This window comes from Agelaius tricolor, unplaced genomic scaffold, assembly GCF_023055355.1.
Source record: "Agelaius tricolor isolate 1412-34295 unplaced genomic scaffold, bAgeTri1.0.p SCAF_4, whole genome shotgun sequence".
NCBI classification, from domain to species: domain Eukaryota; kingdom Metazoa; phylum Chordata; class Aves; order Passeriformes; family Icteridae; genus Agelaius; species Agelaius tricolor.
In genome coordinates, this window is record NW_027269264.1 from 10,862,849 (window position 1) to 10,981,582 (window position 118,734).

General features: G+C 44.8%; 5 protein-coding genes across 11 annotated transcripts; 2 read left to right on the forward strand and 3 right to left on the reverse strand.

Moving 5' to 3' along the window:
* Window positions 1-1,056: 1,056 nt before the first annotated feature.
* TBC1D2 (TBC1 domain family member 2) lies at window positions 1,057-23,163 on the reverse strand. 4 transcript variants are annotated; one of them, XM_071424539.1, is made up of 14 exons: window positions 22,577-23,158; window positions 20,126-20,613; window positions 19,346-19,478; window positions 18,315-18,456; window positions 15,926-16,044; window positions 15,123-15,307; window positions 13,017-13,403; window positions 12,088-12,198; window positions 9,199-9,386; window positions 7,480-7,950; window positions 6,224-6,344; window positions 4,088-4,273; window positions 3,330-3,451; window positions 1,057-2,647 (listed from the first exon to the last, which is right to left on the reverse strand). In XM_071424539.1, exons 2-14 carry the CDS (start codon window positions 20,531-20,533, stop codon window positions 2,446-2,448), a joined length of 2,775 nt encoding a protein of 924 aa, XP_071280640.1. In that variant the 5' UTR covers window positions 20,534-20,613; window positions 22,577-23,158; the 3' UTR covers window positions 1,057-2,445. The 4 variants fall into 4 exon arrangements, with proteins under 4 accessions (XP_071280640.1, XP_071280639.1, XP_071280642.1 ...); XM_071424538.1 differs by having other exon boundaries at window positions 15,920-16,044; window positions 22,577-23,157; XM_071424540.1 differs by lacking the exons at window positions 1,057-2,647; window positions 3,330-3,451; window positions 4,088-4,273 and adding an exon at window positions 4,295-6,121 and having other exon boundaries at window positions 15,920-16,044; window positions 22,577-23,163.
* Window positions 23,164-25,584: 2,421 nt separating this feature from the next.
* ELP1 (elongator acetyltransferase complex subunit 1) lies at window positions 25,585-62,309 on the forward strand. Of its 2 annotated transcripts, none has more exons than XM_071424543.1 (36): window positions 25,585-25,825; window positions 26,870-27,022; window positions 28,768-28,849; window positions 30,768-30,848; window positions 31,523-31,608; window positions 32,182-32,281; window positions 33,215-33,305; window positions 33,815-33,938; window positions 34,526-34,616; window positions 35,682-35,912; window positions 36,187-36,357; window positions 37,379-37,478; window positions 38,019-38,201; window positions 39,000-39,106; window positions 39,599-39,702; window positions 40,543-40,596; window positions 40,692-40,797; window positions 41,450-41,565; window positions 42,287-42,360; window positions 42,988-43,066; window positions 43,327-43,406; window positions 44,247-44,387; window positions 45,488-45,573; window positions 46,660-46,808; window positions 47,652-47,775; window positions 48,199-48,296; window positions 49,498-49,699; window positions 50,629-50,690; window positions 51,236-51,298; window positions 51,414-51,474; window positions 52,048-52,161; window positions 52,814-52,925; window positions 54,083-54,210; window positions 54,602-54,756; window positions 55,755-55,833; window positions 56,820-62,309. In XM_071424543.1, the coding sequence occupies exons 1-36, from the start codon at window positions 25,676-25,678 to the stop codon at window positions 56,885-56,887; spliced, it is 4,005 nt and encodes a 1,334-aa protein (XP_071280644.1). In that variant the 5' UTR covers window positions 25,585-25,675; the 3' UTR covers window positions 56,888-62,309. The 2 variants fall into 2 exon arrangements, with proteins under 2 accessions (XP_071280644.1, XP_071280643.1); XM_071424542.1 differs by having other exon boundaries at window positions 38,019-38,200; window positions 38,993-39,106.
* On the reverse strand, window positions 62,148-72,491 carry APTX (aprataxin). 3 transcript variants are annotated; one of them, XM_071424544.1, is made up of 8 exons: window positions 72,103-72,491; window positions 71,163-71,299; window positions 70,390-70,436; window positions 68,412-68,723; window positions 66,908-66,967; window positions 63,766-63,992; window positions 62,853-62,956; window positions 62,148-62,528 (listed from the first exon to the last, which is right to left on the reverse strand). In XM_071424544.1, exons 1-8 carry the CDS (start codon window positions 72,489-72,491, stop codon window positions 62,374-62,376), a joined length of 1,431 nt encoding a protein of 476 aa, XP_071280645.1. In that variant the 3' UTR covers window positions 62,148-62,373. The 3 variants fall into 3 exon arrangements, with proteins under 3 accessions (XP_071280645.1, XP_071280646.1, XP_071280647.1); XM_071424545.1 differs by having other exon boundaries at window positions 72,038-72,195; XM_071424546.1 differs by lacking the exon at window positions 72,103-72,491 and adding an exon at window positions 71,798-71,967.
* Window positions 72,492-72,676: 185 nt separating this feature from the next.
* DNAJA1 (DnaJ heat shock protein family (Hsp40) member A1) lies at window positions 72,677-81,237 on the forward strand. Its single transcript, XM_071424547.1, has 8 exons — window positions 72,677-72,810; window positions 72,909-73,086; window positions 74,142-74,246; window positions 74,346-74,573; window positions 75,934-76,048; window positions 77,928-78,043; window positions 78,610-78,710; window positions 79,514-81,237. The coding sequence occupies exons 1-8, from the start codon at window positions 72,679-72,681 to the stop codon at window positions 79,730-79,732; spliced, it is 1,194 nt and encodes a 397-aa protein (XP_071280648.1). The 5' UTR covers window positions 72,677-72,678; the 3' UTR covers window positions 79,733-81,237.
* Window positions 81,238-87,446: 6,209 nt separating this feature from the next.
* SMU1 (SMU1 DNA replication regulator and spliceosomal factor) lies at window positions 87,447-95,250 on the reverse strand. Its single transcript, XM_071424549.1, has 12 exons — window positions 95,087-95,250; window positions 94,642-94,852; window positions 94,382-94,534; window positions 93,642-93,752; window positions 93,150-93,278; window positions 92,065-92,184; window positions 91,554-91,670; window positions 91,234-91,361; window positions 90,356-90,482; window positions 89,810-89,977; window positions 89,393-89,545; window positions 87,447-88,769 (listed from the first exon to the last, which is right to left on the reverse strand). Exons 1-12 carry the CDS (start codon window positions 95,110-95,112, stop codon window positions 88,671-88,673), a joined length of 1,542 nt encoding a protein of 513 aa, XP_071280650.1. The 5' UTR covers window positions 95,113-95,250; the 3' UTR covers window positions 87,447-88,670.
* Window positions 95,251-118,734: the final 23,484 nt, after the last annotated feature.

Genomic DNA, 118,734 nt, shown 5'->3' on the forward strand with positions numbered 1-118,734 from the left:
GTGTGGTATAGTTCCTGCTACTGGGTGGTGTAGATATCTACCCACGGAAAATGCCTTGCCCCTTAGCTCTCACCTTCACCCTTGATGAGAAGCTCAAGCTTAGACTAAACATTAACCAAAAACAACCTCCTCAGTAGTGCTTCTTACCACTCTGGCAGCACGCCAGAATACAGAGCTTAGCCACAGCATATGAAGGTGCAGATCTTGCAAGCCCAATGCCAGCCAGGCCAAAAAGAGGTGTAAAAGGGAAGCTTCACAGCATCTTCTTGTTGGCAGCTCAGAGACTTATTGAGCCAGCACTGGCTTTATGTGTTTGGCACCACTCCACTAATTTATCCTCTCAAACCCTATGAACTTTTGGTGGCCACAAGATCCTGCAACAAAGTGAACTTACAAGTTAATGGGACATCATAGGGAGGAGGGTGGGTGTGGAAATCAAAACCATCCTTTTTAGAGTTGGAGCTGGTATCTTAAGGTTGAGGTTAATGCAGAGATAGAAAGCTTAATTTCATAAGTAATTTATGCAAACAGCGAAGCTCAGCAAAGACTGGTTCTGAGTAGAAAGACGCCTGTTTTACCACAGGCACCAGCACAGGCAGAAGGAGCTGCTGGGCTGCATAACCAGGTCAAACTGTTTCCCAGCCACAACAGTGGTCAGTGGCAGCACAAATCATTCTTGAGCACTTCATGCAGAGGTAACCAAGAGGTTCAAAACATCCATGGCACTGACTGATAGTCACCACAGGTCTTGCAGGGGCCTGAGGGATTTGTGTCTGGCCCAATTGCAATTTTGTGACCTAAGTTCAGTACCACTGAAGTTTATGAAGCAGAAGGAAAGTAGATGAGAGCCCATGAGGACATGTGAGCTTGGCTCCAAGGTGTAGGTCTTTATAGGCCTTGCAGGTATTCCTACATTCACCACAGTTTAATAAAGAATGACCACAAGTGATTGGTTATCAATATGACCAGAAAAGATGGTCCTCAGCCAATAAATGTGGAGCAAAACCAAGAGCTGAGGAAGACACAAAAGAAAAGAAACTTATAACAACCCTCACATGTCCTTCTCTTCTGATTTAATTTAAAAATTATTTTCAGAATTCCCCATCAGGATCAATACTTTGATACTTATATCTGTATCAGAAGAGTTTATGTATCACATGGACCAATGTTTATTATATACTGTAGATATATGTCAGGCTGTGGTTTAATCTAATAATACATGTTTCAAATGTCTTTATTATTAAACATAAGGCCAAGTCAGGAGGAAAGATTTTTAAGCTGTTGCAGAAAGCTCTAGGAAACAAAATTGTGAGTAAACTTCTAATTTTCATGGTCTTGATTTAGAAGATAGTATCTGTAACAACGGCAAAATTCTATGTGCAATCGTGAACATAAGAGTATAAATAAATTAGATTAGCAATAACTTCTGTGGAGAAAAACCTTCTGCCTTTTAGACTTCCCTATATACAAGGCATACTTTGAGAATGAGCTCTTTTTTTTTTGAGATACTGTAGTAGGCTTCCAGTAACATTTTCTTCTCATCCCACACTTTTAATGTGTGCAGCTCTCGGTGACCTTCAGGGGATCTATCCACTCATCTCAAAACTTCACTTCCACTTTGATTACTTCTCTGCTGTGTGGTTGGTGCCTCCACAGCTCTCTCCCATCTCAGTCTTCTATAATGCATTGAAACTGGCTGACTTGTCCAGTGAGGCAGACCATGTGTCTCAGGTGAATAGGTAACGTTTCCCCTACAGTCTGTCATCTTGGCTACAGCCCATGGGGCTGAGAATACTGTAGGCTATGAATTCCTCCCTTTCCTTCCTCTACAAGCACAGACAATTTGAAGGGTTGGGTTATCAACCACCAGATATTTAAAGAAGGCATAAGCCACTTGGGTTCAAGGTCAGTCTAAAACATAGAGCAGAGCCCCCTTGTAGCAGGGTCTGCTGTCAGTGCCAGCACTGCAGGCACACCTGGAGTAATACACCACTCAGCAGGAAAGTGGGGCAGCAGGATCTGGCATTGTGTTTAGGTAACGAGGGAGAGTTCTTGGTTCATTATCTCTGGAGATTTTACTTGTAGGTAAAGATCTCATTCAAGCCTCCATCAGAAAATGTATAAAAACCCTGCTAGATCTTTTGCATCATGTCAGTTCCTGTCATGACACCACAACTGATATTTCTTCTGCACCCTCAGCTGTAATCCTGAGCTGCACAGGACAGGATGGGCTAAATGGGGAGGAGTAAAGAAGAGGATTAAACTCCTCTGACACCTTCCAATCCATTATAAATCTGACTTCATATGGTCCCATATCTACAGCCTTGCTTATTAGGGCAGATGAACTCCTGCGACCACACTTCCCCCTCTGGTCCATTTCTTACTGACAGTTGCTACTGATGACCTTCTGCAGTATGGGAGGGAGGTGATGACGAACTCTTTTTGTTAGCTCTCTTCCTCCTCTTCACTAACAACCTCCTCCAGGTCCTGAGGTCCCTGCTCTGCTCTCTCTTTCACATAGGCTGCCTTGATCTGTTCAAGTTCACACAGCTCTGCCTCCAGCTCTTCTCTGTGCATTGACCGACGGTTCCTCAGCAGTTTCATGGGGAAGGGGTTTAAGTCATTGAAGGCAATGTTCATCAGCTTCCTACGATAGAAAGGACAGCTGTGGTCAACTTATTTACTGGCTGATAACACATGGTAGCAGATACACCAGGAGCATTCTGGGGTATTAAAGAGTAGGGCCACAGACCTCAGCTCTCTGAGATAAGAAGTCACCAAACAGCCAAGTCTTAAAGGAATTCTTTCCCACACAAACACCAACCCAAGCAGTACTTCACATACGTGTGTACCATCCCACCTTTTAAGATATCAGTGTGCAGCCATCATTTAGGAGACAATGGATCAGATGCCGATTCTGATGGCCTGTCAGGGAGGGATATTCCTGATGTAGAGCTTTTCTGATCACAGAAATCTTCATCTCAGGTACATGTTGCCATTCAAGGTCATGGGTTGTGCTGTGTTCCCAAATACCCCAACTACAGCTGAGAGAAATCCAGCAATCACTAGCACAAGTACCAGCTGCTACAAGAAGACTGACCCAAACTTTGTGGCTTGCTCTGCTGGTAGCATGCCTTTGCTTGAGCCAAAAAGATTTTAAATAATACAATGAAGGGAAAGTCAAAAAGAGATAAATGGATCCATGTGCCACAGACCTATCAATGCATTTGTGTCTCTCTTAATAAACTAGTCACAACTCCTGTTAAGCTGACCCAACAGGCAAGTAAGTACAAATACAGAATGGAAGCTTGTCTACAACTCAGTCCTACCTGCCGTCCGTGATCATCCTCGTGAAGAAGCGTAGGTACTGGTAGATCTCCACACTGTCATGAATTCTTAGGATTTCCTCCTCATTGTATTTAAAAATTGCAAGAGCATAGCGGAAAATGACCTGGAGGGTTAAAAGGTATTTGAGTAGATAAAGTTTTAAGTAACTTAAGGTCCAGGCCATCCTGTAGAAAGATGGTGTTGGGCACATAGCACTGCAGTACAGACTAGATCCAGGGTTACTCCTGCTCTCAATAGTATGTTCTAGGGCAGGCCTAAAGGAGTACAGAGCTAATCTCAAGAGAATGACCATCTGTTAGCTAAATTGCAACCCCAGAGAATACCAGGCTCTACAAAAGTACCCCACAGGGGTTTCACAAGGATTCTGCAGTTCTCCCTATGCACAGGGACAGTGCAGGACTCACATTTTCAGATACTGTCTATCTTATGCTGCCTTTATCTGTAATACTCCTAGTTGTGTCACAGAGTAGGAGACACCATGGCCTATCAGAGAGATGTTTTGCAGTACAACTATCCGCTAAAAAGTACCAAGTGCACAGAATCAGAAACTAGGTCTGCCTACTAGCAGCAAGTACATAGAAAACAGGGGCTTGGAGACATCAAAGCATGCCACCAAACAGGCAGGATAGACCAAGCGGTTCAACCTCACGTATCTTTGACATATGTGTATGCCCATCACCCTGTCACTATGCCACAGAGGTGGTGCCGATGGAAGGAAGGCCTAGACTGAGAGCTGCACCTTAGTTCCCTCATACAAGAAGGCATCCCACACTCGCAGGAGGATGTCGCTGACCAGGCTGTCCACAAAGGCCACCAGAAACCAGTTGAAGGTGATGAGTGAGACATCAATGCAATACTGTTCAAAATGAGCCATGAGGCGAGGCAGCTTCTCGGACAGGAAGTCTTTGAAGACTCTCTGATCTACCTAAAATTGACAAAAAAGAAAACAATGAAGTCTTAGTCAAGAGCAGTCCTGCTGTTAGAGGAGAGGAGTGGTGCAACAGGACAATGGCCCTTGCATGTCAGGGTCATCACTGGTGCTGCCTTCTAGTGAACCACACCCTAGGAGGAGCAAAGCATCCTTTGTCTCCCAACCCTTCAAACTCACTGAGCAGTGTACTTGTATGTGGCATCCACAGCAAGGCATGGAGCTGAAACAAGGCCAAGATATAGGCAGAGAAATACACGTTCTTCTCAAGCAAAGAGTCATATTCCTTGCCAATCTCAAAGTCAACAGGGAAAATCTGACACATCTTCCTGCATTGGTCTTACTGGGATTTTCTGTGATACCATGAGCATCCAATTGAATGACAGGCATTACAACCTGCTCAGGTCTGAATGACTCTACATGGCCCAACAGACTGAACACCTTGAATACCTCTGACTTTGCAAGAGGAACCTGATTTTCTCACTTAAGCTTCTCTTTGTGGTCTGAGTACTGTCTGTGCTTTGCTTCTGATTGCATGAGCCAGAACACAGAAATACAGTCAGTGAGATCTTTGATCCGGGTTTGTAAAGGTTTCATGTCAGTAGAGCGATGTTTTCTGGAGGGTAAGTGCTAAAGAGCAGGATCATGTTCAGGGCTTCCCTCTGCCATATCATATCAATGCCCCAGCTGTATCAGCCCACTTAGCTGTGGCACAGGGGTACAAACTATACAGGTAATATGCTTTGTCTTCAAAATTTGCAATTGTAAGATTTCCAGCCAACTCACTTTATCAAGCCAACCTACAAAGCATCACCTTAGATGTTCCTCTTTACATGGGTCTAGGCTAGACTTTCAGATACCAACCATGAGGTCAGAAATTCTTTCTAAAGAAGACTTTCAGCTGACAGTGTTTTCTCACCAAATGTAGGCAAGCCTCTTCAGTGTGTCATATTTTCCCTGTCAGTCTCTACTTGGACAGTATTAAGTGCTGTCTATTAAATCCCACAGCTAACACAGCCTCCTCTGGAGAGACATTTTGCTATCTTCATTTGTTTCCTCACTGTGAGTTGGCCTCTCCACCACCACACCACTGTCCCAGTAAATGTTAGTCAACAAATTCACTGGTATCAATCACTCTCAGCTACTGAGTCTTGAAGCCTCCTCTAAGCCCACAGATAAAAACAAACCTTTTTTTCTCTGAAAGGACCACTTTCACAACAGAGACACCAAGTAAGGCTTACCAGACCAGGCACTGATGGGTGTGGGTGTTGTGGCCACACAGTTACAGTTCCATTGAATTATATGAGTTAGCTTATCTCAGTCTGCCTGGGAGGACAGAGTATATCTGACACAAGACACACTGAAAACCTTGAAATCCAGTGATTTTGGATCAGGTGGGTAAGCTATTTGCAGCACAACAGCTGATATCAAAAGGCCAGAATCTTTTCTGATGTGCAGAGAGCCCCATAGTGAGAACTAACACCATGCTTGATCATGGACTGAGGCAAATACAGTGAATATAATAATCTCAGCATTTTCATCCACATGTACATGGCACACCAAAGAGTGCAGCTTCAAAAACTGAAGAGCTGCAAAGTGGTGGCTTCCTCATATTCAGTCTATACATACCAGAATTTGCTGCTTCAACTCTATTAAAACTTCTTTAAAATAAGTAACTGTGCAATTAATGGGGCACTTTCCTTCTGACTAATGTAATTTCATTTTATTACCTCATTTCCTAGAGCTGGTGACCAATTTTGCTGCTCTGTGTGAATGTAACAATTTTGAACTCTCAAGTCTCCAATGCCTCTGCAATGGAAGGGATTGTAAGGTGCTATCACTATCCTGTGAGAAATCAAACACACAGCAGGTTGACTACTCACTTTTAAACCTTTACTTCACATCACTGTATGAGAGTCCAAGCAGATGTGAGGGTGCTCAGCTCACCTGTGATGTTATTAGTGTTTCACTGTAGTAATCTGCTGGCATTATGTTCTCCACAATATAAACTAGACACCAGAAAGCACTTTCCTCATCTTCTAGGACCAAAAGAGCAACAGCTGCCAATCTGTGATGGACAAGACATGGTGAGAGTATTCAGTACTGCAGGAGGAGTCATCAACATAGGAATTAAAGAATACAAGAGGTCTTTTTGCATGTCTCCAGCTCCATCAGTATCCAAAATATCAAATGTGGCAGGAAAGCCAGACAGAGGCAAGTGATCTGTTTTCATCTGTTTTGATCTTCTTTCCCATGTGGCTCTGTCAGAACATATGGAACTGATGTGACAAAGAGAGGTTTCCCAGCTAATGGAATGTTCTGTACTTCTGCTGAAGTTAGTAGTGTGCTGATTTAGGCTATTTCAATACAAGAAAGAGGTCACACAGAGGTACTTCATATTATGTGATATAGTTAATCTCTCCATACATTCTTTACAGCCCTGACATCCTTCAGCTGTGACTTACTGCCTTTTAGACAGACTAGAAAGATGATGCCTTTTATTAAGGGCTCTCTGGAGGAAAGCTTCTATCGTCTTTCTGAGGATCATCCAAAGATCATTTGGAATAAACAGCTTATGCACATCTCCCTCATGTGAAAAGGTCCAACTAGAAATTCCCTTCTTACAGCTAACACCTATTGCCTTTTCTACTGGCAGCACAATTCTAGGAAATTTAGGTTCATCTTTCCTATAGCCTTCTTTGGGAAGTGAAAGAAACTTTTATATTCTCTGAATCTTCTCTTTTCCAGACAGAAAACAACTGTGGTTTCCTCAGTCTCTCTTTGTGTCATTTGCTGCAACTCCCTTGCATGTTAACACTTCCCAACATTTCCTCCAACTGTTCTCAGCAAAAAAGGGAATCACCAGGGTGGTGTTCTGCTTTACTACTTTACATTATTACTTAAAAATTCAGCCCCAGCCTTGTGGTGTTATTCTGGGACTGCTTCACTCCTCCTCCTATAGCTGTTCTTTCCCATTCTGTAACTATAGAGATGCCATACAAGTGCATCCTGCTGCTTTCTGGATCCCAGTTACAACACTGGATGAAAAAATAAGTCACCAAATGCAGAATTCTGCAATTAAAAATTAAATACCTACAGCTAGGAGAGAACTGTAGAGAGGCAAGAGCCTAAGGCTGCTTGAATCACAGCCTAGAGTGTGAGTCTACACCTTTTCAGTGCCATCTCATGAAGAAGCAGCATACCTGTTCAATCCCTGGCAGTATCCAATGGCAGGATTGTGCCAGGAGAATGCCAATAACACCCTCCGGAGCCTGGGGATGAGCTGGGAGGTGGGAGAGGAGAAATGCTTGTTGTTGGTCAGTGTGCGGGGCAGGTCAAGCTCAATCTGCCGGCAGGCCGGGTGCTCGGTGCTCCTGCTCTGCTCCAGCAGCCGCTGGTAGTGGCCAGGTGCTGGGCTGCAGTGCCGGCTGACCATCCACCACCACACCCGCTGCCGATGCTCCACTGGGATGCCACTTCGGATCAGACTCTTCAGCTCTGCACAGGGGTTTAGCTCACCAATGCTGTTCCATCTGTCACGGAGGGGCTTCTCCACTATTTCCTGGCTCCGCAGTTTGTTGGACTTTATCTCAAGGGCTTGAATTTTGGCAAGGAGTTTCCAGTCCTCAATTTCATAGTCAGGTACAGTCATAAACCCATACTCATCATACTCACTGGAGGGACACAAGGCAGTGTTTAGTTCAAATGACAGTGCTGGTACCTGTGTCAAGGACACTTAACACTTACGTCCCAGCTACAGCCTGCTGCCAGGCTCACATCACCCATACTGGAGCACAAGTACTTGTGGGTGGACACCCCCTACCCCCCTCCCTATCCAGGCTGCACTGAGATCTGAGAAATGCTCCATAGGCTTCAACTTCACTTTGTTGTGCTGTCACTTAATATCAAATCTGGGTTTTTCTGATACCCTTGCTAGGGATTTTTTTTAAGTGATCTCAAACACTCATTTGTAACAGTATTCCTTCACTTCTCTGCATGTGACTGCCTACCTCAGAGCCTTAAAGACAAATGAGAACCTGCAGCATGGTGTGGCATACACATACCAACTCAAGTGTAACTTTGCTCTGAGCTGCAGACCAACCTCATCAGACCCCTCATCAGCCCCTAAAGAAATACTGAGCTCACCATGTATACCTCCTCCCTACCCTGTCCCAGTGCAGAGAAGTTCTGTAGGAGAGGACAAGAAAGGCTTTGGGGCATGAGATCAAAGAACAGAGATCCACAGTTCCTTCTGATGTCTCCTTGTACAAAATGCAAATCTCTTACTGATCAGAACACACCAAGAGTACAGATAGCACAGCTTGTCAAGGTTTGTGCACCATCTGTCCACAAGGTGGGAAACTTATAAGGTATCATCATATTCTTGACAAAGAGATCTAGAGGGGGTCTCCTCTTGTGGATGCCAGCCTGGTCAGGGAGAGAGAAACGGCAATTGTTTCTCACAGTGGTTTGTGAGAATTTTAAGGAATTGTAGAAATGTGATAACTTGTTAGTATAAACAATCTGCAGGTGATGTTTTTCCACTTTGTTTTCCTATTCTTCTCAAGGATGATGTGTAACTAGCCAATCAAGTAGAATGTATCGTATCAGTCTATATAAACTGAAAAATCCTTTGTAATAAACTTCTTTTTCTCCTCTTGCAAGTGGGTCTCTCATCTGTTCTCGTGTCATTCTCAGCTCAAGGGTGACATCATCTCCAAAGCTACATGGAGAACCTGTGAGACTGACCAAACAGATAAAATAGGAACTGCTACAGAACAGGGGCCCCCACTGTGCAGGAAGGCATAGACACAAATGTAGGCCCTGCTACAGAATGTTGTTAGATGTATCTTGCCTGCACATTTCCCTTTGCAGACAGGCTTCTACAAAGCTGTGAATATCCCCATGCTCTCAACTCTTACCTTACAGGGTTCAAGTTAAAACCTTCTTCCGCTTCTTCCTTCACATCCCACTGGAGAGCTTCCTGGATGAGGTTCTTCACCAATTCAGCATGCGAGTTGGGCAGGCCAGGCACAGCCTCCTGCAGCTTTCTCAAGACTGTCAAGTATTTGCTCTCCATCTGGCAGTTTCTTGCTTGCAGGCAGGCACACTGTTGGGGAAACAAGAAGGAAAGAGCTCGCTCAGTGTTGCTCAGTGTTGCCTTCCTGTGTTGCCACTGCTCTCTACTGGCCTGGTCTGCACATAAAGTAAAGACTTCTGCAGAGCAAAGTCCCAGGAAACACATTTTTTAGTTTTCCACAATCAGTGGAATTACAGCCATGAATGAATCACCATGGTCTATGAACAAGCACAAGCTGCAGTAGCTAACATGCAACTGAAATTGCTTGAGTGGGAGACCTACAACATTATCACCTACTTTACTGCATTGCGTCAGTAGATGGCCACACCCCACCAGCTCAACTAAGGACACAGTCAAAGAGCCAGCTCTGCAGCTGAGTTCTCTGCTGTCTTTTCCCCTCATTCTCAGACAAGTTCTCTACACCACATTGAGCTGTATCCTGCTAAAACATACCACTCCAGAGACTGAGCTGTAAGTATAGCATTTTCAGGATACATGGTAGCGCCACAGACTAGGTGATCACATGCCCCTCAACATCCCCAGTCCCATGGCACTAGTACACATAATTTCTCAAGGAAACCCAACTGAGATCAAACAGCAGAACAGTACCTGCCACCACCTTAGTCCTGCTCACAGAAAGCAAAAAAAAAAAAAGAATAAGGACTATTAATGCACTCCACAAGTGGGGAACTGAGGCCACATAGGTGACAAGACTCACCCAGTGTCTCACAGGAAGCACAGTGAAGAATCCTATTCAGTGGGATGCAAAAGTTGAAAACAAGAACAAAACAGAGAGAATTACGTTGCATATAGAGGGGACAGAAAGGAGCATGTTTCTTTCATACTACCACTTTAGTCAGCATTTTACCTCACACTGAGCATGCTGGGCTCGTGTGATAACTTCCTTCTTGAAGGTTATGGTAGTGTCAGGATGAGAAGACAGTAAGTTAGGAGGAAAGCAGGGTTTCAAAGAACTAGAAAGCAAACAGATGTAAGAATGGCAATAACACTCCAGAAGCAGGTTTTTGCCCTGTCCCAGAAGTCATACCTGTGAAGACATACCTGTAATGGCACACTCCCCCGTCACATGGCCCTAAGGCCATATTATGATCTCAGAAATGTTTGTTAGGCCTCAGTCTTGATGAACAGCACCTGGGCTAAGCTCTTGTGCTTCTCAGAAATATTGTCTGCTCCCAGGAATTGATGCTAATGAGCTTTGGTTTTTAACAAACACCACTGGAAACTTATCTTTCTTGCAAACTCAAGCGGAGGAACATTTTTGTCATCAAATTTTCAAAAGTTACCAACTGCAGCCAGGATAGTAAATTACTATGACTAAAGGCAATTATCTTATGAACATATAAACAGTAGTCCCAAGTGAGACCCTCTGAGCTCTTCTGAACCACAGTGTGCTGTGATCAGTAACCTCCCTCTGAGTCTCTGAGTGGGGCCTCTCAGAGCCAGAGAACTCTCAGGTTTGCTGTGGAGCACCACTGCCAAACAATGATGACAAAGCCTGGGCCCATGCCCCTACTCCTCAAGGCTCATCCCTTTGGCCTGCTGAGAAGTTGCAGACATCTGACATGAGCACTTCACTGAGCTCGAGGGAGAATTTTCACAGGTGCCTTGTACGTACTCTAGGTCTCTGTGAATACGTTACAGAAAATGTACCTAGAATCTTAGATTCTCAAGTATTTTAGGTTAGTTAGGCCTATAAGTGAGTTACTGTTGTGATTGCAGTAAATTCCATAGAATCTTTTGTAAATTGTTTAAATTCAGCCATTGTTTAAGTGTGGTTTACTTTAAGTGTGTTAAAATCTTTAGGCCCAAACTATTGTTCAAGTCCAGAGCTAAGTTTTGCACAGGAGTCCACACTGAACCTTGTGGCTCAGTGGGAGGGCTTCCCTTATTCCTTTTATGATAAAGCTTTCCCATCCTTACCCGTTTCCATCCCCAGCTTCCACATAGATTTTTAACTGATTTTTAGGTTAGTACTATTTTATCTTTGTGTGCTTTAACCATCTAGTAAGTAGTAGAGTGAACCTTGGCAATGAGCTTTGCCATGCTTTCACTTCAATATTGAGTCTGCTATGCCTAACCTTTGCCAGTGATTCTTTAAGCAATCTAAGACACTCATTCACAACAATACCTTAAAACCCAGGGAAGTAAATCCTAGGCAAACCCACAAAACAAATGCTAGCACACAGCTCCAGCCTTGAGAGTCGTTCAGGACCAGAAAATAGGATTAGACAAGTCTGAGAGTAACCAGGTTTTTGACACTTATACAGCTAGAAATAAAAATACAACTTAGGAAAACGTAAGAACTCTGATCTAACTGCAGGACTTCACCATGCTGCCACCTAGCAATGTCAAGTCCAGCAAAGAAACCATGACTAGATGGAGTCAGGACTCAATCTGTCAGCTCTCAGGAAATTTTTCTGATTGCCTACACAGGGTTGCTTTTTTATTTGCATAGCTGAAATGCAGAAATTTGGGTTAAGCTTCAGCACCTTTAAGACTAATCTTCACAGGTATTTTACTTCTATTGAAGAATTAAAATTATCATGTCTAATTTGGGAACAATACAAAGCAGTAAAGAGGTCACACTAAAAAAAAACACAAGAAAGCTTATTCCTTGTGGATCAAAATCTATTCTGGTGCCATAGAAGAGAAACTTTGAAAATAAATTAGTAACAGTTCACACCAAGGAAAAAGGTTCACTTTGCCTTACCTTCATCAGGAGAGCTTTTTCATTTTCAGCAACTCTTGTCCAGAGTCGAGTAACCTGGTGGATCTCAGAATTGAGAAACTGGTTCTGGGTTTTGTATGCATCAATATCATCCTGCCATGAAGCAAAACAGTCACACAAGGAGAGATCTTGAGGGACTTAAAATTCCTCACATTTCAGGGACATCAGATTAAGTTAATGACAATAAAATATCTCAAAAATTCTGTGTTCTGAGGAGTAGACAGGACTCCCTAGTACAAACATTACCTACAAAGGAAATCAAGGCACAATATTGTCTTGCATCAACAAGACACCTGAAAATGCTAAATGTATATACATACTTAAACACTGGAGAGATGCAGACCATATAAAGCCAGGGATTCACTTCAGATTAAGAATATATGTGTTTTGTTTGATTGATTTGTTTTATTTTGGTTGGTTTCTTTTTTTTTTATATGAAACAAATCTCAGCCCCATGGCTGGCAGGCAAAATGAACACTCTCCACAGAAAGTGGCTCTTTTGGCAATTCTCCACCTCACACTAACTTATAATTACAGCTGTGCACATACAACAGCCTGCATCTGAAAGAACAAGGATGTATTGGGAAACTGCAAGACAGAAACATAGAGCAACAAAGTAAGTGAAGGCAGCAAGTCAGGCTGCAGCTGTGAAACAAAAGAAAGAAAATAAAGTGGGAGGCACTGAATGATGACAGAAAGTCAAACAAAACAGGCTCTAAGCTGAATCTGAAACTGACCCAGATGCTTTTTAGGACCCTATTGGCACCAGGTGAGCCCCTTCCAGCCTTCCTCTCTTTTGGAGAGGGATGGAGCAACCAGCAGAAGTATATTCTGTGCTTACTGCAATGAACATCCCCCACTGAACTGACGGTATAAAAATGGACCCAAAAGACCTGTGCCATCTCACACACCTTCAGATGCTCAATCTCCTCCTGCTGCTTATACAATGTCTCTACAGTGATAGTGTTGGCTTCTTGCAGGGGGTCAGAGAGCTCTCGGGCCATCTGTTCTGTCAAGGTCATGATGACTTCTTGTTTGGCATGGTTCTTCTCCATCAGAAGCTGCACATGTTCCTTGAGCTCCTGGATATGGCTGTCTCTCAAAGTCAGTATCTGCTCCAGTTCCTTCTTTTCTTGTTCAAGAGCTTCCAGTCGACTTGTCAGATCTGCAATTTGTCTCACTTTGTGGCGCACCAGCTCCAGCCTGTCCTTGTCTTCTGTTGCAGTGAGATACATGTTAGATACTCGCTTCTCCTGCTGGGCTGCTTCCAGAGCTTTGTGGAGAAGTTTGACTAGTTCCTGGAAAGGGAATGCAAAACCATTACATCACTGCACTGTCCAGGGCAATGGCATTATGGACAGCACAGACCCAACAGTGAAATATCTCGAAATTGCCGCCTTTCAGAAGGAAAAAAAAAATGCAGAAATCTTGAATCCACAGTGACACCACTGTGAGATGTTCTGCTCTCAGAGAGCCTGTGTCCTAAGTTGACTATATGATGCTTTTATCCCAAATCGTCTGCTCTGTTTATGCTGAATAATAAGTTTTGCACCTTTAATACTTGTTCCAGAGAGTCAAGGGGGGAGAGAAGAAGCGCAGAGTTTGTTTTCAGACACTGCACTCACTCCTCCACTGGACTGTTGTTGTCTGCAGATGGACAGACAGTGGGACAGAGTTCTCCTTTGTTTTAGTTAGTTTTAGCTAGCTGAGGCAAAGAAGTTCCCTGGACTGTGGGGTTTTTTCCCTTTTCTTTGGAGCTGTTTAAACCTTCTCTGGACTGGACACCCAGCAGAGCATCAGCAGCTGCACCTGTGGCCCACCGGGCTGGGCCTGGGCCGTGGCATTTCCAGCACCTGAGGGACTGATCAGAGACTGAGTGAGCTGAGCTGCAACCTGGGGAGGGGACTTTCTCAGTTTGTCATCTCTTTTGGAGCAGCCAGGGGTTTTATTGCTTAATATTGTTTCAGTTTTATTGTTTAATAAACGGGTTTTTTCCACTTTTCTCCAAGGAGGTATTTTCTCCTGGACCAGTTGGGGTGGGAGGGGCAGATTGAGTCTGCTTTCCTAGAGGAACCCCTTTGGGGGTTCTCTTCCAAATTTGCCCTGAACCAGGACAGCCTGAAAGGTCTCTGCAGCAGTTCACAGATGACTTGACGTGGATTGGTAGCAAAAAAGCTGTTGCCCACCCTGTCTGAACTCTGGCTTTCCTACAGTCATTCTTGGGAAGCCCAGCAGAGAACACGGAGATCTGGTCAGCAGTGTGGTAAAATGGGAGGGAAATAATGCAGTCTGCAACTACCTGTGCTACCAGAATGAAACTGCAGTATCCATTTTAACCTTCCTTCTGACAGAGTTCTCCCTCACTCTATCCTGCATGAAGGCATGAAACCTTACCCCACAACACGTTGCTGATTCAGGCTCTGCCATCTCAGACACTTAAGAAAGCAAATCAAGGATGCAACTGACTGCCCAACATGGCACTTGGCTCTCCTGTCTCTTCAGCTGGAAGAGCCACCAGCCTCATTAGCAGAGAACCTGGCATTGCTCCATGCTTTGAAGAACAGTTTCATTCATGAGCGACAGCCCTTGCAGTGACCCATGCCCTGACTTCTTATAGTTAAATCACACCTTAAAGGTGGGTCACTGTTCAAAAAGAATGATCTGCTGTTAATACCATGACTCCACCTGGCAGTTCTCACCAGTGTCACAGTACCCATTCAGGACTGAACATATCAAGCAACAGAGATGCAGAAGCAAGATAACAGCAGAGTACACTTGGATTTGTTTTACCTCCCTCTTACACCTACTGCACTTCCTAGAAAGAGCTGAAGGTCTTCTTTTGTGCTGGGCACACTTAGGCACACATAAGGTGGTAACACCAGGAGCTTCAACTGGTCTCCAGTTACTGCCTGAGGAGCACTTCTCAGTGCTTCTATCACACCAATGTGTAAGGGAGTCCCTGTGCCCAGCCTCAGGGCCCTGACCCTTAGAAATAGTAGTCTCTTCATCACACTCACCTTCTGTGACTTGACTTCCTCTGTGAGCGTCAGAATCTGTTGCTGAAGGACACTTACTTTATCCACTGAGTTCTTCTCCCTCAACAATTCTTCTGAGCCTGGGAAGCCACTGTTCATCCACCTGGCCTTCCTAATCCAGTTCAGCCTGGGCCCCATCTTCCCATCTTCCAGGGTCCCTTCCTTAACTGAGGGGAGATAGACTTAATTTAGACAGAATTGCTCTTCTACTATGGACTCCCAAGTCTTGCTGTGGGGACTCAACAGTTCCGCAGAGAAGGCTGACATACAGGACATGGAAAATTGACCCACAGGATTGGAGTCAAACCTGTAGGGATCAGACACTGATATGCCCACAATAAACAAAGTTGTGGTGGTTTATGGTACCTGTTAACCCACCTTGCACCCTGCTCATGAATCTGGCCCACAGGAAATGGAAGTTACCACCGTGGAAAGGTATGCATCCAGTAGAGCTGCCACACTTAGCTTGTGGCTGTGCAGCAATTATACTTTTACCTCAAAGAAATAAATCTGGTGGATTTTATTTTTTTGGGGTTGATTAGGTGGGTTTTTTTCGGGTTTTTTTTCTGGCTTCTGCAGAAAGTTCCAGAGGTAGGAGATAGATGGAACCTGAAGCAGAGCCAAAAGAGTCAGTCTTGTGGCAACAACACAGGAAGATACTTGAGACAATGTAACAGAGTTTTCATATCCCTTGAAAACTTGTCACCATCTCATTTCCATTCCTGCTAATCCTTGCTAGAAGGCATCCCAGTCAGCTGACACAGCTCAGTAACAATCACCTGCACCTTCTGCCTCTTGCTCCTCATCCACATTCTCAGGATGCTCTTGGAATTCATCAAAGCTAAAGACATTCCCGTTGCTCCCCCAGAGCTGCTTGGAGCCACAAATATTGTAGACAGTGTTTCTGAAACAAGAAGAGATCAAGACAGCCTAGTGAACAGAAGTCATGATCACCGACTCCAGCCAGTGCATAGTCAAACTATTCAATTCCTTACCTCCCCTTACTTCTCACCTCTCCTCCCAAAACTTATCTCCTTCATGTGCTGAGAAAATTAACTCTTTATAGAATTGGTGGATTTGAGGAGAGCAAGGTTGTAACCAGTGTAAACCAGGAAAATGCCACAGAATCAGTACAGCACAGCAATGTCAAATCAGATAATCTTTCCCCATGTGCTTCAGCCCTATACATAAACACATCAGATCAAAGAGAGGATCACAGGTAACAGTAAACTAACCACATCCTTCCCTCTCCCCTTCACTTCTTTCATCCATCCCTATCCTTAGTTCACTGCAGAAATCCCCAGGTACCAAGAAAGGCTGCCAAGAGAAGATCACTTACCTAGAACACAGCCAAAACTGGGACAAATGATCACATTTGGAGTAGCCACAGGTCCTATGCTCTGAACATTTAATAAATAACCTTGCCAAAGGTTATTTACAAAGTCATAAACTAAAATGTAGGAAAGAGTTTCAGGAACAAAAAACTGCAGTCACACCCAGGAACAGTTTGTTACAACTGCTGCTATCAGATATTGCCAGAAGCACTAAGAGATGACTTGATAGAATCATGGGGAACTACAAAAGTACAAGTAGTTTGTGTAAAACCTGTACCAGAAAACATGCATACAAATCTTTTTCTTCTCCTCCTGTGCTGTCCTTCAGCTAAAATAAAAAACAAGTCCCTTGTTTTGAGATCTATAAAAGACTCAGTGTTTGCTACTTTCTTAACTGTAAATGAAGCTGCCATTTAGATACCATTATCCTTTTGCCTTGCTACTCTAAGGCTCCAGAGCAGAAGAGCAGACATTGCTGACCTTGGAGAACATACTGGTGTGTAAGACTAGCAGACCTTCAGTCCCTGTAGTCTGCAGTTACTACTCATCCAATGCAATTTTCCTACTTTTCCCTATCTAATGCTGCACTGTTTTCTCCATGTGTCTATAGCAGCTCAGGGATCCAGATGTGCTATGCTCATGAAGACCCAGCCTGACAGTGATAGAGCCTGGAGAAATGTTTACTGAACAAGGGCAGCAATACAAATTGAAGCTGGAAAGAAACAATTGTTACTTAAGCTCATGCTTGAGTAAAAGCACAACACGGGAGCAGGGGCCAAGGACATGTTTGTGTCATTTTTAATCAATAGGAAAGAATGCATAGCCTGAAAAATAGAACAGCTGACTTTGAGGAACTACAAATGTACAAGTAGTTTGTGTAAAACCTATACCAGAAAGTATGCATACAGTTTTTTTCCTTCTCATCCTGTGCTGTCCATCAGCTAAAACAAAACAAGTCTCTTGAGATCTATAAAAGACTCAGTGTCTGCTGTTTTCCTGACTGTAGAAGCTGCTAACTGCATGAAGCTGCTAACATGAAACACTGGTCTCATGGGGGATCTTTCTTCATATAAGCATCAGATTGTAGCTGCAGCAGTAGTGGTAAAAAAACTACAGGCAACTTCCACACCAACGATATTGGCAGGTGCCTGGCTGCCTACCACACCTATGGCCACTTACTCATTTTTTATTATGTGAAAATTAGTGACTAGGAAACACTTAAAGAGATACTGATGAAGTTGTCTTTGTGAAACTGTAACTGCCCCAGACTAGTAACTTTTAACCTGATGGGGCTATGGCTTTCCATTGCAACAGAAGCAGGCAGTGGGAATACTAACACCCTTGAAACTCAGCAAGCAAGAGCAAGTTGTGCAGTCAGGCCACGTTACAGGCTTAAGCTCCTTCTCCCTGGAGTTCCTGCTTTGGAGAATACACTACATTCAAGGTTCTTTGAAACTACTGGAAAGAGCTAATGAGCTTCTATAACTACCTACTGAGTATAGCTGAACCTGATCATGCGCTCTTCCAAGACCACTGTGCAGATGGGTCATACTAGGCATGAAAAGCACTGACTACACTGAAGAGAGCTTAGTCAAGTCCTAGGTCTGCTACCAGGATCTTTGCTAAGAGAACTAGATTATGTGAAATGCATCAGAACAGGGGGATGTGAAAGACCCACCTGCAGGAAGTTTACTTTGGCCTGGACTAGCCTCTGAAAAGGTGCTTCACAGTTCTCCCACCTAGGCAAGAGTCCCATTTCACACAATACATGACAGGCAAAGAAGGTACACAGTGGCAGGCCAGCTTGTCAACTGCACTGCAGTTCTCTTCATGCACTTACTGTATCTCTGTCCAAGGGTGCTTAAGGGAGATGTTCTGCAAAGTAGTAGATGTTTGGGGTGCAGGCAAAGATGCTGCCTTTAAACCCACTGCTTCTGTTGGTGTTTTCACAAGAGGCAGAAAGTCTTCATTGTCAACTACATCTACAAATATAAAAACAAAACAGGACACAAAAGCAAATAAGCAAGACAGAATTCCATTGGACTTTGGGTCCTTCGTGTAACCCGACAGCCACAACAGCTTATACAACAGATACACATTACATGTGCAAGTGGTCAAGGACAGTGGGGTAGGCTTCCTTAATTTTAGGTTAAATTACAGAAGTTTCCATGTACAAACAGAATGATCTACTCAAGGACAATCAAGTGATTTCAACCATATATATGAGCATGACTGACATTAAACAATCAAACTTTAATGGCCCAAAGGTATAAGGAAGGAGAATTTTGCTGTTCTCTTCCCACATTCCAAACCACATTTGATAGTTTAACATGCAGATAACACTCTGCAAGAATAGTTTGTTACCAAATTTTTGCCTGCTGTAGCAAGATGCCAGAACCTTTCAGAGCAGACACTTACTAGGGAAGGGATTATTTGTTTCAAACAAAATGTGCATCTAGTCATTACTGAACAGGTGGATACCCTGATTGTGCTCTCCCCTGATCCACTGACCTGCCTACTACCATTTCTAGGAATGGACATCTTCAGCCCACTGCTGGAAAAAACATTACTTGCTTGAAATTTCAGAGGCCTTACAAGAGTGATATATCAAATGTGTACATTTCACACGTGTGAGGAAAATCAAGATGATCACAAGACACATATCCCCAAACATATGCTGTGGATAGGAGGCAGCTTTCTCACTTCTATATATAATAAGGCAGAAGTGTCAAACATTGGCCAAGTACTGATAGCTGGCACCTGCATTTAAAAGCCTGACCAAAACTTCTACCCACTTGCAGATGAGGAACACCATTCATCACATTTCAGGGGGCTGAAAGCAAAAGAAAGGCTAACATGTGCAACACCTACTTGGTCTTCCAGACAGAGGTTCATTCACAAGCTGGGAGCTGCCCACAGGAAATCTGCTCTGAGTGTTGCAAAATTCCCAACGTCTCATTTGCAGCTGCTGCAGCCAGTACATCATCGCTTGTTTGCTGATTGCCTAACAAAACAGGAAAGGGAGGGGAATCATCTCATCAACACAAGACAGAGCCCGAGGAGATGACCACCACTTTCCTGCACAAGCCAGCAGGAAAAAAGGTCAGCTGTATCAAGCCTATCCGTAGCTGTATCTGCTGTTATCTGTATCCTCTGGTACTAACACTGATTTGGGAGGACAGACGAATTTTTTAGTATGGCCTTAAGGGGTAGAATCTTAGTGGACCACTGACCTAATTTTAAATGTGGTTTGGTTTATTATGGTCCAAGACTAAGCAGAAATGTCCCAATTGTTTTAGCCAGGAAGCATCCCCAGAGCTTTTTAACAATTACTTACACAGAAATAAAAGTCTAGCAAAGAATCCTCCTGGAACAACCATTTTAGACAGAAGAGTTAAGAGTTTGTGTTCTGTAAATGACATATGGACTGCAGGACTCCTCAATTACTTTAATTTGGCACACAGTTCCGCTTTTATTCCTACTATTAAACAACAGCCATCTCACAGGTAAGGAGTCCCAGATTTGCCAAAACAATGCAAGTAATTTAGGTCCAAGTCGTAGCAATCTAAGCTACAAGGACTCAAATGAAACTCAAGCTAAAAGATACCTGAGTAACAAGTATGTCTATCCTGACTGAGAATTTTTCATTACCTTCAAAGTAAAAGCTCTGCTTGGTGTTCTGATCTCAAAAACTCCTTCCCCATTCTCCATTTTGCAGTCAAAGCTGGCACTGGAGAGATCAATAGACCCCAAAGGATTAATGTCCTGGGCAGTTCTGTAGTACAGTAAGCGACATTTGTTTTCATCGTAAAAGAACCAGCGAGACTTCCAGGTCTTGATTGGCCCCTTGATGCCCAGCTTATTTAAATAACCACAGAGTTTTTTTCTGGATGTTTCTGTGCTGGTTTTCACTGGTACATTTTCCAGTTCTCCGGGAGAAGGAAGCATGTCTTTCTCTCTTGCTGAGGTTCCATTGCTGCTGTTAGTGTCTGGATCTGACTCCACTAAACTGCCTGGAGCAGCAAGCATACATGCTCCGCTTTCTGGTCCTTTCTTCATCCCTTCAAGGAAATAGATTGAAACAGGATACTCTCTAGGTAAATAAGCCAATCCCAATTATATCATCACTGTTACAGAACCTGCAGACAACAAAAAAAGGAAGGAATAAGTTCAGGTCTGCCACACGACAAAAAAATACTTCCTAGCTTTCAAACTACCTAGCCAAGGTCTCCAACTCTACTTTTGGTCATTGTTCTCTGCCCTCCTCTGCTCCGATGACCTTTAATATCTGTTTTCTCCCTTTTTCATTCCTAAATTAGGCTGGACTAGCAGCCAAGAAACAGTACCTTAATCTCTTGTGAGAAAAATAAGTACAGCCTATGGGCATACCAAATCCATAGCAATAACCAGGGCATTCAGTACTTAATGTTAAGGAACAGCTGAAGAAAACATAGCAAGATAACAAGCTCTGCAGGTAGGCACATAGTCAGATCAAGGAATTATAGGTAAGTGTGTCCTGGTATTTGCACTGAATGTTCAACTAATATTTTAAACCATGGCATCTGGAGAAAAATACAGCATTATGTAGCATCCTTATGAATAATTTATGTCAGCTGACTATAGTTGCTAAAATGCCGGTTTGTTACGTTAGTTCTTCATCCAGTAGAACAGATTCATGTGATGAATTATGCGCCAGAGAAAGTAATTCTGTGGTCATTGCAAAAGAGACTTGGTTGCCTTAGTGACCAAAGTAACCACATGGGTCCCAGAAGTGTAAAATAAAAAGATAAAATTTGGGCTGGAGGAGATCTTTGTAAATCTCAAGTTCAACTTATCTCTCAGATATAAAAGCTGTAGCCAGCTACACAGGCCCCCATTCAGGTAAATTTTTCCTTATGCAAGGATGGCAATTTTGCCATGTCTCCAAGCACTTTTTCAAGTGCTTAACCATATGACAGATGTGATCTTTTGCTCAAAGTGGCAGATACCCACAGCTCCTGTATAAAGAAAGCTAACAACACTCCAGCAAAGTATCTATAAATAACTTCTTGCATTTTTGAAACTTCAGTTCAAGACACTAATAAAGCTGAAGCAAATATGCGAGCAAATAAATTGCTGCAGTGTTAAGTTAGTGTGAATCCAATTGCAGACACAAAGTATCTATAAATAACTTCTTGCATTTTTTGAAACTTCAGTTCAAGACACTAATAAAGCTGAAGCAAATATGCGAGCAAATAAATTGCTGCAGTGTTAAGTTAGTGTGAATCCAATTGCAGACACAAAGTATCTATAAATAACTTCTTGCATTTTTTGAAACTTCAGTTCAAGACACTAATAAAGCTGAAGCAAATATGCGAGCAAATAAATTGCTGCAGTGTTAAGTTAGTGTGGATCCAATTGCAGACACAAAACCATTCAACTCAACATCCAGCTGTATGGCAACATGTCAGTGAGATAATACAATGGAGCACACTGAGATGTTTCCCAAGCTGATCTTTTTCCTCTGCTCTTAGGAACAACTTGTCCTCATGACTGAAAGGTTTATGCATCCTAGCACTGGCTAAGCCCCAACATGTTTATTGCTGCCCCCTCCTGTTCCCACATTAGCTTTACAGACAGCTATCAATAATGTTCACTCTTTGTGAAAAGCTACTTAAATTCTTTTAGTTCACTCCCATACACTGTGGATCATGGTTGTGAACACATCCACAAACACCAACAACAACCACTCTGCTACCTTCTCCTTCAGAAGGTGTTGCCTCAACTACACTTCTGAAACACACAAAAAAACTTCATTTCCAAGCTAGTTTTGCTTGTCATAAAGGAAATATCATCAGGAGGAACAAACACTTTCAACTTTCCCAAACAGATGCTGAGGCTTTTATGTCAGTACCAGTGTAAATATCTTCTGTACCCTCTGCAGATTTCATCACGCTTCTACTTCTTGCCAGCGTGATGATCCATGGATCCACACCATGAACAGGACCAAGCAAGCACTTTATCTAATTTAATTTAGGTTATTTAGTAAGTATTAGGTTCAAGAAACAAGTTATAAGGAATCATGTCAGAGCTGCATTCAAAGACCTCTAGATAAGACTTCACCTCCTTAAGGGAAGTAACGAGGAGCTCCTGGAAGCCACCGTCTCCTGGCACAGAGCTATTGCTGCAAGCACAACCAAGCAGGTACCCGCAGTCTCCAGCAAATCCAACAGCAACAGAAAAGCAGCGTCTGTCTCTAGTTTTCGTCCGTCCAGTAACTGCCGGGGAGCTGTCTGAAAGATATATTTAGCCGAAAGCTGCCCCGACACTGACTCACCAATGAAAACGGATCAGGGTGGACCCTGCAAAAACCTTTCCGGAGCTGCGATCAGCGCAAGGCAGCCCCCATGGCCACTCCCCGTGTCTCCCGCAGCGCCGCAGAAGCGCCTCCCAGCCCAGCTGCACCGCGCGGGGCACCAGCGACGGGGGCCGGAGCCTGGCACCAGCGACGGGGGCCGGTGCCTGGCCTGAGCCTGGCACCGCTTGTACCAGCGCCCGGCTGGGGCGGGGGGGCATCCGAGCCGCTCGCCGCTCGGGGAATTTGCGAGCGGGGGGAGTGGCGGCGCGCCAGCCCCGCAGCCCCGCCGGGAATAGCCCCGCCGGGAATACCTGCGGTGGCCGCCGCCCCGCGCTTCCTGCCGGGCCGGTCTGCGGCGCTGCCGGCGGGGCGGGGCCCCGGGACAGCGGCGGCGGCGGAGCGCGAGAGCAGCGGGGCGGGGGAGGTCAGCTGCAGCCGCGGGAAAAATATCAACAACAACAACAATATAGGGCATTTCAGACGGGTTTCGGGAAGAAAGTGGTTCATCAGGGTGATGAGACCCACGGAAGGCAAGCAAGCAGAGAGGGACAACTCGTGGGCTAGACGGGACCAGCAAGTGCCATCTGCCATGGAGCACTTCTCTCCAGAGCTGAAAAACCACCGCGTGGTGGATGCAGATGCTGCGAGAGGCACGGCTGTGCAGTCAGCTGGGGCAACTCAGCTCAGTGAAGCACATTTCACAGGGTAAAAACAGTGGTAAATTGGTGAGTTGGGACACTGGAGGCTGATAGGATCAAGCTACACCAAAGGAAAAAGCCTCTGGAAAAGCTACTGCAAGGAATAGGGGTGTCAGACCACCCTAATGAAGCACTGTAGGTCCTGGGGGCACAGGGGACGAGACATGCAGCACAGGCAGGCTCACATGCTCTCTGACAACTGCCTTTCCTCCCACCAGTGCAGCCTGGCACTGCTGGCCTTGGCAGGTGCTGTACTGGCCTGGGAAAACACTTCTTATGCCTTTATCCCAAAAATAAGGAGTCTGGGTGGCTTTAATTTTCCTTGTGTGCAGTGATAGCTGTGCCTTTTCCACTGGTCTCAGAAAAGCCCTCTCTGAGTTTACAAAGTGTTGCTGAGTTTTATCACTGACTTTAGCTAAGTTTAGTACTCAGAACAGCAAAAAGCAGATCTGTCCAGGTGTGGCCCATCTTTCCACTGGCCTAAACTGCCAAACTGTAGAGCACATAAAGTTCATTACAGCATGCAAAATTTACAGATTGCCATAGACAAAAACAATCTGTCTCAAATTTGTCTTTTCTTGGTATTTGGCCAGTAGACTGGATTATAGGATCACATAGAATCACAGAATTGTTAGGGGTGGAAAGGATCTCTGGAGACCATCTAGTCCAACCCTCCCTGCCAAGGCAGTATCACCTAGAGTAGAATGCATTGAGGTAGGATTTTAATATCTCTGGAGAGGGAAACTCCACAACCTCCCTGGGCAGCCTATTCCTGTGCTCTGACGACTTCAATATAAAGAAATTCTTCCTCATGCCGAGGTGAAAGTTCTTGTGTTTTAGTTTATGGCCATTGCTTCTCATCCTGTCATTGGACATCACTGAAAAGAATCCGGCATCATCTTCTTGTCACCTGCCTTTGAAATATTTGGATGTATTGATGAGATCCCCTCTCAGTCTTTTCTGGACTGAATAGGCCCAGGTCCCACAGTCTGTCATAAGAGAGAAGCTCCAGGCCCCAAATTATGTTTTTCTCCACGGGACCTTCTCCAATAGCTTCCTGTCTTTTTTAAACATCATCAGTAGAGACTGACTGAGTCTAGCTCCACTAGGAAAAGAGGGAAGTGTGAAGGGTATAACTGATTGCACAAAGTCCTTCTTTCCCCTGAAGGCTGAACTACCTTCTCCCCCTCAGCCACACCTGGAGGGAAGTGGCAGAGTGTGACAGAAGCAATGGCAACAGGACAGCACTAACCTATGTGAAGGCTGGCCTGTAAGTGCCTTGGAAGCCTCAGCTGGGGAGCTTCAGCTGGCTAGTGCCCAAATGGCTCAAAAAAAATCATCCTGCTCCCACTGTCGTCTTATATACTGGCACTGGCAAGGCGGCACATCAAGTGCTGTGTCCAGTTCTTGGCTACTCACTTTAAAAAGGACATTGATGTGCTGGAGCATGTTTGGAAAAGGGAACAAGGCTCATGAAAGGACCAGAAAACATGTCTTATGAGAACTAGCTGAAGGAGCTGGGGTTGTTTAGTGTCCTGAAGAGGAGGCTCAGGGCTGACCCCATTGCTCTCTAAAACTCCCTGAAGGGAGGGTGCAGTGAGGTGGGGGTCAGTCTCTCCTGCCAGGCTTGCAGTGAGAGGACAAGAGGAAATGGCCTTAATCTGAGACACGGGAGATTTAGATTAGGTATTAGGAAAAAAGATTATCACTGTCAGACTGGTCAGACATTGGAATAGGTTTCCCTGGGAGGCGGTGGAGTCCCCCGTCCCTTTTGTTTAAGCATCTGGATCTGGAGCGTGGTTGAAGAGTTACAGTGGCAGTGCCGGGATGGTTGGAGTGGGTGACCTTAAAGCTCTCCTCCAGACTCGGTGATTCTGTTATTTGGGTAGGCTCACAGGGAGCTGAGCTCCTGAGGACTCGCCGAGCTGCATCTGCCGCCTCAAGCGGGGCGGCTCGCAGCCCCGGGCCCAGCGCTCCGGCACGGCCCATGAGGGAAGGAGGCCGCGCTCCGCCCTGCGCGCGCGACACGGCGCACGGCGCCTGCGCCCGCCCGCTCGCGCTGCACGACGGGGCGGCGCCGTGAGGCGGTCCCGGTGCCTGCCGCCCTTCGCTGCCCGGCGTCCCTCGCCGCCCGGCCTCATCGCTCGCTCCCTCCCTCCCTCCGCCATGAGGAACCTGCGGCTGCTGCGGGCCGGCGAGTGCCGCTCCGCCGCCGCCACGGGCACCCCGCTGTGCTTCTGCCTCGGGGCCGAGCCCGGCGCGGTTCTCGTGGGCTCACAGTACGGGCTGGTGGAGCTGCGCCCCGGCGGGGACTCGGTGAGGGCCGCGGCTGCGGGGCAGGGTTCTGGTGCTTGCCGGCGTGTTGGGGTCGGCTGTGGTTGCAAAGCCTCCGCCAGCGGCAGCTCGCCGGGAACTCACCTGTCTCCTAATGCGGCTCCCCCTTCCTGGCGGTGTCTACGCGATCCTGGACCCTCCCGCTGCTCCCCGCGGCCGCTTGCTGCTGTCTCACGGTGCCGTGGAAGCCGCTGCACTGTGATTTCCGTGGCTGAAGAGGCTTTCTGTGCCTCTAAAATACTCTATCTGCCTTTTTAAGAGCGTGGCTGTGTTAGACACGTGTCATTCACGTGGTTTAGTCTTAAGCACGACCTGACGAACAGTTGCATCCGAACAGATTCACAAAACAGAACCAAGCAGGCAAAGAGGTAGTGAAGAGTACAAGAGGAAACTTTGCACACTTTGCACTAGGGAGGAAAACACGCCGACATACCTCTAAAATAATAGAATGCTATTGAGTCATGAATTCCTATTAGAGCTGTGTTGCTTTCTTCTCAGTGTGCAACTCTGAGGCATCTAATTCCTTCAGTACATTCAATTCTGAAATTAACTGACAAAAAAAAACTCTGGAGCTTTCCAGGGATTTAATTTTCAAAGATTGCTGTACCTTAACCATCCAAATGATTTTCCTTAGAAATTATTTTTTATGCTGTGTATAGTAGTCTGCATGTCCCCTTAAGAGCAGCGGGACACTTTTAGCAGCTACCCACACACTTCTTAATGTTGATACTCTGGTGAAACATGGAAAGGGTATTGAAAGATGATTAGCAGGGCAAATTGGAAGTTGTGTATTGTTTGCTCCAATATTTGGGTTTTCTCATTTTCTTCTATCACTTTTTCCATAAGTGAAGATAAGAACTTGCAAGTTGGCTTTTTTCTGGTGCCATTCACACACTCTTCTACTGTGTAGTGCTTTGTGTCACTGCAGTAGGATGAAATATACCTATGTCTTTTACGCTGTCATTTCTGCAAAAATCCCAGGGAGGTGATGCATAATTAGTAAGCCGTTGGCCTTTCTGTATCAAGGTGTCAAGAGAAGTTTCCCTGACTGTGGATGGGTTCTTGCCTGAGGATGGAAGCGGCTGTATCGTGGGTGTTGAAGATCTTCCAGAGCAGGAGAGTGTGTGTGTTGCTACAGCAGCTGGAGACATCCTACTGTGCAATCTGAGCACAGAGCAGGTAACATGGCAGGAAAGACTCAGCTGTACTGAGGAAATTTGGAGGAAAGAGTAACATTTAAAATTTCTTTAGTGGCTAGTTGTACACTCATTGCATACTGAACTGTGGCTAGTTCCCATTCTCAGGGCAGACAAACTGATTTTTGTGGTAGCCTTGGGAATGACTAAAGACAGAATATATACTCTGTAAAAGAACTTGAATTGAAATGATTGTTTGACTGTCCACAGCCTGCATCCTCTGAGTTTGCTCAGTGGGCTCCTAGCAGCAAAGGATCTGCTGGAGAGTCTTACAGAAACAGGATATCACTGAGACTAGGTAAAGAATAAAGTAGTCCATTCATAATCCACTGTGTAGCTACCATTTTGCTATCAGTAGATACATGTTGGCATGATTTAGGAGATGGCAGAAACTGAGATACTTGCTTTCTCTTCCTTCCTCAGTGTCTTGTATCATCTTCAGCAAGACACCACAGCAGCACCCTCTGAAATCTGAATCAGCTCCCACAATACCAGTCCAGCAGTGCAGGTTTAAGTGGACATGAGATGATAGTGGTCTGTCTGAGTTAGCTGTAAAATTGTGGTTATTTGCAGCTTGTCTGTTTTGGTTCATGTTTGCACTTGATTTGCAGATACCACTTAAATGTGCAGTTAGCTGTATCTGAAAAATGTGTCCTGTATTGCAATTTATAGTGTATCATTAGGGAATAGATATTACCAGAGCTTTTTGGGGTTTTTTTGGTTTGTGGGTTTTTTTTGGTTTTTTTTTGTTTGTTTGTTTGTTTGTTTGGTTTGGTTTGGGGTTTTTTTGTTTTGATTTTGTTTGTTTGTTTGTTTGTTTTTGTTGGTTTGTTTTGTTTTGTTTTTTGTGGGGTTTTTTTTTTCATTGATAGTTGCATCACGTTTAACATCAGATTCTTTATTTTGTGGGGTTTTGGCTCACTTTTCTGGTTTTTTGCTTTACTTTCCAGTCTTCTTTTGGTGCAGTCTCGGCACCAAGAAGGAGGTCTGGAAGACTCTTCTGCTTATTCTGAAACCCTCTCTGTGTAAGCGAGAGTTAGTCTGCTGACAGGTGCCCAGTCACACTTTTCTTACCTGGAAAGATTGTGACCCCCAAGCCTAATTTCTTGAATGGCATCATGTTGCTTTTTATCACAAGTGATATATTTGTTGTTCTGTTCTATGCCTTTTGCAAATCAGGGTAACCATGCATAACAAAAGTTCTCTGCCTACTGCTATTACTTGCTCATGATGGCCCAGTAAAACTAGTCCAGCTTTCCATAAACTTTGACATTGGTTCAGGTATATACAGTTGTCAAGTTCAGCATTCACAGGCTGGTCAGAGTATACCCCTGTGCTGGAATTTTCTAGGCAAGAATCATCATGTCTGTGTTTTGTTACTGAAGAATATTTACCAATGTAATCACAGGCCCTATCAGGTCATATTAGTATTGACACTATATGTGCTGACATAAGACTGAGAGTTGCAGAATGAAGCTCTTTCTAAAATGGTGTATGGTAGAATGTGCTGGACTCTACATTACCTGGGTTCTCATTCATAAACATTCTGGAACTCTTTTTAGTCAGAAATGTGTCTTTTGTTTTGTTCAACACAAAGTGTGAAGTTAGACTTTAGAATTTTTTTTTTTTTTTAAGTAGAAGGCAATTTTCTTTTCCCTTGGTGACTCTTTGCTTTTGTGCTGGGATAGTGCTGCGCTCACGTTCCTGTGATCTTATTTTGGTCTTTAGGTGGAATGTGTTGGAAGTGTGGACAGCGGTCTGAGTGTGATGAGCTGGAGTCCTGACCAAGAGCTCGTTTTGCTTGCAACAGGTACCAACAATAGCCTGTAAGCTTTCCGCCTGTAGGAGTGAAACTCTATATGGCCAAAGCACAAAACATAACCAAGATTGAGAGAGAGACGAAAAAGTTACAAGACTGGGACTAGGACTTAAAGTGGAAAAAACTCTACCAGATCCTATATATTAGATTTCATTTCATGGTTCATAAGATGTTCCGGAGATCCAAGCAGAAATTGGTTAGGCCCAAAAAGCTGCTTTGTGGAAGAGTTTTTAGTCCTTAAAATCTTCCCAGGGAGTACCTTTGATCTTGTCTCAAAAGCATAAAGACTTCTTTATATCACCATTTGGTTTCTTCATAACAAAAACTGTTTCTTGGCCTTTGGTATGAAATATATGTGTCACAGGCCCTAATTAACTACAGGTGTGACTCATCTAGAAAATAAAATTAGCTTCAGACAAAACAGAATCATAGAGTGCTTGAGACTGAAAGGAAACTCTGGAGATTGCCTATTCCAGCCACCTTGCTCAATGTGTGTTACCTAGAGCAAGTTATTTGGGGATTTTGCCCATTTCGGTTTAAGACCCCATAACTCTCTGGGCATCCTGTTTCTATCTGTTACCACCCTCAGAGTACGAAAAAACCACTTTCTTAGGTTTTAAGGGAATTTTCTGTATTTTAGTTTGTGCCCATTGCCTCTTGTGCTGTCACTCAGCACCACAAACAACATGGCTGTGTCCTCTTTACTGTACCCTACCTCCCACATAATATATTTACACATGCTGTTGAGATCCTTACCTGGAAAGATTGTACCTGAAGCCTTCTCTCCAGGGCAGTCTGGCTTGTCTCAACCTCCACTCATGTGACAGATTTTTCAGGCCCTTAATCATCATTTTGATCGTTTGCAAGACTCACTCCAGTATGTCCTTGTCTGTCTTGCACTAGGAAACCCAAAAATGGAGTCAGCATTCCATATATCTCACCAGCACTGAGTGGAGGAGCAAGATCACCTCCCACAGCCTGCTGGGAGCACTCCTAATGCAGCCAGATGCTATTGTCCACCTGTGCAGCAGGATGTACTGCTAGCTAGTTCAACTTGGTGCCTCGGGAAACACAGTTTATTGGTTTTTGCCAAGCTGCTCTCCTGCCACTTGATTTCCACTCTGTCTTTAGTTCCTAAGATTATTCTTTTCCATATGCAGGACATTTTTTTCTTGTTGAGCTTTATGAAGTTCTGGGCAGCCCATCTTGCCTACATGACAGGGTCCCTCTGGACAGCAGCACAATCTTCTGCTTTACCTGCTGCTTTTCCCAGCTCTGTGTCATCTACAAACTTAGAAAGGGTCCCATTCTTCGGATCATTAAGGACAATGTTAATCATTGTGCCTAGTGTCCAGGGGCTCGCTGGTGACTGACCTTGAGCTGCAGTTACAGTCCTAGCAAGCTTTTGAGCTTGGCAGTTCAGCTGGTCCTCACTGTCCTTTTATCTATCCCATACTTCTTTGGTTTGTCTGTGATGATGTGGCACACAGCATCAAAAGATTATTAGAGTCAAGATAAATGAAATCCACTGTTCTTCCCATATCCACAAGCTGGTCATCTCATTGTAGGAGCTTATCAGGATGGTATGATTTTCTCTCCATAAATCTATGGTGACTATTTCCAGTGGCCTTCTTGTCCTTCATATCTCCAGAGAAAAGGAACCAGGTATTTGTTCGGAAGGTGGAAAAGCTTATTAAGGTTAGGCCAGGAAGCATATTTTTGAGGAGAAAAACTTGGAAGTGTTCTGTTCCAGTTTGCGGTTTCATGCTTTGAAGGATATGTTCTCTCTAGGACCATGTTTTCTGTATTCAGGTCCATGGCAGAACAATAGGAGCACACAGGAGAACGCTTGAGTTTTTATTTGCTGCAGATACCATTACCAATACCATATTTTATATCTGCCTTGCAGGTCAGCAGACTCTCATCATGATGACAAGGGATTTTGAACCAATTACTGAGAAGCAAATCCACCAAGATGAGTTTGGAGAAGGTGAGAAGTGCACTGAAATTAAGTTGCCCTAGCTGATGTAGTTGATATGTTGTAAGCACATGGAAAGTAAGGAAATGGAGCTGAGCACTTTGAGGCCCCAGGAGACATTTTATTTACATTGTAATGCTGCTGGACAGCTGAAGGGTAAAGTCAATATTGTTACTTGTCAGCATAAATTCAAGTAAGGTCCATATACCAATGTACTTTCTAGGCTACATAACTTCCCAGCAGGTTTTTAGAATAAAATCTGGGAAGAAGGTGTGTCATTGTTGAGTCAGGAACGGGAGTGAGGCAACACATTAACTCTCTTCAGCAGGCTGATATGAAAACCCATAGAAACCCATTGTGCACCATTCCTGTACAGGTGGACCTCATTGGTCATGTAATCAACACCCTGTCACCACTGGCTAATTAAGAAGATGCCCTTTGGTAAACGTATAATGGGAAAACAACTGTTCAAAACACCAGCTGCAAGATTGTTTTAATTCTTTCTCTCAGCCTTCTCAAAACTCCCCAGAACAATTCCTGGGAAAGTTTATCTGGCTTTCTCTCTCTGACCAGACTGTGGCATCCACAAAGGAGTGGGTTGCTTGAGGCTGTAGTTGTGTACATAATGCACAGTAGTTAAGGTATTATCTGTAAATCTTCCACTACAAGGATTATTTCTTCTCCAGGAAAGTTTGTTGCTCTTGGCTGGGGTAAAAAGGAGACACAGTTCCATGGATCAGAAGGGAAACAGGCAGCACATCACAAACAGACGGTATTGTACTGCTTTTTTTGTGTCAAGCCAATGCTCTCTCAGGGAAAACATGCATAAAGAGAGTTTCTGTTATTCCTGTGATGCTGATTTGCCACCACCTTTCCGGTAGTTCTCTTCATATGCTGCTTCTGTTTGTTCCTGTGTTGTCTGAAATCATATATTTTTATCTTTCTTTGAATTCAAGCAAGCATCATGGAGTATTTACTTTTCAAACAGAGCTCAAAGTAAGATTTGCAGCCATTCCAGCATCGATCTTAAGCAAATCTCAGTTCACCATGTGTCCACTTATGCACTGTTGTCTATAATTAGAGACCCCAGTGAATGGGAAGGATGGTGTATGGTCATGTGAAGAGACAGTCATATGCACTTGGAGGAGGAACAGATTGAATTAAATAGTTTTAATTCTAGTGTTTCCTAAAACAACATTTTGAATAGTGAGTTTTTAACTTACTAGTCTTGACACTTTTTAATGGATGGATTTCATCCTAAGGCTCTTGAAAGAGCAGTCTGTTTAAACAAAGACAGCAGGTGCCTTCCCAAGCTTTGATGCCACTTTCTTTTGTGTGACTTCAGGAAGTGCTACCAACATCAGCCTGGGATGATGGCAGGCCTCGGGTAACGTGGAGAGGAGATGGGCAGTTTGTTGCAGTGAGTGCTGTCTGTCCAGAGACAGGTATGGCACCCCACTTCTTTGAAATACCAGCTTGTGTAAAGGGCTTCTTAAACATAATCTAGGTAAGGCAAGGACTGTTTGCGTCTGTTGACCATTTAGAGAGTGAGTTGAGCTATTTAATCACCCTTTTCTCTGCTCTGATGTTCTCAGAGCCATTTTATAGATATGATATTTTGAATATTTTCTGTGTGGTTTGGTTTTCAGTTCTGTGAGATGCCAGGAAGGAGTACTACTTTGCAGATACTATCTGAACTATTTCTTTCACCTGCTCAAGCTTTAAGCAATACCTGATAGGCTCTCAATGCCAAATGGATGAATATGTTTGGGTTCATATGCCCACTGTCCCTCACAAGTGTGCAAGTTTAGCCTTGCACACTTTCTTTTAGATACTGGTGATACTTTTGCCTTGGTTCTGCCCTGAAGTCAAAGAGGTGATGAGCGTATGCATTACTTCTAAGACTGTGTGTTCATGAAAAACTGTACATTACTTCTAAGACTCTGTCATGGAAAACAATGTATTTATTTTGTATTATAAATAATACTTTCTGAGCAGTTTAAATGTATTGGTTAACATATTGAACTGCATCAAACTGTACTGCTCTTCGACTTGTTTGGATTTTTACCTTCAGTACTTCAAATTAGGGAGGATTGTAAATTTATAGCTCGATTTTAACATTTCTATGGTGAGAGCTGGAGCGGAAAATTATTATGACTGAACTACATCAGACTGAAATTCCTAACACAGTTCCTTTAGTCACTTGCTTACTATGGGAGAACTACCTGACACAGAATAAATTCTTAGCCCTTAAGGTGTACAAGAGAAATCTCCTTTTATGCATGTGCATCAAAATTTGCTCTTGTACCCTCATAAAATTAGGAAAGTCTCTTCCCAGTTTTCTTAGACTTTTGTCTCATTGCTCTCTCAACCTGTAGGTGCTCGGAAGGTCCGGGTATGGAGCAGAGAGCTTGTGCTTCAGTCAACAAGTGAGCCTATCTCAGGATTAGAACAAGCACTGTCCTGGAAGTGAGTAGTACTGCAGTCTGCTTGCCGACAGCAGTGGTACTTGTTATTCCCTGGTCACAGTCTTTGATCAGCATCATTTTAATTTCTTCAGCATTTGGTTGATTTTTCCCAAAACTTGAAGAAAGTTGCCTTCTGATTTAGCATAAGGAAGAGTAGCCCTTTAAACCCTGAAAACCCTAATACTTGCATCACAAATGGGAAGAAGGGATAGAGTCTCTGCATAAAGTCAGAGTCAAGTGGGTTTGGGCTCAGCTGCATAAAAAGAAATATTACAGGTTCCTTTCCTAGTGCTGACTTTTATTTGGTGACATATCATTTGGTGGCTGTCATAAGCTCTGGTCTGTGCTGGATCTATGACTGTCTGAACAGTGCTGAGGAAAACACGTCCTCTGCTGCCTTTTTCTTCATGCCACTGGAAAAAATGTGAGATTACGGGGATTTAGAATGACAGTTAGGGATTGTGTAAGCAATGAATTTTCATTTGAATTTTCATTTGACTCTTTTTTAAGGCCCTCCGGAAACCTGATAGCATCTACACAAGAAAAACCCAACAGACATGATGTGGTTTTTTTGGAAAAGAATGGACTTCTTCATGGAGAGTTCACCCTCCCTTTCCAGAAAGGGCAGGTCAAAGTAAGTTCCTTGTCTGGGCTTCTTTGATGAGAGTGTAATGGAGAAGAGGACTAGATCTCTTCCAGATTCTAGGAAAAGGTTTTTAACTTAATACTTTGTACTTATCCTAATGGGAGAAGTGACCTGAAAAGAGAACATGTGGAGAAGATGCAAGCCCGTAGTACAAAGACACATAGTAAAGGATGATTGTAGCCCTGGAGTACTTCTGTGCTCTATATACTTTATACTAGGCAAGTGAATCAAAAGTACTTTTCAGCATGTCAGTCATTGCAAGAGTGAGGTCATATACTCACATTATCCCAAATAAGTGAGAAGCTATTGCTAGAGTCTTACTTCAGCTTCTGTGCTTGGATGCTGAGAGGTCTTTTGGCAGGTGCTTAATGTCAAGGAAAGCAAAGAGAAGGCTGCTGTCATTTTTGTGGCCTCTTCATCTGTGGTCTTCTCAGGATGCCTTCTCAGGAGCTTTGTGATGCACACAGGCTCTGTTTGTGTATTAACTGATGTACCTTTTGTTGTTGGAGCCCCTCCTGGTCTTGTAAACTTTCTGTGAGCAAGAATATCAGCCACAGCCATGTTTATTTCTGCAGGTTAACGAAATGCTTTGGAATGCAGATTCTACAATCCTGGCTATATGGCTGGAAGACCTGAAGGTGGAAAACTCCAACCCAAACACTTATGGTGAGAGCACTCCATGGGGCTCTGGCCCTTAACGCTTGCCTGCAAATGTTCTTAGCAGCGGGTACTTAGCTGCAGGGTAGGAGACACTGTGGAGGCTTGCAAGTGGCTTTGAGACCACTGTGCTGGTGTCATGGTTTAACCACAGACAGCGGCCAAGTGACCCCACAGAGTCACTTGCCCACTTCCCCACCAGCAATATCATAGAGAAAATCAGGTGGGTAAAAGCTGGAAAACCCATGGGTTGAGATAGTAACAGTTTACTATGAAAAAGAAAAAGCCATGTGTGCCATAAAAAACAAAGCAAGGAATTAGTTCACCACTTCCCCTGAGCAGGCAGATGTTCAGCCATGTCCCGGACAGCAGGACCCCATCACGTGTAGTAGTTACTTCTATTACAGAAGAAAAATGCCATCAGTTCAAATATCCCACTCTTCCTCATTCTTCCTCTCACTTAATATATGAACATGATGTCATGTGGAAATATCCCTTTAATCAGCTGGGGTCACCCGTCCTGGCTGTGTGCCCTCCTAACCTCCTATGCATCCCCAGGTTCCTTGCCATCTTGGCAGTTTGGCAGTAGAAAAAGCAGAAAAGACCTTGGGTCTCTGTAAGCCCTACTCAGCAATAACTAAAACATCATTTATCCATGCTGTGTTCAGCACAAATCCAAAACAGAGTCCCATACTTGACACTGTGAAGAAAATTAACCACCCCAGCCAAAACCAGCTCAGCTGGTGAGGAAAAACTGGTAGTTCAGCCTGAGTTTGAAGCATCTTCCAGGCTGCTGTAACTGGAAGTGGTACAAATGGAATAGTAAAGGTCTGAGTCTTTCATTAAACCAGGGGTACTGTCTCAAAGGGTAGCTCAGTGAATTTTAGGATTGACTTTTGCACAGCGTTTTGTTTTCTTGTGCTGTGTGTTGTATGACATAGGTCATGGACTGAAGACTAGAACTGTTATTTTAATTGCACTTAACCCACCCATAGAAGGGCAGTGGTGGTTGGGAGGGATGGTTTGAGCTGGGTCTCAAATACTGGTCTGTGGTAACTATTTGTTTTTCTGCAGTTCAGCTGTGGACCACAGGGAACTATCACTGGTACCTGAAGCAAAGTCTACACTTCGGTAGCTTGGAGGAAAATCAGTTGGTGTCACTGCTATGGGACCGAGAGAACCTGTATAGACTACATATACTCTGCCAGGGCTGGCATTACCTCTTCTACGACTGGCACTGGACCACAGACCATGGGCTGGGGGAGAATAATCAACATATGGCAAATGTGGCTGTCATAGATGGAGGTAAGCAGTGGGACAGCTTTCCAGATCTAGGGTGAGACAAGGTGGGGTAGCCTTTTGTATTCAGTTCTTCTTTTAGTTGTTGTTACAGCGCTTTTAGGGAGGGATCCACGTAATTGATAGATGCTTCAGGGTTAGCTCAGTGAAGATAACCACTAAGAGCACACCAACCATTTTCCTGTAACATCATTTCTGCTTCCTATAAAGAATCCAGGAAGAGCTTCACTAACATTTGGACTGGTGTTCATCTTGGATTTTCTTCTCTTTTCTTCCACAGATAAAGTGCTTGTGACAGCCTTCCAGCATACTGTGGTGCCTCCACCCATGTGTACCTATGAGCTCCAGCTCCCACAGGCAGTTAATCAGGTTGCATTTCACACAGATCCCAAACATAGTGGGGACATGGCTATCCTGGATGCTGATAACAGGATCTCTGTGTACAGATATGGTGAGAGCATGTTACAGCCTTGTTAAAAGAAACCCCTCTGTTCCTGACAGCAGTACCTTAGGAGACTGGTTAGGTGATGGTCACTTAAATCTTTACACAAGACTGTCGGGAACGGTGGAAGAATTGCAGCACACAATGTGCGTGAACAGCAAATCCCAAAGTTTATTGATAACTCACACATATTTATATTGGTGTTAATGAAGCTTATACATATTGCAAAAGCTGAGCTCATTATTGGTTAAAGCACACTTAGATCAACCACACCTACTTCTATGCTCTAATGATTATTTTGTTTCTATGTTTACATTCTTATAGCTACTCTACCTAAGCTATCTTCATTTTCTGGCAAACGATTTTCTCCCCCATCTTCCTGTTGCAGCGAAGGTCACCATGACCTCTGTCAGTGATTGGACACTGATTACTTAATCTCCAGCTTGTTTCCCCTATCTTTATCCAACGGTGTCACATCAAAGTAGCCTTTCTCAGCTAGCCAATTATCGAAAAAGCTCTCCACATAAGACATACTTGGTTTAAGTGTGAGTTCAAGCTCTGCTCTCATTTCCAGTAGTTTGAGTGACGTAGAAGCATTTTGGTGATGCGTTGACTTTGTGAGAAGACAGTGTTTGGCACTTGATTATGTCATTGTGCTGGTAATATTCCCCTGCCTAGCTTCAGCTTGAGTGCAGCACATGGTATCTTGCGTAAGCTGTTCTGATGGCATGATGATGACTGTCACTGGGAAGTGTCTAAGAATCTGTATGGGGCACCCAGCACTTCCCAAAGCAGTTTTATACACAGTGTGCTGTGAAGAAACAGCTGTTTTGTACTGCAATGTTGGAATGTGACTGTCTTCCTCAAAGTGTTAATGAGAATTAACATTTTGGCTGTAAAAGTAGGGATGGCATTTTCTGACGTTTTTAATACTTGCACAAAGCATCTACTTTTTGCAAAGATTGAAGATGGAAGGGGCTCTGTTAGGTGGATGTCTAAACTCTGCTTTGTTCTGCTTTGTGTTTGCTAGGACAGAGTACAGGGAATGACCCTTCTGTCAAGTTTGGAGCTGTGGGAGGAAATGGCTTTAAAGCAGCTGTAGAAACACCGTACCTGGATAAAACCTACAGGTAATAAAGAACTACTACAGCTGTAGAGGGGAGAAGAGGGCTGTACCTGACTGGATGCTTTAGAGGTCACAGCTCTTACCACTTTTCTCAAGATTTTTAAGAGGCTATCAGATAACATGGTTTCATTTTGTGGACACTGTCCTGCAACTAGTACTTTGAACATCCTTTGCTGAGGTCTCAATCTAGCAGAACCAATCTAGACTGTTAATGACAGCAGTGAGATATCTCTTCCCGCACCTTCCTGTGCCTGGTGCACAAAGGAATGATGGTGCAGTGCCCAGGCCCATGGTCACATCACACAGAGCAACAGAACTGCTTGCATGGCAGAGACAGTGATGAGGTTAAAAATCCCACCATGCTCCCTGTTTGTTCCTAGAGGATTCATGCTTTGGGTATTGGTGTTTCTGCACTGGAGCCCTCCCAGCCATGCTGTATATTTAAACAGCCAGGCTGTGCTTAGGAAGTCCTCTGTCTCTTTAGTGAGGTGGCCTATCGAAATCAGGTTCTATTTGTGTCCCAACCTCTCCTATTTTGTGACAGAGTTGATGTGAGCAGCAGCAGCAATGAAGTGATGAATCCTCTGGGGCTCCGATTTCTCACCTGGCTGCCAGATGACAGCTTCCTGGTTGTTGGTCAAGGTCAGCATGCTGCTCAGTCTGTCCTTCACCATCTGACTGCAGTGCCTCACGTGGCTGGAGCTGAAGAAGAGTGCCTGAATTTACGGTACTAGAGATCTGTCAGTTGTGGCTGAAGTCTAAGAATGCTTTCTGGACAGTGCCTAGAAGGAATTAAGTCTCTTATTAGCCTGGAGGCCATGGGTTAAGGAATTTGGCTCTCTTCTGACAGGATAACCAAACAGCTCATGAGGCTCCCTACTGGTCAGCACTTGCCTGTAGTCCTGATGTCTACACCCAGCCTGGCAAAGGTGCATGCTAGACCTGCCTGTATCAGTACAGGATAACTCTGTTCCTTGGAATTCGAGGCCCTTGGGGAGAGGGGACGGCGCATGACAGTGAATTCCTCCATTCCTTTTCCCACCATTATCAAGGTCCAGGAGGGGACCAGTAGCCATCAAAATTGCTGTCCTCCTTCTTTTCCTCCTCCTCACCTGCTGGTTTTTGTGGGGCCAGTTGAGCTAAAACCTGACACAAAAGAAAGCCACCTGGGGTGCAGAAATACGAGAGGGCTGCTTTTTGCAGCACTCACCCAGCAGAGACAGAATGATTTGCACATGAACTGTAGAACAGAAAAAGAGGGGTGTGTTTGCAGAGTGCTGCAGTGCAGACAGTGACCAGCACAGTTAGGCAGATGCCTGTTGGCTGGACTTGCTGGTGCTCTGTGGTGCCACTGTCAGCTGACATAGGTGTGAGAAGACTGCAGAAGATCCTTACATGGACAAAGTATGTCCATGCTGGAGATGTGCATCTTTTCAGCTGGGTACAAGAAAGGCAGGAACAAAGTATCTGGTCTTAAGTGTGTCTGCTGTGACTGACATTCTGTATGTCCTCTGTCTTGCATCAGGTTGTCAGTGCCTGTAGATGGAGAAGTGATCAGCCTGTACTGCAGCCCAGTGACCAGAACTGTGGCTCTGCAGCTGACTGATAGGCGGATCCTAAAATACCTGTGGGGTAAGCTGGGCCCTGTTAAAGTACCTGGTCTTAGGGGTAGTTGTTACATATTTCTTAAAAGGTTTAATGAGATGATTTGACTTTCGGGGACTTGAGTGACTCTTGCTGTGTAGTTGGTGCTGCTTTTATATTTCCTCTCCTTCCAGAAATGGGCTGAAATTAGTGATTTGTGTCACAATTCAATTAAAGGTAACTTTATATATATACACATGCATATGTTAACACGAATATGCACGTACAAAGTTCAGTGCTTACTGACTGCCACATTCATAGATTTCTCTCATTCCACAGTGGAATAAAGGCACCACTGAGCCCCTGGAAGTTACCACCTTCTTGTCCACTGTGTCATGGATTTCTGTGCCAGCATTCCCCCCCTCTTTCAGATAGTGTAGCTTATTCCCAGTTCTGATTTTCTTAAGATACATATCATGTGGTTTTAATGTCTGAGTTATTGTTTGGCTGGAAAACAATTACATCTTCTTTGCTCCTTAGAGGCTTCTGCTCCAGTCCTTGAGCCCTGGCGGAGTAGCAGTAGCTCTGCTGTTCAGTTCCCCTATCGTTGTGTGCAGACTTCCATCACGAGGATCAGTGGTGAAGTAAGTAAGACTGCAAGCAGATTAAATTCCCTACTCAGTTGTTCTCTGTGCCAAAAGTACACCATGGTCTTCTGCCCAGGGCCCAGTGATACTTGTTCATGTTCTTCATAAGGCCCTTTGCAGAGCTGAAAGTTTATCTTCCCTTGCCTTCTAGAGCATTTTTGGTGGATTGCAGTTAACACCTGATCACCCTGTTCTATGAATCCAACAAATAATTTCATTAAAAAGTGAGAAAATTCAGATTGGAAATTTCTAGTAGTTACTGCCACATTCTTTTTGAAATCATCTTTTTGAAAGGAATGTTTTGCTCAGTTTTATTTGAACTTAACCTATTAGCAAATATGGCTGCACTGAGTTACTGCAGATGTCCTGCTACTGCTTTTTCCTGTTGGAGATGCTTTCTTGATAGTTACAACAGCTTAAAGAATGACCAGCTGTTTTGCTGATATTTCTGGGTTTTCCTTCCTTCAGTGTGCATCCAGCTGTAGGAAGCTGCTTTGCTCAGCTCTGTAGTGGAGCTGTTCCTCTGGTATCCTAGACCAAGTGCCGCTGAATAGAAGAGCCTAGATTTCTAGCATGGCTTCTGCTTCCATTTTGCAACTGTGCAGTTACAGGGTAGGCCAGGCTGGATTTTCAGCCAGCAGTGTTTAAAGATGTTCAAGTTTAAGTCCTCCTGGAAGAGAGGTTGGATGACTTGCTGTCTGGCTTCTTTAAGTAATTCACATGAAGTACTCATTACGTAATTGTAAGGTACTTCAATGTAAGGTACTTCAGTGCTTGTCAGTGTTGTGAAAGACTGGAGGTTGTGATAGCTCATAGTTGTCATTATTTTAATTACAGGAGGTGATCTTGGGCCTCACGGATCGATGCCGGCTTTTTGTTAATGATATTGAGGTACAAAGCTTTTGCCCCTCATTTTCTGCCCTTTTTCTCTGCCAAAGGCAGCTTCCATATCCTAGTCTAAATTCTGATAAACTTTTTTTTTACAGGTTGCTTCTAACATCACATCATTCGCAACATACAATGAGTTTTTGTTGGTGACAACCAACTCGCACACCTGTCAGTGCTTCTGCTTGAAGAACTTGTCAGTGAAGGGTAAATATCATTTAGCATTTGTCTTGGAAACACAAGATGTCCCCATTTTTCACATCCAAACCTGTTGTATTTGGGTTCCTCAAAGGAAATGTTAAAGAGATGAGAGTAAGAGAGCTGCTTTCAGAAATCTACCAGAGAGCAAGGAGCTCAGGAACTGACTATATATCAGGTGTTTTTCACAGGGAAGAAAATTTGTGCTGTAGTTGACTCTTACACTGTTTCTAACAGCCTAGCCCTGCATTCTCTTCCTTCTCTCCATGTTCAGAAGGAGAAGTCTGTGTGCTATTTGAAGGTGTGTGGTAGGGAGGGGAATCACTGTAGAGTTTCTGGTGGTGTCTGGCTTTGAGAAGCATGATGACTTTGGTAAAGGCAGGACAGCAACTTATTGGTCCTTTTACACCCTTCAGTGCTACTCTTATCTGGTCTGTTGATCTTTGTCATCCTGTTGTGCAGAAGACACAGCTCTGCTTGTCTTGTTCAGCACTGATCAGCACTCCACAAGGTCTCATTCTGTCAGGAGTTGTTGAAGATTGCTGTTGTACTGGTGGCTTGGTTGGTCCAGTACAGCCTTGCCTGGCTCCTACAACATAGGAGGTCCTAAATGGGGCACTGTGCTGCATGTGCCATGTATGCTGATAAATGTTGTCTCCAGCCCTCCAGGCCAGCCTGAGCAGCGCTGCTGCACCCAGCAGTGAGACCGTGCGCAAGGTGGAGCGAGGCTCACGTATCGTCAGTGTTGTTCCCCAGGACACAAAGGTGGTGCTGCAGGTCAGTGCTCTGCCTGTGTCTGCTGACATGTGCTATCAGGATGTGCAGGGGTCTGTCACTGTAAGCACCTTGCCAACCTGCAAACAGTATGTGCAGTGCTACAAAGCTGGTGCCCTACAGTGCTACAGCAGAGCACCTCACAAATCTCCAGCTGCAGAGGGATTTTGAGCATGCCTTTGCAAGTTAGATTCAGTAGAGGCAGATAGGTATATGCAGAACTGAGAAGGACTATTCAAGTTCCTAATGGCTGAGGTAGTGTGGTGCTACATATTGTGCCCTCTCACCATGAATCTCAAGACTCGCTTCCTAGTATTTACTAACAGCCCTCTATTAGCCTTGGCACTTAGATTTTTGCTGAACTCGCTCTTCAGAACTGCTAGAGATTCACAGAATGGAGAAGGATGTAATTTGAGAGGCAGTTTTGGAGATGTGGAGCTCAACATCTTCCTCAGAGCAGGATTAATATGAAAACTTGATCAGGTTGCTCTGGGTCATGCCTGGTTGGGTTTAGCCCAACCTTCTGAGGAAGGAATGTTTCTGGACTGAGAGAGTGTTCAGGTATTTTTCCACAGTTGTTGAAATTGCATGTCCTCTAAAGTGAGCAGCCAGGCCCATGCACTTGCAAATAGCAGACAGGCCTAAGAAACTGGCCACTCCTTACTTTCCCCACAATGTAGGCAGAGTAACTAAAGTAAGTATTTGTGTGGATCTTGTGTTATAGATGCCAAGAGGAAATCTGGAGACCATTCACCACCGTGTTCTGGTTCTTGCCCAGATTCGGAAGTGGCTAGACAGGTAAATGGTGCTGGTGTATTCTTGTCTCCCCTTCTCCAGTCTGACCTGTTAGAGGCTGACTGACCTGGAAAAGAGAGGGAGGCTAAACTCAGAGGAATTGACCTTGTTAGAGGGAACAAAACTGTTTCTAGTGTGACCACCTAGGAGTATAGCTTTCAGCTGTGCCAGGTACTTCTCACTTCACCACTGAAGGGCTAAAAATTGTGTGGGTGGGAGAAATCTTCATCTACGTGTGCTGAAATTGCATGGGTGGGAGAAATCTTCATTGCTCAATTCTCTAGACATCTCAATCACTTTAAGATTAAGCTGGCTGTTTTCCATTTTTTACTGAGTTCATTTACATTGAAATTTTCTGAAAGGGAAATTGATACAAAATGTAACACTGTTTTAATTGAAATAAAAATCATCTAAGTTCTGTATTGCTTCATCAACCTTGCAAGCTGGTGTGTCCCACTGCTAGGGTCAGCAGTGAGCTGTATTGACCTTGCACATTTTTCTGAAGGCTGTCTACACAGCTTATGGTGTAGGCTGTTCTCATCCCACTGGTTCTGTTCTTAGCTCTAATCAGTTGCCTTTGTTTGCATCTTATCCACTAAGTAAACTCTCCCGCTTGACTCATTCCTCCAGGCTTATGTTCAGGGAAGCTTTTCAGTGTATGAGGAAGCTCCGAATCAACCTCAATCTTCTCTATGACCACAATCCCAAGGCAAGTCTGCCCAGCTCTCTTGTGTTGTTTGCTACACTAATCTAGCCTGGAATCCACTGAGCAGTGTGCTCAAAAGTGTAGGTGGTACTGCTTTCAGCAGTGATGGCTGTTCTGCACTGCAGCATCATCGTACACACAGATCATATTTAGCATTTCCTTCATCCTGTACTTCCAGACAATGTCTCTGAATTTATCCTTATACTTGATGTACACGTTCTTACTGTTCAGAATATCAGTGATAATACTCTTGTTCATTTCAGGCATTTCTGGAAAACACAGAAACCTTTATCAGGCAAATAGATTCTGTGAACTATATCAACTTGTTTTTTACAGAACTGAAGTAAGTATAAGTCTGCAAATGGAAGCATGCATGTAGTTAGTGGTGGTACTTAATTTTGTCAAAATATTGGCAACTCTTCAGTGTGGGTGCAAGGAATCAGAAATTTGGCATGTTGAGTCATAAAGGCTTGAGTAGTCTCAGTAGTTTCAGGGATAGCATGTCTTGTTGGAAATTCCCGTTTGCAGGCAGCCATTAGATTTTTGTAGCAAGTAACTAGTACATTATCCTAGTGCTTTGACTTCTCTGCTGGTTTGCTGTAGAGTAGTAAATGAGAACAGAGAAAGTTTTTTTCCCTCATAAAGAGGAGCAAGGTAGCAGTGCATATCTAGTCTGAGGCCAAGATACTTGCTTGAATCCTCAAACCAAGTCCCCTGACTTCTTTTTTAAAGGCTCAGTGATGAGGCTTTACAGTGATGGTAGTTTCAGGACTTCTCAAGCTTGCTGAAGTCAATAATTTTGTAGGAACTGGCGCTATCACTTTGGTTTGATTTTCAGTCTTGACCTGACCAGAAATAATAGCAAATGGCTTACTCTTCTGAATTGTTCAGTGGAAATATCCATAGCGGATTTAGTGGAAGACAGCTGTATCTTGTAAATCTTGTCTTTTGATTTTTTGGTGCTGCTGAAGTAATTGTTTGACCAGTTTTAGGGGATTTTTTTATCCCTTTCTTGGCTGACAATCAGTTTGGACTGACAGAGATTTTTTGGAGAACTTCCTGTTAGCATGGCAGTTAATGAGTAGTTATGTTCTGCATGCATTTGAGTTCCTTAACCTTACTGTGTTTGTTCTGGGCTATGTGGCGGGTGGTGCTCTTATTCACATTACCTGTTTTTATGCAGAGATGAAGATTTCACTAAGAGTATGTACCCATCTCTGAATGGTAGCAGTAACAGCCAGCCACGCCAGCATCCGGATCAGAAAAAAGTAAACCTCATCTGTGATGTGATGAGAGTCGCCATGGAACGCATTGACCCTCAAAAGTGAGCACTTTCTTACTGTAGGTAAAGGAACCATTAGAGAGATTTCCAGTAAGTCATTGGCAGGAAGCAAAGCTGTCCTTGACATCAGTTCTTTGGCCCTAGGTTCTCTGAGGTGAGCTTGTGCTCCACAAAATTAACTATACCATGCCTTGCTTCTGCTGAGCATGCTGTCCTGGAAACATCTAATTCCACGGACAGCATACCAACATTTTACTATTAAATAAAATAATAGAATTAAAATAATAAATGCAGGATGCTTATAAAGATTTAGGAGATACACTCAATTTAGGATCAGTCTGTGTGGGAATGGAAATATGAGCAAGAGTTTCATCTTGGTGAGTTGCTGGCTGTTTGAAGCAGCTGGCCCTTTGGAAAGATATCAGCTGTTCCATTTGACACTGAATTACTTTGTAAATGATCAGCTCCATTTTCCTGATTGATTACCTTTTTGGTAACCATCCTTCTTGGATGAATCAGCACCAGATAAAGATAAAAGCTGGGAAAATAGGATAATAACAATGCCTGGTGAAATGGTGCTAAAGTATTGACAGTCTAATGTTAAACAGTGGGGAGGGGAGCAACTGGTGGTGAGTAGCTGCTGAGCCCTGAGAATTTAGACACTTTCCAGCAAACTATTTCAGAAAACAAAGCATTTGCTTGGCTGGGAAAGCTATTTTGAAATAGTAAATATGAGATGTATGGAAGTACAAATAACACCCTAGAAAGCTGTCCTTTTTTTAAAAAAATGCTGGTTTTGTGCCAGATTTCATTTGGAAAACCATGTCCAGCTATCTGAACTTTCAGAGAGAGTTCCTTCATCATGCTAGCTGGCACGGTAAAGGAAGCTCATTCTACTCAAAACACACCTCCAGCTTTGTGACATGTTTGGGAAGACATGCTGAGTAGAAGAACCTTTCTGGTCTATTCTCTTCTTTTCCTGTGTTTGCTGCCTTCCTCTAGGAGGATCACAGTGCCTGAGCAGTTTATTTTATTTTTTTTTTACTAAGACATAAACTAGAACTTGCACAAACTGCTAAAAAAAGGAATAAGCTGTGTTTCTGCCTTCTCACGTTCTCATTCACTTCTTCTCTTTTCTTCAGATACTGCCTATCAATACTGACAGCACATGTGAAGAAAAGTCCTCCAGAACTGGAAATTGCTCTCCAGAAGGTTCACGATCTTCGAGGTTTTGTATCAGAAACTCAAAAGTTTTGAAAATGGGTCATTTGCAGGAGCTTTATGTTAAGGAAACTTCTCTGTCCAACCAAAACTGTTAAGGGGGAAATTTCCCCATCTGACCATCCATGAGCCTGGCAGACTGGCAGTCACATTGCACCACCTGAGCTGGGACCACCCCCCAGAGCTACAACCCCTACACTCACAGTCAGACCAGGATTCCTTACTGGCTCCACCTCAGTTTCCCATATCAGAGTCTCAGGCATCCTGATCCGTAATATAATTTAGTCTCAGTGCAGTAACTAAGTAACAAAATAGCAGCTCCAACTAGTGCCTCTGAGGAGAGGCCCTGAGCAAAGGAACCCCTGGGCCTGTGAGAACTTTTATACCTTCACAGTATAACCCTGCAAAAATCTGGCAGTCCTCAGCTCCTACTGTGTCTCACAGGTCTCTGTCCCCTTTGCTAGGCAAGGGGTTGGCAGTTCAAACTGGAGTTCTCACCACCCAGAGATCAACCTGCAACTCCCAGCACAGCTGCATCCTGAGATACTGCACTGGATGTGTTCCTCAACACTTTGATCATTACATGGTTCACTGAAAAAAGTATTTTAAGGTTGCTGTTTATGGAGCAAGCCAAAAACCAGAAATGGACTTGAATCCAGTGTGTGTTTAGGTACAGCAGCATATCAGCTAAGATAGGCTGCTGTACATGCCCTCAGCTCACCCTTTTGACTAGGTCTGTTGGCAGTTACCCCAGAGTTGGACCTGTTTTCACTTTCCAGTTGGAGCTCTAGTTCTCCCAGCATGGAATAGGAGGTTCCTATTCTGGATTCTGGTATCCCAAACTAACAAACTTTGCTTTGATTCTGTGCTGATCCTTCAAGTTCATCACAGTTGCATGCTCGCTGCTATGCTGGGGATGGTCCTTGAAGTTGCCCAGTAAAGGCAAAGTAACCCCTCTGCAAGACAGAGCAACCTGTTAGTCTGATGGTCCCTCTCTGATGTCAAGGTTGTGCTTGATGATGCATCCTTTCCTCACAGCAGGGCTCCACTGCTGGTGGTGTAACGGGTCATATGTTGCTTTATCTTGTTGCAGAAAGCATTACGCCAGATGTCCAAGCTGTGAGTGCAGAAGAAGCACTAAAGTACCTGCTTTTCCTTGTGGATGTCAATGAATTGTATGATTATTCCTTGGGGACATATGATTTTGATCTAGTCGTCATGGTGGCAGAAAAGTCTCAAAAGGTCTTGGCTCATAGTTCCAGCTAAGGAACTTATTTTTCTACTTTCTCAAAGGTTCTTTGTAGTCTGCAGATCAGCCTGCATGCTTTCTTAGTAATGGCTCTCTACCCAGGCAGGATTCCTGTTGCCCAGAAGCCCTATGTGTGTTTGGGATGATGCTGGGCAAGTGTCATGTCTCTGCATCCTTTGGTCCTTGAGCACAGCTCTGGAAATTTATTTGTGTTCAAGGTGAAACAGTGCTCTTCTAGAGCAGCAGGGCAAAGTAGCTCTGGGGAAGGGAGGGATTGGTATCTGAAGTTTTTCAACTGCATGCCTTTCATTCTCAGTTCTGCACTTTTTTTTCTTGCTTATTTAGTCATTCCTATGATAATAGCATGTGTCTTCATGTGGGTTTAATGTGAAATCTCTGAACTGAAATGCCTATCTGCATTTCAGTTTCCTAATGTTATAGCAAATTCTGCTGCTCATCAGTTAGGACACCCTATTCCTGTTAACAGGTTTATAACCTTTGGTGTGGGGAAGTTGATCAACTTTATGGCTGTAAATTTATACATAATCATAGATAATAGAAAACAACATTTGATATGACACATAGGCTTGAATTTTAAATGTTGCCAGCCTTTAGATACTGTTGAAGTCCATGTGGGAGCCTGGTAATTCAAGTTAGTAATTTCTGGCAAGAGTATGTGCACAAATTGATTAAGATGGCTTACATTTGGGGGAAAAAAAGCCTTTTTTAGTGTATTATCATATTTTTTCAAATATGGGACTGTCTGTTTGTGAAGATGGGGGCAAATAAGGATTTTAGCAGATTAACTAAATTGCTGTTTTTATTGTTCTTTTCAGGACCCAAAAGAATACTTGCCCTTCTTAAATGCCCTCCGGAAGATGGAAACCAATTATCAGCGATATACAATAGACAGACACTTGAAGAGATACACAAAAGCTCTTGGCCACCTCAGCAAATGTGGTAAGTGTCCTAAGGAGGATTTCTGCAGTGTAACATGTCCATTTAGAGAGCCTTTGAGAGAACATAGCTGAAGAAAGAGAAGGATTGCATAAGATCATCTTCCCATCTGGTAATGGGTGGTGAACTTCTGCTACTTGCTTTTTGTACTGTAGGTTTGTGTGGGAAGAAAGAAGTGTTTACTTCTCTGTGGTCATGAAACACATGAAGTCTTGTGTTGTTCCTGTTCAAGTGAATTGTGCCTGGTTAATATCTCTGGCAAAACCTCAAGGAAGTGAATGCTTTGATTTTACAGTAGTAGAATGGGTGGTCTTCCACCCAGGCACTTCTAGTTGATTCTTCATGTTGTGAACCCAGACTGTCTGGGAGCCAGGAGGGCCATGTACATTCTCCTTAATTTTTACAAAAAGTAAATTATTTCTGCAGGTCCTGAACACTTCTCTGAATTTCTGAACTTGGTGAAGGATCAGAATCTGTATACTGAGGCCTTGAAGCTGTACCCCTCTAGCACTCAGGAGTACAAGGTGTGTAAGCTCATGACAGTGCAGTTTATATTCTCTTAGTCAAAGGTTTATATTCCCTTATAAATGTGTTTGGATCTCCTCAGCACCTTGCATGAGGGCAGGAATGAAACTGCAGCTGCATGTGTTCAAGTTCTGTAGATCATTGCTCTTCCAGTGTTGTCTGAGACCCTCTTCTGAGATAACAGCTGGAATGACTCTCAGCACTAACCCTGCACGACTTGGTCATCAATGGTTGTTATTCCTTTGGTCCCGTGACTCAGAGAGCACCTGGAAGTCCTGTTTCTTCTGCTGCACTATCTTGTAGTGTGCTGAATAACTCATAACCTCAGGAAGACTCCTCCCTGTTTTGATGTCTGTGTGGCTTGCAGATTGTGTGGGGACAATTTGTTATCCTTAAACTATTCTGAAAAGTGCTGAAGAATTTGGACACTTTTGGATGTGCTGTTTCCTAGTACATAGTGTCCCTTATTGGTTTCAGTGTTACGGAAGAACTTCAGCTTGTCCAAGGTTGAGATAAAATATAAATACATTTAATATAAGCTAATGTAGATACTGTAAATACACAACACACAAGCCTTTGTACAAGGAGGAGTTGAGTGAGAGAGGAAATAGAGAAAATTGGTCTATTTGCAGTACAGTGAAAGCAAAAAGGAGTCTTTATTCATGAGGGAGATCTGTTTCTGAGTGACTCCTTGCGAGTAATTTATTATTCCCCCTGTATCCTTCCAGTGAAATCCACTTGCCCCTTCTTTGTGGAGATAGTGAGCTTTGAGTAGCCTGTGCCTGTAGAGTTACAGGGCTTGTGTGTTCCCTTGTGTCAGTGTTTGTTTCCTAAAGTAGGTTGGTTCAGAGAGACATTCTAACAAAAACTGCTCATGTGGGTGGGGAAGAAGGGTCTGGTTTCCTGTAAATCTAATTTACCCAGCATTTGGTTTGGATAATCAGGTACCTTCCTGTGTCACTTGCTGTAGCTCTGTGAAGTGTCTCCATGTGCTGATCATCAGCCCTTGGCTTGATAGAGTTTGAAATGAGGTAGAAACTTCATGCCTAGAAATTCCTTGGAGAAGCTGGGTAAGAGGCTTTTGTTGACGAGCCTCCATTTTTACCAATGGAGGACTGCTACTGACCTTTCTTTTTTTTTCTTTTTTTTCCTTTTTTTTCTTTTTTTTCTTTTTTTTTTTTTTTTGTCCCTGTCTTTCAGGATATCAGTGATGCATATGGGGAGTACTTGATTCAGAAGCAGCTGTATGAACAGGCTGCATTGATATTTGCTCGTGCTGGCATCTTTGCAAAAGCACTTGATGCTTTTCAGAGCAGTGGCAGCTGGCAACAAGCCCTGTGCATGGCATCACAGCTTGGTTACACAAAGGATAAACTGTCCAGCCTGTCACGGAGCATGGCAGGTAGGCCTTGAAGAGATGTAAATGTGCAGAGCAGAGTGGCTGCTGTTATTTATGGTTCACTTCAATTTTTCCTAAAATTCAATGAAAGCTTCATTATTCAGCAGTGGTTTTCTTAAATGAGAACAAAGATCCCATGTTTCCCCAAGGTTTGTGCATTTGCACATGACCTTTGTTTCTCAAAGGAACCAAAAGATGCTGAAGCTGAATTGGTAGGCAACACAGGAGCTGCCAAGCCAACTGTGCCCTTGGCTGCCCAGTGCTGACTGCTTCTTGCATTGTTCCCTTGCAGCTGGTTGCCAGACTGCTCTTCCAAATTGCCTCATTAGTTAACCCCAAGGAATGGAGGTGCACTGAAGTGTCTGATGTAACTGAGGCCTCTAAGACATTAACTGGTGCAAGTGCTGTGCCTATTCACCAACCTTAAAGGCTGTTGGATAATTTGGAGCTGCATCTTGTTTTCTCCTTGAAGCTAGCTAGCAGCTAGGACCAGCTGGTCCGTAAAGCTGTGTGCTGTCCTAAGGAGAAGAAAGTAGCTGGTCACAGAATTTGTACTCACTAGCACATGTCAGACATGAGGTGTGTTGTGGACCTGGTGGACCTATATTTCAGCAAGAGAATGGAGCATCATTTCTCAGAGGCAGAGTTTATGAAGGGCCACTTAACACAGAGGGAGTATGGCTTCTGGAAGTCTTCTCTTCCAAAGTCAGATACCCCAGTATTTGCTTTTTCTGTCAATGTGATTTAAATCCTTCATGCTTTTAATGCTTTTTTATGGTGCCCTTTTTAAATTACAGCTGTAATTTAGCAATTGAGTACATGTGTGAGCAGATAGAATGTCTCAGTGAGTGGGATTTTTCCTCTACTTTGTAGTTTTTTGGCACAAAAATCTAGCTGTTTCGGAAAAGCTGAAACTCCACTTTTTCTTGTAGGAAAACTAGTTGAACAGAGAAAGTATGCAGAGGCAGCCATACTCCTGGAGCAGTACACTCAGGTAATGTCATCACCCTCCTGCCTGTGGCCAGTAACACCCAGTATTTGTCAGTCAGATACACCATCCGTGTTTCCTCTGTTCTCCTGCACCACATGTGATTCCATGCATGCTGACAGCAAAACATTCTGTGCCAAGGGCCCCCTTGGGGAGGGCAGAGCAGGCCTGGGTGATGCCATGAGCAGGGTGGGGATAAATGCTGTGTCCCTGAGTTTTTCCACTTGTAAAGCCTCCCATGATTTGATACGAAAAATGTTTCGGCTCTGTTTTGTCTCAGGGAGCTGAAACATGAGGACTGGAATAAGGAAGACAGAGTTCCAGAGGGATTTCCCCTTAGTGTGGGAGAAGTAACATAGTTTTGCTGAGTTGGTTTGTGGGTTTTGTTTACTTGTTTGGGTTTTTATGTCAACACCTCGAAGTAGCTGGCATAGTAGTGTTTTCCTCTCTTGACTGGGATACTGCTGTGTAGAAGTACCCATCTGAATAACTTCTACCTGAGCATGTCTTGCTAGCAGCAGCAGCAACCCATGGTTGCTCTTTCCTTCTAGGACTATGAAGAGGCTGTTCTCCTGCTCTTAGAAGGGGCTCTTTGGGAAGAGGCTTTGAGACTGGTAAGCCACTTCAAACCATAATAACAGAAGTAGAAATAAACCTTTAGAGTGCAAAAACAGAGGGATGTGGTGTGGGTTAGATCCTTGAATGATACCTTCTCTTTCCCTGATCCAGATTCACAAGTATGGTAGGCTGGATATCTTGGAAACCAACTTGAAACCTGCTATTTTGGAAGGTGAGTCTGTGCAAGAATATTTCTCTGTGCTATAGAGGCTAAAGAAGATCTTTGCTGGTTCTGTGGGAAGTCGCAGCATTCCAGTACTGGCAGGTGTATGGAAGGATACTTTGTTGCCGCCTAATTGATGCTGCTCAGTTATCTCCGTTTGGTTGTCCTCAGTGCATCTTGAAGCCCTGCAGTGTCATGGGATCTTTTTAGCTTAGTCAGGCTCCTTTGGAGCTTTTCCAGACCTCACAGTCAAAAGCTGCAAAGAGGTCTGTGTCTGTGTCCATGAACAAGCAGAGCAGTCCTTGTTCCAAAGCATATGTGGCAGCAGAGCTATGGACCAGGAAAATGGCTATCTGTACTGTAAACTTTGATGAGTAGTTTTTGGAAATAAAAAATTATTTGATAGCTTTATTCTCCCTTCCGTACAGGAAGAATGTTTTATTACCATTGCTTGTTCTTCCTTTTCATGCTTTATGAGTTGAGGGATTTTTTTTCTGAGGTTGTTGAAGGACTGTGCTTATGTAAAAAATGCTTTTCTTTCTCTTGCACATATGTTTATGTTTTGGTTTTCTTAACGATCAGCTCAGAAAAGTCAGCTGATCTTCCTAGATTCCCAGAAAACAGCATTTCTTCGCCATAAGAGTCGCCTGCAAGTGGTGCGAGAGCTGAAGGAGAAGGCCTGTGAGAACCTGCAGGGTTGGTATTGAATTGCATATGACTTTTTCCTACATAAGTAACTGTGATCATGTTTTTGTGTGTGGTTTCTGTTTGCTGTGATGGAGCTGTGCTCTCCTTTAGCTCCAGTGGGACTTACAGGAGTAAAACAGCACCCTTCTCAACCCTCCTTGCTCCGTATTTGGAGTGTGGTTACTCTTGTATTTTCAGCTCTTCCTTGGGTCACAGCTTTCACGCAAAGAAAATGCACCTGAAAGCCGTTCAAAATGACACAGCATTGTCTCCACAGTACCAACTTGACTGGGTGAGACAGTGCTCAGCATGTCCTCGGTGCAAAGTACCTATAGGCATATTCACCTGCCCGCTGACACAGGCTCAGGGAATTTCTCTGAAAGCAGAATGCTGTGTCCTGGTCCAGTTCTGCTGCACTGAGATTGTCATCCCTCTGATTGTGCTGTTCAATGTCACGATCCCCACCAGGGCGGAAGAGCAGTGTTGTTCTCACAATTACTGTTTCCTCTTGTGTGCTGACTCAGTGAGTTTGGGAGCTATAAGGCTCCAGAGCACCGGCAGGTAGAATGACTCTTCCCAGCAAGCTACACAGATCAATCAGAAAGCTTGAAATAATTCTGACCGTTTTCCATACTGTGACAGTTGTTACCATGTTTTGCAGATTATGAAGTGCCAAATTGCCCAGAATTGGAGCTTTTCTCTGAAACCAGCAGTGTTGTGACAGCCAGTGACATGAACAGCAAATATACACACAGCAATTCAAGAATATCAGCGTAGGTATCTGCCTTCAAATCAGGTAGTGACTGTTCTAGCATCAGCATTCAGGATGTTAGCTTGCTCATGCTTGGCTTGCTCCTCCTTGCAGCTGTGCATGCCTTGTAGCTGCTTTAATTACAGGCATTTGATGGTTATTTTAGCTCTCATTGGAAGGAAAAGGGCAGAAAAAGCCAAAAGCTACTAGTGCAACAGGAAGAGCAGAGGAGCTGAGAGCACAGACTCTGGGTGGGTTCTGGCTCCCATGGATGTTGGGCATATGGCCAGAATGGCTGGCTGTAGAAAGTTAGATAGAGAATACAGGCAGAGCCTCTCAAACGTTAGCAGCTTGTGCACATGCCTTGTGTTCTTTGGCCCAGGTTTCACACTTGGTGCGTGGGACTTGCTACTAAATCTCATACCAATGTCTTCCCACAGTGGTTGTGTGCATTGTTTGTGAGTGCTCTCAAGAGTATGAGCTGCAGTGTGGGGTAGGTTGGGGTGTGTAACAGGCTGGTCAGGCTGGTGTAGTCTCTGGGACCACTTGTGAATTCCCTGGATGAATTGTGGAAGAATACAGTTGTGGGGAAAATGTGCACTTTTTAGACACTTTTTATTTTTTCTTGTGGAGCAGATGTAAAAAAGAAGGAGAATGCAGCCTTAGTATTCAGCATCAGAGTGTGCGGATCACTTAGGAGCATTATGCAAGTAGGTCTGGTCTGTGAAAGAAGTTGCTTTCCTGTGATCATGGTTAGGAGCTGAGCAGGCTCTGTAGATGGCAGAAATTAAAATGATCACAGCCAAGCACAGACCCTGGCACAAACCCCAGTGTTTTAAGTGGACCTCAACTTTGCCTGATAGTGACTACTGCTTTGTGCTTGGAGCAGCTCCTGCTTTGTGTTGTTGACATGCTTTAACCTTGCTGGAACATGGAACAGTCCTTTTTGGAGTAGAGAAACAGCTTGATTCCTGTCTTGTGTTTCAGACCACTAAGTATATTGGTTGAATAGAGCTGAAAACATTGTCAGAGCACCTAAGGTTACACACAGTCCTTTGTCACTGGAGAAGGCAAGGACTTGAGTGACAAGCTTCATGCACACTGTTGATGTTCCTTCAGAAGTAGCCCTGCTAACAGCTAATCTGTTGTGTACCCTGTAACTGAACGTGCTCTTTCCAGGCGATCCTCAAAGAACCGACGCAAGGCGGAGCGTAAGAGATACAGCCTGAAGGAGGGGAGTCCTTTTGAAGATATTGCCCTTCTGGAAGTCCTGGGAGAGAGTGTTCGTGCTGTTGAGACTGTGAAAGGTAGGATAATTGGTGATCTTAATCCATGCTACAGCTTGTGAGGATGAGGACAGCTAAGGTAGTGTGCTTGTTCTTACTGTGTATGCTGGAGAGAAAAGCTACCTGGTCCGTACAGCTCTCTGCATTGAATGTTGGTTTATTTAATCTGCCTCTGTGCTCAGAATAACATGAACTCTCTGCATTTGAGGTTGGGAGCAGAGAAAAGAAGCCTTCTCAGTACCATTTCAGATTTGTCTTGTTTTTGTTCTCAGACACTGTAGGGGCTCAGTAGGAACAGAACCCGTTCTGAGTTGCTGCTCTTCTTCCTGTGTGCTGATAGCAAAGAAGTGCAGCTTTTTATTTAGTATACCTGTGTTGATTACTATTTTATTGCTTCTGTTCCCTCCTGCAGGAGAGATACACATCCTTCTGAAGCAGCTTGTGCTCTTTGGTTATGATGAACAAGCTGGGGCACTGCAGCAAGTCCTGGAAGAGGTTTTGCAGTTGATGGAGACCTCAGTCCCAGAAATCTGGACTCCAGACCTGCAACAGAGCTCTGTCAGCCTGGTCTGTGCTCATCCACAACACTTATCACTTTCACCAGACAGTATCAAGTGTTTAGCAGTATTTTGCATTCTCCAGCACAGACCCTAGAATCCTTCCGTGGCTTTCAAAATGTGGGGGTTTTTTCTATTAGAGGTTCAGTAGATATTCTGGGCAGGACCTGCTGAGTCAGTACACTCTAGATGGGTACAACATATATAGTCTACTGTCACCCCTGCCCTGAGTGGCACATTGATGTGATGAGGGCTTCCGAGGCTTGTGTTGCCTTGTCCTAGTGGTGATGTGTTTTTGTAAGCTCCATCTTAAGCAATTTGTAGAATATGGGAACACTCCCTCTTTTCTAGGCCTAATGGTAGAAGCGTACTGGAGTAGAGTAGTTCTTGTGAAGTGAAAAACTACTGGATTGGTCAATTAAGTCTGAACCATATTTCATAAGAAGTAATTTACATAAAGAAGGGTTATGTCAGGCTTCTAAGCTTCAGCTTAAAGCAGAATAAGGAAATCACAAGGGCTTTAGTTAGTTCTCTTCCAGAGTAAAAGTCTTTATTTCTAATAAGTGTTTCTGAGCATTTATGGTGAACACAAAATGTTCCCCAGTATCTTCCTCCCCAACTGCTGATTAGCAGGACTCTTAAAGACAGACTAAAATTGTTCTGTGTGACAGGGAACAGAGACTCCCAGACGAACTTTAAATATTGATGGTGCTGTAATGAAGTCAGTCCTGCCGAATCATGACATTTATGGTGCTGTGAAGAAGTAGGTGCTGGATAAGAGTTCTGTGTCATGAAAAGCTGTGTGAAAGCAATTCTCTCTTTCTGCCTCTGTATTAACTTTTCTGAGACATTACTGGGCTTTGATCACACCAATCACACTTGGATCCTGTTCACTTTGTACTGTGAGGTCTCCTCGTTTTGGACAATCATAGCAGAGTTTCCTTTGAGGATGTCCCTTGCTTGTGTCTTGCATTGTTCAGGTTGGAACATGGCTATTTCCTCTTACAGGTCTTGGGGCCCAATTCAACTGCAAACAGCATTATGGCTGCTTATCAGCAAAAGAGGATGATGCCTCCTGTTGTACAAGGTTAGTTGAGTCTCTGAGTTAAGTTTAGGTGTGAAATGTCAGGGAGGTTGGTGGGCTTGGAGGCTCTCCAAACACTGCTACCTGCCAACAGTTGTACCAGTTACTCAGCTGTGGTGGTTCCTTGCTTTTCTTTATGGGTGTACCATCCTGCCTTGTGGCAAGTGAGCAGCTTTCTTAATAAAGTTTATTTTTCTCTGAATTCATGTTCTAAAACTGTTTCACCTTAAAACTGTCTTCTGTGCTAAAATATCTCAACTGTTCTTGGGTTACTGTGTGTGTAATGTCAGTCTGTTATGAGGGAATTGAAAATCTGATTTCTTAAAGAGCGTGTTAGATAAATCATCTTGTAAATTACCTGCTGAATTTTTCTCTCTGGCTTTGTCAGTCAGGCCCTTGACCAGACCAGGCTACAATCTGTCATGTCACTTTGCCTTCTCAAAGTCCTTGCAGTGAATACAAAATCAGGGCTGAGAGACCTAGCAAAGGGTGGTCCCAGTTCCTCAGTCTTTCATCTTTCCCCTAGTCCTACATCTTCTTTTCCTGCTAGTCCTGAAATTGCCAGAGAGAAAAAAAATCTATAGATTCAACCTGTCTATTGCCACTTACCAGGGCTGGCTTCAGAAAAAGCTCTTTCTCCTGAAGGAGCTCACTGTGGTGCATGATGGGCCAGTGACAGGTGAATTAATGGGGTTCTGCTTTGTGCCACTAATGGTTGTGGCTTTGTGCCTGTGCCTCCTCGTTCTGAACAGTAACACTTAACGATTAAGAGGGGACTTGGTGTGCCCAGACGTTTCCTGGTGAAAGCAGGTCTTCTGAGGACACTCTCCTGTGCAGGCTGGTTATCGGTCACTACAGGGAAATTATAGATGGCAAGAGATTTCTCAGCATCCTTTGATGTAAGAAAAGTGGACAAAGTAGTTGACAGCTCTTGAAGAAACTGTATGCTGTTACCCCCTGTTCTGACACTTGCTCCATTTGTCTTTCAGATCCAGAAGTACTGACTCCACCAAAATTCAATAAAAATGTACAGTGGAAGCTGCATCTTCTCCAGTAACCAGAAGCCAAGGAATCTCTGTGGACTCTGAACTCTAACTTTTCTTATAATTTCATTATATCTTTGCAGAAGCCGTTGCTGTTCTCGTATTTCTGATACACTGTTCTTAGAGCTGTGCAAGTGAAGGGTCCCTCCACCTGGTGCAGCTGTGACTGCCACCCATATGGTGTCACACTTATGGGCACAGCCCTCATGTTCACTGTAGAGGTGGCTTGTGAGGCTGGGGGAGCAAAAGGACATGCAGCTCTGACAGCTCCTACCACTGTTCCCCCCTTCTGGATGAAGCAATCCCACCAGTGTTGGATGGGTTAACTTCACTGCCATCCCTCCCTCCCAGAGTTGATACCTGCTATGATAACAGGCCACATTTTAAGCACTTCAGCCTGCTTTAGAGAACTCACCTGCAAGACTGTACCAATCGCAAATTCCTGTAGTTGCCAAACAAATTTTGTGTCTTTTCTGCTGAAGCTCGGTGTTGCTGATACCAGATTTTCATCATTGCTTTGTTATATCAGAATGAATCCTGCAGTGCCAACAGCCATTGTATTGAAACTGGGCCTGGTCACACCAGGGTGGTCTTGGACAGAGGTGTTGGTGTTCCACTCTGCTGGGTAATACTACCCTAATTATCTAAGATCAAAGAAGATAAAGTAATGGTGCTTTATGGCACTGACCGATCAGCAGCTGTATCCTGATAATAGTGCAATAGTGCACAGCATTATTGCAGAACTGTGTCATCTGGAAACTGATCTTGTACTGAGAATTAGTTTTTTCCTCAGAATACTGTCATCTGATGCAAGAAGTAACAGCAGTAGTTCTGGGAGCAGAGGAAGGAGATGAGGCTGGAAACCCTCTCAGTGGCAGCATCCCCTTCTTGGTTAATTTTGGCCTGGCAGTTGTAGTGTTCAGGCCATTTCCATTGGGTTCTGCAGAAAAACACCTTACAAGCAAGGCGCTTACTGTCTGTTGGAGTTGTTTAATGGCACAGCTGTGTTCTGACTGCACAGCGTGAGCATGTGCAGTGCTGCCAGTAACTGTTTTTGTGTGGCAAGAACTCCATCAGATTGGAGTGGCCATTTAGTCTTGCACTGTCTGTGTTGTGCTGGCTTGGGCTTGCTGGGTGGAGGGGAGTGGTAAAAGTCTTTTTTCAGTGTGAAGCATTGGAGCACATCTCCAGTTATTCTGAGTTGCCTGGCCTGTTCTGGGTTGTGTGGGGGTGACTTAAGCCTGTTGTCAAATACTGTGACTACATTGGAAAGAGATTCTCCAAGAGTAAAGCCTTTTGAGGTGGCAAAACACATGAAAGTCTTTACATGGCAAGACTGTTTCACAGGATCTGGGTCTTCAAAATGGTAGCAGAGCATAGTCCATGGTGAAATACAGAAGCCATCTACCAGATCTGGAGAATCTGTGCTTCTCTGCAAAGCACTCTGGCCCTGCAACTGAAATGTGACACTGACTCTAGTAATTCCTGACATTCCTAAATCTGATGCCAAGAAATGCTGAGGTCTTGCACAACTGAAGCTATTGTTTAGAAAGAGAACACAAGAAAAGATAAAATTGCCACTGGCTTACTGAGGATTCGTGCTTGTGCCTAAGTATGCGTATGATTTCTTTGGTTTTTTCATCATGGTGATGGTGAAAGCCAAAGACCCTTTTGTGTTAGGTGGGCTTTCTTGTTCTCCCACCAAGGCAAAAATCTGCCATCCAAGTGAAGACCAGTCTTATACATCATTCTTAAAATTCTTACTGTCTTCCCCTGCACCTTTCCGTCCTGAGTGAACTTGGAGTAAGGAGCAGTAGAGCTGGGAGCAGCACCTTGAGTGGGTGAGCCTTGAGGGGGAATATCCCTCTTTACTACTTCTGCAGTTGCTGAACCTTAATTTCTTCTCAGCAGCAGCTCGGAGTCAGCTTTCCCTTGATTTCTGCTGCCATGTTCTTTTGCTTTCTTAGTGATGCCTGTAATCCTGAAATATACTCAGTTTTAGTTTCTCTCATTACAGACAAATTGAATTTACTCTTAGGAATTCTGTGGGGGCTCCTACAAATACAGTTACCAGGAATTGAAGTAAACCATTAATGCAGAAATACGAAGTTCACTTTAAAAATGTCTCAACCTCTGAGCAAATATGGCTGTATGGAAGCCTGTTTCTCTTGCTAGATATTTTTCACCTGTCTGCTGATTAGCTTCATTAAACACAGAAGGAACATAAATCCATCAAGTTCAGTAGGAAGTTTCATGAACAGATGCACAGTGTGGTTCATTGGAGCAATAGATTATAGTTCTTGCCAGTGATAAACACACCTGCTAAATACAAGTGTAGAGTGCTTTGTACAAGTGTTCCCAGGTATACTCTAATGAGGTCAGAGTCACAGATCTTTCCAAAGAGGCAACTCTGCTCTGAGGGAGAGATGAGTAAGAACCTTGACTTGTCTGCAAGGTGGTTATGTTCTCTTTCTCTGCCTTGGAGGCTTTTAAAGAATAAATTTATTCTTTTTGAGAGAAGCAGAGATGAGACTATAGTCTCATATTCTATAACTGCAATTGTAAATGGAGAAGAGGGGGAGAGAACTTTCTTTGTAAATGATTATTAAGTGTTACAAAGAGAGAACAAAGCCAGTGGCATTTTCATAAGGGTGAAATAGAACTCTTGTACCATTCTCTTTTCCACTGGGATGGCTGCAGGGGCAGGGGTCATCTGGCCCTCCACCTGATAAACTGTCACCCCATCAGTCTTCCAATCAGCCCATGTTAATCCCTTGTTAATCCCTTCACATATCTCATGGTACATCTCATGGAAAGTCCTTTACCACATCTTCCTTGGCTTTAGGCTGCATTCCTGTAACAATATCACAGAAGATAGTACAGTTCCAGTAGAGATCTAATTACAGCCAGGTGTGGAAGGGAGATGCTTTATCATCACTGGCTGATGAGTGTTAAGGTTATGTTGCTATTCTGCAGCTCTCTTCCAACAGAGATGTTGTATTGGTTGCTCGCAGTCTCCTGTATGGACTTGGCAGCTGTAGAGGAAAGATTGGAGGAAGGCTGTGGGTCCCTGCGAAGCCTCAAAGTCACTCGTGACGCTTTGTGGCCTTGAGGCTACCCCTATAGGTGGCTGCCCCCTCTTGGCTTCAGAGAGCTGGTGCCCACTGCTGCCATTCCTGCGGACCTTTCCCATACAGTGGTGACCTCACACAGTGCTGGACATGCTGCCATCCCTCCCCCTGGGGTCAGCCCAGTGGCAGTGGTTCTCCTGGTGATGCTGCTGATTTACAACATCATAGATAGGCTTGTCCCCCTGAATCGTGCTCCCCATTTGAGTGTGTGGCAACTGTGACTCAGCTGCACGCTGTTCCCAGACAGATGGATTGCAGGGGGTTATGCTTCACTCTGACCTGCTCCAAGAGGTTCTAAAACCATGACTCCCACCCAGATGTGATGGGCCATGGGCCAAAAGCAGCACATTTCACTGTGAAGAAGCATGGCTTCCCTTTTTGGCCTGGGTCTGCTATGAGGAAGACCACAGCTCTCTAGCATTTGCAGCTGGCCTTGGTCCAAATTAGTTCCTGTTGCAAAGCATTAGCACTTTACCTCCGGAGCAGCTGAAGCCCTAGTTTGTGACAAGAAGGGATTCATAGACTGGCTGTGCTTTTGTCCTTGTTCCTTACTGTCTAAGCTTTATTCTGTAATTTAAGGCATATTATTACTGATGTCAGCAATAGCTGAACTGTGGCTGGTGTTTTAAATTAGGCCACGGCCACCTGTTCACCTTACTGTACCCCATTCTGGTGAAAGATGAATGGTTTAAGAAAAGATTTTGCACAGTGAGTCATAGGAGAACTATAAATACTTTAAAGATCCAGAAAAGTGGGAAATGGCAGGTCTTGCAGAATAGTTTTGAAACAAGTGGAGAACACAAAGAGAAATCGTGCATTTGGCAAGGTTCCATGTTTTACTGAAATTAACTAAATCAGCTAAAAAGCATCCTTTAGATGAACTTAGCTCATTATAATGTGAAAGCCATATCTGTAAAGATTAGACTACCCACCTCCAAATGAAGAATCCTACCTACTGAACATGCACAATAAATTCAAAACACATTGCACCCTTATATTGAAGCAGGCAAAAGATTGTCCAATAGCTATTGAGTCAGCAGGTATTTAGACATCAGGTAAGTGCAGACAGATGTTTTGAAAATATCTTAGCTATACTGCTTGGCTAGAACTGGATGTGCTGGCTCTGTGGATTAACCAGCTAGCACCTAACTCTGCACAGGCATGAAATAAATGTGATCCTCTGTGTGGTTTGGCATCTTGCATACCAGGTTGAAAGAGCACATTTTTGAGAATAACTTTACAACAGAAACATCTTTATTCTTTTCCAGCAACATTTACTTATTATTTGCCCCATTTGAGTGGGTACAGCAACATGCTGCTGCATGGGGGAATGGAAGAAGAGGACACCCTCTCCCTAGAGAATGTGTTATTGTTAGGAGCAGCATTTTGCTTGTGTAACAAAAGCTCTGTGCACTCTTTTACTGAAAGCCATTTCACCCAGAGATCATCTTACTTAACTCAAAGTTGGGCTTAGGATGGAGCTGAACTGTACAAACCAGATCTGGACTCAAGAGATTTTTACTAGTATTGTCCTGCTGCTTCTGGAAGTTCACATCTTGACAACAATCAAATTATTAGAGGCTCACTAAAATCCTGATTGCAGAAACAGTACGGGATTAAACCACAGAATTTCTGTACCAACCTCAACATATGCAGACAAGCAACTGCAAACCTTGATAGTTTTATTACTCTAGGAAGCAGTAAAGCTGGTTATTGTGTATTACAAATGTATTACATAAAAAATGTGTAAATACATCCTTGTACCCAAATGAGATTTTTGCTCCACTTAGAGCCTGAGCAGTGGCTGTCCCCTAGCTGAGGGGCAGTTCAGCAGTACTGAACTGTCAGGCCTTTCAGCGAAGTGGGGGTGATCAGCTGCTGCTCCTGCCTCTCCTCTGACAGTACATTCTGTCAGCCACACCAGTGCCTGCAACATTAACACATAGGAGGAACTTCAGTGGTAAGCAGAAAACGTCAAGAGAAAGACCTCTAAATCATTGTTTCTTTCCTTTCTCAGTAGATCTGGGCTCAGTTCAGCTTCTGAATTAAAATAAATCCTTTCATCCAAACAAAGCACTTGTCCCAGACTTCAGTTCACTTACAGATTAGTGTGACTGTGGACAATAAAGCTGCACCAAAAAGCTTCCATTTCAGAAGTCACTTTATTTACATTTTCAGTAGGAAGGAAGAAGAGGGCTTGAGGTTTTGTTGAAGCTATTACTAAATTAGTATGCTGCTGTTTCCAGGCCACTTTTCCCCACATTACAACATGTCACTCTAGTTAATAAACATACATTTCCATTAACATTTTGTGGTCTTTGTGTTGGCTTGAAATCTGAAGATAGATTGAAAGATTATTTTTTGCAAAATCATTTTGGCCAATGTTTCCGAAGATGTTCCTTTAACTGCGGGATTGTGGACAGCTGTTGTTTACAGCGATGGCATCTGAGGGGGAGTTTGAGAAGTTCAGAGGTATGGTCTTTCACTATCACTTTTCCCTTGCTTCTTACCATCTCTATCACATCTGGGGAAAAAAATAAAAAAGACCATAGGTATTGAGACCACATAGTGTCATGAAACACATGACACTGCAAATCTCTGTGCATTGTTTTGCATGCACACTGTGTCATTGCTGCATTCTAATTTAAACCAGCCACAAAATTTGTTGACTTTTACTCAGAAATTTGTTGACTTTTACTCAGTGCTACTCCCCAATATCTTAAATTAAATAAAATCTTTCACTTACTGCATTAAAATGTATGACTTGCACATTTGTTTAGAAGAAAAGCCCGAAGCCAGAATCTGCAAGTGGGATTACATGTTATGAAATACTTTCTCTAATCATTACCTTGAGAGTTTAAGAAGTAGTCTGTAGTAAAAGAATTCCAGTGCTTTTTGGTTTTCAGGGACAGAGAATCAAAATCCTGGCTGATTACATGCAAATGTAGCTGACTGAAAAAAAATATAATATAGATATGAGAGAAGAAGGTTAATGCTCAAAGTTGTTTTGCAATTGTATCAGTTGCAAACATGATTCAACAGGGTGCCAGCCTTGTGGGTCATTCCTGACCCTGTGACAGAAGAAACACAGTCTGTTCTGGAAGCACTGTCTCTTGCCAAGCATGTCACTTATAAACAGTCAGGGTCAGTAGTCTGCATATTCCATTGGTCCCTCACTGCAGTCTATATTCCTGCTAGTTTCCAAAAAGGCAGAGACAGTAGTGTTAGCAAACCACAGGTTTATTAAAGATTTAATAATAAACCAAAGTTTTATTATTTGTAGAGTAATTGAATGGGACTTGATCAGTGTTCAAAAGCTTCATTCAAGAACTGGAGAACAACTGACTGCTGTATCAACAGACACTTGGACACTCTAAGGTCTGGACGTAGACACAAGACTCAAATCCTTGCTTGGTATTAGGCAGGACTTGGCAGGTCTAGGAGTCAGTCTCTAATCTCATGCTGGTGCCCTGAGAGCGGGATGCCCCAGCAATGGCAGCAGTGCTTCTGTCACTGGGGCTGGACCACAGGCATCCCACAGCCCCAGGCACCAACCTCTGCTAGGGAAGCCCAACAGGCATTTCCCCCATGCCTCAGGATCTATACAGCAGCGTGGGGCAAAGGACTGCACACCAAGCTGTCTCTAGTGTTGAGGAGGACTGCCTGTTCTTTAGCAATGCCAAATCTCCTCATGGATTTAGCCCCAGATCTGTGTAACTGGAACAACAGCATGTCCGCCACATGACTCCTCTAGGTCTTACCTCATACTGGGGATAGCATGGTAACCCAGTCGGAACTCCAGGCTCTCTCTGGCAGGGCACTGTTCAATCATTTTTTGCCCAACGGCGTGCATATGTTCCAGAAGTGCAAGGTGGTCCCTGGTGACTGACTTCAGGCTTGAAATAGGGTCCCATGGTAAGATAAGCCAGTGGTAACGTGCTTTGGGATATTTATCCTTGATGACTACAATCTTTTCATCTTTGTAAACCTTGCAAAAAAATGAAATAACTAGATTACTTTCCAATTGAAAGTTAAACATATTATTCCTATAAGCACTATATTTAGTGGAGAGATGCTATCCAGTGAAAACTTTTGCTAGAATTAAGCTGCTCCAGGATAAGTACCCTCTTCCATAACATACCAGGCAGCTATGGAGAGGTGTTCCAGCATCCTTTTTCATATACTTCATTATAAAAGGGGCAAAAGCGTTCTAATCTTACTTTGCAGTAAGTTAACCATAACTACAGGGGTAGATGAACTTTTGAAAATCACCTGGACTGAGATATCAGTGAGGCCTAGGGAACTCTACTTCCATCAAGCTACGCTCAAGCTCTGCAGTCACATACAAAACCACGGTGCTCAATACAGAATATGTTGGAATGTATTAGGTTGCAGATTTCCAGAGTGAAGCACAAATCTCAGATGTGCTACCAGCAGTGTGCGGCAAACCTCCACCAGCATTATGAAGACAAAAATATTCAAGTCTGGGCTATTTCAGTTCATCCTACCCAGTGTGCTGCTTTGCAAGATCACTCACAAGAAGGAGAACAGATTCCTGTCCATCATGTCCTTCTTCCTGTTTTCATTTTGTTTTACGTTCTGCAACAATTCAGTGCAACTGAGGAAGAGAAATGGTTGGGAAGCTTGTGGACAACAGTGGGGAGAACCCAGCAAGAAAAACCCATCAGGTTGTGACAGAGAAACTGTGTATTGTGTCTCTGGTCTCTTAGCAGGGCACCAGCTGATGAGAGATGGATGATGTCTTTGTCACCTTTGCTAATTAAGTCTTGTATGTTTATATACAGATCAGTCTTACTCTACAGGAAAGAAGAATAGAGTTCTATTGGCACACAGATCATAGGACTGATTCTTTCAGCAGCAAGATATTTTATACACACGTATTACTGTCTGCTCCTGCTGCCAACAGGAACAGGATCACGTTCAAGTCTTTTCATGTCCAAGAAAAAAGAAATATGGCCATTTAATATTTGATTAAAAAGAAAAGATAGGAGTTCTATTGTCTGTGTATTCAGATTGAAACTACAACTAATAAAGCTAACCTTCACTCATAAACAGTTATTTGTGTCTAACATTAAAAGAACAGTTTTAAAACCTGCTTACATTTTGGGTCAAGAAAGCCTGGTTTTGGTAAGTATATAGAATTCTCCTTCAGGGGTAAAAATTAAGCTTCATGTTTAAAAAGTACAGAAGAAGAACGTACTCTATAGGGGTTTTATCATCCCCTGTATATAGACTCATTTGAAAGCGCTGGCAACTCTAGGACAATGGGCATCCAGATCTCCTGTAAATCTACACAGTTCAACACTTCACACTTGAATTAGAAGAAAAATCAATCCAGAAACAGGAGCCTTCTGTTTAGTTATCAGTTAAGCAAGGACTAGCTCACAGGTCTGGCACAAAGGGTTACAGTGAATGGGGTGACATCAGACTGGTGACCTGTCACTGGTGGGGTTCCACAGGGCTCCATCTCAGCCCTGAGCTCCTCAACAGCTTCATAAATGACCTGGACACAAGACTGGAAAGAACAGAAAGCAAGTTTGCCAACGACACTAAGCTGGGAGGAACTGTCAACTCCCTTGAAGGCAGGAAAGCCCTTCAGAGAGACCTGGACAAATTGAGGGCTGGGCAGAAGTTTAACAAGGTAATGTGCTGGACTCTCACCTTGGACAGGGCAACTCTGGACATAGAGAGACGGGGGAGCAAGAGACTGGAGAGCAGCTCCATGGAATGGGAGCTGGGGGTCCTGGTCAGTGGCAAGTTGAACGTGAGTCAGCAATGCCCTGGCAGCCAGAAGGGCCACCCATGTCCTGGGGTGCATCAGGCACAGCATCACAGCCAGGCAAGGGAGGAGATTGTCCTGCTCTGCTCTGCTCTGGGGCAGCCTCACCTCGAGTGCTGGGGACAGTTCTGGGTGATACAATAGAAGTCATAAAGCCCTTAGAAAATGTCCAAAGCAGGGCTAAGAAGATAGTGAAGGGCCTTGAAAAGAAGCCATATGAGGAGCGGCTGAGGTCACTTTGTCTGTTCAGCCTGGAGGAAACTGAGGGGAGACCTTATTGCAGTTACAACTTCCTTGTGAGAGGACAAGAAGCAGCAGGCACTGATCTCTTCACTCTCGTGACCAGTGACAGGACTTGAGGAAATGGCCTGAAGCTGAGTCAGGGGAGGTTTAGGTTGGATATCAGGAAAGGTTCTTCACCCAGAGGGTGGCTGGGCACTGGAACAGGCTCCCCAGGGAAGCTGTCATGGCACCAGGTCCGTCAGAGTTCAAGAAAAGCTTTCAGGTACACGATGTGATTTCTGGGAATGTCCTGTGAAGGCTAAGAGTTGGATTCAATGATCCTGACAGGTCCCTTCCAACTCAACATACACTATGACTCTAAACTATCTTCAGCCTAACAGTGATCATCACCTGAAGGGGCCCAGTGAGGCCAGAGGTCAGATCATGTCAGCTGACATAAAGGTGTGAAAGTTAAGAACTTGCTGGAAACCAGGAAACAACACAGCGCTGACTGCTGGAGAATGGGAAACCCTGTGGCTTGCTCAGCTTCAAATGATAACCCTGTTCTAGTTGGTTTCCCTGATGAAACAAAGCAACTGCACAGCTCGCCTGCTCTCCCATCAACCTTTTTGAAATCTGTTGGCCAAACCTCACAGTGCAGAGAGCTCAAAGAAATTAACACAATGAGAATCTGCAAAATCAGTACAGTAGAGACTCCCAAGTTAATGTTACTACAGAGAGAGATGCAAGTATATTTCAGCCCTCATGCAGGACTCCACTGATTAACCAGACTGTTAAAGCAAATTGCAGAAGGAAGAAAGAAAGCTCATTTAGCTTTACTAGACAGGATCTACTGTAAAGTACAAGTATACATCTCTCACCTGCATTTTTGGATCTTGCATGGAGCTCTTTAGACCCTGACTCCAGTGTCCTAAATGTTCCTATAGCACAGAATGGGAAAAATAAATTTTAAGACAATTAAGCGTTCAATTATATACTTCAAAGGATTCAGTAAAGAATATTCATTTGTACACAGCAGTACAACAGCTATAACAGTATATAGTTATAGTTATACAGTATATAGTATATAGTTCAGTATAACAGCTGAATGAGAGCTCAATTATTTCCCTTGTATAAAATGCCAACATACCTGCTCCAACTGCCCCCAAAAAGCTACTTTTGAAAACTTTTAACAAGATACTGTTGAAGATGGAAAGTTCAATCTTCCAAACATTAGAAATTCAACAGCAGGGAGCTATAAATGTGTTTAAATTTAATAATTTGCCTGCATGTGTCATGGCACAAGGCCCTCTGCTTCAGGGATCACAAGAACCAAAGAAAGAACAAAGATGTCCATTAACTGTCCCATCCCATACTGCTCTGCACAGAAAAAAAGTAGTTGCAGTGTGTGGCCTGATCCTTAGATGTACTGATTTTTTTTATATTGTTCAGTGGCTTGTAGAGAAAACAATAAAAGCATGGGGAGATCAAGCCAAGACAGACTATTTCTAAACTTTGCTACTGAACACCTAATAGGACGTGTGTCATGAGTGCACCTTTTTCAAAACAGATGTTTTAACTATTCAGAGCAGTAATGATATTCATCATATTCTTACAAAGGAACACGTTCAAACATTATTATAGTCCTGGCAGGGAAACAGTGTGAGTTGTCAACTCCCTGCTCATTCTACCACAAATCTGGCCCTAACATAACCAGCCCAAGTCCACAAATTAAATAAGTGGTTAACTCACAGCAACCTGAGAATAAAATTTTGTCTTAAGGGGTTTCATTTCTGTGCCTTCTCCTCCAGCACTGCACTAGTTCCAAATGCATTAAGGTCTTTTATTTTGTCATAGGGCTAAAAACTCCCTTTCAAAGATTCTGGTTGCTAACATTCACTTATGTAAACATGGTTCTGCCACATGGAATGAACAAAGCAGGAGGAGAAAAAAAGCTTCATGCAATTACAAGCAAACAAGTTTTAAAAAGAAAAAGCTCAGGTTGTTCTGTTCTCTGTGCACTTGCTTTTAGATAACCACTCAAGAGCTAGGACAGTGTCCTTGGGTGACTGCAGCTAAATAGAGCTCACGTGGACTGTTCTTCTAGCAGAAACTGCAGCTGAAACCAGAGATTAAATCCTCATTTGCTCATCCTCACACATACCTAACTCTCAGGTGAGGTTAGCATGGGTCCCAAGTAACTTTCCCAGGGCGTGGGTGATGTCAGGAGCACATAACACCTCTCATGCTCTGTATACTTTGAGGATCTGTGCTCACCTGAGATGCCTGCCACTAGCAGAATCCACAAAAGCAAAAGACCATGTCTCCTCATGGAGGAGACAACCCCAGGAGAAACAGCACAAGTACTAACAGCAACACACTCGCCTTTTTGCTCGAAGTTCCTTCATGTGTAGTTACACTGGTATTGCTTAGCTTTGGATTTGTAGAACTGCCTTGTGTATCCACCACCTCCAACTTCATTGTTTTTCTGGGCACAAGTTCTATATCATCATTCTCACAGGAGCCTTCATGTGGCATCTTGTCTGTTTCTGGAATAGTTTCCCCAGACTCTTCGGCAAATTGCACCGTGTAGGGGTAAAGGTTATTTACAATATGCAGAACTTGGCCTGGCTTCATTTTCACTACTTCATCCTTGCCAATATTCACAAGATCAACACTAGTTGGGTTGACCCCTATCTTTAGTAGACAGAAAAAGGAAAAAATAGTAGAAAATTATGTTGTGAGTGGAATTGCCAACTTCTGTTCAGTTCTCCTGGAATACCATTATCCTGGAAAGCAAATGCATTTTGTATTCACCACCAACCCTGCCCACATCAACCCACTTTAGCAGACCAGGCAGTGCAGCACTGGGGACATCTGCTTCTGTCCCAGTCTTGCAGTCACGGCTGTCAGCACACAACCTCAGGGCCTGTGTCACAGGGAGCCTGGGTCTGCAGCAGTTACACAGTTACAGCATCACTTGTGCTGCACTTCCCACACCAATTAGCAACCTATTAAACAACTAGTAACAGCAGCAACTATTTCTGAGGAGTAACAGTAGTTTTAGCAAATTATTTAAGTGCATTGGTGTTGTGATGTAGGCAACCTACAGTGATTGCTTGATAGCTGGATTTTGTATCATCATGTGGGTGACCCTACAAAAATTAGGAGTCTTCAGCAAAATGCTTTTAGTTAATATTTATGCACAAAACAGGCTTTAGGAAATCAACTCTCTCCTGTGACTGATAAACTCAGTCAGAGAGACTTTTTGTTAGCTTTGTCACTGCCATACTTGCATGCTTCACAAGATGGTACCACACCTCTCACTTGGTATTCACTACAATGAGCACACACCTGATTCCAGCCAGGATCTCTTTAGTCTACAGCTCTGCAGTTTCACTCAGGTCAAGGATGCTTCCCATGAGTGAATAAATTATCAAACAACTGATCACTGGAACCTTGTGCCACACACCTGTCACCTGGGGAGCAACTCCTCAACAGGCAGAGAAAACATGCTAGCACCCACCACCAGAAAGTATTCCCAGTTCTGAGATTCCAGTAACACAATATTCAAACCATGACTAGGGTTGATTTCTGAGAAAAACTGTCCTAGATACCTCTGCCAGATTCACCAGATATCCCTGGGGTGCCTGTGCCTAGTGGGCTGTGGAGGCATTTTGAGAGAAGACGTGACCCCTCAGCAGGTAGAACATGTTGTGGTACTGTCCGCACAGGCTGATGCTGGGGGCGCACACACACAAACACCAGCACCAGAGACCTTTCCCTTCATATTATCTCAGAGATACTGGGTCTGGTAAGCATGAGGCAGTAGGCCTACCTCCATCCATCTGGTAACAGGAGCATTCCAGCAGTGCTGTCTCACATCCCATCTCTTCCCATAAGTAACCACATCTTCAGCTCTATGAGCTCACCCATAAAATATTCTACAACTGAGGAGTTCCCATTAACACAAAAGTTCAACCTTAAATGAAGGACTGCCTCAGCTTATGAAGTTTAAGACTCAGGAGAAAGAAAAACAAGTTTAGTAGAAGAAGTCCAAAGTCTCTCAAATGCAGCACCCAACAGAACTGACTGAGGATTCACAACAGCACTCCCTGATGCTGCAAGTCTTGCTGTCTTAGACTGGAATGTATCTAGAAGGAATAGTGCAGCATTTCATTGAGGTCCACAAAGAAGAAAGTTCACTTCTGAGGGTCACTTGCTCTAACCTCCCTTGGTGATAAGAAAGCTTCAGGTCCCTCAGACCCAGTGATCATTATCATCACTTGGAGCATTTGTGGAGCTAAGTACAACTGTCCCAGTAAGTACAAGAAATACTGCAGATCCATACATAAAAACATACCTGTTTAACTGTGACATACCCCTTGTTACAGTCTGCTTTTAACTGAACTGGAAAAGAAAGAACAAAGTGTCACAAAACCATGCAAATAAAAAGAACTCTGCTGAACCACCCAGTGCAGAAAACACTCCTCTTTTTGAAGAGCTGTTTCTTTCTGGAGCTGATCTCTGTGAATGCGTGCCAAGAATACTTCTGCCTCATCTCTTCTTTCCAGGACCACAGGTAAAACAGAGCCAACCCACACACTGAGCCAAGGGTAGAATTACTTCAGAACAAAGCTGGATTCTGTTGATGTCTTATACATATTCTTGACATTCTTACCAGCCCTCTGGGACAAAAAAAAAAAAAAATGGCATAGAGCAAGACTGTGTCCAGAGGCACAGAAGATAAAGCAAGGAAGATGTGCAGTATTGTATAGGTGATAGGTATTTTCATACATTCTCCAACATCACATTATTTTATGTATAAAATAACAAGTCATGCTAAAAATCAGTTGGTGGAATACTATGGAGAAGAAGTGCTGCTCACGAAGCAGGGATGCAGGCAGTGAAACACAACTTTTGGCCTGGGAACTCACATTAAGATTCAAAGCTTTAGTTTATGGAGGTGGATGTCCTGTCATTGGGTGTCTCTGATTTTTTAGGCCCCAGAATAAGTGCTTATTAAAAAGGATTGATGACTTCAAGAACCAGGCAACCCTGCAGACCACATAGAGGAACGAGACAAGCTCAGCTGCTCTGCACATGGAAAGCAGGATTTGAGCAAAATCACCTTACCTTGCTGCCGTGAACACTTCTTATCCGTTATCCCAGTCTCTGGGCCACGCCCAACTACCACAGCTTCCAAGTGCGGCAGTTTCACTCGCTGAGTGCATTTCTCTTTGCCCACGAGCCAGCACACACGCATCACTGAGCTATAGAGCAAAATAAACAGTGTGTTACTTCCCGAGGGCCACCTTCCTGTGGAACAGGGTCCATGAATTCTGGTGCCAGCCCATCCATTAGCTGAGCCAATTCTGCTAACTTGGTTCAAGTTTCTGAAATTCAAAGCAAAGCATGTCACCAGCACTTGCATAATCTAAGAGCAGGTTGCTGGTGAAAGGGCAATCCTGTTTTCCTTCCTATACCACCGTACATTCTCACATCCATGAACCATATACAGGAAAAATCAATTGGATTTAATGGGACTCCTCCATCTGACAGAAGAGCCTAGCCACAAAAAAGCTCAATTTGTTTCCCACTGAATCAGAGTTCACCCGAGAAATTAACCACCAAAACAAGAGAGAGCAGCAGAAGACAAGAGATGAGAGAGAGTCGGGACAGCTTCCATCCAGCAACACTCAGCACACAGACCATGCTATGAAACCTTCAAGTTTACATCAATTTGACCCTGAACAGCAAAGATCCCTCACCCTGCCGGGCGCTCGGCCCTCTTCCTCCCAGCTCTGCGGTGGAGAGCTCATGCCCGCGGAAAGCCAGGCTCCGTCCCGGTGTAACACCGGCACTGTCACACACCCATCCCACGGCACACCCATCCCACGGCACACCCACACCCACGGCACACCCATTTCACACCACACCCATCCCACACCACACCCATCCCCATGGGCCCCGTTCCCATGGCAACGCCGGGACGGACCCCTCCCCCTCACCGCGCGGGTGACGTTCGCGCCGCCACCGCCCCGCAGCCAATCAGCTGCTGCAGCGTGTCACCCACGTGACCAGGCAAAGGCTCCCGCCGCGGCGCGTGGCCCGGCGCAGGCGCACTGGGCCCGCGGAGCCGGGGGTGGGCAGTGGGTCCTGGCAAAGGCGCAGCGGAGTGAAGCGGGCCGGGCCGCCGGCCGGCCTGTGCGGCGCGGAGTCAGGCCCGCGTAGGGTGAGGGGGGGAAAGGCGCGAAGCGGTGCCGGGAAGGCGGCGGCCGGGCCGGCGCCCCGTATCCGGTGCAGCTCTGTGCCTCCGAGGGCGGGAGCGGCGCGGCGCGCAGGCGCAGGGCGAGGCAGACACTGGGCAGGGACGCCACCCCCCGCGCGGGGCGGGGCGGGGTCCGGGCTCAAAGCGGGCGGCGGAGTCGTGCTCTGATTGGCCAAGCGCCTTCCCCTCTCCATCAGCCATTGGTGGGCCACTCGCCCGGGCCCGGCGCGCGGCGGGGCAGGACTTCCGGGGCGGGGCCGGTTGTTAAGCGGTGAGGCTGCGGGACCGGCCCGAACTTTCCAGAAGAGTCGGGATCGGAGCAGCACCGAGTGGGTTCTGCGTCCGCCGCCCCGGGGGACTCCTGCCGCCGCCACCGCCGCTATGGTGAAGGAGACCACCTACTACGATGTGCTGGGCGTGAAGCCCAACGCGTCCGCCGAGGAGCTGAAGAAGGCCTACCGCAAGCTCGCGCTCAAGTACCACCCGGACAAGAACCCCAATGAGGGCGAGAAGGTCGGCGGGACGGGACGGGGCGGGCGGGAGGGGGCCGTGCGGGTGTCCCGCCGGGGATGCTGCAGGTGCCTGAGTGCCGGTGACTGTCTTTTCCGCAGTTCAAGCAGATCTCGCAAGCTTACGAAGTGCTGTCGGACCCGAAGAAGAGGGAGCTGTATGACAAAGGAGGCGAGCAAGCTATCAAGGAGGGCGGCTCTGGCGGCGGCTTCGGGTCACCCATGGACATATTCGATATGTTCTTCGGCGGCGGGGGAAGGATGCAGAGGGAGAGGCGAGGTAATGTGTCGGCGGGGATATCAGATTCTCTGAAGAGAATGTCATAGATGTAGGAATTTAAACAGAGTTTAATTGAAGTTACAGGGTTAATCTGAAAATTGGAGAAAACTGTTGTCCCTTAACGCCTGAAACCCCGAGGGAGGGCGTTTGGTTGGTGCAGTGGTAGTTTGGTCTCCTGTGCATTGCCCTCTGTTAATCGCTAACCAGGTGTGTTTGGAGTACCTTTAGCTGAGTGTAAGCCTAGCTGCTGGTAGACAAAATGGGAAATGAAAGGGTAAAGTATCTAAAAATAGTTTATTAACTAAGCTAGTGTAAGTGTAGCATGTAAAAGCAACTAACTTGACATCAAGATCCAGTTCAGTCTGTGAAACTTTTCTCTGTTCTGCACTGTGCATTGGTATTATGTTGAAGGTGCAGTAAAATGCTACCCAGAAGTTAAGCTCCAGTTAATTCACGCTGGGAACTTTAAACTTGTTAAGAGCAGTGCTGATCCCATCACCTCTTAGTGCAGATCTGCTGAGAAAGGGAAGAAAAATTGTTTTGTATTTAAGTGTTAAGAGTCTGTAACAACCCAGAGCTCAGTATCCTTTAGATAACTAAGCCTACAGCAGCTGAAGTGCTAAGGAGTTCCTGAGAGTAAAAATGTAGTTGGTCATTTCTGGTTCCAGAAGGTCTCATGGTGAGAGGAGGAAGGTGCCAAAGTGGAGATTCCAAACAGAGTCTCTCATTTGTTTGTAGGAGATCTGTTTGGTGACTTAGTTGGAACCAGGGTCCTGCATTATAAAACTTACACATTTGAGGTTCTGTACGTTCTGTTGCTTTTACTGTTTGTACTTTTCCAGAAGGTATCCTCTGACTTTGCCAGAGTCAAAGTCATAACAACTGTTACCTAATACAACAGCAGCTGAGAAGGGGCTTTTGACTAATATGAGCAAAACAAGGCAAAGCTCTATTGAAACCAGATGCTAAAACCCAGAGACTTGGCTTACCATGGCTTGGCAGGGAGATGTGAAGACCAAGTTTCTAAGCTTGAGTAAATAGTTGTTCTTTTACAGGTAAAAATGTGGTCCACCAGTTGTCAGTAAGTTTGGAAGATATGTACAATGGTGCAATGAGGAAACTTGCACTGCAGAAAAACGTCATCTGTGACAAGTGTGAAGGTAATGTTGAAACTGAAACTAAAGAGAATATGTTTCTAAAGCTTTTGGGGTTTTTTTTCTGGTAGCACATAACCACCTATCTCCAATTTTTGTTCTCAGGTCGTGGTGGTAAGAAAGGTGCAGTAGAATGCTGCCCTAATTGCAGGGGAACAGGCATGCAGATAAGAATTCACCAGATTGGGCCAGGAATGGTGCAGCAGATCCAGTCTGTGTGTATGGAGTGCCAGGGGCATGGGGAGCGTATCAGCCCCAAGGACCGGTGTAAGAGCTGCAATGGCAGAAAAATTGTTCGGGAGAAGAAGATCCTGGAAGTTCACATTGACAAAGGTGAGGTGTCTTACTGAGGTGAAGTATTGAACTTGAATGTGCTGACTGACTTTGCAGCACTAAAACAGAAGCCTTAGCAAATACCTGGTGTCAGTTTGGTAAGTAACAGTGCTAAATACGTAGCAAAATTGCTTATTGTTGTCTTACAAAAAGTAGAGTTGTTTTCTAGGGAAGATCAACTATCTCTGTGTTCACTTCTTAAGCCTGGCACATACATAAGAGTGAATTCTGAAACTTGCATTATAGTAAGCAGTGAATTATTTTTCAAGTCCCTCTAAGGCCAGTTTGTGATCAAGCAGTCTAATCAATTTTCACTGCCTGCAGCAAAACCCTGCAGACTCCGATCACTTCCACTGTGTTTCAGTGTGAAGGGGAACCGGGTCTGCTAGACTGATAGGGTGCAGAGACGGTGCTAAGCCTCTCATGCTTAGAACTCTGTTGGCTACGCACCCCTGACAGTGCTGCCCAGCGCAGGTACTACTTCCTTGCCTGGCAAAATGCAGCTTGATACACAGACCCTCAGTGTGATGGGTGAAGGTAATGGTATTGACAAATGCATCTCTGCTGAGGGGCCTGCCCAGAAGCTGGTGGGAGAAGTCTCTGGAGTAGTGCAGCTTGTAGGACAGAGCAAGCTGACAAGTACATGACTTTTACTGACTGGCTCATGATTGTGACCTGCAGCTGTTACATGTGTAAAGTGTAAGCAGAGCTTATGCAATGCCTGAATTTGTGGGCAAAATCCTACAGTAGCAGTAAATAGGAGGACTAGAAGGAATATATTACTGATATTTTGAACTTATGAGGATGTTTTTCTAGAAGGAAGGGAAAAGAGACTCATATAGCATAAGAGAGCTAGTATTTTTGTTCAATAGACTTCTTGTGTGGGTGAAACAAGTTTCTTACAGGAGGTTTTCAGTCCATGGGGAATGCTTCTTCTACATGGCAGGCACTGAGATGATGCTTCATAAGGAGATGTGCCACATATTTATGAAACTGAAGAAGCTGACTAGTCAGTTGCTCTTGAAATAGAGTTTGTACACAGTGTTTCTGATTTCTTCTTCGTATTTGTGTGTATAATGAAAACTGTCTTGATGATATTTTCCTTCAGGACTTCATGTTAGTGGCTCTTTTGGCAGTACAGTTAAACCTGATGGTCTTGAGACTGAATTCAGGTTAGCACTGCTAAGATCTGTTGAACAAGTGAGTGGATTAAAAGAAAAAATAAAAACAAATGCTTCAAGGGAAGATCCTGATATTCTTGCTTAACGATATCTTGATGCCAGTTCATGCCTCTAAAAGTGTTTGTTGTTGGTGCTTTTATCTTAAAAATGAGAAAAAATGTTTTTGTTTTGTGCAATAGGAATGAAGGATGGTCAGAAAATAACATTCCATGGTGAAGGGGACCAAGAGCCAGGTCTGGAGCCCGGGGATATTATTATTGTCTTGGATCAGAAAGACCACTCTGTATTTACAAGGTAAAGATGCTTGAATTCTCTTATGTTATCTCCTGTGATGTTTTTCCACATGCTTCCTTGGTTACCACTCATCTTGTAGGTACTGGAGTGTCAGGAGATAGGATCACATGACTGTCACTCAGCCATGAGTTTGTCTGGGTGGTCAGAGCAGCTCTGAGGTGAGTTCTGGTGCAACTAGTCTGGCCACTTGTGTTCTAATAGCATGAGGTAATCTCACGTGAGCTTTGGCAGCAGAAGGGGATGGAAGGCAAACAAAAGCAGTTACAGCTAAGAGTTTACAAATCTTTAATTTTAAGAACTCATTGGAATACTGAAATTTTTAGTAGTTTTGAATATTTGTGACATGTTTCCTTGCTTTCAATTATTTAGCTCAGAAAATTGCCATTTAACGTAGTCCACTGTTGTCCACATGGCCTCAAGACACAGAAAACTTGGAGTGTGTGCGCATGCATTCATGGATCTTACTTAGGACAAATTTACTCAGTATAGTGTTCACCCTTGTGATCAAGTGCGGTTTGCCACACTTCATTTCTTGCCCAAGTGCTATAGGCAGCATAATTGGTCCTGTCTGGCTTTTATTGTGAAAGCAAAAGTGACTCAAGCAGTGCTGACCACATCTCAACTATTTTGTGCTCCCAGGCAATACTGCTGGGTGTTGCATACCTCCCTCTGTAGTGTTACTGTTTGTGGAATTAGTCTGTCCAGTATATTTTGGTCCAGTTAAAAGCACCGTTGATGAGCTTGCAGAACTGTGTTGCATTTGTTTTCTCACTGTTGCTGCTCAGAGCAGTTACAAAGGAAGTGGTGGGTTTAGAGAAAGCACTTATCACTGACCTTGTGCTTGTAAATAGGAACAGTGAGCCAAAGGTTCTTAGGAAACCTGCAGCTGGTCTGCCTGACTATCATGTATGGTGCTGAGCTCTTGAAGCTGGTGCCAGAATTCTGTGCCAAGGAACACTGAGCTCACAGGTTAAGAATCACTTCTGCTTTGGATGAGCTTACTCAGCTGATTTTTCTTAACTTCCAGTGAAACCAGAGACTGATTCAGATGTGCCAAACTGTTCTCATGGTTTCCTGGGACCTGAAGTCAAAATTCTGTTACATTATTTTTGTCTATCCTTCTGCCCAATGCTTTCAGTTCTAGTGTCCTTCAATAACCCTTGATATTACTGGTCTTGTGGGGTTATGCTGAGGTCATGCTCTCACACAAGTGGGATGTTCCTCTCCTGTCAGAGTCTAAAATTAGCTTTTCGTTCAAGTCTCCTATCAGATGTTTTAAAAACAGGGTGAGTGCTCTATATTCTTTGAATAAGATGAAGGATTTTGTAGCCTTTGAACATGTAGACAATTACTAGTAGTGCCATACTGAAGTCAGAACACAATTAAAGTGATTAACACTATTCCAGATACTTCTTGGTACAGAGTGGCCATCACGTATTCAGACTTACCCTGGTAATAAATCTTGAGGGTGTCACAGATCGCCATAGTGCAAGCTAGTGCAATTAAGACTGTATTTATCTGCACAAAGAAAGGAATGAATTGTCCCAGTTTCAGTATTTATGAGGCTGAGAAATTTTTTTTAATTGGGAATGAGCAGTGAAGTGAAACTGGATGCCAATGGGCCTTGCTGTATTTATTTCTTCTCAATAAACACTTGCAACACTTTAGATAGCTTGACATGATCGTAATGGCTCTCAGAGTGAGCATTGTTCTAGTAATTGAGGAGCTACATTAATACTTGGTATGCTTTTTTTAGTTGCCTGGGTTTCTGTTATAATTACAGCTTATTGTAATTTCTAGATTTTAAATATTGAAGTTGGGTATGATCCTTGTACTGTTTCTCTCTCACTGTGGCTGTTGTTGATTGGTTCTGCCTTAGACGAGATGAAGATCTACTTCTGTCTATGGATATTCAACTGGTTGAAGCACTATGTGGCTTTCAAAAGCCCATCACAACTCTGGATAACAGAACTATTATTATTACCTCCCATCCTGGTAAGAGTTGGTTTGTTTTCTGTTGGAAATTCTAGCATACAGTGAATGTAAGCTGGAAATCTAAAGGAACAGAAGCTCCCCATCTTGATGTAGATGGGATGTGTGCTGGTATCAAATTCTTTGCCCTAGTCTTTGCAGTTCAAATCTTAAAATAAAAAAGGATTTTTGCATAGCAGTCAGCAGTAACTTTCTCTTTGCGTGACATAGTAACAGACCCTACCTCATGGACATACTTGCATCCTGAGGATATCTCATGAGAATTGAAGGCCGTGGGTCTCTGAAAACCACTTTTTCAGCCTTGGAAGCGATGGAGCACTTAATAAATTTGTAAGTATGCTTCCTTTGGGAAGCATAACAAGGTTTACAGGAATGTAATGTAGACATCAGTCTGCTTTCCTACTCATATGTTACCAGGCAGTAAGTTCCTGTTAGACTACTACATGTTGCTGTCTAACCACAATGTAGAAAGCTACATAAATACTGAAGGGAATTATAACTAAAGCTGCTTCTGTTACTTGCATGGCTCCCTTCCTTTTTTGGTAATTTTTTGTTTATTTTTTTTTTAGGCCAGGTTGTTGAGCATGGGGCTATTAAGTGTGTGTTGAATGAAGGTATGCCAATCTATCGCAGACCATATGAAAAAGGACGTCTGATCATAGAATTCAGGGTAAGTGAATCAACTCACTTCCACAGCATTTCAGGACTGAACATCCATCCAAAATTCATCCAATAAGCACTACCCCAGTCAATAAGAGATACCAATAATCAGATATCCTGTTTTGGTATTTGTTCTTTACAATGGTGGGAACATGGAACCCATCAGAATTATAGTTCAGAATAGAGAAAACTTCCGGAACACTGTGCCTTCAAAGTACATTAGGTACCAGAGGAGTTTCTTCAGCAACCTTGTCAATTTCCATTTGCTTGACATATTCTTGAGTTTCTATTGCCCTGTAGGAAGGATGCATGAGTAACTTCAACTTCTGCACTGGAGCAGAAGAGTAGGTTGGAAAATGCTGATTTTCTTCTCTGGGGAGAAGCTAATACTGGGAGCTGTAGCAGTAAGCCCCGTCTGCTACAGCTTAGAATATATTTAACCATATCTCTAATGTTGACGTTTTGTTTATATATATATATATTATATATATATTTGAATATGTTGTTGTATATGCTGTTATAAATATGTAGTAATATGCACTATTGTATTACATTTCTACTTTGCTTTTGTTTGATTCTAGAGGGCAGCCTGAGGCAGATGAAGAAAGGTGTTGATTGAGTTGCCAGAGTTAGAAGCTAACTTCATGCAGGCATTAAAAAACAGCTTAGTGATGCTGATATTTTTGTAAGCTCTGAATTTAAGTAACCTAGGACGACAGACCTGACTTTGGCAGATATTTAACCTGTAGGTCTCTTTGACCTAATGAAAAGACAGTTCAGATAGATTTGAGTAACCTTAGCTCTTGATTTCAGGTGATCTTCCCAGAGAGTGGCTTCCTCTCCTCAGATAAGCTGTCCTTACTCGAAAAACTGCTACCTACAAGGCAGGAGATAGAAGAAACTGAGGAAATGGAACAGGTGGAATTAGTGGACTTCGATCCGTCTCAAAAGCGAAAACACCACTATAATGGAGAAGTGTATGAAGATGATGAGCATCAGCCTAGAGGTGGTGTTCAGTGCCAGACATCATAAATGGGCCAGTGAATAACTTGTGATGCTTGTTTTGTATGCGGTAGTGGATGAGTGAAGGACTACAAGCAGTTTACCCTCACCTGCTATTTGTTGTTCTATCCAGCCATAGTCATTTCTAAAAGCATAAAGAAATAAACTAAGTTACTAAACTGACTTTGCGATTTGTATAAAGCTCCAGGATGCAAGCTGAAATGAAGTTGACTGCACTTCACCCCTGCCTCTTGGTCCTGAAAACTCCCTTACCTGCTTGTCTTTTATTCCAAACCTTGTAATTCCTGTATGTGTGCAATTGCCCAGGCTTAAACTAAGATTTTGTGGTGTGCTTTTTAGAAATTCTAGATCTTACACTCTGTGAATAAAGTATGCACAAGTACTTATAATCCATGGTAAAATGTAGTAAAGTTTTGTACCAATTAGGATAATAATGTGTGGGCTTGTACTGGTGTTCGTTAAACAGGGCCTGGCTGTAATGCACCCACATGGTAGATGAGGCTAACACAGATGTGGTCAATCTTCACAGGCCCATTAATGTCATGAGATCCCCAAGCTCTCCACACTATACCACATGAGGTCAGATAGTCCTTTCCTGTGCCAGCGTTCGTCCTGACCCCAGAGCTAGGTGTGGAGCTTGCTTTGTTTCATCAGTGACTCACGTTTGGCTGCTGTCCTGCGCCACACTGCCTGTGGAGCCAGGGGTTGCTTGGAGCGGCCTTGGCTACTGTGCATTAGTAAAATCCTCTAGGCTTTGTCAGCATGCAGGTGGCTTGAAAGGTCAGACTGCTGCTAGGTGAAGCTCGATTTCCACCCTGATTACTGAAATCAGATACCCTGGGTGTGTTGTGGAGAGTGGCACCGGTCCTCTTAGTGGGTATATGTGATCCTGCAAAGGAAAGAAGGCTGTTGAATACAACCAACCACTGCATCTAGGATGTTCTGCAATGAATGTATTGTGTGCATTATTTCAAGCTGACTCTTATATTTCTGTATGAATGTTCTAATTATTGTAGATGAAGTGTTTCCGATATAATTACAAAATTGTTCATTGCCTCTTTTCTTAGACCAGATGTTGGTTCAAAAACACCACCCCCTTCTTTTTAGACAGCTATTCACAGAAAAATCTTTAAAACCTTCTTTCAGAAAATATGCTGAGAGGACATGTCCAGATTTAACCTCTCGTGTGGTAGTTTAGTCTTAACCATCTGGCTTGGGACAGAGCTTATGCTTTTCTGCTTGGAAGCAAAAGTGTCGCAAGGAGAACTCATCTAAGTAGCTGCTGCGTGGCAGTACATGTATTGTAACCTGAATATCTGGAAGCTCTTAGACAAAACATCTCTAGTTTATCTAAGTGTTACAAGTTTCATTGTATAAAGACAGCTAGTATACCATGGATTTTGTACCTCAAATGTGGTCCCTTTCAGGTACTTACAGAACTGTGATCTTGCACCTGCATGTTTCACCTACTTTTCTGTTTTCTTTCTCAACAGAAATAAAATTCTGTAGGCCAAGTGTTTTTCCAAATTCTACTTGAGTGAGCTCATCAGTGAGATGAAAAATGTGACCTGCAGGTGCCTGTGCCCTATCAGTAGGATGGTTTGAGTCAAGGACAGACACAGAAAGTAATCTTCTGGCTAGGGCTTAATCCTGCACAGCTGGCTTGAGACTTAAACAGCAGTAAAATAAGCTCCTTTTTTCCAGCTCAGTAAGCACCCTTGGTTTTGGATTTTTTTTTCCTTAACCACTAGATAAAAACAGCAAGAACAAACAACACCCATTCATAGCCTTTCTCTTGACAGTGGGACATGATTTTGCTTCAGATGACTGTGTATTATATTTAAAAAAAACCTCATTCCATAAACTTAGTTTCTCAGGAACACTGCATTTCCTTTCTCCACACCCACCCATAGCTGAATTGGAATGGCGACATTCTTGACTTACTCTGGAGGCCATGACATGACAATCCTGCTTGGTGCTTGATGGCCACACAGCAGATGGGCCAGGTTCCTGGAGGAGCGTGGCTGACCAGGAGCTGCCTCTAGAGGCTTTAGCAGTCCAAGGAAGGATGCTCTGCTAGGAGGAAGGGCAGCAGGAACACCACCAGATTAGTATTCTGTTTTGAAATGAGTTGGTTACAGATACAAAATCTGTGCCCCAAACAAATACTGGCAGCAGAAGAATAAGCTTTTAGCAAAAAGCACTGGATGGCAAACGTTAGTAGGACTTTGTTGTCCCGTGCTACTCTGGGGATCATACAGTTAGAGCAAGCAGCTAGATGTGTTCTGTGCCACTGAAAAATGAAGTAAGAATTTTTTCTGACTTGTTGCTTTACGTGGGATACAATTTCTAGTTTGGGGAAATAAATAGAATAGACAGCTCTAGAAACTAAGGATACGGTAGCACATAATAGCTGTTTCTGTAACTACCAGTATAGTAACCTGACCTATTGTAATCTGAGTTTGCAATTACTTCCAGTATTTCAACACCACCTAATTAATGTGATCAAGCTTATATTTTACTTTATTACAATTATTCTTTTCACTGTGCACCAGTGAAAAGCATTTAGGACTTCATATTTTCCCCATAAAACAAAGTTCCTATTGCACAGGCTGGCTGTGAAAGAGCCTACTCTCACTTTTGCTTTGCTTTCAGAGTCCTTAGGCTACAGGTCCTCTCCTTCCCATAGTTTTGAATACCTGCTAGCCAGCAAGAGTGGAAAAGGTTGGTTCAGCCCAGGGGTGTAAACTCATCCCAAATCTGCTCTGAATTTGCAGTGTGATGCAAGGTCAAGCAACTTGCCCTATGCTTTTTCATTAGCAGCTTCACCTGGGAAGACGTGTTTGTGACTGATTCCTGCTCAGAGCATTAGGAAAACACACTAAGACAAGAGGTTTGATTTAAGCCACTCTTTTTGAAAACAGCACATAAACAAATGCCAGGCTTAACTGTTTTCTTAGGGAGTAAATGAAAACTGTTACAGTGCCCAAAGAATGGGACTTCAACTACCCCGTTAACTGCTGTCAGGAAAACATAATAATTATAATTAATAATAAAAGTAGATCCACATCTCAGATAAGTGCTAAGTGCTTTAAGTCTCTGCCATAATGGTGGGCATTCCTGAGCCAAAGCCAGTGTTCCTACTGAGACAGCCCCTGAGAAGCCTGATGTTTCCATGCAGACAGAACTGGTGAGGCAGGTGTCAGTACAGGTGGTTTCCATGGATACTCCAGATACTTCTGAAAAAAAGGCTGGTACCTGTACAAAGTGTGCACAGGTGGATGACCAGCTGCAGCAGGTGGCTGAATGACAAGAGACAGTGAGTTGGCTGTGCAGTATATAGAGGGGCTGAAGCAGAGATAGGTAGGTGGGTTCAGAGCCACACACCTGCAATGGATACCACTGAGCCTGAGGCACCCTGCACCCTGGGGACCCACAAAAGCAGGGCTCCAATTCAATCTCCAGCCTTCAACTTGCAGATCAAAAATACAGATCTGATGCTTTAAAGGCTTTAGATATCCATGAGCAAGGCCAACAAAGAGAACCTCACCAGCAGTGCATTGTGATTACTGTAAAAATCAATTGGTTGTAGTGGGCACTGAGATGTCCATTTGCCAGCCTAATAGACAGTCACAAGGGGCATCCTGCCCTCCAGGAGCTGGGATCCATGGTGTTGCCAAGAGGGTATCCTGACCTGTCATATGCCACTACGCCCATCACTTTTTCATATGGGTACAAGTGATGCCACAAGACAAAAAATAGGTGGGATCAAGGAAGACTATAAAGCCCTGGCAAGGCAGGTGGAAAATATCACAAGGCATCCCCGTGTCCAAGTGGTCTCCTTATCTGCCCTGCCTGTTAGAGAAAGCAGGACAACCAGAGACAGACACATTCTGCAAATCAGTGTCTGGGTTTGTGGCCAAAAGCATCAAGAAGGTTTTTGCTTCTGTAACAGTGGGTTGTGTTTTTATGATTTTTAGCCTGTTATGGGGGAAGGGGATCCCCCTGCCTAAAATGGGCAAGAGAATCATTGGCAGCACCCTGGCCAGTCTGGTGAGATGGGCTTTAAACTGAAGGACCTGGGAGGCAGGGTGCAAATGGCAACGATTGTGCCATCACTTCCTCCTGGGAAGCAGGTTATAGCAACCACTGCAGAGTCAGATGTACCTTGGCTGCCCCTGGAGTTGAGGATCAAAGCACAAAACATATCAGAGGTGCTTATGGCTATGGTGAATCCTCTCACATCCCTTCTAGGAGACCCCATTCCTTGATTATCCATGAAGTGTCAGTATACAAAAAGATGCAGCTTGAGGAATGAACAAGAACTATATATATATATATATATATATGCATTCACAGGGCCATGATCTCACTGAAGTGCTGAGACATAGTGGGATAGCTCACATGACTGGAATATTGTCATGGATGGGTATGTCCTTTTTAGAAACAACAGAGACATGTCAGAGAAGCAAGGTGGTGGAGTTTCTATTTACATGACAGAGGAACTGGAATGTATCAAGCTCTACCCAGGGACAAATTAATAAGCTGAGAGATTGTGGGTGAGAATTATCCAGTGTGCCCGGGCAGCCAGGAGGATCAATCCTGTCCTGGGGTGCATCAGGCACAGCATCACCGGCTGGGCAAGGGAGACGCTTGCCCTGCTCTGCACTGGGGTCGCCCCACATCAAGCCCCATGTGCAGTTTTGGGTGCCACAGTGTAAGAAAGGCATTAGGCCAATACAGAGCATCCAAAGGAAGGAAACTAAGATGGTGAAAGGCCTTGAGGGGAAGTCATATGAGGAGTGACTGAGGTCACCTCAACATGAGGAAGAACTTCTTTTGAGGGTGGCAGAGCACTGGAACAGGACATGGACTCCCCCTCTCTGGAGATACTCAAAAGCCACCTGCTCTAAGTGACCCTGCCTTGGGAGAGGATTGTATTAGATCTCCAGCAGCTCCTTCCAACTCGAACAATTCTGTGATAATCAGTCCAGGAGGCTCATGGAGTGCATCAATGAGAATTTCCTGACCCAACTGATAGCGGAAGCAACTAGGAGAGGTGCTCTGCTGGATCTTTTTAACCAAAGAGCTTGTTGGGACTGTTGGGATTGTAGGGACTGTCAAGGTCAAAGGCAGCCTCGGATGCAGTGGCCATGAGATGGTGAAGTTCAGGAGACTGAGAGGAAGAACTAGGATGAAAAGCCAGTTCTCAGCTCTGGACTTTAGAAAAGCAGACTAGTCTCTTCAAAGATCTGCTTAGAAGCATTCCAAACGATAAGGCTCTGGAATGAAGAGCCTAAGAAGGTTAGTTAATATTCAAGGCTCACCTCCCCCAGGCTTGAGAGCAGTCCATCCCAGTAAACAGCAAGCCAGGCAAAAATGTCCAGGAGGTCTGTGGGGATGCACAAGAACTCCTGGTGTCCTGGATTGCCAAGCTAACTGTATTTTATCTGCCATCTGTATGGCAGTAGTCTTCTGTTACGTGGGCAGTTTTCCTCATCTCTTCCACAACCACTCCTCCCTCTGGGGAGCCATCTGCTGCTAACAGGCTATTGAGTGTCACTGCATGACTGATAAGAAGATAAGAACTACAGCATCCCTCTGTGAGATGCTCTGCCCAGAGGGAGGAGCCAAGCATTCCTACCCAGATATAATCTTGAGATTCTGCAACACCTGTATGGCTTCTCCACTGCATTACTCCAAGGAAGAGCTGCTTCTTCCACTGAATCTTCAGAGGAAGACTACACCCTTTCTACAGGATCCCTGCTCCAACAGAATCACACCTGATGCTCCAGGACTGCAGCCACAATTTCCATTGGACTGCTACTAAGACCCTGACCAACAGGGTGTCAGGTTGTGTTCTGACTTTGTTGGTGTTGTTTTAGTTTACTTCATTGTTTATTTTCTTCCCTAATAAAGGAACTGTTGTTCCTGCTCCCATATTTTTTGCCTGAGAGCCCCTTAATTTAAAATTCATACCAATTCAGAGGGGCGGGGTTTACATTTTCTATTTCAGGGGAGGCTCCTGCCTTCCTTAGCTAACACCTGTCTTTCCAAACCAAGACACCTGGCTAAACTAGAACACAAGAAGGAATTATCTGGAGGGTATAACCACGGCTGGGTATATTGGGGGGAACACAGATCTGATGTGCTACACAGATGTGGCATCCAGAGATGAAGTTATGGAAGCTAAAGTTTAACTGAATAACAAGGGCCTCTAAAGTACAAAAGTGGGAAAGGGCAGGGGAAATGTGGGGCCATTACAGAATTAGATGGAGCATCTGGTCACACGTGACATGAAAAATGTTGAGGTGCTGAGTACCTTCTTTGCCTCAGTCTTATTTAGTGACAACATAAGCTCTCAGAATTCCAGAGATCAAGGAGAAAGTCTGGAGCAAGGAGGATGTTCCCTTGATGTAGGGATGATGAGGTCAGAGAAAACTGAACATACACAGAACCATGGGCCCTAGCAGGACGCACCCACACATGCTCTGGGAGCTGGCAGATGTCATTGCAAGGCCCCTCTTGACAGTCTTTGATTGATCATGGTGACTGAGAAAAGTGCTCAAAAACTGGTGGAAAGTAAATGTCACATCTGTCTTTGAGAAGGACAAGATAGGGAGATCCTCAGGAAACAGTCTGTCAAAAAACCTCACCTCAATCCCTTGGAAGGTAATGGTGCAGCTGAACAGAAACCATTTGCAGGCACATCAAGAGCAGGAAAACCATCTGAAGGGGGGTTTTGTCAGGAAGGATTCACCAAAGGGAAGTCATGCTTAACCAACCTGATACATTTTACAGTGGAGTGACTGACCTGGTGCATGACAGGGTACGATGCCCCTGAACTTCTGTAAGGCACTGTTTTCCATACAATCCACACAGAGAAGGTGCTGAGGTATGGGATGGATGAAAAGTGAAGTAGGTTGAAAACTGGCTGAACACCAGGCCCAGAGGGTGGTGATGAGTGCAACAAAGCCCACGGGGAGGGCAATGTCCCAGGGTCAGTACTGCCTCAGCAAGAAGAGGGAGAAGTAGCTGATAAAATAGTCGCCAGGCAGAGGGATGAGCTGGCAATACCATCATGAAATTCAAGGGGAAGTGCAAAGTGCTGCACCTGGGGAAGAGCACCCCAATGGAACAGCACACACTGGGGGCACTGGGCTGGAAAACAGCCAAGAAAGAAGATGAGGGTCCTGGTGGACACCAAGCTCAACTTGAGCCATCTTCTTGTAAAGAAGGCAAATGGTGTCCTGGCTGACAGCAGTGGAGGGAGGCCACCCTTCCCAGCTACTCAGCAAAAGTGAGGACACACCTGGAATGCTACATCTGGCTTTGGGTCTTCCCATAAAAAAGGGACAGAGTTGTACTGGAGAGAGACCAGTCAAGGGTCACAAAGATGCTGAAGGAATTGGAGCAGCTCTTCTATAAGGGAAGTACTATTAAAAACATTTTATCAAGATCTTCCCCCTTAACAGAAGCCCATGGAGCTTGTCGGATATCACTGACAGATATTTCTGTTTTTTCAGTCAGGAAAAATAATCACTTTTTAGTATCTAAAACCTCCCTCTGTTAACCTATCTACAGAAGTAAAAAACAACCTGGGAATTCAGACAGCATAGCTCAACAGAACTGAACACCACATTTGTAGCAAAGGTGCTGTGTGAGAATTCCAGCTGAGCTTTCTCTACATTTCCCCACCCCACTAAAGACACAGACAAAATACTTAAAGTGGAACTAATTTATTAAGTTGAAGAGAAGTTATTACTGTCTGAAAGATTACTGCAGTAGGAAAGCATTCTACAAGAGATGAGGACAGAACACAATATAGCAGATTCAAATCCACATGCATTTGATTCATCATTACAGGAAAAAACTCATTTTTCTGCATCCTAGAAAAGACACAGTCAGACTTTAAAAGACTCTGGTGTACATTCAGAACAGTGTACATTAGTCAGAATCTCTCAACAAAAAATCATGTGCTTCAAATTGAAGAGCCTGCAAGTATCTTCTTATCATCTTGTGGGACCCCTAAGCATAATCTCAGCTAGGTCCACAGGCATATGAAATTTAAAAAAAAAATCTTTAAAATACTTATTTAAAGCATTATCACATCACTAGGAACGCAGCCTATGTAGACATGCAACTTTTGCATGTTTTAAAATATTGATCCCCTGGAGCCTGTTTCAGTTATAGCTGGTCTGAAAACACCTTGCACTTACAGAAAGGGGGCCCCGGTAATAACTCCTTTTAGTCTGGAAGTGAAGTAAAACAAAATAACAAACAAAACAAAAATCCCCAAACAAAATCAACTGTATCTCACTGCCACATTAGGCAGGTTTACAGTTTATAGTAGGAAGTGCTGGCAGATGGGAAAGGATAGTTTCATCCTGAGGCAGCTGTGTGACACTATTTTCCAATATAATTGGAAAAATGATAGTGTAAATTGAACACAGCAAAGCCCAATGGCATAGAAATAACCCCATCATCAAGCTGATGATGCTGTATCCTCATCTGCATTCCAGGAAACTATTCCTGTTTCAGCAGTGGGGAAGAGACAGCTTTCCATTCCACATTCTACTCAAAAAAAAAAAAAAAAAAAAAAAGCATTTTACTGTATTCTAAGAAGTCAGCAATCACTCATAAGCATGTACAGCTGCTGACTCAATGAACTTTTACAAACATTGTAGGAAGAGTACAGACTTCAGGAGGCAGAAAAAGCATTCTCACTGAAGTTGCTTCAACTACTCTAGTAAAAATAAAAGTATATGAAATCAACTGATGCTATATTTATGCATCAATCTACTCTAGGTAGGTAAAAATGTAATTCTCTGGAAACCTGAACTGAAAATTGAGCAAGTGTCACACTGCATATTTAGACCTTGTTAAAGCACAAACACTAGTAACCTGCAACTAACAGGCATGCTTCAGAGCTTGCTGCAAAATCAATCTATGGCTTCCAGAGCTTGAGGAGGCCATCTTCACTGTAAGTGGCAATCAGGTTCTGATGGGGGTGATGAGCAATGCCAATGACATCTTTTTCATGGACCTAGAGAGTAAGCAGAAAGAGGCATTAAGAGAGTCTTCCTTCAGCAGATTCAAGACAAATATTCTCTTCAAAAAACAAGTGAAGGAAAGCTAGACTGATGGTGCTTTGTGCACAGAGCAAAAGCAGGGGCACACACATCACCGTTCAACTCCAGTCGCAACAATTTCTGCCATGGCAGTTACTTTTTGTTGGGCAAGGGAAGGTTCAGTGAAGGTTTACATCCACTGAAATCCACAACATCAATGTGTTCCCTGTTAAATTTAGACATTCAAGCTGGTATTCCTCTAAGTTCAATCTAAAGCAAATTTAAACCCGGTACCTTTAAATTTGATGGCTTTTTCAGATTCTCCACCAACTAGAGCCCAGGTCAAAATGTGCCCTCATTCAAGGAAGTCTGAACCAATTGAGTCTTTGCTTGATGGGTAAATACTTCCCTAATTTCTACAATTATATGGTTCTAAAAACCCCAGACACATTCTATGGCCAAATTCCTGAAATTCATTTGTTACCAATCATGTTTGCTAGAGATGAAAGACTGCTTGGTCTGAGAATGGACTTCATAATGAACATTTACATCATCCCTGTGTTTAAAACTCTGGAAAAGCTCAGAGCTGAAAACTTACAGTCAGAGTTCTCTCCAGCTTGCCCGTCACTGTGCTGAAGCAGTACAGCACAAAATCTTCACCAACACAGTAGATCCATTCACCACGAGGTGAAAGTGCACAGCAGACAAAGTCACCACCTTCTCTCTTACCAGAGCTAAAACTTCTTACAATCTGTAAAGAAAACAGAAGGATTAATCAGCAGCATATCAATAGTATGTTTAGGGCAAAAATATTTAAGAAGTACTAGGTCTGTTCAGAACACAGAACTCTCCATAGCTTCAAGAGCTTTCTGTATTCTATAAACTTGAGTTCAGAATAGTTTGTCATGCAAGCAAACCAGAGAAATCAGGTTTAACCCTGCTAGGTTATTAACTAGGTCTTCTGCATTCTTGAAATGACAGAGTGACCTGAAGGGATACCAGTAAGACCACATACCTGTCCTTGCATATTCATGATGACGACCGTATTCGATCTGTTGCAAACAACAAAGTGTTCTGGGTTTTTAGGCAGCAGAATGACACTGTTCACAGTAATGTCTGTCCCCGCAGTGCTACCAAGGGACTTGAAGGTGTTGGAGCACTCTGTTGTCTTCACATTCCAAACCTAGTGTAAAAAAACCAAAATAAAACAAATTAGCTTCAAAAATGAAAAAGAGCTGATATGCAATTATTTCAGATAAGGGAATCCCCACATCATAGGTCAAGAGCTGTCAGTTCAGAGTCTAGAACAAAGTAGAACAGGCAGTGAGCACTACACGTATGTCTCCGTTTCATAAATGCAGCAGAGACATGCTCTGCAAGAGACTGTGATAACAAATCTCATCAGCTCTCACACAAATCTACAGCAGAGTCACAAGCATACTCATTACTGCAGATAACCCCCCCCGAGTCCTCCTGCAGTGACCGCAACAATTGTAACAAAGCAGGGAGAAGACAACAAGAGTCCGAAGGTGTCCTTTACAAAGGGTAAATGCCATCTTACCTTCACTGTGCCATCGGAGGATGCACTGATAATATAGTGGCCATCCTGCGTAAAAGTAGCTTCATTGACAAAGGAAGAATGACCACGGAATTCCTTAAGGGTTTTCCCAGATTTTAAACCATGAATCCTGTCAGACAAAAGAGGTGGAAATGAGTAAGCAAATTCCACTCAGTAACCAAATAGGATCAGAATTTTGCACTACACAAACAGTAATCAACATTTTCCAGATGCTAAGAACTGTAGGAAAAGGGGTTTGAGAATCTTTTCCTATTAAGATTAGAGCAGTGTTTGAGTATTTTTCTGAGTATATTTATTCTCACTTCTAACCTATCCTGCAGTAATCCTTAGGGGGGAAAAAAAAAAAAAAAACAAGAAAGAGGAAAAAGAAAATAAAATGAGAGGAGAAAGAGGAAAGGAAGGCATATCCACCTAAATAATTTTAATATCTTAACACCTAAAAAATTGTAATATTGGGTTAACATCACTACCCAACACATCTTCAAAATAAATGTAGTTAGACCCCTCAAAAGGTGCACAGCTGAAGAACAAAAGGCAAGAACTAGAAAAAAAATCCCACCCCACCAAAAACTCCAACCAAACAAAACCCAAACATAATCAAACCAACCCAAAACATCCTTCCCTACACCCAAACAGGAGTTTCCCAAGAGAGGCAGTGGGATCTTGAACCCTGGAGATTTTGAATACACAGCTGTTCAAGGCCCTGAACGGGCTATGCTAACTGAAAGGCTAGCTGTGCTTTGAGAAGCATAGTCGACTAGAGACCCCTACAGGCACCTTCTGGATTATACCATCTCATAGTTAAACTGCTTAATTAAAAAAACCTGTTTTCTGTTCTCCCACATTCTCAGTTTATTTACCTGATTGTCTGATCAAAAGAAGCACTAAGAATCTGACTGCTGTCTTTAGAGAAACTGAGGCACGTAACACCTTTACTGTGAGCTCGTTCAAATCTTCTCAGACACTGACCACTCTGGATTTTCCACACCTGAAATGGAAACAGCAAATAAGTGATTACTTTGTTATGAGAACACATAACCTTCAACATCAGAGCCAATACATATGTTAAATGCATGTTAAATTTTCTTTGAGTTTATGCAGAATGAGAACATTACTGCTATTGCAAACTGATCTTTTTGGTCACCACCTCTCCCAACATACTGTACAAAAAGATTTGTACCTTGATCTTCCCATCCTGGGCTCCAGTTGCTAGCATTTCTGTATCTCTACTGAAGCACATGCACAGCACTGCATCATCCATCATCATGAAGTTATCTTGTGCCTGGTACTTCAGATCCTAAACAAAAGCAAAAGATTCATGGGTCAGTGTAGTGAAATCAATGAAGTCTACTTTAAGGCAAAGTGCAAAAGCATTAACAGTTTTAACTTCAGTTATACTTTACAACTTATTCTAAATCAGACTTCATAGCCTTGTAATATAGGCTACTACCACTGTCACCATTTTAATGGCAACAAAAAACAGTGCAGGAAGGCAAAGAAGTTATCACAGAGACAAATCTATGACAAACCAGACAACTACACCCACATAACTATTCCAGACTGATATTTTCATCACCTAAACAGAATCTTCTCAGGTTCACAGGCCCTAAGAAATTAAAACAATTTCAAAGAATAGATCCAGGTGCTCTGGCAAGCCAAAGTCACTCTGGGTGAAATAAGGAGTAACTTACCTTCCTAATCTTTCCAGTAGTGAAGTTCCATACTTCAATGAAGCCATCAACTGAGCCAGTAACCAGGTACTGTCCATCTGGAGAAAACCGAGCACACTCCACATGTGACTTCTGCCCAAACTGTTTAAAAAAGAACATAAAAAAAGCTTAAGAAACAAATTAAAAGATTCAACTCATTAAAACAAAACCACAGTGTCATTCTGATGCTAAGAATACAGTACCTTCTAGAGGTATATGTATGTATATTTAATGCTGAAGTACAAAAAAAATCTGTCAATACATAGAGAGCTGCATTTAAAAAAATGGTAAAACAAAACCAAAAAACCCTCCTTCTGGTCTGGTAACATCCAATGTTACAACAGAATCTGCATGGTTACATCAGGAGCTGAGTTGGTTTCTTTGTACTTTTGTTTTTGCAATGAATTCCCTGTTAACAAACACCTTTTAAATCCCTGAAATTTATCGTTGTCAAGACTTCAGAACTTAATAAATTTCTGAAGTTCATTTGGAGTAATGTTTCTCCAGTGTAATTTTTACAGGCAATGTTTGGTTTTTTTCACTGTCCAATTTTTTGATTTCTAAATTTTTAAATTCAAGGGGCCATGACAACAGGAAAAAAAAAAGCTCCACTAGCCCAAACAAAAATACAAGATTAGCAATGACAAAAAAAATTTCTAATAAAGCGTTTTTAGCAAGTTGTTACTGAACTGATTTCATGAGTTGAAGCTCTTGGCTTCTGAAAAACAGTTTAAGACACAGGTACTTCCTCGAACAAATGAAGAAGGGGACTATGCCAATTCCTGCAAAATTATTGGTTCTGAACTGTGAAGTCAAAGATGCCGTTATCTTAATTACAAACACCATAAGCACCTAATCTTGTTAAAAGACCTAATCTCAGACTCCCAGGAAGAAAAGTCTTCTGATAAGATAATGCAGGGAAAAAGGGAGGAAAATACACAGGTGGGGGGTGGGAGGGGGAGGGGAACGACTTACAACAGGGAAAAATAAGCATTCAGAAGATTTCCTCTTATCTCTCAACATCAAACACGAGAAGGAAAGATCAGCAGAAACAAAGCAAACATTACCTTAATGTGCCTGCTCAGCTGCGTGGGGAACTTTTCTTCTTCTACGTCTTTCACAGCTGCTTTGCCTCGGAACAAGTCAATTGTCATTCCGGGAGGAAGCAGGCCCTGGTGCTGCTGCCATTTCAGCGCCTTTAGGAGATGAAAGCCGCACCATTAGCTACTAATTAACACAAATCTATCACACAGAAACATCGTCTGCACCGAGTATTCCCACAATCACAAAAGGCTGAAAACACACCAGAAAATGTGTGTCACAGAATGTTATTCTCAAAGTGCACACTTTGGTGCATATTTACTCTGCTGGAAGGAATCTACTGCTAGAGTGATGATTTCTTCTACAACTACTAAACCCTTCCTAGACGGGAAAACTTTTTTAAACTATACCACGTTTAAGCTTTTCTTTTATACAGCTGGAGACTCAACTACATCATAACTAGTTTTATACAGTAACAACCTAAAGACATAACCATTAAAGCATTTTTCAAGACTCACCTGCCCCAAGAGTGCCATCAGACGAGATGGAGGCACCACGCTGACCTCTCCAGCCAGAGCTTGTGCAATAGCAGCTCTCCGCTTCTCCTTGCTACTCCCATCGGGGTATGCCTGCAGGAAAGTTATTTTCATGAGGTTATTGTGATAAGTAATTTTTTTTTTCTAAAAAAAAAACCCTCTGTTCTTCTGAAATTAAAACTCCTTCCGTATAAATTTTCTGTTAGGAGTCCAAAAGAGGAGCCCCTCCCCCCCCACTTCTCTTTAATACCCACCTTAAAAGCAAAGAATTATCAGGGTTGGAAAAGATCTCCAAAATCAGACCCTTAACTAAGTTAGCCATTAACCCAACATGCTCTCACAAAGACTTTCAGACTGACGTTAGCAATCAGAAAACATGCCTTGTTTTTACTGTTATTACACAGCACTGCTTCTGCTCACACAACCTGCATTTTCTTCTGTCTAACACTGAAACGGCAAGCTGCAGATACCATCCTGTGGACGGACACAGGGCCAGATCCCCAAACTCCCAACAGCAGCACAGGTTTGCTCCCTCGTGATAAAGTGTCATGCACTACTTCCCAAAAACTTCACAGAAGGTACAAAACCATCAAACAGTGAAACTGCACATTCTCGCTCCCCAAGCCAGGAAAAAAAAACCAAAGCCGTGAGCCATCAGTAGCATGCAATGATGCTGAGATTCCTGCAGGAGAGGTCTGTAAAGAAAGGATTAACCAACGTACCTCACGAGGATCAAAGTAAGATCTGGCCAAAAGGTTTTCCAGGTGGATGTAGCGCTCCGGCTGAGTTTGTTTCAGCATGATCATGGGATCCGTTTGCCTCAGCAGAGACCGGGCAGCACCGAGTTCTCGGAGCTCGATCAACTCCAGCACAACCTGCACCCAGAGACAAATGTCTGCATCAGCAAATGGTTAGCGGAAAGCACCACACGGATGTTTCCACACGGACCACAAGAGCCCGCAGGAACCCCGCGCTTACTCACCTGCTCATAGAGATCAATGAGAGTCTTGTCGGGTAGCTTCAGAGACTGTATGGCCTGCAGCACCGTGTCCCAGTGCCCGCTGTTGATGTCCGCCACAAAGCTCTCGATGCTGTCCACGGTGTTGAGGGACACGGTGGTTTCCTCCTGCAGGGTGGCGAGCGCCCGGTGGAGGCTGTTTTCCTTCAGGTACTGCATGATGAGCCGGATCACACTGCGGCCGAGACATAGTGCACGGTCAGCCGGGGCACCAGACACACAGGCCGCGCTCCCCCGCCGCATCCCTCGGCCCCCTCACGGCTCCGGGGCCGCCGTGTCTCACCTCCCTTCCCCTGCGCCGCTAGGGCCTGACTCAGGCCCGTGGCCGCCAAACTGCTCCCTCCCCGCTCCCCCAGCCACAGGAGCCGCAGGGTCCTTCGCCACCACCCCGCGCCACCGGCATACTTACTCGGAGGATTCGATCTCGATGGACATCTTGAAGCGCCGCTGGTGCTGGAGACGCCGCTAGCGGTAGCAGTAGTAGCAGTAGTGGTGTCGACGTCGCCACCAGGCCTTCCGTCCGTCCTTCCGCCGCCGCTCCGCACGCCACTTCCTCTTCCCGTCCCGTGCCTCTGAATAAATAACGCGCGTGCCCGCCCCCGCCCCGCCCCTGACTCCGTGACGTCACCCGGCCAGGACGGCCCCTCCGGCAGCAGCGGCGAGGCTGGCGCGCCCCCCGGCGGCGGAACGGCGGCAGCGCAGGGCCGGCCGGGCGGGCGGCGTGCCGAGCGCGGGTGTGCCCTGCTTCCCACAGGGGTTCCTGCTTCCCGCAGATGTGCTCTGCTTCCACAGGGATTCCTGATTCCCGCAGGGCTTCTCTGCTTCCCGCAGGGATTCTCTGCTTTCCACAGAGGTTCCTGCTTTCCGCAGATGTGCCCTGCTTCCCGCAGGGATTCCTGCTTCCCACAGAGGTTCCTGCTTCCCGCAGGGATTCCTGCTTCCCACAGAGGTTCCTGCTTCCCGCAGGGATTCCTGCTTCCCACAGAGGTTCCTGCTTCCCGCAGGGATTCCTGCTTCCCACAGGGGTTCCTGCTTCCCGCAGGGATTCCTGCTTCCCGCAGAGGTTCCTGCTTCCCGCAGGGATTCCTGCTTCCCGCAAGGATTCCTGCTTCCCGCGGGGGTTCCTGCTTCCCGCAGAGCCGCAGCACCGCTCCAGCCAGCCCGCGGTATCCTGGCGTTTATCAGCAGTAGTGTGACCGGCAGGACCTGGGCTGAGTGTGCCCCTGGTGAGGCCACATGGCGAGTGCTGTGCCAGTTCTGGGCCTCCCACGGCAGGAAGGATACTGAGATGCCAGAAAGCCCTGGAGCTGCTGAAGGGTGTGGAGCACAGGCCCTAGGAGGAGCGGCTGAGAGGGCTGGGACTGTTGGGCCTGGAGAAAAGGAGGCTCAGGAGTGACCTTGTCACTCTGCTTGTCCCTGGAAGGAGGGTACAGCCTGGTGGGGATTGGCCTCTTCTCCCAGGCAGCCAGTGACAGAACAAGAGGACATGGTGCCTCAAGCTACGCCAGGGGACCTTCAGGTCAGACATCAGAAGAATTTCTTCACAGAAAGGGTGATTAGGCATGGGAATGGGCTTCCCAGGGAGGTGGTGGAGTCACTGTCCCTGGAGGTGGTTAAGCAAAGACTGGACATGGCTCTTAATGCTGTGGTCTGGTTGACAAGGTGGTGTTTGGTCATGGGTTGGACTCAAAGATCTCAGAGTTTTTTTGCAACCGAATTGATTCTGTGATTCCACCCACTGTCATTCATAGGGATCTCAGAAGATTCCCTGTGGTGACACAGGCATGGCAGGCTGCAGGTCAGACATTCTGGCAAAGACACACAGCAGTTCCTTGGCCGCATGTTTCTTGGCACGTGCAAGTTTGCAGGTGCAAGTCCAGGGTGTTACTTGCAGTTTGCAAGCCTTAAAAAGCCATTGTGAGCTCTGCATCTCAAGAGTGTGGTCATGTTTGAAAGAATGACAGTGCACCAAGCAATATGAGTAGGGAAATTAATAGCATGTCTTGGCTGTTCTAATTATGGACCAAGAATTGGAAAAATTATGGTCTACTGGGCAGAGCCCTTCAGTGGTGCCTGGATGAGAAGACAACTCACCTTGGAACACACTGAAAGTAGCTCTGGCCTGCTTGGACTCTGGACTGAAGTAGCCCTGGTTAGTGCTACAAGATGTGTAAAGCTCCCTGTGACTCTCCTGGCTGCACACAAGCTTCTTTGTCAGGAAGAGAGGCTCTTTGTTCCCTGGGCAGCACCAGGATCATGCAGCTCATGGCTTTCTGGGCACAGCACTTCCCACTTGCACCCAGTGATCCAGTGATACCACTCAGCCTGATACCAGAGCTAGGCTGCCAGTACATGGGGGTGTGGAATCCACAGTACTGGCCCCTTCTTGGATGGACTTTTTCTTGCTGTTTTTTCAGGCGTGTGCATTTTGCTAGATGAGCCATGGAAAATACAGCGGTGTGTGAGAAACTTCCTCCCTCTGCCAAGGAAAGCTGTTCTTTGCTGTCTCTGTCCCCAGAGTACTCAAGAAAGTAATCCAATAGCACGAAGTTGAAAAAACGGTGAGCGAAATACATGGCTAACATTCTGCATTCTGTTGTTTCCTCTCTGTGATCCCGACTAATTTTTTTAACTGCTTTTACGGAGGCGCAGGGATTACTTCAGGGAAGTGTTGTTTAATCGTTCCAGGTTTGTTGGTTTTCAATGACAGGTATATTTATGTTGTTTGAAGGTTGTTTTGAAAACAAGTCTGATCCAGACTCTAACAAAGGAAAGCCATAAAACCTAAAGATGGCAGCTATTTTTGTGCTGCCAGCACATAGGAATCTGGCTCAATTCCTCAATAAATTCAGCTGGTGCACTCTTGCTGTTCTCCCCCCCAGTGTTAACAGCCTCTAGCAGGAAAAACCAACAGGTTTTGGTCGGTTTTTCCTGGTCCTAAGCTGTCCCAGTCCTCAGGATGGCATTTTTCTGAGAGGTGAATTCAGCACAGGAACCTGCTAACAGACTGGACTGCATGCTGGTTTACCTAGCCCTTCTGGCCCTCCTTCCCTGGAGGTAGGGAAGGAGGATAGATGCAGAGGGAGGTGGACACCCCAGGTAAACCTTCTTGTGCTCTCCATCTGAGAAAAGGGTCCCAGTGCTCCAAGTGCTATGCAAGCACACAAGAATCAGACTTGGACTTTGAGGCTAGACACAACTACAGCCAATCTCATCTGGTGCTGGCAGCAGTCCAGTGTCTGGAACCATCCAGAGATCCTTCCAGCTAACACTCACAGGATGCCAGCTCTGGCAGAGCATTACATAAGGGAAGGAGAGGTTTCTATTATATATTTTGGCTCCACTGGGAAGTGGATGCAAAGGGATATATACGGTCTTGATGCAGTTAGGCAACACAGTTATCTCTAGTACACTGGAGCTGACCCCAGTCTTCTTTGGTCCCAGGCCCATTCTTTAAATGGAAGGTGAGCAAGCATCTTGGAATCAAAAATTTTAAGGCAATATGTTTACCTTTCTTTCTGGCAGAAAATTTAATAAAATATTTTTTTAATACCTCCTGATTCAAAAGTAGTCAGTTTCCAGCTTTCTGCTCCTTCATGCATCCTGCTCTTTTGCTTCTCTGGGAGAGCAGCTTGAGTACCAGGAGTGCCGTGTGCCTTTTTCCAGCCAGGCCACCAGCCTGCACGGCTGTGAGGCAGGATCCATGAAGCGGATGGGATGCAGAATCACAGCCCACCCCACATCCACGAGGACATCACATTTCCCACCAGTCAGACGTCTGACTTCATGTGCAGCTGTCCGCTGCCCCACAAGCTACAAGGCTTGTTTTCTATGCACCAGAGCTGTGCTATGACACCAGGAGGCCACATAAGCTTACATTGACAATGATGTCCTTTCCCTGCTCTCTGAATTACTCTGGTGATCTACAGTGAAGTTTGGCTTTTCTCAGCTTTCAGGTCACAAGGCCAGAAATTATTCCTTCTTTCAAAGTGCATTTACTGTAGTCTCAAAATAAGATGCACACCTCTGGGGCCAGCCTCTTGAGAGAGGCTGTACAGGGGAAGCAGCCTGTGGTTTCTGTTTCTCAGTTCTTGAGAATACTTTTTGTGGATCCCTCAAGAAAAACCCCACCCCAGGACCAGTGTGTCTCACAGAGAGAGACCTGTGAACTGAGATTAATTTGTGGTTCCAGAGAGTTGTTAAACCTGTGTGCAAAACCAAGTTTTACTTGTCATTGCTGGTAAGGCAGACCACATGCTGGGCCAAGTGAGAAATGAGGAGACACAGATAAAAGGACATTGTCATCCCTTCTTCTGGGTACCCAGTAGGAAAAGATGTGGAGAAGCTGGAGGGGGACCAGCAAAACATCTGCAAGGCAGGAAAGGGCATGGACCACATGGTCCGCTGGCAGGATCTGGGCTTGGCTTGCCTGGATGAGGAGAGGGAGGAGGGAGGTTTAATATCAGCCTATAATTACTGGAAGGGTAATTCCAAATGGCTGAAGGCTCTTTGATAGCCTCAGCTGACACAAGGAGGGGCAGCAGCCACCTAGCTCTGGGGCTGTTATTCAGCAGCTCTGGGGCAAGCACCAGGGAGGCAGGGACCTTGGAGACAGGGGGGTTTAGGCGTGGAGGCATTCTCTGTCCTGAAGAGAGGATTTTTCTTGTGGCCACAGAAAGCCTGGAGGGGGCTGGGAAGGTCTCGTGTCTGTGGGGCTTGGACTGAAACATTTCCCCCTCCCCCCAAGAGCTCTGGTGATGCTGGAGCCCTGCAAACTGTGGACCACACTCTGGCTTCATCTGGCCCTCAGCAGCACAGCAGGGAAGATTGGTAATTTAGGCCAGTCTCTGAAAGATACCCAGTGAAATGTATCTTGGACTAATTAGGCCTTAGGGCTCAGGAATTCAGTTCCAGTTGCCTGGCCTCTATTTTGACCCCTCCTTCCTTTGAAGTTCATAGAGGAGAGGGGAAAGGAAATGAGAGAAGAGGCCCTGCTTTTCCTGTAAATGCCTCATTCCTTATAAAATCGTTTGGCAAAAATCTCTTTCAGCTGGATAAGCTGAAAAACTTTAATACATGCCTGCAGTCATTTTCCACCCTTGTCTCAATTCCCCTGGCTGCTTCGTCACTGTTCTGCATCAGTAAAACTGTAGATGCACAGACACAAATGCTTCTCAAAGAGGTAACAGAGAAGATCTGCAAAGGCATGCTAGAGGGCTCTGAGTTGCAGCCTTGTTATTTCCTGGGCCACCTCGAAGTGCACAGCACTATGGAGTACAGAGGCTCCTGCTCCAGCTCAGCTCTGGGTTTTGAGACCTTTCTTCCAGGACAGCCTGCTGGGACACAGCTTCCAGCCTTTCCCAGGCTGTGAAGAAACCACACTGAAAATCCTCACTTCCATGTTAGCAGGAGGGAAGCAGCCCAGGGATGGTGAGGGAGAGGCACATAGTGTCTCAAATATGTCCTAGGCACCTGGGGTTTTTCAGAGCAGTGGGGAACCCAAAGCTCCAAAGGAAGGCAGGTGTATTCTATCTAATAGGAAATTTACAGGAGATTTTGGTAGGAAGGTGTCTCTGGAGGTCTGCAGTTCAACTCCCTAGTCCAAAGCTAGATCACGTTGTGTTTGACCATGTTGAGTTCTGCATACCTCCGAAGACAGAGACCTGGTCTCTGAGTTGTACCACCCTCAGTGGAGGAACTGTTCCATGCCCAGCTGGAATGTCCCATCCTGCAGCATGTTATGTTTCCCCATGTCCCATCCTTGTCTCCTTCTGGAAGAGTCTGTCTCTGCTTTTTCCATGATCACCATTCAGGAAGTGGATGACCCCTGTGAGAACTCCCCAGCTGTCCCTTCTCCAGGCTGGAGAAGCCCAGGTCCCTCAATGTCTCTTCATGCACCCTGTGCTGCAACCTCATAACCACCCCAGTGGTCACTGCTGGATTCTTTCCAGTTTGTCATTGTTTTCCTTGTAGGCCCAAACTGAAGGATGCAATAGTGAGATAAGCCTTCAGCAGCACAAAGTGGTGAGCAAGAATCACCTCTTCTGTGCAGAAACTGATGAGTCTGCTTCTGGCCCATTCCTCCAGCTGCTGAGATCCCATCAGGTGACAAGCCCTCCTCCTGAAATACAGCAACCAGTTGATATTAGTTATGGGCTTTTTCTTATCTCTCCTTGTGATGGGTTGAAATCCACCAGATGCCTGTGCAGTGGGTTGTCATGGGTCCTGATAACTGCCCAGAGTTTCTGTCTCTCTTGGCCAGGGATCCAGAGAGAGCAGTAAGAACTACTGTTTCCCTAGAAAGTGGCCTTGCTGCAAAATGTGACTGGGAGAGAGTGTATTTAGAGCTGGAGTCATTCTTACTTCTCCTTTTGAGAGGTGAAAGGATGGCCCAAGTGTGGTCAGAGATTTCCTAGACCTACATTTAGTGCCCACCTGCAGTCCTCAGGCTGGGAGTTTTCATATCCTGTTTCATACCAAACCTCCTGCACAGCTGCAGGGAGGAGGACTGAATCTGGCCACAGTGGCAGGGGCTGAGCTCTGGTATGGGTAAACAGCTGGGAACAGAGAAGGAGTCTCCAGCTTGCCTCGTGCTCTTCACCTTTGCCTGCATGGGGGTCTGCAGCAGCATGTAAAGGGCCCATGCTCAGAGTGCCCACTGGCTTCATCTGAGTTCATCTGCCCAGCTGATTCCTGCCTTGGGCATCCTGGAGGCACTGCCACCTTCCCCAGGCTGCAAGGGGCAGCTAGCTGACCTGAGGCTGGTTGGGCACTGCTCTGTGCGGGTTGGTTTCCTGCTCTGTGCAGTGAGGGGCCCAGGGAGGCCCAGCACTGCTCACAGATGGTAGGCAGTCACTGGGGTTGCAGAGAGGACAGCTTTCAGGTAGTGTTTCCACATGCAATTAACAGAAAATGTCTCAAAAGCCATGTATACAGCTGTGCACCAGTGCAGGGGCATTGGATGCATTAAACCAATAGAGCCACAGGCACCCCAGCACAGTTTTCACACAGGTGGCTGCTATGTTTCTAATCTGTGTAGTTTTGAAGTGCTAAACCAGCTTGTGATGTGAGGACAGGCAGGCATTAATTTGGCTGCATGCAGAGCACAGAAGGCCTCATGAAAATAAAATGTGGTATGGTGTACTTCGCAGTATTGTCTTGGAGGGGAGACCATGCTACAGATTTATGCTAGGAGCTGGATTTTCCAACTCATTTGAGTGATGTTATTGGGTGAGTCATGTCAAAACTGCTTTAAGGTTAGAAATGAAATTAAAAATTAGGCTGAAAAGCTGTTATTCACAGGCAAAAACTGATCCAAGACATTTATCTTTCATTTTTATGGACTGTAGACAAGGGAGAACTGTGAGAAGACTAGTTTCTATGTAACTGAATGAGTAACGACACTCCCTAGTGACGTTTGATAGGAGTGAGTATATTTAACTTGCAGGCTGTGTTACACTTCCAAGCTGTAATCTTGGGCAAGGCCCTTGGATGCTTATAAAAATGAGGCAAGAGGCAAAAAAAAATGAGCAATAAAAGTAAGGAAGGGACAGGAAATCATGTTTGTGGCTTGGCAGGCAACAGCTGTTCTTCAGGGCTAGCCCCAGCCCCAGTTCTTGCCTTGAGATCATCAGCACCAGCAAGACACTCAGTCTGCTCTCCAGGAGCAGTGGTCTCACTGCTCTGTCACCAGTGTGAAATGCTTTTTGCCATGATGGGACTTGGCTTTGGAGAAAACCAAACTGTCTGACAGCACGGTGAGGCCAAATCTGTACCCAGTTTGGAGACTTGGAGGGCTGGGCTTTGATAGCACACACTGGCCACCACTCTGCCCTGTGCACCATGGCAAGAAAGCATCCAGGTAGCTGGAATTTCTTGTTCTTGGAAGAGCTCTCCCTTCAGGCTGTTCCTCCCTGGTACTCCAAACAAAAGCAGTCTCGGTGCCTCAAAATGTCCAAGCAGCTTGCCCTTCATTTGGCCATGTCTCCACCTCTGGTATTTCTTGCGGGGTTCAGTGCAGGAAACTAGCTGCTGTCCCTTAGGACAGACAGTGTCCAGCTGGAGAAGGATACTTTCTCCCAGATTGAGGGAGTCCACAACAACCACTGCACCTCTCACCCATTTGTGTAGAAGCCTGGCAAGGGAAGAAATTTATCAAGTTTTTTTTTTTTTTTCCCAGATGGCAAGAGAGGGATGGGCTGACAGGAGGGACTGGCACCAGGACAGAGACACTCCAGCAGCCTGTACTGCTGCTTGGCTGTGGAGGCAGCATGGAATCTGGTGTCCTTCTTGTAGCTTTGTGTGTAGCCTGGCCATAACAAACCAGAGTGGACAAGGCACAATTGCTTGATTAGCATAACCCTTCAATTACAAGTGGTTTATTTGGTTTTTAATCAATATCTGTAATATCATCATGTGGCAGGGTGGCTGGATGAGATCCTTGAGTATTCTGTCCCTGTCACTGGAAAGCACATACACACACACACACACCCACACCCACACACACCTCACAAGGGGCTGAAGTCAAAAAGTCAAAACTTTTGAGTCTTGGAAATATCTGCTGGCACTCTCCTCTTACTGTTTTCATAGTCAGAACCCCAAGCCGAGTGATGGAAGCCGAGCTCGTCCTGGAAAAAGGAGGAAAGCCAGATATTTGCCTGCAGAAAAAACCCCAAAACCCAGTTGCCTGCAGAATCCCTTCTAAGCCAAGGTGGGAAAACACAGCTGCCAGGGTAGGTCAGTTTGCAGTAATCTGAGAACAAAGACAAACTTTGCAGGCATTTGCACCTAGGTAGGATTTTCTTTTATCTGTGCAACTTGAGAAGCTGAAGGCAGTACCTAGTCATTTAATCTCAATTGTCTGCCACAGACCGCGTTTTACGCTTCATTGAGTAATTTGGTATAGCACCTTCACCACTGCTTTTCTGACCAATTTGTCTCACCTGACTGATTTCAGACCCCCAGCAGTGCTCATGGTGGTGGAGCCTCTGGAGTTCTCCAGTTCACACCCCTCCATTCAAACCAGGGGGATGACTAACCTGAAGCAGCTCGGCTCGGAGGTGACCGGGGCTGGGAATATCCCTGGGGCAGTAGAGGTGAAGACCCGGGGCAGCCCCTGGTGCACCTCTGTGTGCACAAGCTCCTCCTGCTCTCACCTGCCCAGAATGGCCAGGGGCTGCAGCTGAGCCCAGGGTGACATGTAAGGTCGCATGAGGCCCAGCAGCACAAAAGCCAGCAAGCAGGGCCTTCTGAAGGTCTCCTGCTCTGGGATATGACAGGTCTCTTCCCAGAATGATGTCAGGATAGCTGTGGCTTTGTGCAGCCATGTCCAGGAACCACTCCCCAGGGATGGAGACCTTCTCCCTCCCTGGTGCACTCCATCTTTGCCTATCCAAGTTGTGGCAGCTGTGGTGGTGGATTCCTGTGCTTGCAGCAATGGCAATAAGCACACCCACAATGTCTGCCTGTGCTGAGGGTGTCTGAGGAGGCACACCATGCAATGGGTGTTGGCTGTGAGTCTGATGTTTGCACTACAAGGAAAGGAGACCTACTGGAGACCTTTGAGACTTCCCAGCTTGGCTGTGCAAGCCTCTTGAAGCTGTCCTTGCTCTGAGTGCAGCTTTGGAGCTGGGCATCTCCAGAGGTTCCCTTACAACCTAAATTTGCACAGGATTCTGCTGTAATGGCAGGTGTACTTAGGTTTATTTATTTTCCTCTAAACAGGAACTTATTGAGAACAAATTAGTCATGGCTGGACTAGTGTTGGGGTGAGAAGGTTGTTCAGAGCCTTTTTTTAAATTGCCACCCCAGAAGAGCTTTACCAAAATGGCAAGTTGCCACCCAGTACCAGTCAATTGATCACTTGGGGCTTTTTATGCTTGTTGGCCAAGTCACAGCACCACTCCAGCAGAGACAGGCCATGGTTTTGGCAGAGGATCCAGTAAAGGTCCCAAGTGATTACTGGCATCTACAGGTATGAACCTCAATAAAACTTTGCGTGCTGTTTTGTACTCATTTTGTTCCTTGAGTATTTTTACATTTATTACTTTTAGTGGAAGTATTTCTGTGCCAGGGAACATAAAACTCAGAAGAGCAACAGCACTAGTCTGCAGAAAACAGAAATGTTATATGTCTCTCTCCTACCACACATATATATGCAGATATATACTTACATATTCTTTTTCTGTTTTTTACAGTGCTGGAAATAATCATTATGACGGAGAGGCTGACATGGTGAAAGACAGAGCCTTGGTCCAGAGGGATATCTCTAAATGGGAGGACTGGACCACCAGAGTTTTACACAGCTCAGGCAGCAGAAGTGTCAGTGGCACATCTGATACACAGGGGTGAGGGAGGAATAACCCTGAGGATTGGTTCAGACTGAGAAGTGACTGGTGGATAGAACTTGGAGGTAACTCTGAAAAGAGCTTGAATGTGAAAAATGCATGTATTTTATGATTGGCTTTTTGCAAATATTAAAATGAATATTATATGTGTTGTGTTAGAAAGTAATGCTGTATTAATTCTCTTAAATACTGTGTTAAATATAGTTTTAGGTAATAAAAATTGTTAAAACAGAAATGATGCTATATAGGATACTCTTTTTAAAAAAAAAGGACTCGCAGCGAGATAGCAGCCACAGGACACCTAAATCTTTCAGAGAAGAAGAATTTATGGCCCTCTTATCAGAAGAAACTGAACTTCTTCCTGCCTCGAAGGCCCTGTTAGGATTTGGAGGAAGAAGTTGATGATGACCAGACAGAATCCTGTATTTGAATGGAATTTATGCATCATGTATGAAGTGTGTGAATATGTAACAGGCTATTATTTTTAAGGGTTAATCCTTTGTTAACGGGTGTCCTTTTTCGGGCTCGTGCTGCCCAGAAAAAGGTACCCGGACGTCCGTAACTCTTTGTCTTTATTGTCTCATATTGTCCTAATTCAGTTTGTCCAAATTATTATTATTCTAATTATATTACTATTTTTATAACCATTTTATTACTATTAAACTTTTAAAATTTTGAAAACAAGTGATTGGCGGTTTTAACATTGAACATGGGCCAAAAGTAATTCTCATTGTGTATAATGCAAACTGCTTATTGAGCTGTACAAGGAGGACCACAGCCAGCCCAGTAGAGGGATGTTGGAGACTCCTGTGTAGCTGCGACTCCAGAAAGCTTTTCAAGAGGATTCATTACAGTGAGGAGAAATGGATCATGATGCTGGCCAAGTTCAAGATTCTTCCGCAGGCCTCTGCAAAGCTGCTGAGGTTACAGGTAGTCAGACCAGTGGAAACCAAAGTGTTTAAGCGGGGAGACTGAAGCATGTAGGCATGCTGGCAGAAGACAGCAGGCAAAATGTCTTGCTGTACATTAGGCACTGGAATGAACAGTACACAGCCTGCTCGCATGGCCTAAATAACTCATTGCCTGGATGGGGCAGCCATGTGAGCTCTGCCAGCATGCAGGGTATCAGCCACACTGTCCTTTTTGCTTCCTCTCAGCGCCATCACTTCCAGTATGCTGGTAGGGTAAAGGTTAGGGTGTCTTGCAACACAGCCTGTTCTCAGTCAAAAAGGCAGTTTTTTAGCACTGTCTACTGTCCCTCAGCTTATTCTCATGTCTGGCTGCTGCTAGGTGGCATTTTTTCTGAAGGCCTGGGGTTCTTGGCCACAATATATTTCCAGTGTTGCTCTTTCTGATACCACTGTGGTTCCTGCTGGGTGGGTTTCTTGCTATCATACCATCTCATATTGCATGAAGCTGAAATGGCTGGAACAGTCTCTGCCCTAAGCTGTTGGTGCAGCAGCAGCCATGGTGTTAAACACGAGCAGAAGTTGCTTATTTCCCCTGAAGGGGTATCTTTATAGCTCTGCCCTGATTTTCTGTTGTAGTCCCAGAAATACTGTAACTCTGACGGCAGGGGTTAGAAATTTGATTTGTTAAGACATTGCAATGGCATTATGTCTTGGGTTTTTTCAGAATTTCCTGGATGTTACTGAAACAGGATAATCACTTACTCATGTGCAACCAATGACCACATGGAAGCTGCTCACAAAAGAAGCAGCAGTCTCTTTGCTAACAAAGGAACTCCTTACTGCTTTATTTTTCCAACAAAAAATTTCCAAATGTAGTAAATAAATTTATCCGTTTGTTCCATTTTTGTGTTTATTCTCACAAGAGAGCCCAGTGAGGGGATGGAAGACAGGGTTCCTTGGTATTGTAATAAGAGCCCTGGTCTGAAGTTTTTTTTCTGTTGGTAATTACTCTTAGCTCAAAAATGCCAGAATGGTGAAGATTTTTCTTGTTTGGACTCTTTTGTCTAGTGTGTTCACATTACCATAGATGGAATACTTTGGAGAAGCTATAAGATTTCAGTTTAATCAGGTCCAGGCACAAATTTTGGACCAAGCGCTAATACAGCAGAGCATCAGGAACATATGTCTCCCCTCTGCACACAGATAGAAGGGGACTCAAGAGCTAACCAGGCATGACAGAAAAATTTGCTTATACAAGAACCATCTTCCCTTTTCTCCTCTTCAGTCTTCCTCTTGTTCTCCCAAATGCAAATCGGTAACGCTAATTATTAACACTAGGTCTGAAAAACGTTTCTATGTTTAAATGTGAGGACAGATGGGTGTTTGGTTTGAGGGATATTAGCCAACCAGGAATGCATAATCAGCACGGTAATTAACTACAGTCAACACATCCAACGGCTTGGGTATCCCGGGGCGGGATTCCTAGGACTGAGACCTAAGAAGTAGTAGACTGGAGGAGGAGTCAGCTTCCCGAGGGGAATGGAACTCTGGTGAGCTGGGGTAGAGCGGTTTGCCCAGGGGCATGGCTGGAACTAAGGAGATGTGGTAGGAAGAAATACTCGTGGTAGCTAAGCAGGTCAGGAGGACGGCGAGGAGGGGCTGGGTTGGCTCTCTGTCCCCGCGTGTGTCTGGTGCATGAGCTGGACCTGTGGTGGGATACCGGGGTGGAGAGTGCTGCCCGGGGATGGCCCAGCTTGGTCACACCAACAGGAGACACCCCAAAGTGAAGGGCCAGACTGCTCTCCTCCGACCATCATTCTGGAAATGAAGAAGAAAAAACGCGTATGGGGCTTCACCCAGAATGGCCCCTGCGCATCTCCCGTGCTTTGAGGCAGGACGCAGCGCCTCCCGAAGCCAACGGGAAGCGGCGGCAGGTGCGGGATGCGTTCAGTCTTCTCTAAAGGCTGCACCTGAGCTTAATTGTATTTGGGAAGTGCCCAGGTTACTTTTTCACAGCCTCAACCCTTGGAGTGATGTTTATGTTTCCTTTTCTCTCTTCCTGCACCCTCACATTTGCAGATGATTTACCGGCCCCTGTCCAGAGGCAGTTAAGACTAAATCAATCAGGTGTTAATGATCCACCTGCAGGCTGGACTTTCGCAGCCGCTGTGAACTAATTCTCTTTCTTGGTCACATCCCCAAACGGTGACACGTTATGTCATCTGACATCAGCTGTTGTCCCTCGTTTGTCTCTCTGGGGAAGGCACCAGGCTAAATCATGAGATCCTCTCTCCTGGTAAGTTCGCTGTGGCTGGTACCTTCAGCATCCACCAGAGAACAGTCACTCTGTAGGACTGTTAACCCTGCATCTTCGTAGTGTTAAAGTAGCATGAGTGATTTATGCTGGGACATCACAGTATCATAGAATGCTTTGAAAGATAAGTCCTGCCATGGCTCTCCCCATCCCGGCCCAACCAAGGCAGGAACATCTCCCTCTGGGCCTCACTGGTCAGAGCTCCATGCAGTCTGACACTGAACACTTCCAGAGCTGGGGCATCCAGAGACTCTCTGAGCAACCTGTTCCAATGCCTCACCACCCTCACAGTAAATAAATTATTCCTGATAGCTAGTCTGAATCTGCCTTCTTTCAGTTTAAAGCCATTTCCCCTTGTCTTTTCACTATGTGCTCTTGTAAAAAGAGCAGCTCTCTCCAGCTCTCTTGTAGCCCTTTTAGGTACTGGAAGGCCGCTACAAGGTCACCTCAGAGCCTTCTCCTCTTCAGACAGAACACCCTAACTTGCTTGGACTGTCCTCATAGCAGAGATTCTCCATCCCTCTGATCATCTTGGTGATCTGCTCTGGAGTCAGTGCAACAGGTCCATGTCCTCCCTGTGCTGGGGCCCCAGAGCTGCATGCAGGGTTCCAGGTGGGCTCTCAGCAGAGCAGAGCAGAGGGGCAGAATCCCCTCCCTCCCCTGCTGCCCATGCTGCTCTGGATGCAGCCCAGGACACGTTTGGCTCTCTGGGCTGGGAGTGCCCATGGCTGGGTCATGTCCAGCCTCTTGCCAAACAGAACCCCCAAGTCTTTTTCCTTTGCTTCAGTCATGGCAGAGGGAGGAAGGGTGCTGGGTCTTGTGCAAGTTACAGTTCTGAATTTAGGGAATCTTCCATGGAACATGTCCTCCAGAAACTTAGACAACCAGCCAGCTCATACTAGCAGGCAGTCAGAAGAATAAACCAGAAGGGAGGACTGAAATGCTTTAAATACATCCTCTACTCAAAGCAGGCAAACCACAACGTCAGGTCCAGTTGTTCTGAGTCTTTTCAATTTATGCTTGTGGTATCTCCAAGACCAGAGACCCTACCAACCCTCTGGTACTTGTCTGCATCTCTTCTGCAGGGAAGCAACTTTTTCTTGCACCCAAACAGCAGTTTCTCTGTGCCAAGTCTTTGCCCAAAGGATGGTAAAGTAAACACGTGCCTTTGCCACACACATCCTCTTCCTTGGGCACACAGGGACAGCAGTGAGAAGCGAGGCCACAAGCACTCTCTGCCCATTGGGAAGGAGTCTTAGGGCAGGGAGGCATCTGTGACTCAGAATGCATGGGGAAGTAGCAAGGAATCCCAGTACTGTAGTCTGTAGTGGGGCTGGAGCTGAAACAGAAAAGGCACTTCCTGAAGTTGAGACCAGCCTCATTTGCCCTCCTGCTGTGCCTCTCCACACAGGGCTGGTGGGAGAGATGGTGGCAAGGACAGGGCTTTCTCACTGTCTCCCACAGGCGGCAGTGCCACAGTGAGTCTCTCCCTGCAGTTTCACCTGCTGCCAGTGGGCTGGAGCTGTGCCTTCCAGGCAGGGGTTTGGCCCAGAGCTGACTTTTACACTGGGTTTTAAGGGGCTGGTTTGCAGAAGGGAGTGTGATGGCATTTCAGGCATGATGACTATGGTTTCCATAGCAGCCCAAAGGCCTGAGTCAGCATCTCCCCGCTGCTGTGACTGGAAAGATTTGTTCCAGGCGTGGCACATGAAAACACAATAGTGGATCAGACAAGGGTAGTGTGTATAAGGTTTGAGCTACCTTGAGGGCAGGAAATACACCAAAGAGAGGACCAAATCAGTTTTTCTCACAGCTAAATGTGGGGATCCCTTTTGAAGAGTGGGGGTTGCTTGTGCCCACCTGAAGGGTGAGTGCTCTCTTTAGCATGAAGCCTCTTTCAGCCTCTTCCAAGCATATCTGCCTGTGCTCTTGCCCTGTGCTGGCTGGGGCTGTGCAAGTGTGCGAAGTGCTGTGTCCAGATATGCACTGGCTCAAACTTCTTGGATGGCAGGAGAGCTGAAGCATGGTTCTCTCTTATCCCTCTTATCTCAAACACAGAGATAACTGTGTTTGTCTTTGCAGTTGCAATTTGAGAGCAGGAGTCACCAGTGTGAAGGAATAGCAAGAACCGCTCTGAGCTCTTTGTAGCCCATTGCAACTCAGAACATGCACTGAGCAGGGAGCTGTGAATTATCATTACCACCAGCAGTGCAAAACTCTGCCTTCTGCATCCATGTGAGTCAGAGGGCATAAAACTCTCAGGCAGTTCACCACAAGCCCTGGCCTCTGATCATCTGCTTTTAATGAGAATGTCAAGAGAAAGTCTGTCTGGAAAGGCAAGACTTCATCTGTCATGCACCCATCCATGTTGGGCCCCTGGCCAGGGTATGCACCCTGGTGAATATCCTCAGCACTCACTGTGCAGGGTTTGGGTATAAGAAAAGATTCGGTGGCTCTGCTCAGGATGGCCAAAAGCAAGCCAATTAGAAATAGAGAGATAATTCCCCCTCACTGGACTGGGAAAATACATAAATAGTCATTTGAGTACTGCCAACCTTTTCTGGCATTCAAGATAAGGTTCAATCTTACATGAGCAGCAAAATATTTTTTCTTCTGATGGGGCATTCTTCTAATGAATGTGTGAACAGATTCAAATTACCAGCTCACTGCGTCCCCCTGTACAACAGACCAGTGACAAATGGCACTGTAAGGATGTGGGAAAACCCCCCAGTGTTTCTTTAAGTGCTCTATTTTGAGACCAGTAAGTGCTGAGTAAACACTGGTGTGCTGGGAGCAAGCTGTGCTTGAAACATGAAACTCCTCTGAGAAAGGTCATTTGCTTCCTTTGGGTGCATCACAGGATTGCTAGCAGGAACCAGCTCTAATTAAGCACAATGTGGAAAAACCTGTCCCATGTCTCCATCCCTCAGGGCTCTTGTCCATCCCCAACCCCCTGCTGCCCTTTTTGGCTGTGTGTTCCCTGTCCCTCTCCATTGTAAAGAAGTTGGCACCTCCTCCTAATGGACTATTGCCTGGTTTCACACCTCCTGTGTCCAAAGGTGTGTCCGGATTTTGAACTCCTGTAACCTGTGAGCAGTCTCCTTGCCCCATCTGCCACCGAGAATGTCTGTCCAAAGCAGTAACAGAACCTGCCCTTGGGTCCAGAACAGCCCAAGCTCCACTTCTCAATACAGCCACAGCTCCCAGGACCCATCAACTGCCTCACAATGTGTTTGTTAATCTGTGTGTGCAGTGAAGTGAATTAGCATTAGTGAGGCTAATTTATTTCTTGGAGGTTGCCAAAACAAATGTTGCAACTCAGGCTTTCTCTGCCATAGGATTTTGGTGTGCAGGATTGTGTTGGTTCTCTTCTACACATTGACTCACAGAACTAACAATCCTATAATGGGGTTTTGACCTCCAAAACTACCCATATTTGCCTGGAGCTGTGGCACCTCCGTACCCCAGCAGTCTTATTCTTTGTCCTGTGCTCCAGTGCAAGATGTCTCTGCTGCCTTTTTATATACAAGGACCTTGCAGAGGCGGATGTATGAACAGAGACATACACGATCCTCATGATGATGTTTTGCCAGGTACAATAGGCCCAGGGTAAGATACACAGAGATGTTGCTCCGTACACAATGTGGACCCACAGCACAATTCAGCGTTTGGGCAGGACAGAGGGAGTGTGGGTATGGTCAAAGGTTTTCAGCTTCTGATCCAGCTCCGTGCTACCTGGCTTTTTGGGTGCTCTGCAGGCTGTTTCCCATCTCTTTGTACTCTCCCATTTGGGTCAGTCTGCAGGACAAAGGACTTGCTCTCTTACTTTAAGGATCTTTCATGTGATTGAAGTGCCTCTTTCTGGCTGAAACAGAAGTCCACTGCCAACTGGCAGCAGTAACAGCTTTGTAGCAAGCAGATTTTGGGGGTCCCCACGGCAGTGTCTCCAGGTGATCTAGCCTGCAGACATCTGCATGGTGTTTGCTGGCATCAGGTGTGCACTCACTGTGTGTGTATAGCAACAGACATAGCTTTCCCTCCTTCAGCCTGTCCAGGGTTTCACAGGTGGGGATGACTTCCGTGTGTGTGCTGCATCATGGCACTGTCCTGTGCATCAGCACATTCTGTGCCTTCTGCTCCCCAGAAACATGTCAGATAAGCCCCTGATCTGTGGCACTGACCTACTTTCTAGTCAAGAGAGCCATTGCTGGCATCAGGCTCAGGTTAAGAGCACATCTGCTCCGTTCAGTGCCAGCAGCCCTTTCCCCTACTGAGTCCTCTTTGGGTCAGGATGTTCTCTGTATGCTTGGTTTGCAGCTGTCTCTTGAGGGGACAACCAGCCATCCAGGGTTGAAAAGCATACACCTATGCCACAGTCCCTTTCCCTGCCTTGAATTTTGACTTCTCAGAATGCAGTTTTCAGCCCAAAGACAACTCTTCCTGCCAGCATACTCAAACACAGGCCAGGAGCCCCCACCCAACCACCGGGCCATTATCTGAAACACCTATGCTCACAGACTCACCTGTGATTGCATGTCTCCTCTCACCCAGTACCGATATAAATGCTTTAGTGGGCAACACATGAAATACCATATGGTGACCACCAGAGAGAGCAAAACATGCCAAAGGGCTTGGCAGCACGACTGCCAGATACCTTCTGCTGAGCTGCAGAATTTTGGCTATAGGAGGTAGTTTTCCTTTGGTTTGCACAGTCCTGAAGCCAAGGCAGAGGTTGGTAGCTGGAGCAGCAGGTTTGGAAGGAATGAGCTGCTTTGCTGTGCAGCAAGGTGCTGAATCAGAGTGCCTGTAAATGATGGGACAACAAAACCAAAAATGATATACTCAGCAGCTGGCAGACTAGGGCATTCCTTCTCCCAGGAACTTCCGTGGGTCAGGCTGGCAGGGCAGCCTGTCACACAGATCCAGGGCAAGTACAACCTCTGACACCAGACCGCTCCTGCATCCTCAAAGATTTCCAGCCTGAAACTGCCTGGGAGAGGAATTTCCAAAACAAGTATTGCTATTCAAGGAATGCAGCAGGGGGAAGAAATAATCACAACAGAGATAAGGAGAAGTTGGTTGATTTGACAACTGTGCAAGTTCCTCTGTCTCCCGGCTTGTTTAGGATGAAACTTCAGCCCACCTCCCTGTGCCCCAGGTGACACGGTGCTGCCTTGGCATCAGCTCTGCTGGTGGGGCTGGGGAGGCAGCTCTGAGGAAGTTGCAGGGAAGGTGAAATGCAACTAGAGGGGTCAGGGTAGTAGAGGGGCTTCTGTTCCCACTCCACTCTGCAAATGCACCAACATAGCTCCTCTCCTTTGCAGCCATCCACTGGGCTTCCTCTGGCTTTTTGGTCACCAGACTCTTTCAGTAAGAGCACGTGCAAGTTTCAGGCATTTCTGTGGAAAGCCAAGTAGCTGTACTGCACTGTCACAGGGATTTTGGGGCTTATCTGCTTTTCTCCCTGTCCTGGGCTGTGTTGCTCTCAACTGCCAAGATTCCCTGTCTCACCACCAATCCCCTCAGGGTCCAGCTCTGTTTAACATCTATCTGGACATGTGGCACTCCTCTGGCAGACTGCTGAAGGCTTTGTATAAGTGTTCTGCTGGAAAACATCTGGGTCCATGGTCTTGTTCTCTCCTCCCAGGGATAAAGAAAAAGCTGCATTGCTCTTGGTTGGAGTTTGGGAAGAATATGTTTGCTAAAGCCAGATGTCTGCATCCACATTTGCTGACTCCACACTGGGGCTTTTGCACCTGACACTTGCAGAGGGGTTGTTCTCCCACTGACAGGCAGCAAGGGATTTGTCAGAGCTGAGATCAATATCCTGCCATTCTAGGGGGCAGATGGGGCAAAGAGACTGTGCACATCTGTAGCTTGGAAAATAAGTGATATGAAAAATTAGGCTCAGTGGCTGGACAACCTGCAGAGGACAGGATGGACAGACAGTGCTTGGGTAGGTGGATGCAAGGCATTCACCTGGCTGTCCCCAACACACCCAAGAGATGGGGCTCATATGTGCACACAGGAACTAAGGAAATGCCCTGAGTATTGAGACAATACTAGGAATTAATAATTTCAGCCCTTTAAGGTGAAATTATCCACCCAAAGGAGTGGCTTTAGATCAGCAGTTCCATCTTGACTCAGAGGTATGCTCAGTTTTGTTTGTCTACCCTGTGCCATTTGAGTGTACTTCTTACACTGATCATTTTAACTCACTGCTTTTCCAAACTTGCTCAGCACTTTTATCTCTTACAAAACACTCGTGAAGATCTAAAATATAAAATGCAGTTGGCATGGAGTCATTCTTCTTGACTCCTGCCAGTGTCCAGCTCTGCAGCCTGAGCCCTGGCTTATAGTCTTGTTGCAGCATAGACACAGAATTTTCCTTTAGAGCTGTCAATGCCTCCTCCCCAGAGATATACCCAGCGTGAAGGAGGAGCACAGCAGAGACTTTACTGACCTGAGGCTAGAGGATTCTATTACAGCATTCTCCCTTTTGCTGCACTGTACTTCTGAATGGGGCTCAGAGACATTCTTTCCCTCTTGGATGTGGTTAATTTTTGTAGCACTCTTTGCTCATTTCTGCAGTTCTTTGAATATGCATGTGTCCTTCTTCCTCTGGAAATACAGACAGCAGCCAAATACTTTGCCTACCAGGGCTGTGCACAGAAGCAAAAGTTGCCTGTTTCTAATGCTATTACCCACTTTCTTACAGCTGGGGGTTGCATTATCCTCATTAACTGCAGCACAAAGAGCTCATGGTGTTACCCACAGATACACTTCAATATCTCTGCAACACTGTTTTACAAGGCAGGTCTCACATCTGACATTATTTGCCTCCAGTTATGTTTCTGTAATTTACTAAAGCTTATTTCACCAAACTGTAATGACTTGGTTAGATCCAGAGCTTCCTGGAACAGAGACATCATTTGACATGCCACCATGTTTCTGCCATCGGCAGACTTCTTAAAGGTTTTGTAACAGCTACTTTTTGAAAGGTTGCCAGACCATTTTTAAACTCTTGTTTCTTTTGTATAAGGCATGGGTCTTACCAAAGCATCATGTGATATTAAGTAAAAAAATGCTTTGAGGAAATCCGATTATATAACAGAAACACCATTCCCCTTATTGGATTGAAGCAGTAATCCTGTACAGCTTGCTTTTTATTCTTTTGTGTTGTTTTTGGTTTTTTTGCTTTGGTTTGGTTTTTGTTTTAAGGAAGAAAAATAGAAGAAAACAAGTTTATTTGACAGTACTGTGCCTCATGGGTGACTGTTGTAGCAATCTTCAGCCTCTTTGTTGATCCTGAGTGTCAAACCAACATTTGTATAAGGCGCCAACTGTTCCCTTACCCTTATGTCTTCTGTCTTCATGAAAATCCTGTGCTGGTTGTTGTTATTCTGCAAGGAAAACATTGACTGGATGGAGAGTACCTGGATGCAGGAGCATCTGCAGGAACAAGTGGCAGGAGCAGCCACAGAGCAGGCAGTCATGGATGGCATCTGCTTTAGCTGATGCCATCCATGGTTCCAACATGCCATACAGGTTCCAACTGCTTTCCAGACAGCTCCAACCCCTGGGATGGTCTCAAATATTTGATAAGCTAGAGCAGGATATACCGAAGCCATTAAAAAATGTGTTTGGAAGATGAGATGTAAAGCATCCTGATAAAGAGATGAAGAGCAGTGAGTATTTCTTAGTGGTTCCCAGAAGAGGAGCAGAGATGAAGAAAATGGAGAGACAAGAGACCACAGAGAGACCACAGTCACCTTCAGCTCCTAACAGGTACCAAAATTCAAGAGTCAAAAGCAGCACACATTTCCTGAGGTAACAATGCAGGAACCATCATAAGACCTCAGTAGTGAGTGTCCCTTTAACTCTGCATCAGCATTCAGTGTTCTTGGACAGACTGCTTGCACTTTGGGGCTTCATCCTGGACAGACCACTCAGATGCTCTCAGCTTGAAAATCCTTGTAAGAGGCAACTGGCTTAGTTTCAAAATAAGTATTCCCTCTTCCCATAGGGTCCAACAGTGAGCTTTGATGTGTTGCTGCAAGATGAGCTTTTGGTCTGAGATTTCTGATTTGGTTTTTTGCCATCTGCTGCTGTCACCTGGGGCTCCATGAGAAGGACATTGCTGCTGCTGGTAACAGTCCCAGCCTTTACACTAAAACAGTGGATGCTCAGCATACCAAGACCCTGTTGTGGCCTGTTATACATGTTGCCAGTTCCTCATGAGTGCCTGGTGTGTGAACTGGCCTGTGGTGCCAGGTGTCACTTGTTATTAATGTGTGAAGTAAGCACGATAGCAGCAGGGGCCTTGAGAGTTTTGGAACAGGCCAGAAGCAGAGGCTCCAGGACTATAAATAACTCACTGGCATGGGGTTAGGTGTGCAGCCTCAAAAGCTGGGCTAAGCCTGTGTTAAGAGTTCCAAAGAAAAGCAGCAGCAGCAGCTGAGCAATGAGAAACACATCTGAGCAGCAGGGTCAGGCACCTGCTGCGGTCTGGGAAAGCAACACCTGCCAGTGAGCGCAGGAAAGAGGGTGGAGGACAAGGGCTGGGAACTGCCTAGAAGCTCAGACACCTTGAGGAAGTGCCAGGATGCTGAATGTGGTGTGATTCTGGAGGCTTCTGTGCCACAGCTGTGGGGCTGTGGACAGCTTTGCTCCATACATCTCAGCTCTCCTGGGGACCATGTGCAGCTGAGGTTGGAAGGGAGCTTCTGGTCCAAGCCCTGTGCTCAAGCAAGGCCACACAGAGCCAATCACCCAGGACATGTTCAGATGGCATTTGAACATCTCCAAGGATGGATAGTCTCATCGTCTGCCTGGCTGCAGAAGCCTTTTCAGCTGGCAATAGTGGATGCATGGTGCCATGAATGCGTCTGAGCCTAGCTTTTTGTGCCCATCTAATGCTCCAGTTCTCAATGGGTTTAATACATATGTGTCAATGTGTCTAATCATGATTTTGGGCAGTATTATAATTAGCACCTGTGGTACAGAGCACTCCCTAGCAAAATGCTTCACAGGTGGGCCAGTGGCAGTGGTTAAGGCAAGCTGATTTTCAAAGCAGCTAATTTTGCAGAGAGCAAACTCTCAGGCAGAGAGCCACATCAGCCAATCACAGCCTTGCTGCTTGCAGTAGCCAACACTGACTCTGATATTCAGCAGCCCTTTACATGTCAAAGGCCCTCACCACCACTGCAATCAGATGTCATCTTGTCCACCAGAAATTCTCATTGCAGTGGGATCACAACTTGGAGGACTGCTGAGTAGATCTGAGAAATCCCAGTTTCCATTCCTGTTTCTATATTGTCTGGGCAATCCTTGCTAAGTCAACAAGGTGTGCTGAGACATTGTTTCTCCAGGATTCTTGCTGAGAAGTACCACAATGTTCGTGTAAGTTAGAGGTAACCAAAACACAGTCAATTTCTGACTCTGTAATTGTGTTTTCTAAGGGTATGATGGTGGTTTAGAATGATTACAGCAGCGAAAGATCTCTTGAGGGCTCTTGCTCAATTCCTCTATTCAAAGCTAGTGTAAATCTAAATTCATATTTCATCATCACTCAAGGATTTGTCCAGTTGAAGTGAAAGATGTAGTCTTCATCCTTCTATTGCTTCAGAGACATTCAACTTGTCCCCTTAGCTTTGTGCTTCCTTGTAGGACTCCTGCTTAGACCTATGTTTGGAAAACCACCCAGGCCTGGTAAATATGTGAGGCAAATTTCTAGCAGCTGGGTGAGAAAGCAAGTTTTAGAGACACAGGCAGAAAGTTATTGTTTTCCACCTGAGATGAGCAAGACTTGGCCGTTCTGCAGAACATCAGATGTTATCTACCTGAACTTGTGCAAAGAGTTTGACACGGTCTCACATGACATCTCTCAAAACTGGAGAGACATGGATACCCTAGTCCTGGAAGTGCTCAGAGTCAGGTTGGATGGGGCTTTGAGCAATCTGCTCTAGGGGAAGGTGTCCCTGCCCATGCCAGGGAAGTTAGAACTAGGTCTTTAAAGGCCCCTTTCAACCCCACCATTCTACGCTTCTGTGACATTCTGAGGCTGCCCCTGTGGACTTGTTTGACCAACACACCCCTCACCTGTGCCACTGATGTCCTACACAGCCTTTGCACTTCCTTGTGTCAAGCGCATCCCCAGGAACTGATGATTGATGAGTGGATGCATTAAATTCACAAAAACTCCGTTGCTAGGGCTGACCATACCACTGCCTCCTCTGTAGGAACACATCAGCTCTGGTCATACTAGAGTCAGAAAGACAAAGAAATTTGGACCACAAACAGAAGAATTATCTCTTTTCCCTTCAATACAGATTTTTTCCAGTCCTGGTCTCTTCTCTGGCACATCTCACTCTTCCTTGGGTGAATGTATCCGACAGTATTTCTAGAAATGAGGAGAATAGTTATGCTGCAGAGACATCTTCTCCCACATTGCTGGAACACATTCTGCTCTGGAGTGCTATGACCT

Bases quoted from the DNA above. Each gene is read 5' to 3' on its own strand.
- TBC1D2 (XM_071424538.1), bottom strand. From the start codon at position 20,533: ATGAAGAAAGGACCAGAAAGCGGAGCATGTATGCTTGCTGCTCCAGGC. The intron at 16,045-18,314 runs GTAAGTGCATGA...TTCTTGTTTCAG, and splicing joins CACCCTTGGACAGAGATACA to AAACACTGTCTACAATATTT. The intron at 13,404-15,122 runs GTGAGTGTGATG...TTCCCTTTCCAG, and splicing joins AGGAAGTCAAGTCACAGAAG to GAACTAGTCAAACTTCTCCA.
- ELP1 (XM_071424542.1), top strand. From the start codon at position 25,676: ATGAGGAACCTGCGGCTGCTGCGGGCCGGCGAGTGCCGCTCCGCCGCC. The intron at 43,067-43,326 runs GCAAGTCTGCCC...TGTTCATTTCAG, and splicing joins TCTATGACCACAATCCCAAG to GCATTTCTGGAAAACACAGA. The intron at 51,299-51,413 runs GTAAGCCACTTC...TCCCTGATCCAG, and splicing joins GGGAAGAGGCTTTGAGACTG to ATTCACAAGTATGGTAGGCT.
- APTX (XM_071424544.1), bottom strand. From the start codon at position 72,491: ATGGAGAGGGGAAGGCGCTTGGCCAATCAGAGCACGACTCCGCCGCCC. The intron at 68,724-70,389 runs GTATGTTTTTAT...TGTCTACTAAAG, and splicing joins GGTATGTCACAGTTAAACAG to ATAGGGGTCAACCCAACTAG. The intron at 66,968-68,411 runs GCGAGTGTGTTG...TCTGTGCTATAG, and splicing joins AAGGAACTTCGAGCAAAAAG to GAACATTTAGGACACTGGAG.
- DNAJA1 (XM_071424547.1), top strand. From the start codon at position 72,679: ATGGTGAAGGAGACCACCTACTACGATGTGCTGGGCGTGAAGCCCAAC. The intron at 72,811-72,908 runs GTCGGCGGGACG...TCTTTTCCGCAG, and splicing joins ACCCCAATGAGGGCGAGAAG to TTCAAGCAGATCTCGCAAGC. The intron at 74,574-75,933 runs GTGAGGTGTCTT...TTTGTGCAATAG, and splicing joins GGAAGTTCACATTGACAAAG to GAATGAAGGATGGTCAGAAA.
- SMU1 (XM_071424549.1), bottom strand. From the start codon at position 95,112: ATGTCCATCGAGATCGAATCCTCCGA. The intron at 94,535-94,641 runs GTGAGTAAGCGC...CTCTGGGTGCAG, and splicing joins TCATTGATCTCTATGAGCAG to GTTGTGCTGGAGTTGATCGA. The intron at 93,279-93,641 runs GTGAGTCTTGAA...CATCTCCTAAAG, and splicing joins TGATGGCACTCTTGGGGCAG to GCGCTGAAATGGCAGCAGCA.